Here is a 144,179-nt window from a genome sequence, read left to right on the forward strand (position 1 = left end):
AAAAAATATAAATAAATAATATAGTTGTAGTTGCCCTGTTTTGTTAACTATTTTTGATTATGTCTGTTATACAGTGAAGTAGCTGCCTTTACTGTTACTGCCTGTGTTTAGCATTTGGGTTGTTTTTTTTTTTTGTGGTGTGCTTTGCTGTACTATGTCAGGTTTTAAGAGGTGCTCTGAATGTAGTCAGAAATTCCCGCATTCTGATACACACAATTTAAGTGTCTATTGCCTTGGCCCTGAGCATCTGCGATCGGCTTTCTCTATCTGCAAAGGCTATGATCTTAAGGCTATCACTAACTGCAAAAATAAGTTAATCCTCAAGGTTTTCTTGCCTGCTTCTTCAAGTTCCTCTCCAGAGGCTTAAACCCCCTCCAAGAGTGGGGCAGGATCTTCCAACTCCAAGAAGTGCCATCATAAGTCCTCAAGGGTGTCTTTGGAGCCACTCTTTAAAATTCCGAGACTTTTAGACCCAACAGGCTTGGATCATAGACTGACTTCTGCACCAGTGGATCTGAAGTACTCTTCGGATCTGACCGCTACTTGCCTGATCATCATTTCTCCTGAAGCTACTCTTCCACATCAGATCCTAAGGCTATGGCTCTGATAGCTAGGGGTCCCACACCGGTGCTGGGCATTGAGGCTGCTTCTCTCCCCTGGACTGCAGCAGATGCCCATCAGGCATCTCCATCAGTGGCTTCTTCCAGGCCTTCTAGAAGTCTTTCAGAGATTGATGTGGACAAGATAATCAGGGAGATTCTCAAGACTCAGATCCTGTTGGAGGTTTTCTTGCTCTATCCCCTTGGGAATCTGCCAGTGTTTCCCTCCAAGCTCAGTCTTCTTCTCTGATCTGTCCTTTGGTATCGGAGTCTCAGGATCATAGCCAGCAGAAAAAGCCGGTGTTGGGTATGACAAGCAACCCTTCTTCTTCTCTGCCCATTGCCCTAACTTCCTCTGCTCCAGTGTCATCAGATTGCAGTGGGTCTTGGATCCAGGATGTCCCTGTCAGATCTGGGGGGAGGGGTTCAGCTCCAACTACGTCAGAGCTGTCTCTTCCTCTTAGCGCTTCAGTGCTGAACTGCTCGGGTCCGATTCTGCCTGGCACCCATGGCTCAGGAATCCCTGCCCTTTCTTTCTCAGTAGCCTCAGCTCCTGTGGAACTGGAAAGGGATTCACTGGGTCCTTTGGCATTCCAAGTTGTGGAAAGGGCCTTCTCTTGTCATAGGGATCCAGTCTCTTTTTTTGCTATGACCCTTCTCACTGACCCCCCCCCCCCCGGATCAGAGACTTGAGCCTGTCATGCCTGGCCAAACTCAACCTGTCCAGACAAGCCTCCAAACTTTTCCCCTAAAGGGAGCCCCCTCTTCTTCTTCTGAGACCTCCCGTGAACATCCCACAGAAGAGATCCCTTATAAGATGACATGCAAAAGGAGGCACATTGACTCCCCTTTGGAGTCCATAACCAAGGACACGGATTTTGATGAAGGGGAAGTTTCCCCCAGATCATCACAGGAGGACATCTCCTTTGGTAGCATTTTAGAGATCCTGCACAGAGAGGTGGTTGATCAGCCCATCCTCCTTCCTTGGAAGAGTCCATGTTTTTGGATGGTTTCAAGACAGGCCATCTACAAACTGGGTGGTCCCCCCAGCAGGAGAGCTCTTGGATTTGGTGTCCCGCTGGGCCTGGAAGGAGACAGACTCAATCAAATGGATTCCTAAATGTCCAGACGAGTTTTTATCTCCCCCTAAGGACAGACCATATTGGACAAAGGGTATTCTGGTTGATACCTTGGTTGTGGAAGCAACTACCAAAAAAGGGCTTAGCTGACCAGAAGTCTACTGTCCATCTGCCTCAGCCAATTTCTCACTGAGAGCATTAAACTACCTGACACACTATACTCAGTTGCAGAGGGAACTGGTGAAGGAACTCTCAGACTCGCTGGCAGAGATCATGTCAGTGGATGACTTCAAAAAAGTCTCCCCCACCTGACTGACATCTCTTTTGTCTTTGTCCAATTCTTCCATGAGGCTCATCTCCCACTCCACAGAGATTGCCTCACAGGCAACCGGCTCAGGCATTGCTATTTGAAGACATGCCTGGATGAGGCTCTGTGATTTTGTGGAACCCTTTAAGGTGTCCTTTGTCAATGTCTCATTTGATGGGTCCCCCATTTTTGAACCATCTGTCAAGGAGACCCTAACCCGCGGTGAGCAGGACAGAAGGACCTTGTCTGCTGTAGGGGTCATGTTTTCAATTCCTCAGCACACTTCTTCTAGAAACCAGCACAATATGGTTCTGGAAATCTCAGGGGTCTTCCCAGGATCAGCATGGGGATCCCTCCTCTAGAGGCAGAGGAGGAGGTTTCATTGGGAGACACCACCCCAAGGACAGAGGAGGTCCACAGAATCAGGGCTTCAGAGAACATCTCTGTGATAGGTCCTATCAGTGTTCCTGAAGAGCTGCCTGACTGCTTATTTCTGGAGGCAGTCAGTGTGTCATTTTTCTCTGCATCCTACTACCTTGACCGATGTAATGCAAAACAAATGGGTGCTAAAGATTATATTCAGAGGTTATTATATCCCCTTTCTCCTTCCTGCACAGAGAGGTCAAAGAGACTCCCAGATGTTCCACCCAGTTAGAGAGAGTATGCAGTAGCAGTGATTCTAAATCTACTGCAAAAAAGAGTCATCCAAGAGGTCCCGACTTTACAAAAAGGATTCAGAATTTATTCTTGTTTCCTTTTAGTGCCAAAGAAAAACGGGGACCTGAGATCCATTTTGGATCTAAGCAAACTGAATTTGCTCATAAAGAAGGCAAAGTTCCAAAAGGTCATGGTCCAGTCCATTCTACCACTGTTGTGGAAGGACAATTGGATGTACTCAGTGGACTCAAAGGATGTATACTATCACATCAAAATAGATAGATGCTCCAGAAGTTATTTGCACTTCTGGCTGGGAGCCAATCACTTCCAGTTCAGAGCTCTGCCCTTTGGACTCACCACAGCCCCCAGGGTGTTTACCAAATACATGGCAGTAGTCGCAGCTCACCTGAGACTGCAAGGATTATGTAATGTTTCCATATCTGGATGACTGGCTGTTCACTGCCCCAACCAGGCTTCAACTCCTCCAGACAAAAGATTACTTCTTCAACCTTGCAAACCATCTGGGTATCACCATAAACCTGACAAAGTCAAACCCATCCCTGGTTCAGAGTTTAGAATTTATTGGAGCTTTCTTGGACACAGTGAACCAGATTGCAACTCTACCCACTCATCATGTTCAGACTTTGAGAGATCATGTTCAAGCCATCTTAAACTGGTCTTTTCCACCAGCAAGGCTGATACTTCAGGCTGTCAGATATATGGCAGCTGCCATTCCCTTAGTCCCTCTAGCAATGTATTTTATGTGAGTGCTTCAATGAACCCTGGCAGCTCAATAGTCTATTGTCTGTCAGCCTCTATCTGCTGCTATCAAGTTGACTTTGGTTTGCAGCAAGCATCTCCAATGGTGGCTGCTGTTGGATGATCTGAAGATTGTCAGACCTTTCCTCCTTCCTTCCTCCTCAGCCATAGTGACCAAGGATGTTTCCCAGTTGGGGTGGGGGTGGGGGACATTTCAAGGGAAAGATGGTCCAAGGCACGTGGCCTCATGTAGAGACCAGGTTGCATATTAATGTTCTGGAGATGAGAGCAGTCCTTCTTATGTTGTCAGCCTTTCAAGATGTTCTCCCTCTAGGAAATATTGTGATTCACACAGACAACATGTCAGTGGTGTGGTACATCAACAAACAAGGAGGATTGTGCAGAGAGGCTATGAGGATGTGGGAATGAGCAAGGTCTTTGGACCATTTTCTACTTGCATCTCACTTACCGGGGAAATCCAACGTCCTGGTACACAAGCTCAGCAGGTCCATCCTGACCCCTTATGAGTGGTCCCTCAACCAATCTGTAGCTGACTAGATCTTCAGCCACTGGGGCCAACCCTGCTGCAACCATTTTGCATCCCCCCAGCCCAACAAGTGCAGCAACTACTTTGCTCTGATTCCCCTTCCAGGGGAGTCCCCGAGGGACTCTCTGGTTCACAATTGGCCCCCTGGTCTTCTCTGTGCTTATCCCCCTCTACCTTTGATCCCAAAGTTTCTAGAGAAAGCAAAACATCTGAAGACCTCTGTAATCTTCATTGCCCCCTACTGGCCTCTTTAGATTTGTTTCCCCTTCCCCTGGTCTCACCTGAAATATCCTCCATGGATAATGGAACCCAAATAGGACCTCCTTCTTCACCCAATAGAGGGTTTTCACCCCATCTGATATCATTCAAACTGACCGCTTGGCTTCTCCACTTCCAGTGATTGTTCGAGGGTCCAGGCATGCTTCCCCTTTGCAAGACATTATTCTAGCCTCCCAGAAACTGGCTACCAACAAAGTCTATGGGAGAAAATGGAAGAACTTTGCCTTCTGGGCCTTCAAAGAGAACATTGACCCCTTTTCAGCTCCAATATCACTATTCTTCTCTTCCTTGCATCTCTTTTCAAAGAAGGAGCCAGTTTCTCTACTATCAAACTTCAATTGACAGCCATCTCTAACTTCTATTCAGGTAATGTGTTTAGTTCCCCTGCCACCTCCAAATTGTGCAAAGCCTTCTTGAAAGGAATCTTCCTCCTCAGGCCTCCAGTTAAAGACGCTTCCCTGCCATGGGATCTTACTGTTGTCTTACAAGGCTTAACTCAAAAACCTTTCAAACCAGCTAGTGTTTGTGACTTAAACTTTCTTTCATGGAAGACAATCTTTCTTATCTCCATCACTTCAGCAAAGAGAAATTCTGAGGTCCAGGCACTGTCTTCTAAGCCTCCTGACATCATTTTCCACAAAGATAGGGTGGTCCTTCGTACTAATCCCTCTTTCATGCTGAAGATAGCTGCAGAATCCAACCTCAACCAGACCATACACCTGCCAGTTTCCTTCCCAAATTTTTCTAATATAGGAGAATATTTGTTACATCTTCTTGATATTCATGGGCAGTTACATTTTTATCTTCATAGGAAGAAACCCTTTCAAAAATCAGACCAATTATTTGTATCTTTCCTCACAGTGCTACCTAGGTCAGTCAGTTGCAAAAGTTACTCTTGCTAAACGATGACAGATTGCATTACCCTGATTTATGCCAAGAATGGATTACAGTTGCCTCACCCTCCTAAGGCCCACTCAACTAAGTCTATGTCTACCTCATATGCCTTTTCTTCCAGGGTATCGTTAGACAATATTTGTGCTGCAGCCACTTGGTCAAAAACTCATACCTTTATCACACATTACAAATTAGACATTGTTTCCAGGAGCAGGGCTTCCTTTGGTTCTGCAGAGCTCCGGCATATCTTTCCTTGAGGCCACCCAGGAGTTCTATAGCTGGGGACTCTAACCCATCCATGAGGAGGAATGAAAGAGACATCAGATTTACAAACTATGTACTTACCATAACTTGGTATCTGTGTTGTCTTCTTTCATTCCTCCTCACCTTCCCTCCCAGCTATTCCCCCTACCCAGTGCTCTAGAAGACCTGCAGAGAACTTTTTGTAACTCAAGTTACTGGTTTTGAGCCTCTGGTTCTTGATTCACCTTTTTCTTCTAATCTGTTTGCACTCTATAAGCTATTTGGGCAGCAAACTCAATCTGAGGTAGTTAGGCAGAGGACAGTGCATTGTGGGAAGTGGGAGGAGCTTGAGACTTGGATCCTAGTCTGTAAAAATGCATCTGAGTCTGATCTGAGGGCTGGATCCATAACCCATCCGTAAGGAGGAAGTAAAGAAGACAATACAGACTCCAATTTATGGTAAGTACATAACTTATAATTTTCTTTCCAAACTTCTCAAATAAAGGAGAGTATATGTTACATCTATTGGATGTGCATAGACAACTTTGTTTCTACCTTCATAGAACCAAAGACTTAAGAAAACCTGAACAATTATTTGTTTTCTTTTCTTCTACCAAATTAGCCAACCCAGTATCTAAACTACATTGGCCAAATGGTTAACTGATTATATTACATTTGTCTATGGAAATTGGGTTTATCTTTACCAAAACCTCCTAGAGCCCATTCCACTATGTCTATGGCTATTTCTTCAGCTTTTTTGGCCCAGAGCATTCTTGGATAATATTTGTGCAGCCAACATGGGCTAATCCTCATACCTTTATTGCTTATTACAAACTGGATCTGTTCTCTAGGGACAGATGAACCTTTGGCTCAGCTGTACTCCGTAATATCCTTGTTTAGGATCCTCTCAGGGTTGTGGTAACTGGGGACTCTGTCCCATCGTGAATTTTGTGAAAAACAGAGTCCACCTCATGAAGGTACTCACGAAGATATGAGGATGAATTCAGTTCCAGCAATACTCCTCTCCTTTTACTGATGTTATCATCTCTCCATTTGGACCCCTGTTTTTTCAGCATAAAAATCAGCACAGTATTACCTGATATTTAGGATCAGAGGGGGAGATGGGACTAAATCTTTCTTCTGATGATGGACACTTAAAATATTAGCTCAAAAAAAAAAAAAAAAAGAAAAGGCTAGTGATCAAGAAGCCTCAATCTTCACCACTGACACCGGTGAGGGATGTTAACTTGGAAAAAAACTAGGTACACACAGTATTTTCAGATGCAGCTCTCTGCACCAAGCACAGTTTCCCTTAAGAGGACACAGGGAACACACTCCCATCCTGTGGCTGGGTTTTCCTCTCTCTCTCCAGGCCCCAAATAAGACTTCCCACTGACACAGCTGTAGCCGGGTGTTCCAAGCCAATTCCTCCACCACCCTCTCTGTAAAATCAGTGCTCCCAGTGTCCCTGTTCAAAGTAGCTGACATACACACTCTGTTTGAGCCTTACTTTTCACACACACACACACACACACACACACACACACACACACACACACACACACACACACACACACACACACACACACACACACACACACACACCTGGGAAACTGGGAAAGGCTGGCACAGCTGTTGGTACATGTTTAATGCAAGCAGCTTTACAAATACATTGTTCAATGCAGGCGTGTTTACAAATCAACTTGATATACAAATGACATATAATTATTTGCAAACTCCAGCTAACTATGCTTGCATTTGTTACACATCCACTGCCTTACTTCTGCTGGCATAGCTGGCAATACCTCACATCATTACGCAAACAAACAACCTTTACCACTACAGAAGGCTAACAGTTGTCTTAGCTGCAGGTGGATGACTCTGCTGTGGCCATTTGTTGTACCTCAGACCACCCATCTTTTACTCCAGATCTCTCTAGTGTAGCACATGCAACTACTATGGACTGGGGGTTAGCCATATTCTCTGCAGCTGTTGAGGTCCCCTTAGAGGGCAAGGGTAAACCACTTGTAAGTCCTGGGACAGGGAACAGGAAAGGTTTCCCTGTTATGTCAGAAGACTGTACCCATCCCTGGGGAAGCTGTTGCTGCCATTAGTAACACAGCTGAGCCCATTTTTTTTGTCAAAAAAAGAAAACTAAGCATGTGTGTACTCCTCCATAATTTTCTTTGAATAGGAATAGTTTAGTGGTACTGGCTCAGAATTTAATTCAGGCTGTTGATCCTTCTTGTAAAGTAACTTCTGGTAAAAGAAAAAGGGATTCCTCTTTTTTTTGAAGAGATTCATGATTCTGAATTTGAATATGGAGATGCAGGGATGAATACAGGGTTTTTTCCTCAGATTTCTGGTTCAGACTCGGAGGAGAGCTCAGTTTCTGATTCTTCCTGTGTCAATTCTCTTTCTCTGAGACTAGTGCTAAAATAAGCCAGTGCTTTCAGTGGGAGTACACTATGGTTTCTCAGTCTCTCAGAAAATACTATGAACTGTTAGCAGGATTTTTCAGAACCTACACCCATTCCTCCTGTTCTGTCTGCTTTAGAGGATGTGTGTCTGCATGCGTGTATGTGTGTGTGTGTGTGTGTGTGTGTGTGTGTGTGTGTGTGTGTGTGTGTGTGTGTGTGTGTTTTACTGCCTTCAGTTTTCCTGATAGTCAGACAGCTGCCCCTAAAAGGCAGATAAGACATATGAAGTTCCCATTCTTTTAACTTTTTATACACTATTCCCAAACCTGACCCAACATCTATAGCTTTAGTTGATTCCACTGCTGCTAAACACTTAGTCAATTGCAATCCTACTCATTCTGATAAGGATGGGAAAATTATTCATAGGTATGGGAAAAGTGTTGACTTCCTGAATGATACGGTTTTGATTCCTTTTAGGCACCTGTTTCTTGAGGACATGCAGCAGGTATTAATGGAGACAAGAAAGCCTTCTACCAGAAAATCGTATATTAGCAAATGAAAAAGATTTTCTAGTTGGCACCAACAAAATAACCAGCATCAATTCAGGGCTAGGTGTTCTCTGGTTCTACAATATTTGTGTGAGTTACTATGCTATGGTCTTTCTTATTCCTCCATCAGGGTTCATTTATCGTCCATTTCAGGATATCTGCACATGGATCCTCCTCTTTCAATGCAGTTTTATGTCTCAATGTTCTTGAAAGGGTTTTGCATAAGATGCCTTCAAGAAAACCAGTGGCCCCTCCTCGGAATCTTAAATTTGTGTTAGAGAACTAACACTTGCTCCATTTGAACCAGGCAGTCTGGCTGACTTGAGGTTCTTAACATAGAAAATAGAAAATAGTTTTAGTGATTGTTGTGACCCCTGAAAGAAGGGTATCTCAGTTGCAAATTCTATGGTGAGTCAACCCTATCTCATTTTCCATAGGGACAGGGTTTCTTTAAGAACTAATCCTTCTTTCATGCTTAAAGTGGTATCCAAGTTTACTCTCCTCATTTTCTTTCCTGAATCTAAAATGAAGGAGAAGGGATACTCTATTTCTTGGATGGCCACAGACAACTCCGGTACTATCTTGACAGAATTAAATCTTTCAGATCTTTGGATCAATTGTTCATTTTTTGTGAATGCAAGAAGAAGGGGTGACTAGTGTCAAAACAGACTGTTTCCAAATGGTTGTCTAATACTATTACATTTTGTTATACTCTCCATAACAAAACTATTCCAGCCAGGGTCAAGGCCCACTCTGTCAGGACCTTGGCTTCATCTATGTCTTTTTGGAAAATGTTGGATTCTAGAAGTATTGTAGAAGATAATACTTGTTCCTCTTTACTACTTGCACAAATGCATCTGTTGTAATAGTTTTTGGTGTCATTCAAGAGGTATCCAGTTTCTGTCAACTTGGGGTGACATGGTTGATAGACCTCGCAGCTTTGCCAGAGATGGTCTGCCCCTGGCACCTCTGGGCTTTCGGCTGCTGGCTAAGGGTGTTGCCTCCCCCATCGTGCCTTTTTTAGGCAAGGTCTCAAAAACAAAAGTTCCGATGTGAAAATATCCAGCACAAACAAAATAGGGGTTATGCTGCTGAACGCTAGGTGTGTAAACCAAAAACTGCACTCTCTGGAAGCCTTCCTTTCCTTGGATGATGTAGACATTTGTGCAGTCACAGAAACCTGGTTCAAGGCCACAGAAAGTACCTCAGCCTTGCAAGGCTACAATGCCTTCCACACCTTCAGACCACAAAATGAAAGTGTGAGAACCAAAGGTAGTGGAGTATCTATCTACATTAAAGATAAATACTCCTCCAAACTGGTTAGACAAGGTAACTCTATGGAGCTACTCCAAGTTCAGATTACCATGGGTAAGGCCCCTCTTCAAGTCATTACTGGTTACAGGCCCCCTTCCATGAACCAAGATGCTCATGCAGCTTATTTGGCTTTACTATGGTCAATCAAAATACAACTTAACACTTGTCATGGGGGATTTTAACTATCCTACCATCAACTGGGAAACCTGTACAAGCCCCAACTTACTTGCACAAAAGTTCCTTGACCTTATTAACTTAAATGCCCTGAAACAAATTGTACAAAATCCTACACGGGGCTCAAATATACTTGACCTGATTCTCACCAACATGAGAGACTGTTGCGCTATCATAAGAGTAGGACCCTCATTAGTAAAATCTGATAATAAGTTAGTCACTTTTGAAGTAGCAATAACTCCAGAACCCATCAGAGGTGAAGTCAGATTAAAAAACTTCACCAAAGCCAACTATACCCTCATAGGGGTTGGCATAAATGATTTCCAAGCCCCAGTCCCCACAGATGGTCTTGGCAGCTATATTGAAGTATACTCTGATGCCCTGTACCAACACTTATACAAATGTATAGACTCAGCTGTGTCGGATAGGACCAAAGTAAGAGTCTCAAGAAAAACAAGCCACCCTGATGGACATCTCACATAAATAAACTATACAACAAGTGTAAAAAGCTGTTCTGTATGAATACCAAAAGGAGGTCCCAGCACTGGAAAAATACCCTCCTGAGCCTAAATAAACAAATAAGACAACTTAAAAAATCATCTAAGGGCAACTTCAAGAAAAATTTAGCAAACACAGCTAAGGATAACTGTAAGGCTTTCTTCATCTACATCTGTTGCCTGAAAGGTAGGACCCAGACGTGTGCTGAACTAGTGACAAATGATATCACACACATTAATCCTGCAGAAATTGCTAATCTACTAGAGGACAGGCTTGGTGAAAAGTTCTCCTCTTTATCACCTCCAAACATATCACAAACCATACCTTCAAGAGCTCCCATGCCCTATATATTTAAAGAACAGGTCATCAAAGCTCTGTCTAAGGCAGAATATACAGCCTCTATGGGTCATGATGGCATCCTAGGCTGCATTCTAAATAAACTAAAACAGGAATTAGCAACCCCCTTAGGCACCCTATTTAACCTTAGCCTGAATATAAGATTTGTCCCAGCTGAATGGAAAACCGTGACTGTTATCCCCCTCCACAAGGTCAGCTTAGCAACAGATCCAGGGAATTATAGACTCATAAGCCTGACTAGTGTTATCTGCAAGACCATGGAACATATCATCATGGACCTCATAAATAAAGATATAGGTGACCTCCAAACCTTTGATCCAACCCAGTCTAACTTTGTAAAGGGTTGATCATGCCTGTTAAACCTAGTAGACTTTTTTGAAAATGTGACCATGGCCATAGATGAGGGCAGATCTGTGCACACAACATATCTGAACTTGGCAAGGGCCTTTGACACAATCCCCCATTCAGGCATTATTGACAAACTCAATCACCTAAATGTTAGCCCCTTTGTTGTTAGGTGGGTCGCAAATTGGCTCACTAGCCGTGCACATGCTATCAAAGGGGATGACTCCACCTCAACCAGCAGACCTGTCACCAGTGGGGTTCCACAAGGGTCAGTACTGGGCCCCCTTTTGTTTGGTATTTACTTCTTGGAAGTTCAGGCCAAAACAAAGGGGCTTTGGCTGACCACGTTTGCTGGCAACTGCAAATTTGGCGCAATCATTGACTCCCCAAATGATGTCAGTGTACTCCAACAGGTGCTTACACAGACCAACGATTGGTGCCAAAGCCATGGACTCAAAATAAATGCAAAAAAAAAAAAGCATCATCATCCCCTTTGGTAAAAGTAATGTCCCTACTAACTATCAAATAAACAACATTACAGTAAGTACGAACGTTGTAGTGAGGGATTTGAGCGCACAAGTAGACTGAGACCTAAACTTTGATCACCATGTGTCCACTGTAGTAAGAAAGGCATTCTGTGTCACACATTTAATTAGCAAAGGCATAGCCTCAAGAGCAAAAGAGGTTATAACCCCCATACTCATCCCTTATCAGGCCCATAATTGAGTAAAAAGCCCCCTTTGATATGTATCATACCAGGCACCTGCAGCAACTGGAGAGACCCCAGAGATTTTTAACTAAGATGATCCAGGGTATTCACCACATGCCTTACACAGATAGACAGACTTTGTCTCTGTACTCAGCAGCATATAGGGAACTTACAGAGCAATCTCTGACCCCAACCTGATGAAGTTGTTGCACATCCGTAAGTCAAATGGAAGTAGAGTTACCCACTCCAGCAACCTAAATTTGGCCTATGATTTAAATAGGAAATGCTGGAGAGAGAAATTAATCTCCCAGAGGTTGCCACTTCTCAGGAATAGGCAACCAAGTCATGTTAAACAGAGCACCTATATGACTCTGTTCAAAAGGAGCCTGGATGAATGGATGGGAAACTGCAAGTTCTTGCTGGAAATAGCTCCCATATCCCTCTTAGACATGGGAAGTCATTACTAATAATAATCTTAGGCATTGACTAGACTTTTTCTCTTGAAATATAATGGTTGTAATAGTCTAGGCTTAAAATGACCCTCTGGTCAATAGCCTAGTAACCTCCTATGAACCTGTGAACTTTTAATAAGCACTATAAGCTTGATTCTTTCTCTAAGTCTAGATCAGGCTTTGCTAGTACCATTCTCCAAGGGCTTCTGGGATCTTCTCCTTCCACCTCCCAAATGTAATTACCTAAGGTAATCAACCCACATAACTAACGATACTGCAGCAGTGATCAATGTGATGAACAAAGTAGAGCTGTGTAAGATAAACTTACAATTGCAGAAAATGTTCATAATATCACTGCTGCAGTAGCTAGTCCCTTCCTCCCTCCAGCCCCCTTGTTTTTTGGTGTGTTTTTTATGCCAGGGTCTGGACATTTATTTTTTGTTGTTCCTAGCATTCTCCTTTCGGGCTCAGCCTCCCTCCATTTCTCTGCTGGCAAGAAAGCTCTGAAGGGCTTTGCACCCAAACCTGTCTTTTAGTCAGCTCAGCTTGAGCTGTCTGACAGTATGGCTGCATGGAAGGCACCCTAAAGCTTTGGAAGCTGTCTGGCTGTTCTTGGCAGAATATAACCCATATAGCTAAGGCTACTGCAGCAGTGATCATTTGAGCATCTGTTGTTATAGTAAGTTTAACTTACACAACTGTATTGTCAAGACTTAGACTCTAGGAGTTCAGAAGGCTCTGGAGGTGCAGTCTACTATGCAGCTCATATCTAATATGTCCATGAGGCTACTGTCCACTGTGACTAGTGGGATGTCCCACGCAGTAGGCACTGCATCACTATGGTTCTTCATGTCTGGAAGCATTTGTGCAATGTTGCAGATTGTTTTTAACTGTCCTTTGTTAATGCAGCTTTTGACAGCCCTTCCTTTTTTGGCCCAAAGGTCAAGGACATGCTTACTAGGAACAAACATAGCAGAAAGATGCTGTCTGCCATTGAAGTTCATTTCTTGATTCCTCAGTGGCCCTTCTGCAGGAACCAGAATGGTGGGAAGGATCTCTTTTTCGCAAAGTGCAGAAACCTTTCCAGGATACTCTGAGTAAAGGTTCTCCCCGCTGCAGGAAGGGGTAGCCATAATGGGGACTGCCCACAGGGCATGGGCAGTCTACAAAACCAGGGTTTCTATGGGGCTTTCTCTGGGAAGATCTTCCAGCACCCCTGAAGGGTTCCCCGACTGCCATGTTTTGGAGGCAGTTGGGGGAGGGGTTGCTTGACTCTCCACCCAAAAGGCCATGAGTCAATGGTTTCTGATCACAATGCATATCCCTGGGAGATCCAACATTCTGGTGCACAGCTTGAGCAGGAACATTCTTCTGCCTTATGAGTGGTCCCTGAATCCCAAGGTAGAGGAGTAGATTTTCAGGTGATGGGGCATTCCCTGCTGCGATCTTTTTGCTTCCCTGTCCAACTCAAGGTGTTGTTACAGAAGGAATTTCCAGAACCTACACACATTCCTCCTGTTCTGTCCGCTTTAGAGGACATGTGTGTTACTGCTGCAGTCTTTTTGATAGTCAGCGCTGAGTCTTTTAAATTTTTATACACTATTCCCAAACCTGACTCAGCAGCTATAGTGTTAGTTTATCCCATTGCTGCTAAACACATAGATGTTATGTGATCCTATCTCGCCTACATTCTGACTGATGGGGCTCGGAGCCGATCCCTCGGCTCCGACTCGGCACGCTTATGCTATAGAGCGAGGCCTCTAATTGGCTGAGCTATCTTTATCCAAGGATGCACCACCACTAATCCCCCAGATCTCGTTTGCCGCTTACAGAGCTTGGACGTGGTCTCAACATTGGCTGGGCTAAGTACTATATTAATAGTCTCTTTTCCTGTCAGTAGTTCTCTCTTTTCAACCCAAAAGCTGTTTTAACGGCTATTTTTTGTGTACGAGTGTGTCTCTTGCTGTTTTATTAAATTTTGCTTTATTTTTCCTGTCAGAGAAGGTTCCGTTTCAGTTAGAGGGGCCTTCCCCTGTACTAACTACCTTAGTGGTTGTGTGTGGGTCAAGTACCCGTTTAAGTTAGAGGGTCTTGACCCTCCTTGTTTTTCTTCCCTATCTTTTCTGTGTGTTTTAAAAAAAAAAAAAAAAGTTTCTTTCAGTTTATATTCTGAGTACGGGCATATTTATTTGTACCTGTGTCCTAAAACTGTTTAAAAGTTTACTGTTGTGTTCTGTTTTTTCTGCATAACAATGTCTAAGGAACATAAACCCTCCGGGTTTAAAAAGTGCACGAGGTGTGGGTTTAAAATGTCCATAACGGACGACCACTCCTCGTGCGTCTACTGTCTTGGCGCCAAACATCTCCAAGAATCGTGCAGTGTATGCCATGCGTTTTCCTCCCGAGTCCTCCAGGAGAGGAAAAACAAATTAATCCTTAAAGGATTAATCAAGCCTTCTTTCGAGGAGGCTTTATCTTCCTCTCCGTCTCCTTCTAAGAAGAGGAAAACGCCGGCTCCGACCAGTCAGTCGGAACCGACGGCTAAAAAAGGTAAGCAGACTTCTCCATCGGCTCCACGGACTTCGGAGCCGAGGTCGGAACGGTCTGCCTCGATGCCTCCTACCTCGACCCCTCTGGTTTCGGAGCCGAGATCTGGAGCATCGAGAGGCGGGTCACCCTCAACGGCTCCACTGATATTGGAGCCGATAAGGGTCATCGGCTCAGACACTTCCCCCTCGGAGCCGAAGTCCTTATCGGCGCTGAGGGAAATTTCCTTGAAAGTTTCCTCGGAGCCGATAATTGTGGAGTCCTTTCGGAGCCGGTCCCCGAGCCCTTCGGAGCCGATGGAGAAATTGGTTCGGGCCCGATCGGTATCCTCGAGATCTTCCAGGATGTCTGATTCGGACATCGACAGGGTACTCCTTCGACTCTTCCAGTCTCTGGTGTTCCAAAAGATGGTTTCGGCTCCAGCCCATTTGGCTTCAGAGCCGATGGTCCACTCCCTTACAGTACTTCCTCCTCCAACAGCTTCGGCACCGTTGGAGCAGGTGTTGGTGGAACCAGTGGAGGTGTTAGGGTCAGGCCCGACCCTTGCTCCAACTCCGGCTCCTGGGTCGGAGTTCAGTGCACGGACTTCTTCCTTCGGCCCTGGGGGGGAGGCTTTGGGATTGATTCCTTCGGTCCCAAGTCTCCCTCTTGGTGCGTCGGCGGCGGGAGTACCGTCCACTGTCGTGGCCACGGAGGGGGGTCCTTCCCAGGATTCTGGTGGTCCCGCCTTCAGGGCTATGAGGAGTGCTCTAGCCAAATCTTCTTTGGCTACCTCCACAGTTTCCCCAGCTCCTTCCCTACATTTGGAGACTGGGTCGTTGGCAGTTCCCCTGTCAGCAGACAGCGGAGCCCCTGGGCCTCAGGTTACCCCCGCTGGGGTTTCTCCCCCTCCTGGAGGTCCTTCCGAAGCCTCTTCGGAAGAACCTCCCAGGAAGAAAACATGCAAGAGGAAGCACGTTGACTCCCCTGATGAGTCTTTGACATCTGACACCGATCTCAATGAAGCAGAGGGGTCCTCTAAGTCGTCCTCGGATGATGTCTCCTTTGCAGACATCCTAGAAGCCCTAAAACAACGAGGCGGCTGGCAGTCCAAACCTCCCTCTGCTGATGAGTCGGTGTTCCTGAAGGCCTTCGGGGTTCAGCCCTCCGCCTCCTGGGTGTCTCCACCCTTCGACGAGCTCTTGGATTTGATCTGTCGAAGGGCGTGGGAACACCCGGACTCTGTGGAACCGGTGCCCGCTCGTCCAAACAAATTTCTTTCTGCACCCCCAGATAGAGAGTTCCTCACGAAAGGTGTGGCTGTGGATGCTATGGTGGTGGCATCTGCTACACAGCAGGATGTAGCAGAGGCTTCTACGTCCGTTCATCCTCCTAATAAGGAGTCTAGGAGCATGGATCGATGCAGCGCACCCTAAGTTCAGCGGCCTTTACTTTGAGGTCTCTGAACTACCTAACGCACTTTACGAGATTCCAGAGGGATCTGATTAAGGAGCTGTCCGATACCCTCTTAGGTAACCTGCCTGAGGAGCTGGCCCAGACGGTTGGATCTCAGCTGGCTACAATGTCATCCATTTCGAACTCGTCCATGAGGCTCATCTCGTATGCGGCCGAAGGGGCGAGTAGAGCGGCGGGTACAGGCATTGCTCTACGGAGACAAGCCTGGCTCCGCCTGTGTCATTTCGCGGAGGCCTTCAAGTCTTCATTCGCCGACGCCCCCTTTGATGGGTCCTCCCTGTTTGGGCCCAAGGTGAAAGACACACTTACCCACTGTGAACAGGAGGGTAAGACTCTGACTGCCATAGGGGCACGATTTTCCACTCCCTTTTGGCCTTATCCCAAGGCTAAAAGAGGAGGGAAGATGTGGTTCCGGAGATCGCAGAAGTCTTACCCCTCTCAGCAGGAAGGTTCCCCCTCCAGAGGCAGAGGAGGGGGAAATTCATCAGGAAGATGCCGTCCCAGAGGCGGCAGAGGCCCCCGCAACACTGGAGACCGCGAGTCCTTTCATGGCTCTTCAACCTTTCATAGTCCCTGAGGGATTGCCCGACTGTGCTGCTCCGGAGCCAGTCGGGGGTCGTTTTTCAAAGCACCTAAAGGCCTGGGAAGGGATCACTCAGGACCGATGGGTGCTTCGAATTATCGCCGGAGGTTACTCCATCCCATTCTGTTGTCCCCCCCCCTCAGTCCAAAAGAATCCCGGACCCGCCACCCAGTCAACGGGATACCGCAGCCATAGAAATTTCAAAACTGCTGCAAAAGGAGCCATCCAACCGGTCCCCGCAGACCAGATCGGATTAGGGACTTACTCAAGATTCTTTTAGTGCCAAAAGACCGGGGACTTGAGGCCCATTTTGGACCTAAGCAACCTAAACCGTTCAGTCAAGAAGTCCAAGTTCCGAATGGTCACTTTACAAACCATTCTCCCGTTGTTGGAGAAAGGTGTTTGGATGTGCTCCATAGACCTCAAGGACGCGTATTACCATATCAAAATACATCAAGCGTCCAGGAGACACTTGCACTTCAGCCTAGGAAGCAGTCATTTTCAGTTCCGTGCTGCCCTTTGGTCTCACCACAGCCCCCAGGGTGTTCACCAAATGCTTGGCAGTAGTGACTGCTCACTTGAGGAGTCTAGGATTCCAGGTGTTTCCGTACCTAGACGACTGGCTTCTAACTGCCACCTCCAAGCATCTACTTCTACGGAGCCTGCAAGCCACAACATCACTGGGCAATTCCCACGGAATCACCTTCAATTGGCCAAAGTCTGTGTTACGGCCATCTCAAAGAATAAGATTCATAGGGGCAGAGATAGATTCAAACCAGATGCGGGTCTATCTACCTGCAGACAGAATTCAAATCATACAAAATCAGGTTCGAGCCTTACTCCCCAGGTCCAAAGCCCCAGCCAGAATGGTCATGCAACTTTTGGGATCGATGTCTGCCACAGTTCTGCTAGTTCCCTTGGCAAGGTTACATATGAGAATCCTCCAATGGCTTCTTTCAACTCAGTGGTCCTTTCAGGAACTCCCTCTCAATCATCTAATATGGATCACAGAATCTTGCAGACGGGACCTTCGCTGGTGGCTAGTGTCCTCCAATTTGGATCAGGGACGACCCTTTGTTCTTCCTCCTCCGGCGGCCACTTTGACCACGGACGCCTCCCAGATTGGGGGGGGGGGGGCATTCCCTGGGCAGGTCAGTCCAGGGCAAATGGCATCCGGAAGAGACCTCTCTCCACATCAACATCCTAGAAATGAGGGCAGTACTCCTGTCCATTCAAGCCCTTCACTGTTACCTCCCTCAGGGCGTAATTGCTGTTCACTCGGACAACATGTCAGTTGTCTGGTACCTGAACAAGCAGGGAGGGACCAGATCCTATCCTCTTTGCAGAGAAGCGATGAGGGTCTGGGAATGGGCAATCTCAACCAAATGCTTCCTAGTGGCTACTCACATACCGGGCAAATCCAATGTCATAGCCGACAGGTTGAGCAGAACCATCCTCTCTCCTCACGAATGGTCTCTGAACATGACTATTACAAGACAGATTTTCAGCGAATGGGGGGTTCCGTGCTGCGACCTCTTCGCGACTCCTCTGAATGCGAAGTGCAAAGAATTTTTCTCCCTAACCCCGGCTCCGGGGAAGAGCCCTATGGATGCATTAGTCCATCCTTGGCCCACCGGCCTGCTTTATGCCTTCCCTCCAGTTCCTCTCCTACCCAGGGTAATTCAGAAGGCATCTCTCTTAGGGAGCAAGATGATCTTAATTGCTCCTTACTGGCCTCGTCAAGTCTGGTTTCCCTATCTTCGGAAACATGCTCTGGAAGGTCCATGGTTCCTGGACCAGGTCCCAGACCTACTGATTCATCAGTCGGGACTGCTACACCAGTCCCTACACACATTAAAATTGACGGCCTGGCTCCTCCTCTTCCGACCATAGTCAGGAGACATGCACTAGACCCAGATGTAGTGCACATATTGTCTTCAGCCCACAAGTCTGCTACGAAGAAACTGTATTCTAGCAAATGGAAAAGGTTTGCTATCTGGGCTCAACTCCGGGGCCTGGACCCCATTTCTACTTCCGTGGCAGAAGTACTCAAGTTCCTGACCTCTCTTTTCAACCAAGGCTCTTCTGTTTCTACCATCAAAGTACAATTGGCAGCGATTTCTAATTTTCATGAATCCATAGACCCACCTTTAATGAGCAACAGGTTGTGTAAGACCTTCTTGAAAGGTGCTGCTCTATTAAGACCTCCGATTTCTCATCCTGCACCTCCATGGGATCTCGATATAGTATTACGTGCCTTGACTTCTTCCCCTTTGAACCGGCAGCTACCTGTGATCTAAAGTTTCTATCATGGAAGACAGCTTTTCTAGTGGCAATTACTTCAGCCAGAAGGGTTTCAGAACTTCAAGCTTTGTCAGTGAAACCCCCATATTTGGTTTTTCATACAGACAGGGTTTCCCTCAGACCAAATCCTTCTTTTGTTCCTAAAGTCTGTTCTACTTTATGCTTGCAACAGTCATTAGAGCTCCCAGTTTTTTCCCAAAATACTCCAATAAAGCGGAATTTATTTTCCACACACTAGATGTCCACAGGCAGTTACATTTTTATTTGGATAGGACCAAACAATCAAGGAAGACAGATCAGTTGTTTGTGTCCTTTGCAGAAAACAAATTGGGCAACGCGGTCACAAAGGTCACCATTGCCAAATGGATCAGGGACTGTATCACTCAAACTTATATTTATTCTAACAAAGAGCTTTCCACCTCTGTCAAGGCTCATTCTACAAGGGCTATGGCTACTTCGGTAGCATTTCATTCTAAGCTTGCTATTGGTGACATTTGTGCTGCAGCTATATGGTCTTCCCCGCACACCTTCATTTCTCACTACAAATTAGATGTGGCATCTAGAGGATGAGCTTCATTTGGTTCCACAGTGCTCAGGAGTGTTTTCCAATGAGCCACCCGGGATTTAGGTGCTAGGGACGCTGTCCCATCAGTCAGAATGTAGGCGAGATAGGATCACATAACATCTTTTAGTTATGTACTCACCATAACTTCAGATGTTTGGGATCCATCTCGCCTACATTCCTAATAACCCACCCTCCTTCCCCCTTCCTTGGAGATCAGAGGATATCAGAAGGTCCGAATCCTGTTGTTTCATCTTGAAACATCTAACAATGTTATATAATCAAGCTGTGCATGTGTGCATGAATGCGGACAAACAAGATCTGGGGGATTAGTGGTGGTGCATCCTGGGATAAAGATAGCTCAGCCAATTAGAGGCCTCGCTCTATAGCATAAGCGTGCCGAGTCGGAGCCGAGGGATCGGCTCCGAGCCCCATCAGTCAGAATGTAGGCGAGATGGATCCCAAACATCTGAAGTTATGGTGAGTACATAACTAAAAGTTAATTCCAATCCTATTTCAGTTAAGGATGGGAAGCCTATTGGTAAGTGTGGGAAAAAAAAGTGTATAGTTCTGCAATTTTGATTTTCAGAATTTTGAATTGTCAGGCTCATGTTAAACTTTGCTCTGACTAATTGTGAAAGTATGATGAATTTTATCTGCAGTTTCTTCTTATAAGGACAAATCTGCTTTAAATAATTTAGTTTCTTCTGTTGCACAGGTCAGTACTTGTTGTTTACAGGGTGCATATGACTATGTTGATACTTCTTCCAGGGCTATGGCCACTGGTACTGCTTTGTGAATTTGTGGAGGTTTGCATGGCTGCATTCTCAAAACATCCCAGATAATGTTAAAAATGAGATTTTAAATTCCCCTTTGGATAGAGATTTAGTTTTTGGCCCGTCTGTTGCAGTAGTGATAAAAAAGTGTGATGAAAGGGATAAACTGACTTAGTGTATCTCTAATATTTTTCAGCCTTCATTTTCCAAAATTTCTAAGGTATTCTTTAATTTCTCATCCAGTTTTGGCAAAAAGTAGAATAAACAATGTGATGTTGTCCTATCTCACCTTCATTCTTGGCAGGTTGGGGTTCAGATCCGATCCACGGATCCGACTCGGCCTTATACACCAGCTCAAGGTCTCTCACTAGCTCGTGGCTATCCCCTATCCCATTATACACTAGGAGAGCTCCCCAGATCTCATCTGCCGCTAAAACAGATTGGGTGCTCTTCTCACTGGCTCTGGCTAAGTACAATTTCTTCAAATATTTTTCTTGTAAAAATAGTATTTCTTCTACTGTATTTTTAATAGTGTGTATTTTTTATTAGTAATTGCTTGGTTTTACTGCTAAGCCCTTTCGCTACCTTTGTATTTCACTGTTGTTGGCCGCCATTTTTCCACAAGGCCTACTTTCCCTATTCTGCTTTGAAATTCAATTTAAACAGCCCGTTTTAGTTAGAGGGCTTTTCTTTTTTTGTTTCTGATTCTTACAAGTAGTTCATTTGAATGAGGGAACTACCTAGACCCGTTAAAGTTAGAGGGTCTTCCCTCCCCTTTTCTCTCTCCAGAGGGCCCGTTTAAGTTAGAGCGCTATGCCAGCCTCTCCCTTCTATTAGAATTAGATATAGTGTGTTCTTATTAGTTGTTTCTAGTGTTGTTGTTATTAAAAAAAAAGTTTTCCTTTTGTATATATCTACAGTCTGATTGTTGGCTATTTTTTCCTTCTCTTGACTGATCAGCACTATTATGTTTACCAAGGATTCTAAAGACCCTAAACTCTCTGGATTTAAAAAGTGTGAAAAGTGCGGACAGAAAATGTCCCTTACAGATAGGCATACAGTATGTGTATATTGTTTAGGAGCTCTTCATCTCCAAGAGTCCTGTGCGATTTGCCATTCTTTCAACCACAGGGCTTTATTGGATTGTAACAATAAGCTGATTGTAAGAAGCCTTTTGAAAACCCCCTTTGCCGAAGTGATTCAAGGAGGTCAGGATCCTTCAAAATCTGGTCAGTCACCTTCTCTAAAGTCTGACAGGTCTTCAAAAGGTTTTCATCTTCTAGCACTCTGTTGGAGCCATCCAACAAAGTGAAGGCTGTTGGTTCCGAGAGGCCTTCCACGTTGGCTGCATCAGCCTGGATGCCAGTGGAATTTCAGTTACGGGCCAGTCCCCTGAATTGGAACCGGTATCTCCAATTCTGAGGTCACCTTTACTTCAGCCTTCTAAGTCTCCTGCCCTCTCGACTCAATCTTCAAGGAGCCTGTCTGATGATGACGTTGATCAGGTGGTGCAGAGTCTCTTGAGTACACCGATGCTCGCCAAACTGTTATCGGATCCAACCCTGAGGGCTTTGGATCCGACCAAACCCCCCCTCTTCTGTACCACTTCCTCCTCCGAGCCAACCTCGGATCTTGGAGCCAGAATGTCCAGAGCTGATCTTGGTGGAACCATTGGAACTGAGACCTATCACAGGATCGTCAGATCTGAATATTGCTCTGACATCCCCTGTTCCATCAGAATTGGAGAAGTCTAGGGACCAACGCTCTCCGGTCAAGTCCAGAGAGGGGAGTTGAGTCAGACAGTTGTTGGATCCGAACTTTCCTCTCAGGGCATCTGCTCAGGTGAGCTCGGCTCCTAAATCAGCCTCAGAGCCTTCCCCCTTGGCCCCGGGGATACCCTCCGGTTCCTCGGATCAGGGGTGAGGGGGGCCTTTGAGGTGATGAGGAGAGTGCTGTCTCCACAGGCAGATCCACCATTAGATCTGGACATTCTCCCCAAAGGCACCAGTGTCTGTCTCTCTACCCTTGCATCCACAGGGACGTGGAGATTCTAAGCCTTAGGATGTCCTACAGGATACCCCCTCTCTTCTGAAACCTCTCCAGACTACCCCTCCGAAGAGGTCCGTTGGAAGAGATTATGCAAGAGGAAGCCTTTAGACTCCCCAGAGGAGTCCATCACCTCGGATACAGACCTTGATGATGCCAAAGGGTCCCCACTGTCGCCTCCTGATGTTATCTCCTTTGGAGACATCCTGGAAGTATTTAAACAGAGAGGCAGCTGGAAGTCCACCAACCCTTCAGCAGAAGAGTCTGTGTACCTGAAGGCTTTTGGATCTCACCCTTCCTCCACTTGGCTGTCTTTGCCTTTTGACAAACTTATGGAGTTAGTTTCTTGAAAGGCATGGGAGTCTCCAGATTTTGTGGAACCAGTTCCTCGGAGGCCAAATAAATTCATTATCTCCCCATCGAAATTTCATAACCAAAGGAGTCCAGTAGATGCTATGGTGGTGGCAGCAGCCACCAAGAAGGAAGTTTCAGAGACGTCTTCTTCTGTCCATCCACCGAACAAGGAGTCTCGCATAATGGACAGCTATGTAAGTGCATTTTTTTTCTTCAGAGACCTTTGCTCTTAGATTGCTGAATTAACTAACTCACTTCACAAGGTTACAGAGAGATCTCCTGAAAGAGCTAGGAGATACTCTCCAGGGTTCAGTAGCTGAAGGGATGGCAGAAAAAGTTTCCTCTCCTTTCTCTATCTTAAATTCTGTGGTCAAGTCCTCCATGAGGCTGATTTCTTATGCAGCGGATGGGGCGAGTAGAGCAGCGGGTTCAGGAATTTCCTTAAGCAGGCATTCCTGGATGCGCTTGTGTGACTTTGCAGAACCCTTTAACTCTTCCTTTGTGAATATCCCGTTTGATGCCTTGTCCTTGTTTGGGCCTAAAGTCAAGGACACACTAACCAGGTGTGAACAGGAAGTAAAAACTGTCTCTGCCGTAGAAGTCAATTTTTCCCTACATACCAGACCTTACCCCAAAGGTCAGAAAGGTAGTGGGAAAATATGGTTTTGAAAATCCCAGAGAGCTTTCCAGGGCACACATGATGATTCTTCCCCCAGGGGCAGAGAGAGGACTACTAATGGAAGATGCCGACCACACAGCGGGGGGGGGGGGGTCTGCAAAATCAGGGTGACTGGGAATCCTTCTTTGGTAAGCCCTTTCAGTGCTCCTGAAAGAAGACCTGCCTGTCCATCTCTGAAGGCAGTTGTGGGCCACTTATCTTTGTACCTAATAGTCTGGCTGACTATAACAAAAGACAAGTGGGTACAAAGGATCATATCCAGAGGTTACTTCATACCCGCTCCCAAATATAAAAATGATCCCAGACGTACCACCCAGTCAAAGGGAACAGGCAACTCTAGAAATTGAAAAGTTGCTAGACAAAAGAGTCATCCAAACAGTCCCCACAGACCAAACAGGATCTGGAACTTACTCAAGGTTCTTTTTAGTTCCAAAGAAGACAGGGGACTGGAGACCAATTCTGAATTTCAGCAGCCTAAACAAATCTGTAAAAAAGTCCAAGTTCTGGATGGTAACACTGCAGTCAATACTGCCATTCTTGGAAGAAGACAATTGGATGTGCTCTATAGACCTCCAGGATGCGTACTACCACATAAAAATGGACAGGCAATCCAGGAGACACCTGTGCTTTCAACTGGGAGCCAATCATTACCAGTTTTGGGCTCTGCCTTTTGGCCTTACTACAGCCCCCAGAGTGTTCACCAAATGTATGGCAGTAGTCGTGGCTCACTTGAGATGCATAGGATTCCGAGTGTTTCCATACCTAGACGACTGGCTTCTAACTGCCACCACCAAGCATCTACTAACAAAAGCAAGAGACTCCACCATACATCTTTGCTCTCAATTAGGGATCACAATAAACTATGAAAAATCTGCCTTGCTGCCCTTTCAGAATATCATTTTTATAGGAGCAGAACTAAATACAGCAAAGATGATGCCCAAACTCCCTCCAGAATGGGTACAAGTTTTGGAATGTCAAGTTTCAAATCTTCTTTCCAAGAAAAGAGTGCAAGCAAGGATAGTCCTAAAAGTCTTGGGGACCATGGCAGCAGCAATAACTTTGATCCCGTTAGAACTTCTGCACATGAGAATTCTCCAGTGATTACTGTCCACTCAGTGGTCAATGCAGGAACTACCTATGTCCCACAAGATATTGATAACGGAATCTTTCCACTCAAGTGACGCTAAGTCGACCCTTTGTACTTTTCCAACCTTTAGCCACAGTGACCAGGAATGCTTCTTAGATGGGGGGGGGGCATTATCTGGGAAAGACAGTCCAAGGCACTTTGCAGGATCACGAGGCTCATTTGCACATCAGTGTCCTAGAGATGAGAGTGGTGCTTCTAGTGTTGCAAGCATTCCAGGACTCTCTTCTGCTAGGAACTATTGCAATACAGACAGACAACTTGTCAGTGGTATGGTATATAAACAAACAAGGAGGAACCAGATCTTGCCCCCTTTGCCTGGAGGCCCGGAGAGTATGGCAGTGGGCAACTTCCTCCCAATGCTTTCTGATAGCAATGCACATCCCGGGGAAATCCACCATGTTAGTAGACAGACTCAGCAGAGTGATTCTGATGCCTCACGAGTGGTCCCTAAAACAGGAAGTAGTGGAAAAGATTTTCCACAAATGGAGACAGCCTTGCTGAGACTATTTTGCCACATCCATGAATGCCAAATGCAGCAGCTACTTTGCCCTTATCCCCCCCCCCCCCGGGGGAGTCACCAAGGGATGCACTTGTACACGATTGGCCCTCGGGTCTCTTCTATGCCTTTCCTCCCTTTCCATTGATACCCAAAGTTCTTCAGAAAGCCATTTGCTTGGGAATGGACTTGATACTCATCGCCTCTTACTGGCCTCGTCAAATCTGGTTCTCCTTCCTGTAGCCTCATCTTTGGGAGTAGCCTAGAATTTTGGACCCAGTTCCAGACCTTCTGACTAATGCATGGAGGTTGCTCCATCCTTCTCTTCAATCCCTCAAGTTGACAGCTTGGTTGGTCCAATTCCAACCATAGATAGGCTCCCTAACCTGTCTTCTTCAGTAAAGCAAATCCTTATTTCTTCTCATAAGTCTTCAACGAGAAAGATATATTCAAGCAAATGGAAAAGATTTTCTTCATGGGCTTCAGAAAATCACATTGATCCTTTTTCTGCCCCAGTAGCTTTTACTAGAATTTTTGGCAAATCTATTGAATGTCGGGGCAGCCGCAGCTAGTATTCGAGTTCAGTTGGCGGCGATATCCAATTTCCATTTAGGTGAATCAGGCCTCAATATTATGTCACACAGACTATGCAAAGCCTTTCTTAAGGGTACCTTTTTATTAAGGCCACCTATTAGAGACCCTCCAGCACCATGGGACTTAAATTTTGTCTTATCTCGTTTAGTTGTTTTTCCCCCGTTTGAGCCAGCATCATCCTGCGATCTCAAATATTTGTCTTGGAAAACTATTCTTTTGATAGCTATTACTCCTGATAGAAAGGTGTCAGAGCTGCAAGCCTTGTTAATAAACCCCCCTACATGGTTTTCCACAGAGATAAGATAAAGTATCCTTACAAACAAACCCCTCCTTTTTACCCAGAGTATGTTCAGACTCTAATTTGAACCAATCCATAGAGCTACCAGTGTTTTCCCTAGCTATGAGAATAAGGCAGAATACATGCGCACTAATCAGATATACATAAACAATTTGCTTCTACTTACATAGGACAAAGGACTTCAGAAAATCTGACCAACTATTTGTATCCTTTTCAGATTCAAGGAAAGGCGCTCCAGTCTCTAAAGTGATACTTTCAAAATGGTTCTCAGATTGTATAACCTTTGTTTCCAAATCTCAAAACAAAGATCTTTCCCATAAAATAAAAAGTCATTCTACAAGGCCAATTGCAACCTCTTTCGCCTTTAGGGCTAGACTGCCCATTGATACCATTTGTGCTGCAGCAACATGGGTAAGACCACATACCTTTTTCACTCATTACAAAGTCTGCTCTTTTTTTCACTGCTCTGCTTACCAACAAATGTTTTCATATGTGCATGTTCCATATACTTAGTCCATCACAAAATAACATGTCAGTCTGTACTACTACTGGTGGAATATGTAATATTGCTGTGTTATTTTGTTTTAATGATATTGTAAGCTTGGAGCTTTTCTCTCTGGGCCTCTGCTGAAAATGGGATGTTATGTTGTCTATCTCGCCTTTGTTTCTTGCTTGTTGGGATCAGAGCCGACCCTCGGCTCCAACTCGGCCATCTTCTATAGCTCGAGAGCTGTTTACTGGCTCAAGGCTACCCCTTATCCCATGATGCCTAGCGCTAGCTACCTAGATCTCATTTGCCACTTCAGCTGCGAGGTTAGATATTACTGGCTCAGGCATTTGTAAGTTAGTTTAATACTTTTTCTAGCGAATTAGGGGTTATTTTTTGATAGTTTAGTCTTTCGACATTATTGTTAATTAGCTTGTTGTCGTTTTTAATGTTATCATTGGAGATACCCTCCAGGATCCATCAGCTAAAGGGGTTCAAGCTAAAGTAGCTTCTCAGCTGGCGACCCTTAATTCAGTGGTTAACTCCTCCATGAGGCTCATTTCCTATGCAGCCGATAGTGCGAGTAGAGCCACAGGCACAGGCGTGGCCCTTAGGAGACATACATGGATGCAGCTGTGTAATTTTGCAGAGCCCTTTAGAGCGTCATTCACCAACACCCCTTTGACGGTTCATTTCTCTTTAGACCACAGGTGAAGGACACTCTCACTAGGTGTGAACAGGAAGGCAAGACTCTCTCTGCCATAGGAGTCTGTTTTTCCACTCCTTCCAGACCATATTCCAAAGTTCAGAAGAGTGGAAAAATGTGGTTTCGGAAATCCCAGGGAGCCTCGCCTGATACACGTAGTGACTTTTCCTCCAGGGGCAGAGGAGGAAATAACAACAACAGACACTGCCCTCGAGGCAGAGGGGGTCCGCAGAACCAGGGCAGCAGAGAATCTTTCTCTGACAAGCCCTCCCAGCATCCCTGAAGGGTTGCCCGACTGCCCGCCTCCGGAGCCAGTCGGGGGAAGACTTTCACTGTACCCAAAAGCCTGGCAAGACATTACGAGAGACAAATGGGTACACTCAATCATATCCGGAGGCTATGTAATTCCCTTCTTCCAATCTCCCCTGTCGTCAAGCAAATCCCCCCCAGATGTTCCACCCAGTCTGAGGGCCCAAGCAGTCATAGAAATTTCAAGACTGCTAGAAAAAAGAGTCATCCAGGAAGTCCCGGCAGACTAACTCAGATCCGGAACTTACTCAAAGTTCTTTTTGGTACCAAAAAAGACAGGGGACTAGAGACCAATTTTGGATCTCAGCAGACTAAACAAGTCTGTTCAAAGAACAAGGTTTCAGATGGTCACGCTTCAGTCCATTCTACCCTTTTTGGGTCAGGACAATTGGATGTGCTCAATAGATCTCCAGGATGCGTACTATCACATCAAGATGGACAGGCGCTCCAGGAGATTCCTTCGCTTCCGGCTGGGAGCCAGTCATTATCAGTTCAGAGCTCTGCCCTTTGGTCTCACCACAGCCCCAAGGGTGTTCACCAAATGTATGGCAGTGGTCACGGCTCACCTGAGACGTCAAGGATTCCAGGTGTTTCCTTATCTAGATGACTGGCTCCTTACTGCTACTACCAGGCATCAACTTCTTCAAGCCAGGGACTATACAATCGCAATCTGTGCCCAGTTAGGCATTACCATAAACTTTGAAAAATCTGCCTTGTTGCCCTGTCAATCTATTACCTATATAGGAGCAGATCTAGATACAAAAAGTATGTCCGCAAGCCTACCGACGGACATGGTGGCCACGATTCGGCAGCAAGTTCATATCCTCATGCAATGCAAAAAGGTACAAGTCTGGTTGGTTCTTCAAACTCTGGGTTCTATGGCGGCGGCAATTCTTCTGATACCTCTAGCCTGCTTTCTCATGAGAATCCTTCAGTGGCTTCTCTTCACACAGTGGTCCTTTCAACAACTCCCCATGTCTCACATGACCATAATTACAGAAACTTGCAAAAGACACCTTTCCTGGTGGATGGTCTCCCCGCTAGTGTCTCAGGGCAGACCATTCATCCAACCCCCTCCGGTTTCCACAGTGACCACGGACGCCTCACTGATGGGGTGGGGGGGCATTATCAGAGCAGGACAGTCCAAGGCATATGGCAACCTCACGAGTACCATCTGCACATAAATGTCTTGGAGATGAGAGCCGTGCTACTAGCGTTGCAAGCACTTCAGGACTCACTCCATCCTGGGACCATTGCAATTCAGATGGACTACATGTCAGTAGTGTGGTACATCAACAAGCAGGGCGGAACCAGGTTCTACCCCCTATGTCGAGAAGCGTTCAGACTCTGGCAGTGGGTGATTTCCTCCCAACGATTTCTGATTGCAACGCACATCCCTGGGAAGTCCACCGTCATAGCGGACAGGCTCAGCAGAGCTATTCTCATGCCTCACGAGTGGTCTCTGAATCAGGTAGTTGCGGATCTCATCTTCCACAAATGGGGACAGCCTTGCTGTGATCTGTTTGCAACCCCCTTCAACACCAAATGCAGCAACAATTTCTCCCTTCTACCAGTTCCAGGTCATCCTCCCAGAGATGCTCTAGTCCACGATTGGCCTCAGGAACTTCTTTATGCCTTCCTGCCTTTTCCTCTTATACCCAAACTCATTCAGAAAGCGATATTGTTGGGTTGCAAAATGATCCTCATTGCTCCTTACTGGCCTCGACAGATTTGGTTTCTGTTCCTGCACCGTTACCTCCTCGAGCAGCCCTGGACCCTGGATCCTATTCCAGACCTGCTGATTCATCAATCAGGAGAGCTGCATCGATCCCTCCAGACCCTCCAGCTCACAGCTTGGTTGATCCAATTCCAACCCTAGCCAGGCTTCCCAGCATTTCCCCGGCTGTGCGTGAAATTATTGTATCCTCTCACAAATCGGCTATTAGGAAAACGTATGCTAGTAAATGGAAACGTTTCTGTTATTGGGTAGAGGCCAGGAACATAGATCCCTTTTCAGCCCTAGTTCACGAGATCTTGGAATTCCTAACTGAGCTTTTTCACTCTGTGTCCGCTTCTGCCACAATCAGGGTTCAACTAGCGACCATATCTAACTATCATGTTGGCTTTGCTAATCTAAATATCATGTCTCATAAGTTGTGTAAAGCCTTTCTTAGAGGGACTACTCTCCTTAGGCCCCCAGTGAGAGATCCCACTACTCCTTGGGACCTTAATTTGGTAATAACCTCCTTGATTATGCCCCCTTTTGAACCGGCAGCTTCCTGCTCCCTTAAATTTCTATCTTGGAAAACTCTTTTTCTGGTAGCTATTTCCTCAGCCAAACGTGTATCGAAACTTCAAGCACTAAGCGTTTGTTCTCCGTACTTAGTCTTTCACAAGGATAGGGTAGCGCTGAGAACTAATCCATCCTTCCTTCCTAAAGTGTGCTCAGAAAATAATCTAAACCAATCCATAGACCTTCCAGTGTTTTTCCCTAACTACACCAACAAGGCAGAATACAAGTTACACCTTTTGGATGTTCATAGACAACTGTGTTTTTACCTGCATAGAACTAAGGATATAAAGAAGTCGGATCAACTGTTCCTTTCCTATGCTAGGGGAAAACAAGGTCTCCCAGTTTCCAAAGTGACCCTGTCTAGGTGGTTGTCTCACATTATCACCTTCATTTATCAACTAAGAAACAAAGAATTGGCTGCTAAACCGAAAGGCCATTCTACTAGGGCTTTGGCCACTTCTGTAGCCTTTCAGTCTAGGTTGCCCATGGACTCTATTTGTGCCGCGGCCACATGGGCAAACCCTCATACCTTTATTTCTCATTACAAGTTAGACATGGCCTCCAGGAATAGAGCTAACTTTGGTTCCACTGTTCTGAAGAGTCTGTTCCAATGAGCCACCCAGGATCATAGGTGCTAGGGACGCTGTCCCAACAAGCAAGAAACAAATATGAGATAGACAACTTAACATAAAGAAGTTATGTACCTACCATAATGTTCCATGTTAGTTGTCTTCATCTCACCTTCTTTCTTGTGTGTCCCCCTCCATCCCCCTGTCCTATTGGACCGAGAAGAGTTTAGGTTTCACCAGCTGAGTATTTTCTGGTTGTTTCCTCTACTGACTTAGAGAGTATAACAGATATGCCCAACCTGTTAGTTTGGTCAGATTATTCTTGCTATGTCTGGGGTTAGCTATTACAAACGAGATCTGGGTATCTAGCGCTAGGCATCATGGGATAAGGGGTAGCCTCAAGCCAGTAAACAGCTCTCGAGCTACAGAAGATGGCCAAGTCAGAGCCGAGGGTCGGCTCCGATCCCAACAAGCAAGAATGAAGGCGAGATGAAGACAACTAACATAGAACGTTATGGTAGGTACATAACTTCTTTTTCCTGACTCAGTCAGACACTCCAGTAAACAAAAGTAAAATAAAAATTAAAAATTTTTGCTGTTTGGATGCCATAAATTCTCCTACTTGCCCATATACATCATCACTGTTTGTCGATTTTTCTGTGTTATGTTTTTTTTGTTTGTGTGTGTGTGTGTGTGTGTGTGTGTGTGTGTGTGTGTGTGTGTGTGTTCATCTCTCCTGAAATTTTTATGTGCCTGTTTTAAAATGTACTTCTGTTATTCTTGGGCTATGGATGAAATGGATCCACTTTGCAGTTTAACCATGGTACTGGACTGATGGACTGATTAGGTAAGCCCACCTAGGTAGCTGGCAAATCTACTACACTCACATGACTAATACTGAGGCCAAACAGTTTTGGGGTAAAAAGGATAAAGGAATTCTTGAGTCCATTCTCTGAAAAGCAACACTATAAGTATCTGCTTCCCACAGGGCCATTCTTAACTATGTCTCAGACTGCAAGGACAAGCCAATATCCTACAATTGTAGGAAAGTACAGTACTCATGGAAATCATGCATGTGGAGAGTGAGGGCTGTCTGTTATTTCTAATGGCCATAATTGTGCTCCTTGGATTAGCAGAACTGCAGGTATAAATGTTGAGGGATGTAATCCATTTCTGAAGTAGTTATGAGTACAAGCCCTACTTTAGGGTGCAGTGACCTTTCAGTTGGGTGGTAGGGGATTTTGTTGTGCAGTTGGAGACAGTTGCAGTGGTAAATTATGGCATTTATCAAAAGGGGGCGGCGGTCCACACAGCCAAAACCAGAAAAAGCAAAAAGTGATTCCTTGAAGCCATATAACTCCAACGGAAGGCCAAATAAACACAGTAGTCCAAGCTGGATAACTAAAAGCAGAGCTTTAAAACAGTAAGGATAGTTTAGCACCAGAGTAATTACAGCACGCGTGTTTGTTCCATATAAATTACAAGTTCTATATATAAAAAAAAGTTCCTTGAATAGCTTCTGAGATTGCATGATTTGAGGCGCAGTTTTCTATTGGTGCCATATGAATTCCCCATATAAGAAAACATTGAATAACTGATTTCATAAAACAAGACACTAAAAAACATGTTAAAACATTTAAAAAAAAATAACTTGTATAGTTGTATACAAAAGTAAAACATTAAGAATTTTGTACATCATAAATACGGGTAGAGCAAAGATTTGTACCACAACCTTTTTAAACAAACTATAAAGGGCTGCTAAGTTACAATACTTTCACACTTCTGTAAACCTGAACTAGAAAAGGTTGGTGTTCTGTAAATAGAGTATTCAAAACCATTAGTAAATTTGAAAAAGGTGGTGGTTAATACAAAAAATCATATACAATTCTGTGCCATCCTGTAAGATAAATACATCATCCAAAAACTTCAAGTTGAAGCTTAGGTTCATAGGTAGGTACTAGACTATTGGTCCTAGGGCCTATATAAGCCTAGCCAAATGGTACCCTGTCTTTTGCCACCCAAGAAAATTATTTTCCTGTGCCCCTGTCAAGCAGAGCCACAGAAGTGATCCCCAGGGTGAATTTCCTATCGCCCATCCAATCATCAATATTTTTCTTGAAGAGTGCTAATGAGGAGCTTTGTTTGATATAGATAGGTAGTTTGTTCCAGAGTATGGGAAGTCTCTGGGACAGGAATCTATCCCTCCAGCCTGTTCTGTTTATTGTGGTGACAAATTTTAGGTTCCTAGAGTGTGTAGCTCGGAGGGATTGGGATTTCTTTAAGTGGAACATGTCCAACAGCTCTGGGTTTGACATAGCTTTGTATGTTAGGCAAAGATCGTCTCTGAGTAGGTGATATGTGGCAGAGTAAAGCTGGAGTTTTTTGAGACGGTCTGCGTAGGGCATCTGTTTGAGGCCAGTAATCCTCTTTGTGAGATATTGTTTCTTTTCCCATGACAGCTGCACTACATTTGCATAACATGATTGTGCTGCTTCCATGGCCACCCCCTTAATTTATGTCTTTTGAAATGAAATTGTACTTTTGTCCAATATTGATGTTATGGTGATTTTGAACTTTGTTCAACACTATGTCCATAATCGGTTAACATTTATAGTCCAAGCCTCTGTTTTTTGTAATTCACGTAAATAAGTTCACTGCATCTGTTATCCCTGAATATAACTGGCTTCCCCAGAGATCAGGTTTAAGTTTCTACAAGAATCCTTGAATGAGTAAATTTCAGTAATGTGGTTCTTGTAGGTGGTTGATATAGACCACAAGAGGGTTGGTCTTGGACCCCTGTGCCACGTCTGTGTCTAAATGGAGGCCTGTAGACATTTTGTGGACCTTCAGGATTACAGGAATCCATGGGGTCACAAGTTTTAACTTGTATTTTATATATACCTTTGCAATTACATTCCTCAGTACATCTGTTTCTATGTGCAATATTTTATTTTCTAGAAACCAAAACGGGGGTATCTATCTTGAAGGATGTTATTCATTTACCCCATCTAATCCATGTAATCAGACCACCACTGCTCTTCCCTTATCAGGTTTCATAGTTGATGGTCTTTTCTGATAAGGATTTTTGGGAGCTTTGTTTCCTCAAAATTCAAATTGTCACTCTTGCCTGTACAAGTAGTTGCTTATTCGAAGGCAGAGACCAAAGGATTGGAGGGGGGATAAATGTACTTTTCCATTTCAATGGTTCTGTACTGGTTTAATTTGTGCCCTTATCACTGACAAAATACAAGGGTGTTAGCAATTCTAGTGAGTATCTTTAATTCATTCGAACTGTCTGCCACTTGCTTTCTTTTTATAGTGATAAGTTAAACCTTTTTCAGTTAAATCGGTTTATATTGAATTCTGAATGACTCTAGTTAGACACTTTAAAACCATTATTTGGGGAAAGAATTCCATCAAAATTGAAAATTCCCTTAAACACATTATTTAATTCAATCCCCTTTTGCTTTTTCGTCTGTTTACTATCCCTTTGTTTTGGGGGGGGGGCCTGCAAATGATTGAGTAGATGTTATTCGTTGTCTGCTTCATTGGTCTTGGAAGCCAAATGGTCAACCTGTGAAGTGGATAATCTAAAGAGTTAGGGTTAAGTGTCCCTCACAACTATCATTGAATGGTCTATCCCAGTTATTTTGTATTAATGTAATTTGATTCCATTTGCTCAACATTATTCAGATTTACTGTGTACTAAATTGCTGGAATGCAGGATTACACGGGTTGCATTGTCTAAATATTTAGCGTTCCTTTCCAATTTAATTTTTCTGTGTAATTGATATCTGCCTCTCTACTTATTAAAAACGTACAAGTCCTGCAAGTGTAAGGACTAAACTACATACACTGAATAATTCTATTAATAGACTGTGCCTTATTAATAGTTCCATTAATTTGCAGGTTTGTCTGTTGAATAATTCCACCAGTTTAAACAACTGTGAGGTGGAATTTCGTGTTGGGAGAACTTTGAAAAGTTGATTTGGCCTCCAAGAACAGGGCATCCTTTGGTTCCACAGTTCTGAAGAATATTCTCCCTTGAGCCATCCAAGAAAGATGGTGCTGGGGACGCTGTCCCAACTTGCTAAGATTGAAGGCGAGATAGGACAACATAAAGACGTTATGTACTCACTATAATGTTCCATGTGTGCTGTCCATCTTGCTTCATTCATACATCCCACCCTCCTTCCCCAGCCTTTTGCTCCTGGAAGACCGAGTTGATACAATTGGCTACTAGTGATCTCTGACCTTCTTGATTGCTCTATTAAGTATTAAAGCTATCTTTAGTTGAAATTCCTTTATATAGCTACAAACAAAATCTGGGGAGCTCTCCTAGTGCACGATGGGACAGGGGATAGCCACAAGCTAGTGAAAGACTTCAAGCTGGTGTATAAGGCCAAGTTGGATCCGAGAATCAGATCCGACCCCCCCCCCAACCTGCTAAGAATGAAGGCGAGATGGACAACACGCTACACACATGGAACGTTATGGTGAGTACATAACTTCGTTTTCTCCAGGAAATTCAAGTAAACAGACATTTTAGAAGAAATGGCAAGGGGATTCCAAAATGAAGCCTCAAACCTCTCAAAACCTAGGACAGTCCAACAAGTATGAATGGCTATTCAGTAGATTTTGTGACCCACTCCCACCCTGACCCCTTTTTGTCTTCCAGGAAGTCTTAATCTCCATTTTTTGTTTGGCAACAGATTGTTTCAGACAAAAGGGTTCTGAAAATCATTGATCAAGGTTACAGATAGCAGTGGGAGGAAGTTCCTCCTTTGCTGGGGATCATTCCTTATCCTCCAGATAAAACTCTTTTGTTTCCACCAACATGAAAATAATGTCACTTCACAACCTCTTACCTCATTTCCCTGTTTTAAGTTTCCTTGTAGCATTAGACTTAAAAGATGCTTATCACAGTCTTATTCATTCAGACTTCAGTCGTTTCTTATAGTTTTGTGTATCTGGATCACATTATCAGTTCTCCGCCTTACGCTTTGGACTATCCACTGCATCAAGAGTATTCACAAAGTGTCAAGCTGCAGTTGTAGTTGATTGCAGGCTACAGGTTATCCACATTTTCAGTATTTAGATGACTTGCTTACCTTTGCAGAGTCTTTTTCAGAGTGTCAAGAATCTCTCTCTTGGGTGAGAGATCTCTTACATAAGCTGGGATTCTAAGAGAACATTCAAAAGACTTCCTTTACTCCTTCACAAATGATTGTGTTCCTGGAATGTCAATTAGACACCTCAGTTCAAAGAGCTTTTCTTCCACAGGAAAAATTAGACATATATCTACATCTATTTCTATGCCCTTCCACTTGAACTGTGGTTACTATGAGGGAGTACCTCAGCAGTTGGGGTCTCATGGCTTCTATGATTCTCCTCATAACCCTAGCAAGACTCCACATGAGAAAGATACAGTGGTATATGAAGTCTCTCTGATCCCAACACCCTCTGTCTTTTCAAATCACAGTGCTGCAGTTTGTTAGAAGTGAAATCATTTAGTGGAGACAACAGCTATCCTTAAATCCAGGTCTCCCATTTTTGTTCAGTGTTCCAAAGCAGTCAGCACAGACACCTTGGACTTTGCTTTGGGAGCAATTTCAGGAGGAATTAAAGTGCAGGGTGTATGAGACATACATTTCAAAGAGATGCTTGCCCTGATCAAGGCACTCAACTCTCTGAATCATCTTTGGTCTCTGGGACCTCTTCACTTTATTACAGACAAGTTTGCAGACTAGCCATGTTAGCTTGGGATATAGCTTCTCAGCACAGTCTCACTTTACAGGCATGCTACATTCCATCCAAGCAAACTTTTGTGACAGACAAACTGAGCAGGACCTGGGCAGATCCTCATAAATGGAAACTAGATCAGGGGGTCTTCCAAGATTTGATCCATCTGTGGGGAGTTCCTCAAGCAGACCACTTTTCACCTCTCTGAGAATCAGCTGCTAAGATTCTGTTCTTTTCCTCGGTCAGGAATGCTGCTGTATGGTTTTCCACCCTTTCCACTAATATCCAGGGTACTTCTAAAGATTCAGAAAGAATCCTCCAAGATCATTGTGGTGACTTCCTTCTGGTACAGACAACTGTTGTTCTTCTTCTTCTTTTGGCTTTTCCCAGTTAGGGGTCGCCACAGCGGAACTCCGGTCCGCTAATGATTGGCAGTAAATTTTTACAGTGCAGAGGTGCCAGCTCGATGCCCAACCTTCAACGAAGGCACACCCATTTACGCATGTCTTTCGAATGCCACTCGACCGTGGGGAGGACATGCAGACTCCACATAGAAGGAGCTCCAGCCGAGAATTGAATGGGAGAACCTCTTGCTGTGAGGCGACAACGCTACCACTGCACCACCGCAGCTTTATTGGGACAGACAACTGTAGTTTTCCCTTTTTTTGGAAATGGCCAGGGGCATTTACCACAAGCTTCCTCACAGGCTGGATCTACTCACACAAAAACAGGGGTGCTTGATGGACCCCAGCATGAATCAAATTCAGCTGACTGCCTGGATGATGAGTCTTTTTTTTAGGATGATAGGGTTTTAATTCCTTTTAGACATCTGTTAACTGAGGATGTGCAGCAGCTGCTAATGGAGACAAGAAAGCCTGCTACTATAAAATTATATATTAGCAAATGGAAGAGGTTTTCTAGCTGGTGTCAACAACATAACCAGCACCCTTTCAGGACTAGTTGTTCCCTGGTTTTACAGTATTTGTGTGAGTTACTGTCCTAGGGCCTTTCTTATTCCTCTTGTCAAGCTTCATTTATCGGCCATTTCAGCATACCTGCCCATGGCTTCTCCTCTTTTAATGCAGTGTTATGTCAAAATATTTTTGAAAGGATTTTTGTACAAGAGGCCTCCACATAAACTGGTGGCCCCTCCGTGGGATCTTAATTTTGTGTTAGAGAGGCTTACATTTGCTCCATTTGACCCAGCTAACCTGGCTGGCATGAGGTTCTTAACATGGAAAACAGTTTTACTGATTGCTCTGACCTCTGCAAGAAGAGTATCTGAGTTGCAGGCTCTTATAGTGAGTCAACCATGTGTCATTTTCTACAGGGACTGGGTTTCTTTCAGAGCTAATCCTTATTTCATGCCTAAAGTGATATCACCATTTACTTTAAGCTTAACTATCCATCTCCCTGTTTTCTTTCCTGAACCTACAAATGAAGGAGAAATGATACTCCATACCTTGGATGTCCACAGACAAATCAGGTACTATCTTATCAGATCTTAATGATTCAGATCTTTGTATCAATAGTTCATTTCTTGTGAAAGTAAAAAGAAGGGACAACTTGTGTCAAAACTATTTCCAAATGGTTGTCTAATGCTATTACCTTTTGTTATATTCGCCATAACAAAACTATTCCAGTCAGGGTCAAGGCTCACTCTACAGGGACCTTGGTTTCATCAATGGCTTTTTGGAAAGTGTTGGATTCTGGAAGTATTCTTGATGCTGCTACCTGGTCTCCTGTACATATTTTTACAAAGCACTATAAGCATGATTCCTTGTTAAGGTCCAGATCAGGCTTTGCTAGGACCAGGGGCTCCTGGACTGTTCTCCTTCCACTTCCTAAATGTAGTAAACTAAGGTAATATACTCATATAGCTAATGCTACTGCAGCACCGATGAATATGATGAACATAATACAATCGTGTAAGTAAACTACCATTGTGAAGATAGGTGAAGGCTGCCAGCCTAACTAGATAGAATTTTGTAGATAATTCTGTCATTTGTAAATATCAATGTAAGCCACAGGCTTGTTCTCTTAAATGTGAAAAGACTATATTGGATGTTGAACTGAAAACAATGTAACAACAGTGCACTCTACTGTAAGAAAGCTGATAAGTCAAGCATTGTGAAATTTTTTGATCTAAAACTCAGAGCCGAGCTGTCTAGAAGGAGGCATTCTGCCTATTGTTTTGTGGCCAGAGTTAATGGCTAGAATTTACATGTATAATTTATTTTATTGCTCTGGCTTTCTGTCCAGCTGCAAGATCAAAAGGGCTATTAACCTCTGAGTTTCTGTTAGCCTGGAAACCAGAAAGAAATTATGTAATCTGAAATGAATCAGTGGTCCTGTGTTATCAATTTAAGGACAGAAAGCATGAGAGCATTTAGCTTTTGTCATGAGAACATCCAACTCACCAGCACTGCCTGTGTTCTATATGTAAGTTTAGTTTAGAACTGTGTTTCCTCTTAGATATTACTAGGAACTAGGAAGATTAGATTAGTTTTTTCTGTATTGATATCAGAACTTTTCTCCTGTATTATTTTAAGTATTTCTGTGTGATCTCTGAACTCTTGACTAGCACTGTGAAGTAAAAAGTATCGTCTTCTGTTTTTGTTATTTATTATTAAATATTTTTAAACCTTTCAACTGTGACTGTTTTAGTAGAGATAATTTACTAGAGTACATTGTATATATATATATATATATATATATATATATATATATATATATATATATATATAGTGATACTGTACAAAGTCACTCCAAATAAGCCTTGACTGTTCAGTTGAGCTTACCATTTGGATAATAATATTGCACAGTATAATTGGACACCCTTTCATAAGGGCCTTTTCGTAGCTGATAAATATTAGTGGGTGGTGGCAAGTGGTACTACCATATAGTCTGGGTAAAAGGGGCACAGCTGGAGAATCTGTACCAGCCTTCCCCAGGAGTGACTATGTGGTTGTATATAACTCTTATCTCAAAGTGTGTGTGTGTCAGCTATTTGGACAGGGACACAAAGCCCTGGCTGGACAGAGAGGGTGCTGTAGGTTTTAGCTTGCCCACTAGGCTGAGATCTGGACCCTGTAGCTGTGTCAGTGGGGAGTCTTATTGGGGACCTGGAGAGAAAGGGAGAAACCAGCCCCAGACTAACTGTGATCTGGGCCAGTGCATGGGTGTCACAGCCATAACAGCAGATGTTCAAATTATCTCTGCTGTAGTAGCTGCTCCCTCCCTCCAGCCCCCTTGTTTTTTGGTGTTTTTTTATGCCAATGTATGGGTATTTATTTTCAGTTGTTCCTAGCATTGTCCTTTCAGGGCTTGGCCTGTCTTACTCTATTGAGCGAAAATCTCTGAAGGGCTTGGCACCCAAGCTTGTCTTTTAGTCAGGCTGCCTGACAGTTTGGGCTCATGGAAGGTGCCCTGAAGCTTTGAAAGCTGGTGGTTCTTAAATGCATGGCAGGATATAACCCATACAGCTAAGACTACTGCAGCAGTGACCACTTGCACATCTACTTTTATGGTAAGTTTATGTATACAACTTTTCTGTTCATTTTACCATATTTTTCACACAAATGTAGTTTAGCATTCCATAGTGCTAATTTGCCATAAATTAAATATGCACCTGAAAGGGAAAAATTATGCTATACAGTTCAAAATATTTCTGTGCCATTTTCTGACATGTCTCCTTTTAATCTTTTCATCTTTGTAGGACACTTCCAGACAAATCTTTTTTTTAACATTTGCTCCACAGGATATCCCCCACATTTTCCTGATTTTAAGGATGTTTCCCAGAATTTGATATTCTGTGTATCATAAAATGTGTGGTTTTCTGGCAAAACATTGGTGGATTTCAGTAATTAAGTAATGCCATATGCTGTAATTATATACTGCTTATCATTTGGAAGTTGCATATTAATACAAATTCACTTGTTCAAACAACTTCTTAAGTTAAAATTGTCAATATTTACAAAGTAAAGTCATGATTTTTGGTCTTGTTCTGGACTGTAGAGAAACATATTTTAGATATGTGTACCTAAACTGAGTAAGGCATAGGTCCAGTTTTAAAATGGACTTTGCAATATATTATTTAACTATATCATCTCATATTCCAACTAAAAGATGCTTTCATCCACAAAGAAATATTTTCTCACAAATGAGTGTGATTCAAAATTATTTTATCATAATGTACAGGTATATTGTCTTCTACAGGTGGAGTGGCTTATCTCATACCACAGCAATCATTTCACAGGCTTTTCCTGTTGTATCCCTTTCACATTTCCTTGAAATATACTAGTTAAATTAAACAATGTATGGTAATGTCAAATGTGTTGTAGTGCAAAAGTACTGTTGCTTTAGGGTGTATTGGTGGAAGTAGGAAGGAGATAGTTTGAGGAACATGTCATACAGAGTTAATCTGCTGTCAGCGAATATAAAGCAAATTATTCCTCTTAACTATGTTTGATTTTACATCTTATTATAGGGTATCAGAAACTAGAACTTTGTCAAAGAATCATGGCCATAATGCTGTATGTTCCTCTTATCTCTAATTATTGCTTCATAGTATTGGGGGTTAGAGAATTAGTGCTTGTCAAAGAACGAAGACCATAATGCTTCTGTTGCTTCTCCATTATTATCTTTTTTAACAGGTGTATCTGAGTGATAAATTTAGTACAAACTCCAAATGCTAAGGTGTTGCATAACAACGTAACATCCACATGTAAAGACTGCATCAAATCATATTTGTAGTTATGTAGCATAAAGTGAATTATTTCTCTTGCATACATTTGATTATTACTTCAATCAGGTAACAGTGAATATTGTTTGTCAAAGAATCAAGACCAATAATGCTATATTTTACTTCACTACTATTATCTTTTTTTGTAGTTAGATTTGTACAATAAAATTAATGCATCATTCACATGTAAGACAATCAGAGTGCTGTAACATGCACATGCTAACAATGTACAGAATATTTGTATATATAAAGTGGAATATTCCTCTAGTGTTGAAGAACACCTGCTCCCCTCCGGCCTCTTACCAGTACAATGTTGTTTAATGCCAAGGCAATCCCAAACAGTTCAGACATTGCATCTAGGTAGATCTGTATGGTCGATGTGACATTTATTAAGGAAACCAAGTTAGTTGATAACTGGGATCACATTTAGCAATGGCCATTTCTCCATGTCTTTGGGTAATACGCAACCCCAGGCAGGGTGGTATAAGAGGGTCAGTAGTTATTTTCTTAATCTCCAGAATTGACTTGAGCCAGGTAAATATTGGTAGCACAATACTTTTGAGTATATCCTTGTGTACCTGTCTGACACTTTTCTGAAAGCATTTCTACAGGAGTATGTGGATCTCATTGAGCTAGTGCACAAATCCCCTTGGTGGCTTATCTTGGGTAAAGTTAATACTTGAGTCAGTGATGAAACTAATGAACCAGGTATGGGTTTCAGTGTTTTATGGTGTTTCAGCTTGACTCATAAATATGGCAGTGCTTTTTTGACTTGGTGTTTCAGCTGGGTTTGGAAACCAAAGGCTCAGCATTGGAATTTGCTGTTCAACAAACAAACTGCCTTACGGTTATATGAGTAGTAGTGCCCTGCTACCCTATCTTTGGCAGTCTGCTAAAGCTCAGAGGTCTTCCCCCTGCTTGTCTGTAGGTGTGATGGACCAACCACCTAAGAGTACTGGGACTGCCCTTCAGACCCAAGGACAGGACCTTTTCAGTTTTGTAGATAAAAGAGAAGATGAAAACTCAAGATTGTGAACACCTACTGTTCCAAATCAAAACCACATACCTACACAACAAAAAAGGGACATTGAGCCAAAAATCAACCGCAACTCCAATACCAAACTATGTTCTTCCAAAAGGGGGATGGTGGGTGGGTACTGCCAGTAAGGCAATGTGTTCTGTGAACATCTACTCTTACTGGTAAGTAGGACTTCTGCAATTATACTATGTTTAACAAAAACACTGCCTTCCTGGCGTGTGGATAGATTCCTAAAGTTTAGCCAACCTGGAAGAAGGAAGTATAAGGGTCCAGAAGCCTCTGTAGAATGGTACTTACAAAGCCTACTTGGATATAGAAAAAGCTTCCAGGTTGTAGTGCTTTGAAAGGGTATGGCAGAGTTCTTGTTTTAAGGATGTCCAAACTAGACCAGCTCTTTAGTGTAAGCAGTGTTGATGATCAGAGTCACTTTATATAGCCAACAGCATGACGGTGACTTTTGGCTGGATGTTGTAGCTCTAAAGTGTGTAGGTCCCATTTCTACTATGTGATCTGAGCCTTGATTTGATTATAATCTCAAGCCTTTTCTGTCACTGCCATGATGATTGGAATGCATATCGTGGAGCATGGGCCTGCTCAAGGACACAGTTAATATGGATGCACATTATTTGGCATACCAAATAGAAAGTTCATATAGGAAGGCATATTATTTGTTCAGTGAGATTTGTTTTAGCTAATCACCTAGTTGGACTCTTCCAAACAAAGGGGAGGCCATGTTGCCTAACCTAAGTGACGCTCGTTTGTCTCTAATACATAAAACAACAAGGCTTGGGGTTTCGTTCAGATGCTTTAATACATGCAAACACATCAAGATGAATAGCAGAATCATTAAATATGAACAAACTAGTTAACAGACTGAGCTTAGATACATACATATTTACATCTCAACAACTAACTACAAAATGGCAGTCAGGCTCGCACGTGCTCAATATTTATAGACTTGTGCAAGTCCCTGGATAGCGTCTTAAAGGTGTATACACACATATTAATCTACATCCTCCCTCTTAAAAAGATTGCCCTTTATGTGAAATGATATCAGAACTAGGCATGCATTACTATATACATTGAAAACAAAATAATGTTCATGTCCAAGTTGCTTCATATCTGCTGCAAGGTTTAGAGATTTGACCATATCTCTTAATATAACATTTGGGACCAAATATAGCGACAGGGACAGTCTGAGGTGCACAACTCATATCAGGAACTTCTGTATTCGTCATAGAAACAGGAATGTCCTCTGGATCTTCCTCAGAAAGTGGAACACTGGGCAACTTTCTCTGAGATAAAGAGCCTTTCTCACAGGCTATGTGCTGTGGTATAGGCTATCTTGACACCAATCCAATCATAACCTTGGATGTTTCCATCCTTACCACTTCTCCCTGTCGTAATGGATTGAGCAGTTTACTAGTCTTATCGTAGTAGGACTTCTGGGTTAAGTGTTTCTTCAACAGATTGGCTTTTACTGAACTGTTGTTCTTGACACGTGGAACCAAGAATTGACTAATGATTGGTAATGTGGTACTGGATTGTCTTGATAGACGTCTGTGAGCAGGTGAACCAAGATGTTTATCACAAGGAACATTTCTGAGATTCACAAGATTCAGGAAAACATCACTATTATCTCATTTTGATTTCTTTAGTAACTATTTTGCACTTTGAACTGCATGTTCTGCCAAACCATTTGACTACAGGTACTCTGGACTACTTGTGACATGAGTAAATCCCCATTCTTCAGCATATCTTTTGAACCATTGGCTTGTAAACTGTGTGCCATTGTCAGAAATGACTTTGTGCAGACTATAATGAATAGCAAATTTATCCTTCATCTTAGTAATGACAGTACTAGATGCTAAGTTGGGAAGTAAGTCAATCTCGAACCATTTGGAGTAAGAGTCTACTAATGCCAAATAATGTTGACCATTCCACTCAAAGATATCAGTAGCTACTGTTGACCAAGGTAGTTACGGAATCTGATTAAGCTGAAGTGGTTCCTTCTGTTGATGAGGCTTACTACTATTACACACTGAACAAGATAAAAGTGCTGTCTCGATGTCTTGTGACATAGAAGGCCAAAATACAAGTCCTCTCACCCTTCTTTTGGTAGATTCGGTTCTTGGGTGACCACGATGCAAGATAGTAATGTACTCTGGTTGCAAGAACATTTGAACAATTACTTTTGGACCTTTCATAATGATACCTTTGTCAGACAAAATCTCATCTCTGTATGAAAAATAAGGATGTTAAGTTGTCAATCTCGCCTTCATTCTTGCTTGATGGGTTCGGAGCCGATCCTCGGCTCCGACTCGGCACTTGCTAAGCTCGAGAGTCACTTTTACCAGCTCGAGGCAGCCCCATATCCCATGATGCAAGGCGGTAAGTACCCAGATCTCGTTTGCCGCTTCGCTGATGAGGTCCTCCTTTTACCAGCTCCTGGTAAGTGATTCTAATATTACTACTTTTGCCCCTTTTCTTTAAAAAAACTTTAGATAGTTAGTTTAAATACAGTTTTAGTCCCCTTCTGACAAGAATTTTCCCTGTCTCCTTAAAATTTCTAGTCAGACTTTCTCCCATCCCATCCCCCCCCCTTGTTAGGGTGTGTGTGTGTGTCTCTTATTAATAGTTTTATATATATTTTAATTTCCTAGACTAGTGTTGTGTGTGTGTGATTCACTATGTCTAAGGAAAGGGTCTCAGGCTTTAAGAAGTGTGACTCGTGCTGTCAGAAGATGTCTCTGACAGACGGTCACACTTCTTGCCTTTACTGCCTGGGGCCTCTTCACCTGCAGGACTCCTGTGCTATATGTCACTCTTTCAGCCAGAGAGTCCTGCAGGAAAGAAGGAACAAATTAATCTTGAGGGGCCTTCTTAAGCCGGAGGGCTCTCCGGCTAAGTCGGCCCCATCTAAGACTTCTAAGTCTTCCAAGGCCCAGGCTTCTGTGTCCAAGCCTGTGGCCTCGGCTCCGACTCATTCAGAGTCGAGATCTGCTCCGGCTGGAGCCGATTCTGGGTTACCTAAACCTTCGGCACCGATGGCTATCGGTGCCGACTCTGGTTCGACCACTTCGGTGTCGGCTCCAATCGGTTCCGACCACCATGTGGCCCAGGCATCGGTGTCGGCTCCGATCGGCTCCGACACCCTTACATTTATGGCCGTATCAGCTCCGGCTGGAGCCGATACATCGAAGCTACCTGTCGGTGCCGATAAGTTGTCGGCTCCGACAGTTTCAGTAGTTTCATCGGCTCCGATGGTTCCTTTGAGGAAGAGGTTTAGGTCCCCTTCCTTGGAGCCGATACTTTCGGCTCCGGCTTCGCCTCTCCTCTCGGAGCGGAGCCATCGGAGCCGATCTTCAAGGTCATCCAGGCTTTCTGACCATGATTTGGAGAGAGTGGTCAGTAGACTACTAAAGTCACAGGCACTGGCCCAAATGCTACATAGTCCGTCTCAGCAGACGACTATTAGTCCACACCCCATTGCAGTTCCTCCTTCGACTCTACCCCAGAGTTTGGAGTTGGAGTCTTCGGGAATAGTTTCTGCTACGGCTGAGGGACAGATACCCCCTTCTGCTCCTTCAGCCTCTACTCTTATCTCCTCTTCAAGACCTTCCTTAGAGGGATTCGGTGGCCGGGCTTCCCTGGTCTCCTCCGAGGGGTGAGTGGCATCGGACCCTTGTCCGACCCGCTCTTCCCCTTGGAGCCTCGGCCTTGGTGAGCTCGGCTCCGACATCTGCCTCGGAGCCTTCCATTTTGGTGGGTCCTGGAGTTCCTAGCTCTTCGGAGCTGGTTCTCTCGGACCTCCCTGGGAGGGGAGCCTTCGAGGTGATGAAGAGTGTGCTGGCCTCTGGACTCAGCCAGCAGTCTGTTCCCTTAGCTCCTCCCTCTATAGTGCCTGTTGACATCTCTGCCACTTCTCTTGCTCCCGGACCCAGAGATCCTCCGCCTCAGGTTTCCCCACTGGGAATATCCCCCTCTTCTGAGGATTCTCCTGATTTGTCGGGTAATCCTCCGCGGAAGAGGACTTGTAAGAGGAAACACGTAGACTCCCCCGAGTCTATCACTTCGGATACTGACTTAGATGAGTCAGAGGGATCCCCAAGATCCCCCTCTGAGGATGTCTCCTTCTCAGACATCCTAGAACTCCTTAGACAGAGGGGAAACTGGCCCACCAACAATCCCTCTGAGGATGACTCAGTATACCTGGAGGCGTTTGGATCTCGGCCCTCCACCTCCTGGGTGTCTCCGCCTTTCGACCCCCTTATGCAGGTTATTGCTCGAAAGGCGTGGACTGCTCCTGACTCTGTAGAGCCTGTCCCTAGGAGGCCTTCTAAATTTATTACTGCTCCGTCGGACAAGCAATTCCTTACAAAAGGTGTCCCCGCTGATGCCATGGTGGTGGCGGCTGCCACCAAGATGGAACTTGCAGATCCTTCAGTACCTGTCCATCCTCCTAATAAGGACTCTAGGACCATGGATAGATATGGTAAGCGGATGTTTTCTTCAGCGACCTTTGCTATGCGTTCGCTGAACTATCTTTGTCACTTCACCAGACTCCAAAGGGATATCCTTAAGGAGCTAGGTGAAGTTGTGCAGGATCCTACAGCTGCGGGGGCTCAGGAAAAAATTGCTTCGCAGCTAGGAACCCTTAACTCCATTGCAAACTCCTCCATGCGGCTTATATCATATGCTGCTGATGGAGCAGTAGGCGCAGGTACAGGTGTGGCTCTTAGACGCCAAGCCTGGATGCGACTATGTAATTTTGCAGATCCCTTTAAGGCGTCCTTCACAAACTCTCCCTTTGATGGGTCAGCTTTGTTTGGCCCTCAAGTGAAGGAAACGTTGACCAGGTGTGAGCAGGACGGCAAAACTCTTTCTGCCGTAGGAGTCCATTTTTCCACCCCTTCTAGACCTTATCCCAAAGGACAGAAGGGTGGCAAAATGTGGTTCCGCAAATCCCAAGGAGTCACGCCGGATTCACGTGGTCAGTTTACCCCTAGAGGCAGAGGGGGTAACAACAACAGACGCCGCTCTAGAGGCAGAGGGGGTCCACAAAACCAGGGAAACAGAGAGTCTCTCTCTGACAAGCCCTTTCAGCATCCCTGAGATGTTGCCCGGCTGTCCCTCCTTGGAGGCAGTCGGGGGAAGATTATCGCTGTACCCAGAAGCCTGGCATTCCCTCACTCAAGACAGATGGGTACAGTCGATCATATCCGAGGGTTACATGATTTCTTTCGAGGAAAGTCCTTTTTATCCCTCAAATTCCCTTCCAGATGTACCACCCGGTCTAAGGGAAATTGCAGAGTTAGAAGTCTTAAAACTACTGCAAAAAAGAGCCATTCAGCCAGTTACAACAGACCATTCAGAGCCCGGAATCTACTCAAGGTTCTTTTTGGTCCCCAAAAAGACGGGAGACTGGAGACCAATATTGGATCTCAGCCGACTCAACAAGTCTGTGAGGAAGACAAGATTCCGAATGGTCACTCTTCAGTCAATTCTGCCCTTCTTACAGAAGGACAACTGGATGTGCTCAATAGATCTTCAGGATGCGTATTATCACATAAAAATACACAAACGCTCCAGGAGATTTCTCCGCCGGCTGGGGCCCAGGCATTTCCAGTGCAGAGCCCTGGCCTTTGGTCTCACTACAGCCCCAGAGTGTTCACCAAGTGCATGGCAGTGGTCACGGCTCACCTGAGACGTCTAGGATTCCAGGTGTTTCCGTATCTCGATGACTGGCTCCTTTCAGCCACCACCAGGCATCAGCTTGTTCAAGCCAGGGATTACACAATAAATCTTTGTGCTCAATTGGGCATCTCGATCAACTTCGAAAAGTCATCCTTATCGCCCTGCCAGTCTATTACTTTCATAGGCGCAAACTTAAACACTGTTCGGATGTCAGCTACCCTTACAGATCAAAGAGTTTCAGACATTCAAAGTCATGTCAGGATCATTCTAGCCAACAAGAAAATACAGGCCAGAATGGTTCTAAAGGTATTAGGCCTCATGGCTGCGGCCATTACTCTTCTTCCCCTGGCTCGTTTCTATATGCGCCTTCTTCATTGGATGTTGTTCACTCAGTGGTCTTACCAACAACTTCCAATGCGTTACCAGATTCTGGTGACACAGACTTGCAAAAATCATCTTGCTTGGTGGATCACATCTCCCCAGGTTCACCAAGGCAGACACTTTGTACCCCCATCCCCGGTAGCCACTGTCACCACGGATGCCTCCCTGATCGGGTGGGGGGGTCATTATCAGGGCAGGACGGTTCATGGGACGTGGCAGCCGTTCGAGTACCACCTGCACATAAATGTCCTGGAGATGAGAGCAGTGCTTTTAACGTTGCAAGCCCTCAACGACTTTCTTCCCGTAGGGACAATTGCAGTCCACACAGACAACATGTCTGTAGTTTGGTATATCAACAAACAGGGCGGAACCAAGTCCTACCCCTTGTGTCGAGAAGCGCTCAGACTATGGCAATGGGCAATCTCCTCTCATCGGTTTCTGGTAGCAACGCATATCCCTGGGAAAACCAACATTTTAGCGGACAGATTGAGCAGAGCTATTCTCATGCCTCACGAGTGGTCTCTCAAGCAATCTATAGTGGAAGAGATTTTTCTGGAATGGGGTCGCCCATGTTGCGATCTTTTTGCTACTCCCCAAAACAGCAAATGCCCGGACTTCTTCTCTCTCTTCCCCCTACCAGGCCATCCCCCCAGAGATGCTCTGACCCAGGATTGGCCCCAGGGACTTCTTTATGCCTTTCCTCCATTTCCTCTGATCCCTCAAGTTATCCAGAAAGCAACCGTTTTGAGAGCCAAAATGATTCTCATTGCTCCTTACTGGCCTCGACAAGTTTGGTTCCCGTTCCTCCATCGCCACCTTTTGGTGCAGCCGTGGCATCTGGACCCAGTGCCAGATCTTCTGATTCACCAATCCGGTCAGCTGCACCGGTCTATCCCTTCTCTCAACCTCACAGCATGGTTGCTCCACTTCCTTCCTTAGCCAGGCTTCCTTTGATCTCTAACCCTGTTAGAGACATCATAGTAGCTTCTTTAAAATCCTCTACCAGGAGGATTTATGCAAGCAAATGGAAACATTTCTCTTATTGGGCTAAAGCCAAGAATATTGATCCTTTCACTGCCCCAGTTCAGGCAGTTCTGGACTTCTTAGCAGAGATTTTTCATGCAGGCTCCTCTTCTTCCACAGTCAGAGTTCAATTGGCTGCTATCTCGAACTTTCATGTCGGGATTGCAGATCACAATATTATGTCCCATAGGCTTTGTAGAGCCTTCTTGAAAGGAATTTTCCTGCTAAAGCCTCCAATCAGGAATCCTCCTCCTCAATGGGATCTAAATTTAGTGCTGACATCCTTGATTCTTCCCCCCTTCGAGCCAGCTGTTTCTTGCTCCCTAAAATTTCTTTCTTGGAAAACTTTATTCCTAGTAGCTATTACATCGGCCAGGAGGGTGTCTGAACTTCATGCTCTATCGGTTCGACCCCCCTATTTGGTCTTTCACAAAGACAGAGTATCATTGAGAACTAATCCGACCTTTTTGCCTAAGGTCGCCTCAAAGACCAATTTGAATCAATCCATTGATCTCCCTGTATTTTTCCCAAACTATTCGAACAGATCCGAACAAAAACTACATTATCTTGATGTCCACCGTCAACTCAGATATTATTTGGACAGAACTAAACAATTTAGGAAATCTGATCAACTCTTTGTTTCCTATGCGGATAACAAGAAAGGCCTTCCTGTCTCTAAAGTGACCTTGTCTAGATGGCTTTCTTCGGTCATCTCTGAAATTTATCTGCTCAGGGGAAAACAGCTGTGCTCAAAACCTAAAGCACATTCAACTAGGAGCTTAGCTACTTCTACAGCCTTTCAAGCTAGACTTCCTTTAGACACTATTTGTGCAGCGCCACTTGGGCCACTCCTCATACTTTTGTTTCCCATTACAAATTGGACTTGGCCTCCAGGGATAGAGCCAGTTTTGGCTCTACAGTCCTCAAGAGTCTGTTCCATTGAGCCACCCAGGATAGAGGTGCTAGGACGCGGTCCCATCAAGCAAGAATGAAGGCGAGATTGACAACTTAACATTAAGAAGTTATGTACCTACCATAACGTTCCATGTTAGTTGTCTTCTCGCCTTCTTTCTTGCGACCCTCCCTCCTTCCCCCAGGCCTGGACAGACCTTTTTTCTGTAAGGAGTTATTATGCTGAAGACCATTCAGTCCTGGTCTTTCTTCCATCCTGTAGGCTTTCTTTCTTTCTTCCTTTGGGAAGTGTTTTATGCTTGGTGCTACTGCCCTTTGTCATCAAACGAGATCTGGGTGCTTACCGCCTTGCATCATGGGATATGGGGCTGCCTCGAGCTGGTAAAAGTGACTCTCGAGCTTAGCAAGTGCCGAGTCGGAGCCGAGGATCGGCTCCGAACCCATCAAGCAAGAAAGAAGGCGAGAGAAGACAACTAACATGGAACGTTATGGTAGGTACATAACTTCTTATTGCACTTCATGAGGTAAACTAGGTTACTTTGATGGCCATCTTTGTTTGATAAAGTGGTTGAGCCTTTGTAAAACTGGATCTGTAGCTGTATGATCTCTTAGCTCATCAAGACGTGTGGAAGAAAAATGTCTCACTTCCATGACTTCAAAATCAAGGTTCTCATTCTCGTGCTGTTCTGTGGCATTTCTAGGTGATCTGGATAATGTATTAGCAAGATAAAGAAGTTTGCCTTTCTTGCAGACAAGATTGAAATTGTACTTTTGCAATCACAGCATCATATGTTGCAGTCTGGCTGGAGCTGAATGCATAGGTTTTCTAAGGATAGTGATTAATGGTTGGTGGTCAATTTCAATCTGGATAGGTCTACCATAAACATAATCATGGAACTTCAAACATGCAAACACAATTGCCGAAAGCTCTTCCTCGATCTGGGAATACTGCATCTCAGTTTGGGTAAGAGGTCTCGATGAAGAGGCTACAGGTTGATCCTCTTGTAGAATGACTGCACCAAGACCAAATTTCGAAGCATTACAGGAAAGTGTAACTGGTTTGTGAACATCATAGTATCTGAGTGTTGGTGGATTTGCAATTCTCGATTTCAGGACATCAAATGCTCTTTGTTGTTGCTCTAACCAAGACCAGGATACATCTTTATGTGTCAGCTCTCTGAGTGGTGCTGATAGTGGGCTCAAGTGTGGAATGCACTTGCCTAGGTAGTTGACCATGCCAAGAAACATTGTAGGGCTTAAACATTGTCTGGAGCTGGCATCTTGAGAATGGCAGTTTGTTTTGAAGGGTGTGGTCGTAAGCCTGTACTCATAAATAAATGACCAACATAAGTAACTTCATGTAGCCTGAATTTGCATTTGTGTGGGTTGAGCTTAAGATTCATTTGATGTGCCCTTTCTAGAACTTTTCTGAGGTTTCTGCCATGTTCTGCTTCATCATAACCTACTAGTATATCGTCTACTATGATAGCACAAGGATACCCAGAAAAAATTTGCTCCATTGCACATTAAAATACTTCACTTGCAGAATTTATCCCAAATGACATTCTCAAAAATCTGTACCTGCCAAACGGAGTACTGAAAGTAGTGAGGAATGAAGATTTTTTTGTCAAGTTGAATTTGCCAAAATGAACTCTTTGCATCTAGTTCTAGGACAGAAAAAATAGTGGCATTTGGCATCAAGGATGCGACTTCTTCAACTTCAACTGTGCACATTGGATGATGAGGTCTTTTAAGCGCTTTGTTCAAATCTTGTGGGTCAGTACATAGTCTGATGACATCTGAGCTTTTCTTATGAGCTACCACCATGGAAGATACCCATTCAGTTGGAGTTTCGACTGGACAAATCACACCTTGTTGCACCATTTTATCTAACTCGGCTTTAACTCTGTCCTACATGGCTAATGGAACTTTTCATGCTGGCCTGACAACTGGACTGAACTAGAAGTCTAACTTCATGGAGTACACAACTGGAAGTTTGCCTAGTTTGTCTTGGAAAAGATCAGCATAGGTAGAAAAATATGCTGGGCAAAATTAGAGTAGTGGTCTTTTAAGCTAACTTGGTGGACTTCCTTGTTAAATGAAAGCAGTCCCATTTTCAAACTGTCTCTGAGGCCTAATATGACTGGACATGACTCGGCACTACTGAGCCTTCGGTTTGAATTGCTTCACCTCCATAAGTAACAAGTTTTGCACACCTTACCAAATCAAGCCTTTCACTTTTACACACTATAGCAAATGTTTCTGCTGACATAACATTTCACTTGGAACCTGTATCAGCTTTGAGCGCTATGAGTTTGCCATTTATCCGAACAGTGCAAAATACTTCATTCTTTGCCCTTAAATCTATCACATTGACTGTTTCATGAAACACTGACACACCATCAACATTAAGAGTAGAATTGCCACTGTCTAACTGATCAACCCGTTTCTAAAATGTTCCCTCTTAATAAAATAATGTGGGCCTTTTGATTTACAAAATTTTTTTGAAATTATTCCATTGATTGCATTTGTGGCATTGTTGACCAAAAGCTAAACATTTTTCCCTTTTAGATTCATGGCTTCTACCACAATTACGACAGTTGGAAATAAAACTAGGTTGGGGCCCATGCTTTGAGTTTGCTGACTCACTCTTGTGCTTCACTGAGACTGTGCGAAGTCTGGAATTGCTAGAAAGTTTTGGGGTTTACCAGTGAGTGCTGCAGGGATTACAGTTGCTGCCACATGATTGGGCCTGTTTCTCTTAATAACGTGCTGCATACTATCAACATGAGCTTTATCACTGTGCCTTCTAGAGCTATTCTCATTTGTAAGCATATTTGTGTGCTTTTCTATGAGCTCGTATATCTGACAAATCTCAATGGCCTTATTCAAAGTTAAATCACTGTCATGAAGCAAAATCTTTCTCACAGCATCATCTTTTATGCCACCCACAAGTCTGTCCTTTATCATCTCATCCCTTAAGTCACCATATATGCATGCATTAGCTTTGTTTCTCAGGTCAGTTATATATGCTACAAAAGTTTCACAAGGCTTTTGATCCCTTGTATAAAATAAGTGTCTTTCCATTGTAACATTTTTCTGGGGGGGGTTACACATTTCTCTAAATTTACATTTTAAGTACTCTGGATCCTCCCTTGACTCAGCTGGTACAACAATATGACGGTTTTCCCCCTTTCCTGTATAGATAGCAGGTACATAGACAAATGAGTTTTCTCTTTCTATGGCATCTGACCCAGCTAACTTAAGTAGAATAAATGCCTTTGTACGTTCATCTTTATCAGAAAATGCAGCCTGTATGAAAGTGTCATACTCTTGCTGAAACACTCTCCAGTTCTCAGCAATATTACTGTCAAACACAAATGCACTGGGTTTTTGAAATGCGTCTGCCATGCCCACAAAATTATACACAAACACGCTGAAAATATGGCCTTGTAATTATGTATGAACAAACTGTTCTGTGTGCTTGTAACAACATTCAAATGCACAAAAAACTCTTCGAAATATTGTACTTTGCGAAATATGCTCTGTAATGGCTGTACTTTACGAAATAGCTTTACTGTAACACTGCACAAGCATGCGGACACTTTATACACTTCTGATAACTCGGATATCTTTGCTTAATACAAAAATGCATATGCTTTACGAAAATGCAGTCGTTTCCCTTTATTTTATGTTTCATGCAATTCGTCTTTATTTCAAACATTTTTCATAGTAAGTCGAATATTTTTATCAATATTGTACATATCAGTTTATGCAAAAATTATATAGAATGTTCTCTATGCCTCGTTTCATATTATGCAAAAAGAAATAGTGCTGAGCAAGTTTTAATACCTGAAATTCGTTTATGGCCTGTTTTGCAAAGTTTGCACATTTAGGAATGATCCACTCCTTTATATTCCACCAGCATCTAAACAAGTGCCTTAAATCATCTTAGCCAAGCCGTTTCTGACTCCATACCCCTTCGGTATGCTTCTATTGACCTCGTGTCATTTTAGATATGCCGCTTCTGGCACCATGTCCTTTAGACATGCCACTTCTGACACCATGTCACTCGTTCATCTGTAATACATAAAACAAGAAGGCTTGGGGTTTCATTGAGATGCTTTAATACATACAAACACATCAGGATGGATAGCAGCATCATTAAATACAAACTAGTTAACAGACATACATACATGTTTACACTGAGTTACAACTTATACAGTTTTTTTTTTTATGCTGTCAGTGTAAGGAGGCTGCACACTTTTTTTGCAGCTATGATTGCCAAGATTAGGTAATATTTCAACCATAGGGCATCCACCATTCATTGCTATAAGCTTTGTGCTGATGTCCTGATTTCTGCTGGGCTATGTATACTTACTGTGATGAGGTTATGAATGTGGTTTCATTGCTGTTTTTTTACATAGTGCAGGCTGGATCCTGGTTCAGTAAGACTTGTAAAGTTTAATTTTACTGGGACCAGTCATTCTTGATATTGTGCATTCTTTTGTAAGAATATGGGTTTTCCAGCTGTATTAAATAAAGCACTGATTACTCCTAGTTTCAAGAAATCATCTTTGTAGCTAAACTTTCTGGACGATTATAACCCTGTCTCTAAAGTTTCTTTTGCAGGTAAGATTAAGAAGGTAGTGTATGTGCTGTTGCATTCCTGCTTATCATCCTGTGATCTTTTTGATTAATGCCAGTCTGATTTTACATTTAAGCACAGCCGTAAGACAATACGTGTTTGGGTTGTTAATAATCTACTTGTAATTCAAGATCAAAACTTGTAGTTTGTCTTGCTTCTTCATCTCTTGGCTGCTTTTTACTTTGTAGAGTACAGTAATTTGATCAGCACCTAATATTACAATGTGGTCCTTCTCTTTCTCTGTGTCTCTTATAGGTTCATAGGTAATCACCAAACTAGCTGCCTTGCATGCCATTTTAAGCCTACCCAGTTTCTCTTTTTGTGCTCAAAATACAAAAAAAAAAAAAAAGAAAAAGAAAAAAAAAGAGGTAATCCAGAAGGCTCAAGTGAAGTCTGCTATCCCACCTGTGACCCAGAGGGTGACTGGACTAACAAGAACGAGAGTACAAAGGATTAGAACAGATAAAATCACTTTAGCTAACAGATCTAGTAGACTCTCTCTCTGATACCCTCCCTGTGGAATTAATAAAGACACCTTGTTGAAGTTTCAAGTAGTTTATTCAGTTAAGTAGGTAGATGGACGATACAGGGAGGGTATCAGAGAGAGTGAGAGTCATCCAGTGTTCAATAATCTCGTATTACCCATAATGAGAATAAATAGGATCATACCATAGTTAATTTGAAGGCACCCATGCATGAGATAAAACATTTAGGAGCTGCCTCTATCCATTACTAGTGCAGGGGACAATACTGATGTAAATTTTCTGTTTCCCATCCATAGATTTAAATTGTGCTTGAAAATGGACAGGAATGAACTTTGTTTTATGTGGATGGGGAGTCTGTTCCACAGCAGCTGTATACTCTGCAAGATATACTTGTTCCTCCAAACCATTCTGTTGATGTAGTAAAAGAGGTGTAGATCCCTAGAATGAGTATTTCTAATGCCATTTAACTTGCTGATGTGCAGTAAATGCATCAGTAATGGGTCAGAGTATGCCTTATATGCCAGACACAGATCACCTCATACCAGTCTGTAGTATACCGGATATAATGCAGGGCTTTGAGTCAGTCCATGTCAGGCATATTGTTTGGGCTTTGTTTCCTTTTATTAAGGTATCGCTGTGGGCATACCAGTTGTTCCATATGTCTGGGCAAATACATACCAAAGGGGGCATTATATTCAATGAATAGCCTAATGAGGGCTGAGTAAAGGAGGACAATGACATTTCTAGATCTAGACAAAATCCCTTTGTTTATAAGCTGTGCAATATAAAAGTATGATGTGAAGTAGTCTTATCTCGCCTTCATTCTCTACTGATGGGTTCGGAACCAATCCTCAGTTCTGACTCAGCCATTTGCTAAAGCTTGAGGTCTTCAACTAGCTCATGGCTCACTCCCTATCCCATGATGCTGTAGGGCATTCCCCAGATTTTGTTTGCCGCTGAAATGGATCGAGTGTCTCATCTAGCTCTGGCTAAGTGAAATAGTTTTTTTCTATTTGTCAACCTTAATTTTTCAAAAAGTTCTTATACATTTTACTAGTTTAATAATTTTCTTTCTTCTGCGTGTGTTTAGAGCACCTTTTTCTATAGATATATAGTGTTTGTTAGTTCTTGTTTGGCCAAGTGTTGTTTGGCCTCAGTGCCCCTATCCCTATTTACAACAAGTGTGCATTACAAATATTTTCTTAGGTAGAAATTGTGTTACAGTAGTTAGAAATCTCTGTTTTTCTGTTAGATAGCCTGTGGTTGAGGCTAGTGTGTGTGTGTGTGTGTGTGTGTGTGTGTGTGTGTGTGTGTGTGTGTATGTGTGTTAATTTAGCCCGTTTTAGAGGGTGTGTTTTCATTGTATATCTTCAGCAACGAGTTTTAAAGTTATTTGTGTGTGATTCCCTTGTTGTTCCCCTTGTAGCTCATTTTATTTAGAGAGCTATAGAGCCCACTTTTAATTAGAGGGCTGTGTTTTCATTGTTTCATTTATTAGGTGTGTATTTCTAGCAGAGTGCTATTTTTGTTTTTTTCTGCAAAGAGCAGTAAAATTGTTTGTGTGTGAATCCCTTGTTGTTCCCCTTATAGCTTGTTTTACTTAGAGAGCTATTGAGCTCATTTTTATTTAGAGGGCTGTTTTTTTCTCTTTTTTTCTTGGTGTGTGTTGTGTTGTATAGTGTCAAGATGTTGAATCAGTCTGAGGAGACCAAACCTTCAGGATTTAAACAGTGCCCCAAGTGTTCTCAAAAAATGTCCATTACTGATGGACATACTGATTGCATTTATTGTTTGGGGGCACTGCATTTACAGTAGTCTTGTTCGATTTGCCACTCCTTCAGCTCAAGAGTCCTTCATGAAAGAAGGAATAAGCTGATCCTTAAGGATCTACTTAAGTCTACAGTTTCTGAAGCCTTAGAGCGGGGTCAAAGCCCTCCAAAGAAGTCAGCATCCCCCTCGCACAAATCAGACAAGGGTTGAAAAAGAGCATCTTCTGATGGATCGGAACTGTCTAAAAAAGTTTCAAAAGTTTCAGAGCCTGTTGAACTTGTTCGACCTTCCACCTTGGCTCCATCTGTTTTGGGGCCAATGGTGTTGCAAGTTAGGAGCCACTCACCTGCATTGGAGCTGGTTTCTCCTACACTAAGGTCACCAATACTTCAATCTGTGGCATCTCCAGCCCCATCCTCTCATTCTTCCAGGAGCCTTTCAGATTTGGATATGGATCATCTGGTGCAGAAGCTGTTGAGGACACCGGCACTGGCAAAAATGTTGCCGGAACCGACCCAATTGACTTCAGAACCAACAGGACCCATCCCTTCTACATAGATTCCTCCTCCGACCCAGACTGTGGGCTTGGAGCTGGAATGTGTGGAACTGATAGAGGTGGAGCTGTCGGGGCCGAGACCTACTTTGGCATCTTTGGTTCTGACTGCTCTGACTACCTCGGTGCCATCTGAGGTGTCTAGGAGCCAACACTTCCCGGGCGGGTCCGGAGCAGACAGTGAGATCGATCTTTTATCGGTTCTGAACTTGCCTCTTGGGGCCTCGCCTTGGGTGAGCTTGGCTCCTACCTCAGTCTAGGAGCCTCCACCTGTGGTGCTGAGGGGATCTTCCGGTTCCTCGAGCCGGGGGTTTCCTTGGATCATGGGAGGGGGGATTTCATGGCTATGAGGAGAGCTTTGTCCCCACAGGCATTTTCTCTATCAGATATTCCTATTCCTCCCCTTAAGGCACCTGTATCTGTTTCTGCACAGCCGATCCAACAACAGCATAGAGACTTAAAGCCTCAGGACGCTCCAGAGGGTGAACCCCTCTCTTCCAGAACCTCTCTGGAATGCTCATCCGAAGAGGCACCCTGGAAGAGACTGTATAAGAGGAAGCATTTGGACTCCCCAGTAGTCACTCACATCAGACACGGACCTCGATGAATCAGAAGGGTTCCCATGGTTGCCCTCTGAGGATATCTCTTTTGCAGACATTTTGAAACTCCTTTAGCAGAGAAGCAGCTGGAAGGCCACCACTCCTTCTGACAAGGAGTCCATTTACCTGAAGGCTTTTGGGTCTCGACCTTCTGCCACTTGGGTGTCTCCGTCTTTCGACAAGCTTATGGAATTAGTTTGTTAAAAGGCATGGGAGTCTCCGGACACAGTGGAACCTGTCCCTAGGAAGCCAAATAAATTTATAACATCCCCAGAAGACAAAACCTTTCTCACTAATGGTGTTCCCGTACATGCTATGGTGGTGGTGGTGGCAGCCACCAAAAAGGAGTTATAAAAAACATCAACGTCTGTCCATCCCCGAACAAAGAGTCACGTACGATGGACAGATACGAAAAGCGCATGTTCTCTTCAGTGACCTTTACACTACAGTCCCTGAATTGCCTCACTCACTTCACCAGGTTACAGAGAGATCTCCTAAAGGAGCTTGGAGATACTCTCCAATGTTCTTAAGCTATGAGAGTGGCAGATAAAGTATCCTCCCAGTTCTCCATCCCCAATTCAGTAGTTAACTCATCCATGAGGCTCATCTCTTATGCAGTCAATGGAGTGAGCAGGTCAGCAGGTTCAGGAATTTCCCTTAGGAGACATTCCTGGATCCACTTGTGTCACTTTGCAGAACCCTTCAAGTCATCCTTCATTAATATCCCCTTTGATGGCTCATCACTGTTTGGGCCTAAAGTCAAAGAAACACTGACCAGGTGTGAACAGGAAGGAAAGACACTCTCTGCCATCAGAGTCCATTTTTCCACACCTTCTAGACCCTATCCCATGGGTCAAAAGGGAGGAAAAATGTGGTTTCGGAAAACCCAGAGAGTCTTTCAAGACACACATGGTGAACCTTCCTCCAGGGGCAGAGGAGGAGTTAATAATGGAAGACGCCGACCACATGGCAGAGGGGGTCCGCAAAACCAGGGTGACCGAGAATCATTCTTCGGTAAGCCTTTTCAGCGTTCCTGAAAGGAAGCCCGTCTGTCCCCCTCTAGAGGCAGTCGGGGGTCACTTATCCTTGTACCCAGATGCCTGGCTAAAAATAACAAAAGACAAGTGTGTACACAGGATCATATCCAGAGGTTAAAAATAACAAAAGACAAATTTGTACACAGGATCATATCCAGAGGTTACTCTATACCCTTTTCCATGCCAACCCCACTAATGAAAAGGATTCCGGACATTCCATCCAGTCACAGGAAGGAAGCAACCATAACAATTCAAAAGTTGCTAGAAAAAAGAGTCATGCAACCGGTCCCCGCAGACCAGATAGGATTCAGAACTTACTCAAGGTTCTTTTTAGTTCCAAAGAAAACAGGGGACTGGAGACCCATACTGGATCTCAACAGTTTAAACAAATCTGTAAAAATGACAAAGTTCTGGATTGTTATGCTGCAGTTGATACTCCCTTTTTTTGGGAAAAGACAATTGGATATGTTCTATAGACCTCCAGGATGCGTACTACCACATAAAAATGGACAGGCCATCCAGGAGTCACCTGCGCTTTTGACTGGGAGCCAGTCATTACCAATTCCAAGCCCTGCCCTTTGGTCTCACTACAGCCCTCAGAGTGTTCACTAAGTGTATGGCAGTGGTCACAGCTCACGTTTAAAATTCCGGGTGTTTCCATATCTGGTCAACTGGGTCCTAACTGCCACCACTAAGCATCTACTTTTACAAGCAAGAGACACCACCTTGAATGTCTGTGCTCAGTTAGGAATTATAATAAACTATGAAAAATCTGCCTTATTGCCATCTCAACATATCGTTTTTATAGGCGCAGACTTAGACACGGTTACAATGATGGTAAAACTTCCACCAGACAGGATACAAACCCTATGAGCACAGGTTCGAGACCTTCTCTCAAAAACAAAGGTTCAAGCAAAGACAATTCTCAAAGTATTGGGTATGATGGCGGCAGCGATCACTACAATCCCCCTAGCTTAGATGCACATGAGAATCTTACAGTGGCTCCTATTCACCCAGTGGTCCTTGCAGGAACTTCCGGTGTCACACCAGATAATGCTAACAGAATCTTGCAGAAGAGACCTCCGTTGGTGGCTACATTCAGATCAAGTGACCTTAGGTCGTCCTTTCATTCTCCCATCCCCTCTAGCCACAGTGACCACAGGTGCCTCCCAGATAGGCTGGGGGGCATTATCAGGGAAAGACAGCCCAAGGCACGTGGCAGGATTATGAGGCCCATTTGCATATCAGTGTCCTAGAGATGAGAGCAGTGCTTCTGGCGTTGTAGGCATTTCAACACTCTCTTCCACTGGGAACAGTTGCAATCCAGACAGACAACATGTTAGTTGTTTGGTATATAAACAAACAAGGAAGAACCAAATCCTACCCATTTTGTTGAGAGGCCCTGAGAGTACATGAGTGGGGGACTTCCTCCCAACCCTTTCTTATAGCAATCCACATCCAGGGGAAATCCAACGTGATAGCAGACAAACTCAGCAGAGCAATTTTAATGCCTCATGATTTTCCGAAAATGGGGCCAGCCTTGCTACGATCTTTTTGCCACGTCCATGAACACAAAATGCAGCAGCTGCTTTTCCCTAATCCCCACTCTGGGGGAATCCCCTAGGGATGCACTTGTACAACATTTGGCCCCTGGGTCTCCTCTACACTTTCCCTCCTTTTCCATTGATACCCAAATTTCTTCAGAAAGCCAGTGCTTTGGGAAGGAGCTTAATTTTGATAGCCCATTACTGGCCTTGCCAGATTTGGTTCCCCTTCCTACGGCCTCATCTTCAGGAAGAGCCTTGGATTCTGGACCCAGTACCAGATGTCCTGATCCATTCATTGGGGGTTCTTCATCCATCCCTTCAGACCCTCAAGTTGACAGCTTGGCTGCACCAATTTCAAACATAGACAGGCTACAAAACCTTTCATCTGCAGCACAACATATCCTGATTTCTTCTCACAAGACATCTACCAGAAGGTTATATCTCAGCAAATGGAAGAGATTTTCAGTCTGGGCACTAGAGAATCGTATTGATCCTTATTCAGCACCTATACCTTCTATCCTAGAGTTCTTGATGAAGCTTTTTAATGAGGGAGCAGCTGCAGCTACTATTCGAGTACAATTAGCAGCAATCTCAAATTTTCATTTTGGGAATGAAGGACCAAACATTATGTCCCACAGACTATCAAAGGCTTTTCTGAGAGGTACTAATCTTTTGAGACTCCCCCATTAAACCCCCACTACCACCATGGAACCTAAATTTTGTATTATCCAGAATAATTCTTCCCCCCTTTGAGCCTTTATCATCATGTGACTTAAAGTTCTTAATGTGGAAGACCATTTTCCTAGGGGGCATTACCTCAGCTAGGAGAGTTTCGGAGTTACAAGCGTTATATATAAAACCACCATATATGTTATTCTACAATGATAGTGTCACTCCGAACAAATCCAACCTTTCTACCAAAAGTATGTTCAGATTCTAATTTGAACCAGTCCATAGACTTACCAGTTTTTTCCCCAAGTATGGCAGTAAGGCAGAATATATTCTTCATCAACTTGACGTTCATAGACAGTTGCGCTTCTATCTACACAGAACAAAAAAATTTAGGAAAATGGATCAACTATTTGTATCTTTTTCAGAGTGCAAAAATGGACTGCCTGTAGCAAAAACTACTCTATCTAAGTGGCTGTCAAACTGCATTTCAGTCACTTATAAGTCAGTAAATAAACAGCTTCCAGAAAAAAATAAGAGCACATTCTAATAGAGCTGTCTCTACCTCCTCTGTATTTCATGTTAAAGTGCCAATAGACACCATCTGTGCAGCAGCTACATGAGCAAGGCCTCATACCTTTATCACTCATTACAAAGTAGATCTGGCCTCCAGGAACGGGGCCTCCTTTGGGTCCACTGTTCTGAATAATATACTCCCGGGAGCCACCCAAGAAGATTGGTGCTAGGGATGCTGTCCCATCAGTAGAGAATGAAGGCGAGATAGGACAACTTCACATAAAGAAGTTATGTACCTACTATAACATTCCATGTGAGTTGCCCATCTCGCCTTCTTTCTTACATCCCACCCTCCTACCCCCTTCCTTTGGCTCCTGAGAAATGAGAGGTTACAATTCGGCACCTAATGGTCTTTGACCCACTTCTTAGCTTACCAGCTTACAGAAAACCTTTCTTTATGGACTCCACTGGTGACTGGTCTCTTTGGGGAGGTAACCTCCCCTATTTTTATTATCTGAGTCCTATCTGTGAGCCATTCGGCAATCTGGTAGGTGACATAGGGGTTTATTCCTAGTTTATTTAGTGTGTCTACCATGATTGAGTGGAGAATTGTGACAAAAGCTTTGTCCAGGTCAAGTTAAGAGATGTGCACTATTTTGCCTTCATCCACTGTTTTGGTGACCTTTTCAAAAAATCCACTAGGTTGAGTAAGCATGATCATGACCTGACTTTGACAAATCCAGACTGAGACAGGTCCACTGTTTGGAGGTTCCCTATGTTCTGATTGATTAATTCCATGATAAGTCTTTCCATGGCATTGCATATGAGGCTGGTCAGACCTATAGGTCTGTAATTGCCTGGGTTCTGTGGAAGGTCCTCTCTTATGCATGGGAATGCATCTAGCTGTTCTCCATTCACTTGGTATGAAACCTGTATGGTGGCTGAGATTGAACAGTGTTTTAGGGGTGTGGTTAAATTGTGTTTCATGCTATTTAAGATGCATCCAGGGATATTGTCAGGCCCCATTGGTGCAGTTTTTTTAGCTTTTTATAGCACTTTTAGGACTTGATCTTGTGTGATAGCTGGAGGAGAGCCATTTTCAGGTGTATTTTGAAGGACAAATGGAGGGAGAGAGGAGTAAATTTAGAGTTACATTTATTGGCCAGTAGGTTCACTATACCTTCATCCTCAGTTTAGGGAACATCATTCACAATCAGCTCATCACATTGCTGCATTGTGCTTTTGAGTTTACTAAAAAATGCCCTGTGATTGTCTTTGGCTTGGGTAACTATTTTAGCCTCAAACTTAGCTTTGGTGGATTTTATTAAGCTACTAAGTTCATAGGTTCATAGCTAGGTACTAGGCTATTGGCCCTAGGGCCTATATAAGCCTAGCCAAAAAAGGTACCCTGGCTTTCGCCACCCAAGAAAATTATTTTCCTGTGCCCCTGTCGAGCAGAGCCACAGAAGTGATCCCCGGGGTGAATTTCCTATCTCCCATCCAATCATCAAGATTTTTCTTGAAGAGTGCTAATGAGGAGCTTTGTCTGATATAGATAGGTAGTTTGTTCCAGAGTATGGGAAGTCTCTGGGACAGGAATCTATCCTTCCAGCATGTTCTGTTTATTGTAGTGACAAGCTTTAGGTCCCTAGAGCATGTAGCTCGGAGGGATTGGGATTTATTTAAGTGGAGCATGTCCAACAGCTCTGGGGTTTGACATAGCTTTGTATGTTAGGCAGAGATTGCCTCTGAGTAGGCGATATGCGACGGAGTAAAGATGGAGTTTTTTGAGACAGTCTGCATAGGGCATCTGTTTGAGGCCATTAATCCTCTTTGTGAGGTATTTCTGCTGCCTTTCCAGTTGTTGTAGATGTCTTGTGAGGTACATACAAAAAGGGGTGCTGTATTCTATAATGGGTCTAATGAGTGATGAGTAGAGGGGAACAATGACCTTTTTTTTCCTGGATGAGAAACCTTTTGTGATGAGGTGTGCCACGTAGAAGGATTTCCTAACTACTGTGGCGATGTGATTATCAAAGGAGAGACTACAGTCCACCTGTGTCCCAAGGTCTCTTATCACACTTTCGGTGTTAAGTAGACTACCACCAATGTGGTAGTTCATGGGTACAGAGTTTTTACCAAAAGGGATGACAATGCCCTTTTTGGCATTGAGCTTGAGGCCATGGCTTTGACACCAGGCATCTGTCTCAGTGAGACCCTTTTGTGTATTTAAGTGACAAGGGATGTTGTTTGTTTATTTAAGTGACAAGGGATATAACATTCTAGGAATAATTCTTACTTTTGGTCAAAATTCTTTTCCTTTTATTATAAAGCTTTTGATAGTATGGTTCCACCATGGGGTTTGGGGGTTTGCCTTGCACCTGTTCCTGTGGGGTATAGCTGCATCTATGCAGCTGTTTACATGCTGGTGTAGTGTGATGTTGTACATGTCTGCATACTCAGTAGAGTCAACTGTGCTTGGTAGAGTTTTTAAGATTGCTTGTTTCTCTCTCTCTCTCTTTTTCTCTCTCTCTCTCTCTCACTGTTTATCTTTCTCTCTCTGGCACCTTCCAGAACTGGTTTGACTTATATCACTTAGGCTGTACATAGCTTTTGGCCTTAAAGGTTAACACCTGTAGTAGTCACTCTGTGAAGTGTGAGGTGCCACAGGGCTTCAGATTAGTACCTTTGTTGTGCACAGTGTTTATGCTGCTCCTTAGGGAGACCATTTGAGGTGCATGTATTTCCTATCAGATATATGGTGTTGATGTTGAGATTTATTTGTCCTTCAATCAGGAGTCCTTGCCTGATTTTACCAGCTTGAAGAACTGTTTAGAATCAGTTCTACCACAGATGACAGATAGTTGAAGCTCAGCCCATTGAAGACTGAGATGATGCTATTTCATGCCATTGTTTGTCAAACCCTTTTCTCCTGTTTTCCTTTATTATATGTTAGGGAATAAATTACCCGCGGTGGTGGTGCTGCGGTAGCGTTGTCGCCTCACAGTAAGACGCTGTCCAGTTCGATTCTCAGCTAGAGCGTCTTCTGCGTGGAGACATGCGTGAATGGGCGTGCCTTCGTTGAAGGTTGTGCGTCAGGGCTGGTAACTCGGCACGTAAAAATCAACTACCAATCATTAGTGGACCGGAGTTCAGCTGTGGCGACCCCTAACCGGGAAAAGCCAAAAGACACAACAACATATGTAGGAGAATAAATTGGAATTTATATCTGGGGCTTGTAATCTAGGCTTGATTCCTGATAACAAACTTAGACTGAATGACCAAGTAGAAGCTGTCTTCACAACTTCATTTCTCCATCTCAAGAACATTGCTCAGAACAGTGTGCAGTCTTTGGGCTTTATTGTAGTAATTCATGCTCTACTGTCTTCTCTCCTAGACTACTGCAACTGCATTTACTTTGAGCTTTTGGGTAGGGAATTGTTATGGCTGCATTGAGTGTAAAATTCCACAGACTGATTGTTGACTGCAACCGTGCCACTCAACTACCCAGATTTTTGTAGAATGTCCAGATTTTTGCCTCATATTTTTGGTCTACTCCTGATAAAATTTGTGGTTTTCTGACAATTTACTGGGTTTAACTAATGATTGAAGTCACTAAATAATGACATACATTTGAGTTTCAGACTTCAAATCCTTCAGAAAATGCATGTTAACACAATTCCTGTTACTCTAGCAACTTTCTATGTTTATAAGAGCAATATTTAAAAACTGTCCCTGTTTTTGGACCTTTGTCCACCCATTTTGTCAGGCTTTGTCCAGATTTCTTGCACTAACTGGTTGAGAGGTATGACTGCATCCTGTTGGTCATGTCATATTACTTCTTTGCTGCGGGATTTGTACTGGCTGCCAGTTGCTGTCTGTTAAATGTAATATTCTTGTTCTTACTTCCCAAAACTGAATAAACTGAGCTCTACTCATTTGAAAGAGCTTCTGTGGACTGGCTAGTCATCAGGAGAGGGCCTGTTCAGTGTTCAGAGGCTGGATTTTGGAGAATTCTGGAAGGTTCTCTTTTGCTTACCTTAACCTAGTTCTGTGAGATCAGCTGTCATACTATTTTGATGTGTGACTCATAGCCTTCCTTCATGAACTCTCTAGAGTTCCAGATTCTTAAGAGAAAGTTTATTTAAACCGTGGTCAGGGAGTTGATTTTAATAATATATTGTGACATAATTTATTTTACCATGTTTATTTTTAGTATACTTGCAAGTAATATTGTAATTCACATTTTAAGTTTATATATTGTGTAGGCCTTTGGTCATTTTAATATTTCAAGTAAAAATATGCATTGCATAGTCCAGAAGTAGGGCAGGCTTTGTTATGGCTATTCTACAAGGAATCCCTGGCTAGGTTTAAAAAGGACCTTGTGGTCATTAGCCTAGTAAACACCTATGAACCTATGATCCTTTAACTGTCCAACTCCCTTGCACATAATAGTACTGCTTGAAATTCTATTACAGTTACATTGACTTTCCCTGAAGAAAATAGTACTATTAAAGTAGATCTTCAAGGAGTGATCACTATAACAGTAAATCTACCCTCCTTCCTTCCCCTAAATAAATGCACATCATTAGCAGTAACTGTTATTATAAATTTTCACAGTTGTTTGTTTTACTATAATTATATTTTTCACTGTTGTTTATGGCAGTAGCATGCCACAGTCACAATTTCTTGTGGAGGCTTTAGGGCTTGACGAATAGAGGAAAGTGTGCATCCCATTCCTAACCCATCAAGCAGGGTTCCCTTGTATATCAACTGATAGTCAGAATTTATCTGTCCCACTCCTGACCCATCAAGGAGGGTTCCCTTGTATATCAACTCATAGTCAGAATTTATCTGTAATACATGATGAGGACTTAAGTCTGAAACGTAATAAGAATATAGGCACGTTATGCTACACGCATTCAGCTATAAACCCCCTAGTAAATAAAGCCCCAGATCTCCAAAATAAAAAAAATACAAATCTGAACAATTGTAGTACACAAAGTATAAAAACACATTAAAATAAAAAAATAAACAAACTGAACTTAGACAATACATATTTTCACAAGAGGAGCCCAAGACAAGGAATCAAGTACAGGGCAAGCACACTGTAATGACCTACGCTAGTTATGTCCCTCATTCTGTCACAGCTAACCAGCTAAGGGCATAGAATGAAAAAGAAAACTACATAAAAACCTTTAAAACATTCAAAAATTCTTGCACTGTAAAGAATAAATGTCTAACATAACAACATTTACAGAAATTATACTTGTAGAGATGTATACAAATAATTTTGACCTGTCAAGCTTCTCTCTTGAGGTCATAATGAATCGTACACATCTCTAGTTATATTTTCCTGGTGGAACTTGCTATGCTAGTAGCCATTTCCTCCTCTTATGTTCTTAATATCTAATTGATTCAGTAGCTAAAGAATAAAATAGCAGACCTAAAATAATATATCTTAAATTATATTTTCAAATATTGTACATTAAATGTCATAAAATAAATATGCACTATTTGCAAGTTTAAATCAGTCTATGACTATTCAGTCTACAAGACACCATAATAAGAATTGCGAACCTGCATTGTGCTCCACTGTAAGCCAACACCAAACCAATAAATCTGAATTGTAAACCTAGCAACACATTTTATGAAATATTTCATTTGGAAGTCAACAAATGCAGGTTATTAAAGTTAAATTAAAAAAAACAATTGACAATAAACTTATTTCTATTAAAGACAAAGTTGCAGGATGATAAATTTTCTTCTCTTTCATGGAACTTATTTGAGCGATCACAACTAATCAAAACATACCAGTGTATTCATCCCAATGGCACAGACTGAAAACAATTTTTTATTTATTTTTTTTGTAGGGAAGAAATCCTCTTGCACCCCCCCCCCCCCCCCCCAGGTAGGGAACAGGGACTCCTGACTATATATATATATATATATATATATATATATATATATATATACAAACTTCAAAGTCACACAGTAATGAGGAAAGGTGAAACTCCCTAAAACAGCACACAGCAGTTTCAAGCTATTACTTGTTTCACAATGAGAAGAGTGAGCAGATGATTTTTAAGACACAGCAGACTGATTAAGCAGGACAGCTGCCTTCCATTTAGAGGATTCAAGGTATCCTTTCTCTGTTTAAAAACCCTCTGTGTACAACTTTCAAGTTACTGTTTCTCTGCTGAAGTCCTTCATCTAGAGGTTTCTATCTGCCTTTTCCCTGTTTGAATAATTGAAAGGACTTTAAAACTGCAGCAGCATATCCCTAAACTGTCTAGATTTTCACAGAATGCCCAGATTTTTTTTGTCTGTTCCTCATAAAATTTGTGGGTTTCTGGTAAACCATTGAAGACTGGAGTCACAAATAATGACAAATATTTGAACTTAAGACCTTCAGAAAAATTCATGTTAATGCAACACCTGTTATTCTAGCAATTTTCCAAGTTTAGAAGAGCAATAATTAAAATCTGTCCCTGACTGTGGACCTTTGTACCCCTTTTTGTCTTTGTCCAGATTTTTTGCATTAAGAGGTTGAGAGGTAGGTAAAGCACCAAAACTGTATTATAGATTAGAAAATGAAATCAAACACCTTTCATGGTTCATAATGATGTGCAATCAATAATCCATCAAAGCAGCAATGTGAACCATTTAAGCAATATGAATTGCATTACAGTGGTTTGTCGGGCTTAAGAATGAACTACATAACAATCTCTGTGAAATGCATAAACTATCTACTTTGCTTTCCTAATATTTCCGCAAATAATGTGCATGACAATACATATAGCAGGCAGGCTTAAGAATGAACTACATAACAATCTCTGTGAAATGCATAAACTATCCACTTTGCTTTCCTAATATTTCAGCAAATAATGTGCATGACAATACATATAGCAGATATTATATCTTCAAGCTTAACCTTCACCAGAATTTAAGCTGGTGCTTTCTCTTAACACAGCATCATCACCAGGGAGGCTCACTGTAACAGTTGGCTATCAGAGCTGGATTTTCTTATCAGATGAGTAGTTCACATTTTCTCAGTGGCTGTCATTCGAAAGACAGTGTCCTGAGCCTGCAAAGGTGCCCACACAAGTGTTGTGGAGTGTCTACTAAGCAGCACTGTTATGGGCTATCTTCAGATCTTCTCACCACTGAGAAACAAAATACTGCTGTACTGTGTTTCTGATGGAAACTTTTCATAGGTTCATAGGTTCATAGGTTGGTACTAGGCTATCAGCCCTAGGGCCTATACAAGCCTAGCCATAACAATTCCCTGGCTATTTCTTCCCACATTATTTACTTTCCTGGACCCCTGTCTAGCAGGGCGACTGATGTGATCCCTGGGGTGAATTTCCTTTCTCCCATCCAATCATCAAGGTTCCTCTTGAAGAGGTCCAAAGAGGCACTCTGCTTGACATGTATGGGCAATCTATTCCAGAGTCTGGGGAGTCTCTGGGTCAGGAACCTATCCCTCCAGCATGTTTTGTTTATTGTGATGACAAGGTTTAGATCCCTGGAGCGTGTAGCTCTGAGGGATTGGGATTTCTTTAAGTGTAGCATGTCCAACAGCTCTGGGTTTGACATGGCCTTGTATGTTAAGCAGAGATCGCCTCTGAGTAGACGATATGCGACAGAGTATAGCTGGAGTTTTTAAAGGCGGTCAGCGTAGGGCATCTGCTTTAGGCCTGTGATTCTTTTAGTGAGGTATTTCTGAGGCCTTTCCAGTTGTTGCAGATGTCTTGAGAGGTACATACCAAATGGGGCGTTGTATTCTATAATGGGTCTAATGAGGGATGAGTACAGTGGGACAATGACCTCTTTTTTCCTGGATGAAAAGCCCTTCGTGATGAGGTGTGCCACATAGAAGGATTTCCTGACTGTTGTGGCGATGTGGTTATCGAAGGTGAGACCACTGTCCACCTGTGTCCCTAAGTCTCTTATCACACTTTCTGTGTTTAGTGTACTGCCACCTATATGGTAATTCATGGATACATGTTTTTTCCCAAAGGGATAACAATACATTTCTTGGCATTGAGCTTGAGCCCATGGCTCTGGCACCAAGCATCTGTTTCTGTAAGGCCCTTTTGTAGAGTATCCACATCATTTGGGGATTCAATAATGGCTCCCAGTTTGCAGTCATCTGCAAACTTTGTTAGCCAGAGTCCCTTAGTGTTGACCTGTACTTCAGAGAAGTAGATGCCAAACAAGAGCGGCCCCAGGAATGAACCCTGAGGTACTCCACTTGTCACTTGTCTGGAGCTGGATTTGGAGTCGGCTACTTTTACAGTGTGGGTTCTATCAGTAAGCCATTTAACAACCCATTGGGTGACATAGGGATTAATGCCCAACTTAGTAAGTTTATCTATGATTCCAGAGTGGAGGATGGTGTCAAAGGCCTTGGCAAGGTCTAGATAAGCTGTGTGGACCACCTTACCCTTGTCCATGGCTCTGGAGACTGATTCAAAGAAGTCAATCAGGTTCAGGAGACAAGATCGGCCCTTCACAAACCTAAACTGGGTGGGGTCCAGTGTTTGAAGGTTGCCAATGTCTTTGTTTATAAGTTCCATGATAATACGCTCCATGGCCTTGCAGATAAGGCTTGTCAGACTGATGGGACGGTAGTTTCCGGGATCCAAGGTGGATCCCCTTGTGGATTGGGATAACTGTAGCTCTGCCACTCAGTGGGCATGAAACCTGAGGTGAGGCTATGATTAAACATGACACTTAGGTGAGGTGCCAGTTCATATTGTAGTTCATGTAGTACACAGCCGGGATGTCATCTGGTCCCATGGATGCTGTATTCTTGGCTTTAGAGAGTGCGTTTTGTACCTGTGTGGCCGTTATTACTGGAATTTGGCAATCTTCCGGTATTGAGATGGGCCATTTAGGGGTGAGAGGGGGTGAAGTTGGCACTGAATCGATCTGCCAGGATATTGGCAATATCCTTTGGATCAGTATATTTAATGCCATTCTGTTTTAGCTCAGAGCAGATCTGAGCATTGCCATTTAGATTCTTGACATAGTTATAGAATGCTTTGTGGTTGTCTTTGGAATCTTTGGCAATTTTATTTTCGTAACTAGCTTTGGAGGATTTTATGAGGCATCTCAGTTTCTTACTGAGGCTAGTAAGGGAGTTTTTGCATCCTGGGATTTTCCTCTTTTCTGCAAAAGTTTCTTCCTTTTGTTGTAAAGTTTGTTTATGGCAGGGGACCACCAGATTGGCTTCCTTTTTGGATGAGAGCATTTTGGTTCTATTTGGGATGGCTCGATTCATGCATGAGTGGATGTGCTCGTACAGTGCCTTAGTGTAGGATTCAGCAGTTGAACTTTCAGTTCCCGTCTGCATGGGTGTTATGAAGTTTGTCACTTCTGACTTGAGTAGCATGAAGTTGGCTTTGGAGAAGTTTTTTATGGTGGTTTCTTTACTGGAGGGTGGGGTGGGATGTGGATGTTAAGGGTGATTAGCTTATGGTCAGACCTGACTAACGAGGGGGTGACCATAGGTATGGAGCATTGTTTTCCCATGTTGGTAATGACCAGGTCTAGGATATTGGAGCCCCTGGTGGGACTATGGATTAGTTGATCCAGGGCATTGGAATTTATGAATTCCAAGAACCGTTGCGCAAAGGTGTTGGGACATGAGTAGTTTTCCCAGTTAATGGCAGGGTAGTTAAAATCACCCAGTATTAGGGTCTTTGGTTCTATCTTAATATTTTCCAGTATGTTTAGAAAGGTGTAGTGAGAATCTTGGGGTATGGTGGGGGATCTGTAGCAAGCTACAATTTGGATTGCAGTCTTACCTAGTGTTAGTTGCACTTGGAGAATTTCAGACACATTGTGTTGGCCAACTAGCCTGGTGGTGTGAATATCCTTGGTAAATATTGACACTCCTCCACCTTTAGTGTTTCGGTCCTGGTTTGGTGGCCGAAAAGTGTGGTAAGAGTTGTAACCTGGTATTGCAGGGGTGCTCTCTGGAGCCTTGAACCAGGTCTCAGTTACTGCACAGATATCGATGTTCTCCATTTTTAGGAGTGCCTCGAGAGAGTGCATTTTGAGGTTTAGACTTCTAGCATTGAGTAGCATTACCTTCAGATTTTGCATGCTTGTACCTGTTACGGTGGTGGTTTTGTCCTTTGAAGTTTGCCTAAAAAAGGCACTATAGGGGTGGCAAGAGCCTTAGCCAGTAACCTGAATCCCATGTGTAAATCACTTCTTTCTCATCTTCATTCATAAGTTATCAATTCTTTTCATTCCCTGGCTACTGAAAAGGGTATATCTTCCCTGTCGAAGTCTTTAATAAGTGTACTTTTGGCAGACATTTGTCTTGAAAGATTATCACAGTTAGTGCTTAGTTTGTCTTGACCCAGAGCACAATACTGAGAGCTCGATTTCAAAAGACTTGCTGTCAGTGTAAGTGACCACTTGCAGTGAGAGCAGGTCTTTTGCAATGGAGCCCTCCATGACAGCCTGTTTATAAACAGGCCTTAGACTGAAGTAAGTTACTTACATTGAGAGCAAGTCTAGCAGAATCAAGGCAGATTTACACTGAGAGCAACTGTTTTGGAATCTAGCCCTAACTATTGTGATTTGTGTCAAATGTTTAATAAGGCTACAACACTTAAGGGCGTTAAAGCTTTATCTGCTTACCTCACAAAAGAAAACAAATCCTTGAAAAGTTTTAAAATATGTCAAAAAACAGGCTTATATACACAAAGAACAGTATGTACTTATCTGCTACAGAAGAGAAAAAGGACAAACATACAATTTTGAAACCTAAAAGGAACAGTCAGAAACATTTAAAAAACAAAAGTCCTGCCCTGTTCCCAATGATGATGCTGAGAATCAATTTCACTGGCTTCCAAAACAAGGTCTTCAAAGCTGACCACAAAACCCTTGAAGTAAAAAAATCCCCATGTTAGTTTTGCTGACTTTGGAAATTAGGTCTGCAACAAAACTGGTATCACCAACACAGGCTTTGCTTCAGGAAATGGGTAGAATAGTATCTCAAGTCCAGGAGTGTCTTTGTGGAGATCTGGAGTGCATCTTATTAAAAGCTGCAGTAAAATAGCAGGGTGTTAGTCAGTCAGACTGAAGATGTTATTAGGTCACATCACCTACACAGACCCTAGTGAGTACTACAGAGTTATACAGGAAACCACCAGACTTCAGTCTGAACATGTTTTGGACCTAGAGAAAGAAAGTTTATACTTTGGAAAGAAACTAATCAGCTCATGTCAAAGCATGCTATGTATCAACCTTTGCCAGTACCTTCTATAAGTTTCAGGAGGGGAAAATGATCCCACTCTGCAATGCCATCAAATAAAGAGAAGGACTTTTATCTATCCAAAGTTAATTTCTGTTTAGAATCAGAAGTAGACCACTATGACACTTCCTCACTGTCCTTTGCTCCTAAGAGATTACTGTTTTCTGAGATTGTGAGATGGAGATATTTCTGGTGGCCATCGGGGATCTCTCCTCTAAAAAGAAATGGTACTTGGAAAAAAATGAGGTTAAAGCACATGAAACTAGCTATGACTCCATTATTTAATTTGCTTGAAGATGTAATGCAGGCTAGCTACCTTGATCCTGACACACATGTATTTGCTTTTTAAAGAGCACATAGAATTTGTAGGGCACCGGTGGACATTTCAGATCTGTATAACAACCAACAGGTTGACTCCTTTACAGTTTCTCTTTCCTTATCCACACAACAGAAGGCTATTCTCTTGGCTATACTACCCTTTGATAGTGAATCCAGACATCTGAAGTAGTTAACTTCATTTTATCTGCAACCTGTGGGTATACGGATCCGTATCAGATCCGAGCCTGCAACTTTTTTCTAACATCTGCTCCAAGCTCCGAGCTCCTCCCCTTACCCATAATACCCTACCGTCTCCTATCTTCCCTCAGATCTCGTTTGCCGCACCAGTAGTGTGCATCGTGGTCTCCTTTGCTCTGAGCTAAAAAGGGATAGTAAGTGGAAACGTTTGCTTATATCTAAGTGTGCTTGTTTAGGATTACCCTTCCTCCCCTTCTGTAGTAACGCGTTGGTCGTTAGTGTAAAAAAATAAAATAAAAAAATAAGTTTTTTGTATTAGAGTAGTAGTCAGGCCTGCCCTTCCCCTACCTGTGTGTGTGTGTTTTTTTTTTTTAGGAAGGTAGTATCTTTACCATTGAGTGCAGGTCTATGGCTGACCAGCCAAAGCCTGTGTTCAAAAATGTACAGAGTGTGGCCATAAGCTTTCCCCTGCCGATGGTCACACTCTGTGTGTGATATGTTTAGGAGTGGCACATTTATCCACTCAGTGTGCTATATGTTCGGGCTTCAACCCTAGGCCCCTTAGGGATCGTAAGGCCAAGCTAGTTACCAAAGGCCTTCTCCCTGTTGCCATGCTGGATTCTGCCTCGGCCTTGGTCACTAGTGCACCTCCCCAGACAGGGACTCAACCTACCTCTTTGTCTGGCGATGGGTCCTCTAAGGACAGATCTTCAGTCAGCGAGTCTGACAAAGATAAAGAAAAAGAAAAAGAGAAGGAAAAGGAAAGATGCATAGAAGAAAGGGAGAAAAAGAAAGACAGGCATCGCAAGAGATCCCCAGACAGGGAGTTCTTTCTCAGCCCTCCATCTAAGACCATGAGGCCTGTTTCTCCTCGGCTCCGGTCACCGCGTTTCTCACCAGAGCCGTTGGAACATTCAGACCCGAGGCCCTCCACCCCTCTGCGCAGACCAGCCAGATCCGAGTCAGTGGCCTCTTCGAGGTCGACTCGGAGCCTATCGGACATGGATAGGGACAGGATGATGCGGAGATTTCTTCATACCCAAATTCAGATGGGAGTCTTGCCAGGTCCCTCTCCCTGTGGAGGGGCGACCTCCATGCCTCTTTTCCGCCCCATCTCTCCTTCCCCGATCTGTGCTTCGGGGCTCTTGGATCCAACGTTCTTCGGAGCTGGTAGCTCGGCGCCGACGTTTCCTCCAGACTCGACTCCGGCTGTTACCTTGAGTTCCTTGGATCCGACTTGTTTGGATCTGAGTGACTCTCTCAGCAACAGACAGGGAGTCGGACCCGGGGGAATGGATTCTTTGGCTCTGACTCTTTCTGACCCAGTCCGTTCCCTCGGACCTCAGGCTACCCTGTCTTCGGCTCCGGTCTGCACTTTGGATCTGGGGAGGACTTCTCCCTCGGCCTTCGAAGTGGTGGAGAGGAGATTGAGACCCCAGCCCATCCCCTTGGATACCACCCAGGCCCCCCCTGGATTTGGCGACGACTCCCTTCATCCTGTCTCAGGGACAGCCCGTGCCAGAGGATCCCCAGGTCATTTTTCCCGAGGATACCCCTGCGGCATGCGGATCCCTTCTGAAAGTCCCACTGAAGAAGGCCACCGCAAGCGCAAGTGCAAAAGGAAGCACTTGGACTCCCCCGAGTCCCTTACCACTGACACTGACTTAGATGAAGGAGAAGGTTCCCCCAGGTCACCTCCCGAAGATGTCTCCTTCAGAGAAATTATGGAAATCCTCCGTCAGAGGGGAGGTTGGTCTACCCCAAAACCTTCTGGGGATGAGTCAGTGTTCCTGGAAGCCTTTGGCATGGGCCCATCTACTTTCTGGGTGTCCCCACCAGCAGACCCCTTGGTGGACCTCATCACCATGAGGGCATGGAAGGAGCCCGACACCGTAGAGCCCATCCCCAAATGTCCTGACAAGGTTTTATCTCCTCCTTCTGATAGACAACCCTGGTCGAAAGGAGCCCCAGTTGACGCTATGTTTGTTGCAGCAGCCACAAAGAAGGAACTAGCACAGGAGAGTTCCTTGGTCCACCCTCCAGACAAGGAGTCCAGGTCGGTGGATAGGTTTGGGAAGCGCGTATACTCTTCAGCGACTTTTTCTATCCGTGCGCTGAATTATTTGGCACATGTGATTCGACTTCGGCGAGACCTTGCTTCGGAATTCGCTGAGTCTCCCCCAGAGTCTTTATCGCCGCGGGACAGACAGCTGTTGTCGGCGAAAATGTCTACTCTGAAGTCAGTCTCAAATACATCTATGCGGCTACTTTCCCACACCACAGAAGGAGCAGCTAGAGCAGCTGGGACAGGCATAGCCATGAGGCGTCATGCCTGGCTCAGATTGTGTCAGTTCACGGACCCTTTCAAGGCGTCGTTTATCAACTCTCCCTACGATGGTTCTTCCCTCTTTGGAAAGACAGTACGTGACACACTTGTCCAGAGCGAAAAGGACGGGAAGACTTTGTCTGCCATTGGAGTCCACTTCTCTAACCCTCAGCGGTCCTTCTCTAGGAATCAAAGAGGGCAGAAGAAGATATGGTTCCAAAAATCTCAGTTTTCCCGGGATTCTCAGGACAGCTATTCCCACAGAGGCAGAGGAGGACAGGATCGACGCCAACCCAGAGGTAGAGGGGGTCCCAGGAATTTCGGTTCTAGGGAACCCTTCTCTGATAGACCCGGTCAGCAGCCCTGAGTGGTTGCCTGACTGTCCTACTCTGGAGGCAGTCGGGAGACGATTGTCCTTCCACCCAGCGGCATGGGAGTCCATTACGACAGATCGCTGGGTTCTTCAGATAATATCCAGAGGTTACTCTCTTCCTTTCATTGCCCCTCCAAACATCACGAAACACCTCCCGGATGTTCCACCCGTTCATAGGGAGGCCGCAGCTCTAGAGGTTTCAAAGCTGCTTCTCAAACGAGCCATCGAAAAGGTCCCCCCCCCCCCGATCAGTCCGGATTAGGCGTCTACTCAAGGTTCTTTTTGGTGCCAAAAAAGACGGGGGACCTCAGACCCATTCTAGACCTGCCAACATTAAACCTGTCGGTAGCAAAACAGAAATTCCAGATGGTCACCCTACAGTCCATTCTACCTTATCTCCGAGAGTGCGACTGGATGTGCTCGTTAGACCTTCAGGATGCTTACTACCACATCAAAATACACAGAAGCTCCAGGAGGTTTCTGCGCTTCCGGCTGGGAGCCAGTCATGTTCAGTTCAGGGCCCTACCCTTTGGTCTCACCACAGCCCCCAGGGTGTTAACCAAGTTAATGGCAGTTGTAGTGGCACACCTGAGGCTTCAGGGTATTCAGGTGTTTCCATACCTGGACGACTGGCTCTTCGCTGCGCACAACAAGCATCACTTGTGTCTTGCCCAAGATTATTTCATTCGGTTAGCAGACCTACTAGGAATTGCAGTCAATGATCACAAATCCCATTTGCAACCAGTACAAATTCTAGACTTCACTGGGGCACAGTTAGACACTTTGCAGATGAAGGTATTCCTAACTCCAGACAGGATTCTACATCTCAGGGGCCACATAGCTCAAATAGCGAACTCCAAGTCTTCAGAGGTGAGCAAGGTTCTCCAGTCTCTGGGCTCCATGACTGCCGCCATATCTATTCTTCCGTATGCACGCCTTCACATGCGGGTTCTTCAATGGACTCTGGCTGTCCAGTGGTCTTGGCTAGACCTATCCATGGAATTTCCAATCAAAATCAGTCACGTCTGCAGGACATCTCTTCTTTGGTGGTTAAATTCACCGGAGATATCAAAAGGACGCACATTTGCGTCACCCTCAGTCCAAACCACAGGGACCACGGACGCCTCCCAACTCGGGTGGGGGGGACACTGTTTGGTAAGGACAGTCCAAGGCACGTGGTCCCAGACAGAGACCAATTTGCACATAAATGTTCTAGAGATGAGGACAGTGCTTTTAGCGTTGGAAGCCTTTCACACATTCCTCCCTCTCGGATTGATTGCAGTTCAGTCAGACAACATGTCGGTCGTCTGGTATATCAACACGCAGGGGGGAACCAGATCCTACCCTCTATGTCGCGAGGCCATGAGAGTGTGGGAATGGGCGATTTCCACCGGTCGGTGTCTGATAGCAACACACATCCCGGGGCGCTCCAACATTTTAGCGGACAGATTGAGCCGGGCCATTCTGATGCCTTACGAGTGGTCTCTGAAACAGTCAGTAGCAGAGGAGATTTTCCTGGCATGGGGTCAGCCTTGCTGCGATCTCTTCGCATCTCCTTCCAATGCGAAGTGTAGCGAGTTCTTCTCTCTGATTCCCTCACCAGGGGAAGTCCCCAGAGATGCTCTAGTCCATGTTTGGCCCCCTAGGCTTCTGTATGCTTATCCACCTTTACCTCTCATTCCGAAGTTTCTTCAGAAAGCTTGCCGACTATGGTGCAAAGTGATCCTCATTGTCCCATTCTGGCCTCGTCAGGTTTGGTTCCCATTCCTTTGGTCTCATCTATTAGCTCCCCAGTGGGTTCTGGATCCCTGCCCGGATCTAATTTCCCATCCGTCAGGGACACGTCCATCCGATCTGGGCAGCCTCAAGCTAACCGCTTGGTTGCTCCAGTTCCGTTAATCGCCAGGACTCCCGGTCTTTCATCCCAGGTAAAATCCATTCTGGTGGCCTCTCTTAAAGACTCCACTAGGAAACTATATTGCAGTAAATGGAAGCGCTTTTCCATTTGGGCTTCACAGAGAGAAATAGATCCCTTTACAGCCCCTGTTCCAGTGGTGTTGGATTTCTTGTCTGGTATCTTTCAGCAAGGAGCTAGTTCCTCCACAGTGAAAGTACAATTGGCAGCCATTTCCAGTTTTCACATTGGTGAAGACAACATGGCCTTAGCCTCCTCTAGGCTGTGTAAGGCTTTTCTTAAAGGTACGTTTCTGCTACGGCCCCCTGTCAAGAATTATGTACCTCCTTGGGACCTTACTTTTGTTTTACAGGCATTGGTAGCCCCTCCTTTTGCACCCGCAGCTTCGGTGGACTTAAAATTTTTGTCCTGGAAGACAGCTTTCCTAGTCGCCATCACATCGGCTAGGAGAGTTTCTGAGCTTCAAGCTCTGTCTGCCGTGCCTCCATATTTGGTCTTCCATAAGGATAGGGTTTCCCTTCGTACTAACCCTTCCTTCTTACCTAAAGTGGCATCTGAAGCAAACATAAACCAGTCCATTAATCTGCCCGTTTTCTTTCCCAACTTTCAAAACAAAAGGTGAATACAAACTCCATTTGTTGGATGTTCATAGACAACTTCATGTTTATCTTCATAGAACGAAGTTTTTCCACAAGGCTGACCAATTGTTTGTTTCCTTTTCCAAAGCATTTAAGGGTAAAGCTATTTCTAAAGTTTCTTTAGCCAGATGGATCACTCTTTGCATTTCACATGCTTACAAAGCAAAAGGTTTAGCTCCTCCTGGTATAGTTAAGGCTTACACTACCAGGTCCATAGTGATTTCTGCTGCTTTTTGGTCCAGGGTACCTTTGGACGATATTTGTGCAGCAGCGACATGGGCCAATTCACATACCTTCATTTCCCATTACAAATTGGATCTGATTTTGAGAGGTAGAGCATCCTTTGGCTCTGCGGTGCTCAGGAATATCCTTCCATAAGAGCCTCCCAGGATCAGAGTAGCTGGGGATTCTGTCCCACAGGTTGCAGATAAAATGAAGGTAACTACTTCAGATAAAGAAGTTATGTACTCACCATAACGTTCCATCTGAGTAGTTATACTTCATTTTTCTGCAACATTCCCTCCCTCCATCCCCCGGACCTTATCCTGTTTTCAGGTTGGTTATTGGGTTGAGTTGCATATATATTGTTAGTTGCAGCAAACTCGATCTGAGGGAAGATAGGAGATGGTAGGGCGTTATGGGTAAGGGGAGGAGCTCGGAGCTTGGAGCAGATGGTAGAAAAAAGTTGCTGTCTTGGATCGGATACGAATCCGTATACCCACAAGTTGCAGAAAATGAAGTATAACTACTCAGATGGAATGTTATGGTGAGTACATAACTTCTTTTTTTATAGATATAGCAAATTATTTACTCCTGTAAATACTAATCCATTTTGTCATTGAACTATTTGGTTCACTTCCATTCAAAATTCCATTTTAATATATTCGGCTACTCCGATTGAATATATAACAGTGAATGATATTGATTCACTTTATTCATGCTTCTTACCACTTTGGCCACAACAGCCTTCTTAGAAGACAACACAACAAAAATCACATGTTCTGCAAGTACTACTGATACCAGAAATGTTTGCAAATCACAAACCAAAATCCATCAGTGATCTGTTAAAAAGCAATTGGATTATTAAAACCATTATGGTAAATGATTATAATTTATTTCTGTATAAGGACATTTGGTCTTATCGTGTTAAATTTTAAAATATTTAACTGTCCTTAGCTTTAATTTCCATCCGTCTCCTAGTATGCTCCCTTATTAGTTCAAGAATCGTTGCTCTAAAGCTGTAAACCTGTTGATGTACCCCAAGTATTTCAAACTAAAATGTTCTGCTAGAGTACTCTCCTGTCTGTTGTGCTCTGTATATCTGTAGTAGTAGTTTGTCCTGTATTAAAAAGATTGTATGAGTATATTAGAGCATATATTACTGATTCTGTACTACAGGTATAACATCACATCCCAACATTTTTTCCATTTATCATATCAAAAGTGTTAAGTATCAAGAGTTACTAACATATCCAGATATAGTTTCTGCAGGAAAAAGTGTGCTTATGATTTCCACTCAGTCAGTTCTTTTCCATTATAATTTTTGGCATCACAAAGAGTGTATGATCAATATAACCATCAATATTTTTGGATCTTCTTGAAGGTATGGCAGGATTATTATATACCTTATCAGCAAACTATTCGTCTGATAATAGAGACTGCCAGACATTTTTAGCAAATGTATAAATCTTTCTGTCAGTACATTATACTATGCTACAAAAATATGGTTTCCTTAATGTTGACAGTTTCTTTGAATGACCTGCTTGAACATTTGTTTGTAGTCATATTGAGCTTGTCAAATCTGGTTGGCTAGAGATGTGTGATATACTGTCACCACATCCTGACATTCATAACTTCTCTACATAAATATTTTCATTATGCTTTTCACTTCTTTAGCATCTTCGCAATCTTTTTGTTCACAGTAATTCGCCATATGACAGTGAAGCTATTAGATGTTGTGAATGGTGGCTTTTGCCATGGAGGAGATTTTAAACTGGTGGTTGGCTTACAATTTAATTGGGTCACATTCACATTACTTATCTCACGTTTGAATTCTAAATCCAGATAGTTAACACTTTCCTTATTCCAGTGATAGCTGAATTTGAAACCAAACCTGTTCTATGTTAAACCAAGTGCTGGACTTTTTTCCAGGCCATATCAGAGAGTGATAACAGACAAGCTAGAAAATTAAAATGCCACTACAGGTAACACTGGGATGTTTATAGTAAAATGTACTTGTGTTTTAGTGGACATGCCTGGCTCAAGACATGATTGTATAATTCTTATCATGAATATGACAAAGCTGACTTACAGGATGATCCATTGTTCATGGATGCCTTATTTAACAAACTAGTGAATGATATCCTAGGAAACTTAGAAAGGATAAAATTGATGTTAAGCAGTTATATCATATTTGCCTAACAATTTTCCAGAAATGTCATGAGCAGTAAAAAACCATTCTGCAGGAATGCACCTCTACTTAAAAATCCATATGGGAAAGTACAGCTTTATCAATTCCTGCATAAGTATGTAAGTCAGACCAGCAGCAAAGAATGTCCTAGTGGAATGACCTCGCTTCCCTCCACTTCCCCATCACTCTTGGAGGCAACTATACTCTAGCAGTCTGGGAGACCAATAGCTAAATGGGTTCTACAGACACTTTCACAATGCTATACTATAGAATTTCAGCAAAAAAAATATTCATATTTCATATACATTCAAACAGATTTAGGTGCATTGAGCCTGATGAAAATGCTGTTACCGAAAAATGGAATAGACTGGGCTCAGACTACCAAAAATGAGAAATTTTCTACTTACTGTTCCTTGTACCAAAAATGACAAATCATAGAGACCAGCACTGGATTTGTTAAATGTGTACCATTTAATGATCACAACAATGTTCAAGATTGTGATCCTGAAGACAGTTTTATCTTTCACAGAAAACTGTTTTGTTGCAGCTGTGGGTATGGAGAATGCCTTCCTTAACATACCCATAAGGCCCTCAAAGAGAACATATCTAAGGTTCCACATTGCTCTTGTTCACTTTGAATTTGCCACTTTCTAATTTGGTCTGTTTACCGCCCAAGGTTTTGCCCACATAGGAAAACAGCAGACAACTATATATGCTCATCATTCACACCGCCTCAGTGGCATATGGGTTCTTTGCCTGCACAAACTTACACTGGCAGCTTTGCAGAGCTCAGAATCTCCTCCTCTGACTCTCTGTGATAGAGGATGGGCTAAACCCTTCCAATCAGTGGAAGCCTAACCCCTGTCACAGAAAGTCAGTTATTCAGTCTTTTACTGCCAGCTGTAGGACATTCACACTTAAATTTCCCCAACAGTCTGCACCGGTGTATTATAGCTTCCATACTCAGGTAAGATCCCTTTGGGAATGTGTGTGTGTGCGCGAGCGTATGTCAGTATGTTTATTTTAATATTCTTGCTATTTACTACTGCTGTTAATTCCTCTGGGAATTCTAATTTAATACTGCGGTTTCTGTGTGCTTAATACTGCTTTTAAGCAGTGATGGGGCTTTTCTAAAGTGTGCTATGACTTGCACTGGGAAACTGAAGCTCTGCAGCGTCATTTGAATGCTAGGTCTCTTGTTTCTGTTGTTTATTTGCTTCATTTGGAAGTTCTGACAGGAAATATATTTTTACACTTTGTATTCATATATATGATATTTACTTCTAATTTAACATTGCTTTAGCTGCTTTTATTGTAAATCATGATTTTACTGCACAATACTTTATTTGCACTTTCCATGGAGATCTGTTTTCATTTCTGACAAGAAAACCTCTAAGTAAATGCATATTTATGCAGCTTCAAAGCGTTCCTGTTTGATTTAAGGGCATATTTTGTCACTATTTGGACAAGTGAATTTTTCTTGATACTGTGTTTGTGTGTGCTATTGCTTACTGCACTGGTCAGATTGCAGAACAAAGTTTAGCACAATTTAAATTGTTTCTGCTACATGTTATTCAGTTTAGCTGTATTTATTGTGTGGGGACATAGTTTATATTTTCTATTATTGCTGCCCTTAATCAACCCTTAATAATGTTGATATATTATTCTGACTGGTGTTTTTTTCCCCTGACTTGATGGATCCTGATATGTCTACCCTACCATCAAATCCATTTGCACGTAAAAAGAAAAAACTCAACAAAAACATGTCTAAGCCTACAGTTTGTGAATTTGCTGATCTGATATTGTCAATCTTCATGTATTCTTGACCCTTAAGTATTCAGTTCCGATCCTTGGAACTGGTTCAGCCATTATACAGCTCTCACCAGCCAAAAATCTCTCGAGCTAAGACTCTACCCACAATGCCCCTCTCTAAATTATCTCAGATCTCATTTGCCGCTCTTATTGCAAGGCACGTCATTCGATTCTCATCTTGCAGCTAAGTTGTTTGTCTTTTCGGCTTTTCCCGGTTAGGGGTCGCCACAGCGGAACTCCGGTCCGCTAATGATTGGCAGTAGATTTTTATGGTGCCGAGTTGCCAGCCCAACGCCCAACCTTCAGCGAAGGCACGCCCATTCACGCATGTCTTTCGGAGGCCACTCGACCGTGGGGAGGACATGCAGACTCCACACAGAAGGCACTCCAGTCGAGAATCGAACAAGAGAAACTCTTGCTGTGAGGCAACAACGCTACTGCTGTACCACCATGGCACTCTCATCTTGCAGCTAAGTAAATATTTAAATTTATAAGTGTTTCTACTTTCCTTTTTCCCTCCTTTTACTAAAGATCTTTATTTTCTCATCTCTACCCAGCTTTTCTTGAGCGAGTGAGTTAATTTCCATACCCATTGGAATCCTTTTTCCTACTATAGCAGGTAGTCCCCTCTGTACCATTAGGTAGTTCATTTTTTTTTTTTTTTACCATAGTTGGTAATATCCTCACCTTTCTTACCTAATTTTAGGTAGTTCTATCTGCCATTGTTGGTAGAATTTCTTTTTTCTGTCTTTGTGTGTGTGTGTGTGTGTGTGTGTGTGTGTGTGTGTGTGTGTGTGTGTGTGTGTGACTGTGTAACTGTGCGACTAAAGTTCTGCCTGTTGATCTCCCTTGTTTTTTCCTTGTCATCAACATGGCAGACAAGTCCAAGGGCACGACTGGTTTTAACCAGTGCCAGGACTGCAAGCGGAAAATGCCTAACTGTGATGGGCACTTCACATGTGTTTATTGTTTAGGTGCTCTTCATTTAGACCTGGAGTGCTCCATCTGCCAGGCCTTCAGTACTAGGGCCTTGGTAGAACAGCAAAATAAATTGATTCTTAAAGGGCTTATTAAGGCCCCCTCTGAAGAAACCTTATCCAAGGCGGATATGGTTCCTAAGGCCTCTGGTTCCAAGACTTGTCAGTCGTTACCGACTTTTTCATCAGCACCGACAACAAAAAACATAACCCTCTTTCACTGATTACTCCTCGGAATTGAAAGGTAAGGTTCCAAAGCTCTCAGAACAGCTTTCTTTCTCAGCACCAGACACTACTTTGGTGCTGTCAACACTGGCATCGGCACTGACCTCTTCAGCTTCCCAGTTGGTGCCAACATCTCCAACTGCACCGCAGCAGAACTTACCCTCTCCTTCGGTGCCGAAAAGTGAACCTGTCTACATACCCAGGACAAGGTACTCCCCTTCCATCTACCCTTTCTATGGTCAGCTTCCTAGTCCTTTTGTGGAAAGGCCAGAATCCCTCTCTGGATTGCCTGTTTGATCCTCCATGTGTCTCATTGAAGTAGATGTAGTGAAATTGGTGGACAAGCTCCTACTGGCTAAGGGTCTCTCTACATCCTCCCAAACTCCTCTCCCACAAGGAGCAGGGATGATGTTATGTGATCCTATCTCGCCTACATTCTGAATGATGGGTTCGGAGCCGATCCCTCGGCTCCGACTCGGCACGCTTATGCCAAAGAGCGAAGTCTCTTATTGGCTGAGCTTACTATATCCCAGGATGCACCACTACCATTCCCCCAGATCTCGTTTGCCGCTTCCCTGCGAAGACGTGGTCTCAAGCTGGCTGGGCTGAGTAGATTTTATTAACTACTTTTCTGTCAGTTTTTTGCTGTTTTTTGGTCACAAAAGCTGTTTTAACGGCTATCGCTTCTTTGTGTACGTTTGGATTGTTAAAATTGTTGTGTGTGATTGGGTTGAGTTTGTTTTCGGCCCCCCTTACATCCAGGGCCTTCCCAGACGGTCAACCTTTGAAAACCTTTCAGGGTCTCTAGTCTACAGTAGTTGAGAGTTCCCTGTCATTTACAGCTAGTGTTTGTGTTAAACTTTAACTGTAAGCTTAGATTTATTACAAGCAAATCTATAGTTGTTTGAATTCCTGTCAAAGAGTTTAACATCATGTCTCAAACCCCTAGGCCTTCGGGTTTTAAAAAATGTTCGAAATGTGGTTTTAAGATGTCTATTACTGACGATCATTTGCTCTGTGTATATTGTCTAGGGGCAAAGCACTTGCAGGAGTCATGCAGCGTATGTCACGCTTTTTCCTCAAGGGTCCTCCAGGAGAGGAAAAATAAATTGATTCTTAAGGGGTTAATTAAACCCTCTTTTGAAGAAGCCTTGGCATCCTCTCCGGCTCCTGCCAAAAAGAAAAGGGCTTCGGATCCGACTGCCAAGAGACCTAGGCAGGCCTCTCCTTCGGCTCCAAAGACTTCGGAGCCGAGGTCAGAACGGTCTGCCTCGATGCCACCAGTATCGACTCCTCTGGCCGGAGCCGATGGCTGGGGCATCGAGGCGGGTCACCTTCGTCGGCTCCACTGCTCTCGGAGCCGACAAGGGTCGCCCGCTCAGACACTTCCTCCTCGGCGCCGAAGTCTACCTCGGCACCGATGGAATCTGGTGTGAGTATTCCCTCGGCGCCGATTCTCATCGAGTCGCCGGGCCGGTCCCCTAGTCCCTTGGGGCCGATGGAGAGGCCTTCTCGGACCCGTTCTGTTTCCTCTCGGTCTTCGAGAATGTCGGATTCTGATATAGACAGGGTGCTCCAAAGACTGTTCCAGTCCCCAGTCTTCCAAAAATTTGTTTGGTTCCGACCCAGTTGGCTTCGGAGCCGATGACCATGGCCCACCCATTGCCATTCCTCCTCCGACTGCTTCGGCTCCGTCGGAGCAGGTGCTGTTGGAGCCGGTGGAGATCTCAGGGTCGGCTCCGACCCTTACTCCAACCCGGGCCTCGGGTCCGAGTTTGGTACGGGACTTCTTCGGCTGGACCCGAGGGTGATGTTTCGGGACCTATGCTTTCGGTTCCGAGCCTCCCTCTCGGTGCTTCGGCTGCGGGACTTCCGTCGACTATCATGGCTCCGGAGACCGGACACTCCCAGGATTCTGGGGGTCCGGCTTCCGGGCCATGAGGAGTGCCTTGGCCAAGTCCTCTTGCCATCTCTCCGGTTTACCAGCACCTTCCTGGGCGTGGAGACTGGGTCTTTGGCAGTTCCCCTGTCCGTAGCCAGCGGAGCCCCGAGGCCTGAGGTTACCCCAGTGGGGTTCCCCTCCTCCTGAGGGTTCTTGAGTTGTCTTCAGAGGAACCCCAAGGAAGAGATCGTGCAAGAGGAAGCACGTGGACTCCCCGAGTCTATTACATCGGACACTGATATGGATGATGCGGAGGGTCCCAAGTCGTCCTCGGATGATGAGTCATTTGCAGACATCTTAGAGATCCTCAAACAACGAGGCGGCTGGATATCCAAACCCCCCTCTGCAGACGAATCAGTGCTCCTCAAGTCCTTTGGGGCTCAGCCCTCCGCCTCCTGGGTGTCTCCGCCCTTGACGAGCTTCTGGATTTAGTTTGTCGGGGCGTGGGAACATCCAGATACCGTGGAACCAGTCCCTTCTCGTCCAAATAAATTTTTATCTGCTCCCCGAGAAGGAGTTCCTTACTAAAGGCGTGGCTGTAGATGCCATGGTGGTGGCATCTGCTACACAACAGGGCGTGGCAGAGGCTTCAGCGTCTATCCATCCTCCTAATAAGGAGTCTAGGAGTATGGATAGGTGCGGAAGCACCCTGACTTCAGCGGCCTTTACCTTAAGGTCTCTGAATTATTTGGCACATTTTACAAGGCTTCACAGGGATCTGGTCAAGGAGTTGTCAGATTCCTCTCGGGTAACCTACCTGAGCAGCTAGCCCAGTCCGTTAGCTCTCAGTTGGCTATCCTTACGTCAATTTCTAACTTCGTCCATGAGGCTCATTTCCTATGCGGCCGAAGGCGGGTAGAGCGGCAGGCACAGGCGTGGCTCTCGTAGACAAGCCTGGCTCGCTTGTGTCAGTTCTTGGAGGCCTTCAAGTCTTCCTTCGCCGACGCTCCCTTTGATGGGTCCTCATTGTTTGGACCCAAGGTGAAAGACACCCTTACCGCTGTGAGCAAGAGGGAAAACGTTATCTGCCGTAGGGGCCCGTTATTCCACTCCCTTTCGGCCTTACCCCAAGGCCAAAGGAGGGAAAATGTGGTTCGAAAATCTCAAGTTTTTCTCCCAACAGCAGGAAGATTCCCGTCCAGAGGCAGAGGGCGGGAAATTTTTCAGGGAGACGCCGTCCCAGAGGCGGCAGAGGGCCCGCAATTCTGGAGACCGCGAGTCCTTTCGTGGCTCTTCAGCCTCCCAGCGACATGAGGGATTGCCCGGCTGTGCTGCTCGAGCCAGTCGGGTGTCGTTTGCCAAGCACCTAAAAGCCTGGGAGTCAATCACTCAGGACAGATGGGTGCTTCGGATCATTGCGGAGGTTACACCATCCCATTCAAAGACTCACCCCTCCGTCCAAGAATCCCGGACCCACCACCCAGTCAAAGGGAAATAGCAGCCGCAGAAGCTTTAAAGCTGCTAGAAAAGGAGTCATCCAACCGGTCCCCACAGACCAGATCGGATCAGGAAATTACTCCAGGTTCTTTTTAGTGCCAAAAAAGACAGGGGACCTGAGACCAATATTGGATCTCAGCAGACTGAACCAATCCGTCACGAAATCCAGATTCGAATGGTCACGTTACAATCCATTCTCCCGTTGTTGGAGAAGGATGTTTGGATGTGCTCCATAGACCTCAAGGGCGCCTATTATCACATACCGATACATCAGGCGTCCAGAAGGTATCTGCGCTTCAGCCTGGGAGTCAGTCATTACCAATTTTGTGCTCTGCCCTTTGGTCTCACCACAGCCCCAGGGTGTTCACCAAGTGTTTGGCAGTAGTGACGGCTCACCTGAGAAGTCTTGGATTCCAAGTGTTTCCCTATCTCGACGACTGGCTCCTGACTGCCACCACCAGGCATCTACTAATGGACAACCTCAAAGCCACCATCTCCTGGGTGTTTCCCTAGGGATTACATTCAATTGGTCAAAGTCTGTCTTGCTGCCCTCTCAGCATAAAGTTTATAGGAGCAGAGATAGACTCAAGATTGATCTTGGCGTCTTTCTTCCTGCCGAAAGGATCCGAACTTTACAGGGCCAAGTTCAAGCTCTGATCTCGAGATCCAAAGCCCCAGCCAGGACGGTCCTACAGGTTTTAGGGTCAATGTCTGCCACGGTTCTTTTAGTTGCTCTAGGAAGATTACACATGAGGATTCTTGAGTGGCTCTTGTCAACTCAATGGTGCTTTCAGGATCTTGCCCTCAATCATGACATCATGATTACGGACATATGCAAAGGGACCTTCGCTGGTGGCTTCAGACATCCAACTTGGATCAGGGAAAACCCTTTGTTCTCCCCCCTCCGGTGGTTACCCTGACGACAGATGCCTCCCAGATAGGGTGGGGGCATTGTCTGGGCAGGCTAGTTCAGGGCTCTTGGCTTCGGAAGAAGCTCCTCTCCACATCAACGTGTTGGAGATGAGGGCTGTACTTCTATCCCTACAGGCCTTACACAAGTTTCTTCCTCAGGGCATCATCGCCATCCACACAGACAACATGTCGGTGGTTTGGTATCTGAACAAACAAGGAGGGACCAGATCGTACCCCTTTGCAGAGAGGCCATGAGAGTGTGGGAATGGGCTGTAGCTACCAACCGCTTCTTGGTAGCGACCCACATCCCGGAAAGTCAAATGTATTGGCGGACAAATTAAGCAGGACAATTCTCTCTCCTCACGAATGGTCTCTAAACCGCACAGTAGCAGCCCAGGTTTTCAAGAGATGGGGGCGCCGTGCTGCGACCTATTTGCAACTCCACAAAACACCAAGTGCGAAGGTTCTTCTCCTTGATTCCACATCAGGAAGTACCAGCCATGGATGCTTTAGCACAACCTTGGCCAACAGGGCTACTTTATGCCTTTCCTCCAATTCCACTCCTTCCCAAAGTTATTCAAAAGCTTCTCAACTAGGGTCTTCAATGATTCTGATTGCCCCATACTGGCCTCGTCAGATATGGTTTCCTTACCTGAAAAAGCATGCAGTGGACGATCCGTGGACCTTAGACCTGATCCCGGATTTGCTAATCCATCAGTCGGGACATTGGCATCAGTCCCTTCAATCTCTGAAATTGACAGCTTGGCTCCTCCACTTCCAACCTTAGTTAGAAGTCACACACTAGACCCGAAGTAGTTCACATTTTATCTTGCCCACAAACCCACCACTAACAAATTGTACCTCAGTAAGTGGAAGAGGTTTGCTATCTGGGCTCAACTCAAGGGCTTAGACCCTATCACTGCTCCTGTCCCAGAGGTTTTGAAATTCTTAACATCCCTGTTTAATCAGGGATCTTCTGTCTCAACTATTAAAGTTCAACTAGCTGCTATCTCTAGATTCCATGAATCCACGGATCCTCCTTTGATGAGCAACAGACTATGCAAAGCGTTCATTAAAGGTGCGAGTCTGTTAAGACCACCAGTTTTCATCCTGCACCTCCGTGGGATCTTGATTTGGTACTTGGCGCATTAACATCTCCCCTTTTGAACCGGCTGCTACATGCGAATTAAAATATCTGTCTTGGAAATCGGCATTCTTAGTGGCTATTACTTCTGCAAGAAGAGTCTCAGAGCTTCAAGCCCTGTCTATTAAACCACCGTACTTGATTTTCCACAAGGATAGAGTATCACTTAGGCCTAATCCATCCTTTGTCCCAAAGGTCTGCTCTAGTTTCTGTCTTCAACAATCTCTAGAACTACCAGTTTTCTTTCCAAAATTCTCTAACGAAGCAGAATACACTCTCCATAAATTGGATGTTCACAGGCAATTACGTTTCTATTTAGACAGGACTCAGCAACTTCGTAAGTCAGACCAGTTGTTTGTGTCCTTCTCAGATAATAAATTGGGCCAAACCATCACAAAAGCTACAATCTCAAAATGGATCAGAGATTGCATAACTCAGGCCTATTCTTCTTGAATAAACATCTTACATCATCTATCAAAGCTCATTCTACCAGAGCTATGGCTACTTCTATAGCCTTTCATTCCAAGCTCGCTATTTTGGAAATTTGTGCTGCGGCTACTTGGTCTAGACCGCACTCTTTCATTTCCCTCTACAAATTGGATGTGGCATCTAAAGGACGAGCATCATTTGGTTCCACGGTACTCAGGAGTGTTTTCCAGTGAGCCACCCAGGATTCAGGTGCTAGGGACGCTGTCCCATCATTCAGAATGTAGGCGAGATAGGATCACATAACATCTTTTAGTTATGTACTCACCATAACTTCAGATGTTTGGGATCCATCTACTACATTCCTGATACCCACCCTCCTTCCCCCTGCCTTGCAGATCAGAAGAGATAGAACGGTTTTGAGCTCGACTGTTTTTTATTTTGTTCATCTGACGATGTTATATAAGCAGGGTATGCGTGTGTGCATGTATGCGGACAAACTAGATCTGGGGGAATGGTAGTGGTGCATCCTGGGATATAGTAAGCTCAGCCAATAAGAGACTTCGCTCTTTGGCATAAGCGTGCCGAGTCGGAGCCGAGGGATCGGCTCCGAACCCATCATTCAGAATGTAGGCGAGATGGATCCCAAACATCTGAAGTTATGGTGAGTACATAACTAAAAGTTTTCTCCCAGGACTCCACCAGTTCTTTCTCCTCTGACCTCCTCGGAGGCTTTAGAGCTTTCCATTCTGACCACTCAGGCTCCAGTTGCTCCAGCACCAATAATTCCTTTGTCTTTGCTTCCCGAGTTGGCTCTGACTTCTTTGGTTCCATTAGAACTGGCGGGCTCCCAAGATCGTGGTTCTGCAATCGGACCCAAGGGGTTTGAGTCAGCTCCTGTTTTTTATTCTGGGTCGTCCTTACCTCTTGGATCTCCAGTGGCTGGGGGCTCTTTCTCAGCTCCTGCTTTGGAGGTGGGTCTCTCAGAGTGGGGTGTGACCTCGGTTCTGTGTTTGTCTCTTTCAGTTCTGGGCACCCATCCCTCTTCGGTGAGGGGGCTGCCTTCCAAGCAATGAAGAGAGCACTGGCCACCGCAGGCTGTCAGGTGGCTTCTGCTGTGCTGGAGTTTCATCCCCTGACCCCTTCTTACCCAGAGCTTTCACCAACCTCCATGCCTGGACAGTGAGCTCCAAGGCTGCAAGAGAGCCCAGCAAAGGGTCACTCCTCTTCCGAGTCATCCTCAGACATTCCCACTGAAAAGCCTCATCAGAAGAAAATGTATGAGGAAACACCTAGACTCTCCTGAAAAGTCTGTTACTGAGGACACAGATTTTGATGACAGGGAGAGTTCCCCCCGGTCACCCCCGGAAGACATCTCCTTTGGAGACATTCTAGAGATCCTTAAACAGAGGGGTAACTGGAAGCCCAAAGAACCTTCTTCTGAGAAGTCTGTGTACTTGCAAGCCTTTGGTTCTCTCCCACCTACCTCATGGGTGACCCCTCTCACTGATGATCTCATTAAATTAATCACTTAGTAGGCTTGGAAGGCTCCTGGTTCCATAGAACCGATTCCCCAGAGACCAGATAAGATATTCTCTGCTCCTGAGGACCAACAGCATTGGGCAAAAGGGTTAGCAGTAGGTGTCATGGTGGTGGCGGCAGCCACCAAAAAGGAACTAGCTGAGGAAAGTACCACTGTTCATCCCCCTAACCGAGAGTCTAGGACGATGGACAGATTTGGAAAGTGGGTTTATGCATCATCAACCTTCGCATTAAGGTCCTTGAATTTTATGGCACATTTTACTAGGCTCCAGAGGAATCTGATCAAGGAGCTATCAGACACCCTAGCAGGAGTTATATCTGACTGGGTCCAAGAATAAGTGGCCTCCCAGTTAGCTACCCTGGAGTCTATTTCCAACTTGTCCATTAGTCACAATACACATAAAGCTGAAGGGGTGATCAGGTCAGCAGGTACAGGCATTACAATTAGATGACTTGCCTAGTTGCACCTGTGTGAGTTTGCGGAGCCATTTAAGTCTTCCTTCATCAATGCTCCCTTTCACAGATCTCCTTTGTTTGGCCCTAAAGTCAAAGAAACTCTAGCCAGGTGTGAGAAAGATAGGAAGACCCTCTCTGCAGTGGGCATATGTTTTTCTACTCCCCAGTGATCCTACTGTAGGAATCAGAGGAGTGGAAAGATGTGGGTTAAGAGGTCCCAAGGGCTTTTCCAAGACGCACATGGAGGAGGTTCCCCTAGGGGCAGAGGAGCTCTAATGGAAGATGCTGACCCCAAGGGAGAGGTGACCCACAGAATCAGGGTTCCAGAGATTCTTTCTCTGGCCAGCCCTACCAGTGCTCCTGAAAGGGGGCCCGATTGCTTACCTCTGGAAGCAGTCAGGGGAAGATTTTTTTCTGCATTCAAGAGCCTGACAACAAATAACCACAGATGTTTGGCTGCACAGAATTATTACCAGAGGCTATTCTATCTCCTTTATTCTTTATCCAGGATCTCTAACAAGGCTCCCTGATGTTCCAACCAATCAGAGGGACCAAGCAGTCTTAGAAATCCAAAAGCTGCTAGAAAAAAGAGTCATCCAAGAAGTCCCACCAGACCAGATAGGATCTGAATTTTACTCAAGGTTCTTTTTAGTGCCATAAACGACAGGGGATTGGAGACCATGTCTGGATCTCAGCTTTCTAAACAAATTTGTTCAACAATCCAAATTCTGGATGGTTATGGTTCAGTCTGTACTTCCCTTTCTAGAGGAAAATGATTGGATGTGCTCTATAGACCTTCAAGATGCATATTACCACATAAAAATGGACAAACCCTCCAGAAGGTTTCTCCATTTTCAGCTAGAGGCCAGTCACTTTCAGTTCAGATTGCTGCCCTTTGGCCTCACCACAGCCCCCAGGGTGTTTACCAAATGTATGGCAGCAGTAACAGCTCACTTGAGACTGCATGGATTCTGGGTGTTTCCATATCTAGACGACTGGCTCATCACCGCTTCCACCAGGCATCTACTGCTTCAGGCAACAGAAGTCATTCTGCATTTATTTGTGTGCCTGGGCATCACAGCCAGTCAAGCAAAATCTCAGCAAAGCCCCATTCAAAATCTAGAATTCATAGGAGCTCATCTGAACACCATCTCTTGTGTAGCTTCCCTTCCTCAGCCCAGAGTACAGAAGATAAAATCCAAAGTACATGCTATTCTCTGCAGCAACAAAGTCCCAGTGCTACTATTGCTTCAAGTGTTGGGTTCCATGGCAGCGACCATCACTCTGGTCCTGCTAGTGAGATTCCACATGTGGTTATTACAATGGCTTCTATCATCACAATGGTCTATTCTAACCCATCCAGTGAACTACCCCATTCTTATCACCAGCCACTGCAAAAAAGACCTGCCCTGTTTGATGGAATCTGAAGAAATCCTTTTAGGCCGCCCTTTTGTCCCTCCTTAACCCAAGGCCATAGTGACCACGGATGCCTCCCAGATTGGGGGGGGCATTATCTGGGAACAGCAGTCCAAGGCATTTGGTCTTCGATAGAGGCCAACCTGCATATCAGTGTTCTGGAGTTGAGGGCAGTGCTACTAGCATTGCAAGCCTTTCAATCTGTCCTCCCTGTAGGTACCATTGTTATTCAATAAGACAACAGGTCCATGGTCTGGTACATCAGCAAACAGGGCAGAACCAAGTCTTAGCCCCTGTATCGAGAAGCCCTCAGAATGTGGCGATTTCCTCCAACCACTTTCTGATCACACCGCACATCCCAGGGAGTTCCAACATGATTGCAGACAAATTGAGCAGGTGTGTACTTCTGCCTCAAGAGTGGTCCCTCAATTCCAGAATAGCGAGAAAGATTTTTCGTCACTTGGGCCAGCCTTGCTGCAACCTATTTGCATCACCCCAAAACAAGTGCAGAAGCTACTTTGCCCTAATCCCTCACAGGGGGAGTCCCTGAGAGATGCTCTTCTCCTTGATTAGCCTCTGGGTCTCCTCTATGCCTTTCCCCCCTTCCCTCTGATTCCACTCTTTCTCAAGAAAGCAACCAGGTTGAGAAACAAAATGATCCTCATTGCACCCTATTAGCCTCGACAAATTTGGTTCCCCTTCTTATGGCCTCATCTGGTTCACTGTCCTTGAATTCTGGACCCAGTTCCAGACCTGCTGTCTCACCCTCAGGGACTGGTGCATCCCAACGTTCAAAATCTCAAGCTGACGTTCCTCCAGTTCCACTAGTCACCAGGAATAATGATTTATCTTCCCTGTTGCAGAAAATTCTTCTGGCCTCCCATAGCCCATCCACCAGGAAACTCTACCTCAGTAAGTGGAAGAGATTTTCAACCTGAGGATATGATAATAATCTCAACCTTGTCTTCACACCCATGGAAATAGTTCTAGAATTTCTAATCATTCTTTTTGATCAAGGAGCCTCAACTTCCACGATTAGGATTCAATTAGCTGCCATCTCTAACTTTCATAATGGTTTTGAGGATCTCCCTCTGATTTCACATAGATTATGTAAAGTGTTCCTCAAAGGATCTCTGCATTTAAAACATCCTTTTAGAGACTCTCTACCCCCATGGGATCTGACCATTGTTCTTCAGTCACTGGTGCTCCCTCCCTTTGAGTCAGCAGTGACATGCGGCTTAAAGTTTATTTTGTGGAGAATGCTTTTTCTCATAGTTATTACCTCTGCAAGACAAGTCTGTGAGATTCAGTCTTTATGTTCAAATCCCCCTTATTTAGTTTTCCATAAGGATAGAGTTTCACATAGAACCAATCCATCCTTTCTTCTGAAGGTGGTTTCAGAATTCAACATTAATCAAACCATCAACTTACTTGTGTTCTTTCCTAACTTTACCAATAAAGGTGAATATTGCTTGCATTTGCTGGATGTTCACAGACAATTATGTTTCTATCTCAGTAGGACTAAAGAATCTAGAAAATCAGACCAGTTGTTTGTATCCTTTTCTGGCCCAACTTTAGGGAAATCAGTCTCCAAAGTTACCTTGTCAAAATGGCTAAGAGGCTGCATTACTTATATATATATATATGTACATATATATATATATATATATATATATATATATATATATATATATAAGAATATCAAGTTATCTGTCGCTGTCAGAGCCTATTCCATCAGATCAATGACAACCTCAGCGGTTTTCCATTCTAAGGCTTCCATGAATGTGATATGCACAGCAGCAACATGGGCTACTCCACATACCTTTATTACACATTAAAAATTGGATCTGGTCTCCAGGGGAAGAGCTTCCTTTGGTTCTATGGTTCTCAGGAATATCCTTCCTTAGGGCTGTCCAGGATCTAAATTAGCTGGGGACGCTGTCCCAAGAGTCAAGAATAGATGAAGATTGACAACATCAGATAAAGAAGTTATGTTCTTACCATAACATTCTATCTGTGTTGCTGATCTTCATCTATTCTTGGCATCCCTCCCTCCTTCCCCCTCCCGTGAATTCCTGGAGGATTGATCGCTTGTCCTGGGTTCCTTGTTAGGTTTCACCTTGAACATGACTTTTTCATGTTTGGTATAATTCTTCTGTCTTTCTATACAGCTGCAAACTCGATCTGAGGTAATTTGGAGAGGGGCATTGTGGATAGTCTTAGCTCAATTAATTTTTGGTTGGCGCGAGCTGTATAACGGCTGAATACTGACTACCCAAGAGTCAAAAATAGATGAAGATCTACAGCACGGATGGAATGTTATGCTAAAAACAAAACTTCTTTTTACTTTAAGCCAACCCACAGACCACTTATCTTTTTTCCTGTCTCCTTCTGGTGCGAGTCTGCAGCCCTCTATGGAATGGGGTCAGACACATCCTCCTGGATTGTTCCAGTACCTGGTTTAGGTATGGGAGAACCAAACCGTTTAAATGCAAGAGAAATCCAGTCCAGGGTAAGAGACCCCTTGCCAGACATATTACTGTGTCGTCAGATATTTTTTCTAGTGTAGTTCATAGAAAGAAGAAACAGGGACTTCGCTACACGACAGATGATCAAATTATTATCATGCATAGGGCTGATGTGGTTCCCTTAGCTAAGGGTGTTTTACACTCAGCTAATCATGGAGACTATGCTCCTATTCAGAATGACTATCAAGCTACCTTCTCTAGAGTTCAGTCTGTTGCTGTAGATTTTTGATTGAGACTCTAATGCAAAGAGTAGTGAATACTTTGAGTCTGTCTAATCTGATTCTTTGGAAGGTGAACAGGTTCCAAAAGCTAAGGAGGTGTTCACCTTTCCACAGATGCTAGATATGTTTAGAGATGTAGTTGACTGGAAGCAAATTGGAGCTACGCCAGAGATTGGAAGAGTTCATGATATTATTGAGGATCAGATTCCAAATGTTTTGGCTGTTCCTCCTCTGTTACCAGCCTTAGAAGGTGTCTATAAAACTACATGAGAACCCCCTTTGGCTAGTGAACGAGTTTGTAAAAAGGCTCTTGAGGAAATACAACAATCTTACAGCTCTCTTTGACCCATTGTCAGCTGTGGTTTCTCTAGCTGCAAACTCTTACAAGAGAGCCTTGGCTTCTTCTAACTCTAAAACACCAGATAAAATTGGCAAGTGGTTAGAATCTCATGGAAAACAGTTGGCTCAATTTAATAATTTAGTCTTTAGAAATTTAAATTATCAGGGCTTCACGTGGAAATTTATTTTGCAATGTGCTTACAATTTAGATGATTTTGCTGTATCTTTAACCCAAAAGAACACACAATTGCAATTGCCAGAAGTTCATGGAAACAGAAACAGAACTGTTAACTCCACAATGTCTAGCGCAAAAGGCAAAATGTGACCAAAGTAGGCTCTTATAGTAAATTACTTCATGTGATAAATAGTGTAAAACACAGTGATAGATCAGTTTCAATGTAAAACTTCTTCAGTATCACAAAAAATAGTAACATAGTGAAACAATGATTTAAATAGCTGTAGTCACATGATAAATAACATACTTCAAAATGTAACACGAGTATTTAAAGTGACCCACATACAGTTTTTTAAATAAACTCACAATAAAACATTAGGTTCCATTTCTGAAAGTAAAAAATTAGAGCTAGAATCAATATGTTCTAACCCAGTAAAGAGAAATGTAGCTTTAAAAAAAGTGTATCTCTTTGCCACTTAACTCGGCAGTCAACTTCTAGATCTACACTCCCTTTAAAGAGACATTAAGGTATATTATTTTTTACCACATGGGATGATGTAAAGTAATAGTCCAAGTCAGCAACAAGCAGTAATGTATACTGTATGTTTGGCAGTATCACTGTCTATGTTATATTTATTGAAGAAGACGTAGTTTCATAACTTTTTCTGGAAGATGCTGTAGATCCACAGAGCTGTTACCATATTCCTACTTGCAACAGGTGCATTTGGATATCAAATTTGCTCTGAGTCTCACACTGAATGGAGCATTCTCAGTCCATTCGTAAACTTTAACATACTGAGAAGATATAAATATGTATGTATAAAGAAACCTGATCTAGAGTATTACTATAATGAAAGTCTGTTAATGACTGCTTTGCGAAGAACAGGATTACGTAATGTGCTAAACTGTATCACTATATGTATTTTTTCACACAGACAGCAACAGATTATGGGAGAAGACCACCAAGATCACCATGAACAAGTGAGCAAATGCCTATATGATTTTTATAAAAATACCTTCATTGTTACTGGGTTTTATTAATCCTCTCAAATCAGAGAATTTCAGTATATTAGATTTTATCATGTAATTACCTACCACCTGGATCCTTGAAATAATGTCTGTAGCGTACATGGCAAGATTTAAGGTTCTTTAAAAGCAATGTTTCCAGCAGGTTAACTTAAAGTCTGCTCCGATTAATTGTGAAAGTATGAGGACTGTTTTGTCTGCAGTTTCTTCTTGTGAGGAAAAATCTGCATTAAATAATTTAGTTTCTTCAGTTGTACAAGTCATTACTCATTGTTTACAGTATGTGCATGACTCAGTGGATACTTCTTCCAGGGCTTTGGCCTCTGGTACCGTTTTGAGGAGGTTTGCCTGCCTGCGTTTTCAGAACCTCCCAGATGATGTGAAGACTCCTTTGGATAGATGTTTAGTTTTTGGCCTCTCTGCTGCAGAGGCAATCAAAAAGTGTGATGAAAAGGTTAATCTGATACAGGGAATCTCTATGATTTTTCAACCCCCCTTTTCCATATTTTTCTAAGGGATTTTCTAATCTCTCTTCCAGTTTTAGAAAAGAACAAAATAAACAGACTCAAAATGCAGGTTCTCAAACATTTAGAAGAAATGGCTTGGGGGGGGGGTCCCAAAAATAATTCTGGAACCTCCAAAAACACAAAGGGCAGTCTAACAAGTCAGAATGACTGTTTAGGAGACCTTGTCCGTCCCCCCCCCCCAACTGGCAGTGCCATTTTTCTTCTAGAAAGTCTGAATCTTCACGTTTGTCTCTGGCAACAGATAGTTTAAAACAAATGGGTTCTGAAGATCATTCATCAAGGTTACAGAAGGCAGTGGGAGGAAATTTCTCCTTTTCTAGGGGTAATTCCTCATCCGTCAGACAAGACTCTGTTATTTCCACCTGTCCTTCATCACATGCTGTCCCATGGAATGATAGAACCAGTTCCTCTTTCCCATATGGGGAAACACTGTTATATAAGGATGTTTTTATTACCAAAGAAAGAAAATGCTGGGAGACTAACTTTTCTAAACCTGTTTGTGATAGTTCCCAAATTCAAAACAATGTCACTTCACAATCTGAACCCTTTGTTCCTCAATCGAGTTTCTGGTAATACTAGACTTAAAAGATGCTTATCATCACACCTGCATTCATCCAGACTTCAGGCAGTTCTTATGGCTTTCTGTGTCTGAGTTACATTACCAGTTGTCTGCCTTATCCTTTGGACTATGCACTGTACCAAAAGTGTTCACAAATTGTCTAGCTCCAGTTACAGCTCATTGCAGGTTACAGGGTATCCACATTTTCCATATTTAGACAACTTGCTTATCTTTGCAGAGTCTTTTTCAAAGTGTCTGGAATCTCTCATTTGGGTGGGATTCCAAGAGAATATTCAAAAGTCTTTTTTGTCTCCTTCACCCAGGAATGTGTTCCTGAGGTGTCATCTAGACACCTCAGTTCAATGAACTGTTCTTCACAGGAAAAAAGATCTGTACCTAAATCTAAGATTTTACACTCAGGCTTCGGTCACTCCTAGGGAATACCTAAGAATTTTGGATCTCATGGCATCTTTGATTCTTCATCATTCAAGTATCCTGGTAATACTAGACTTAAAATATGCTTATCTACATGAGAAAGATACAATTATCTGAAGTCTCTTTGGTTCCAGTACCAACATCATTTGTCTTTTCAATTCCCAGTGCTGGGGTTTGTCAGAAGAGAAATCACTTGGTGGAGACCACAGATATCCTTAATTCGGAATATACTCTTCTCCCTCCCTGTTCCAAAGCAGTCAGTCACCACAGACCCCTTGGACTTTTCTTGAGGAGCAGTTTCAGGATGGATAAAAGTGCAAGGTTTATGGGACACCAAGGACAGATGCAAGCACATAAATATAAAAGAAATGCTTGCCCTGATCAAGGCATTCAACTCTCTGAATCATCTTTGGTCCCTGGTACCTCTTCAAGTTGTCACAGACAATACCATAGTCATGTGGTCCATCATTAAGCAACTGGGAACCAGGTTGTACCCCCCCCCCCCTTGCACTCTTGCCATGTTAGCATGCAATATAGCTTCACAGCACAGTCTCACTCTACAGGCATTCTACATTCTGTCAGAGCAAAATTGTTTGGCAGACAAGCTGAGCAGGACAAGGGTGGACCCTCACTAATGGAAACTAGATCAAGGAGTCTTCCAAGATTTGATCCATCTGTGGAGAGTTCCTCAAGTACTCTTGTTTGCTGCCTGTCTGAACAATCAGATGGCAAGATTCTGCTCCAGGACTCCATGTAAGAAGGCTTGGAAGATAGATGTCTTTTCTTTTCCTTGGACAGGAATGTTCCTGTATGTTTTTCCACCCTTTCTACTAATATCCAGGTACTTTTGAAGATTCAGAAGGAATCACCCTAAGTCATTGTGGTGACTGCCTTCTGGCCCATACGGCTGTGGTTCTCCCTTCCTTTGAAAATGGCCAGCAGCAATTACCACAAGTTTCCTCACAAACTGGAACTACTGGTCTACAAACCTATCAAATCTGCTCATACCATATTGCTAAGGCCTGGAACTCCTTACCTGTATCCATCAGGTCAGTGTCCTCCTTCCAGTCCTTTAAAACCATTCTGAAAGACTTCCTAGCCAAAATCTGTCTCTTCTTCTTGCTCAACCCCGGGATAAACTGTATCCCTAAATGTGAACAAGTGCCTCTTCATACCTTACACCTCTTTTCTTTCCCTTCTTCATTCACTTCCTTTCTTCAGTCAGTTTCTCTGCCCTGACTCTCTTTCTAGATATTCACTAACCCTGTTTTTTTCTCATATTTCATATTGCATTTCCTGTTTGTATTATACTAACTTAAATTTAATTTCCGTATAAACCAGCTACATTTTTTTCTCAATATTAAGTCATTGTCATGTAAGCTGTATCTTTTCTTAACCATTTTTTTCACATTATGTCTAATTTGGTTATAATTATTTAAACTGTAGATGTTTTGTATTATTTTTAAAAATGTAAAATTATTGTTTTCAAAATGTTTTTGTAATACTTTGGAGTTTTTTCTCCCCGGGCATCTACTCAGTCAGACTTTCTTGGTAATCAAATGTTGATAGATAAATAAATAAATAAATAGTCACACAAGAACAGAGGTGATTGATACACCCCTACCCCAATCAACTTCAATTGACTGCCTGGATGATAGGGTCTTAATTCCCTTTAGGCACCGATTTACTAAGGACGTACAGTAGGTACTAATGGAGACAAGAAAACCTGCTGCTAGAAAATCATGTATTAGTAAACGGAAAAGGTTTTCTGTTTGATGTCAACAGCATAACCAGCACTCATTCAGGGCTGGTTGTTGACTGGTTTTATAATATTTGCATAAATTACCATCCTATGGCCTTTTTCACTCCTCTGTCAAGATTCATTTATCAGCCATTTTAGCATGTCTGTCCATGGATCCTCCTCTTTCAATGTATTCTCATGCCAAAATGTTTTTGAAAGGGTTTCTTTCATAGTAGGCCTACAAGAACACTGGTGGCCTGTCCTTGGGATCTTATTTTTTGTTAGAAAACCTAGCACTTGCTCTTTTTGAGCCAGCTAACCTAGCTGCCTTGAGGTTCTTAACATAGCAAACAGTTTTACTGATTGCTCTGACATCTGCAAGGAGTGTGTCTGAGTTTCAAGCTATTATGGTGAGTCAGCCTATCTCATTTTCCAAAGAGACAGGGTTTCTTTTATGCCTAAAGTGGTATCCAAGTTTACTTTATGCCGGACTATCCATTTCCCTGTTTTCTTTCCTGCATCTAAAAATGAGGTAGAAAAGATACTCTGTACCTTGGATGTCCACTGGCAACTCTGGTACTATCTTGACAAAACCAAATCTTTCTGATCTTTGGATCAATGATTCATTTCTTGTGAAGGCAAGAAAAAGGGACAACCTGTGTTAAAACAAGACTATTTATAAATGGCTGTCTAAGATTATTACTTTTATTATAGTCACCACAACAAAATGATTCCAGCAGGGTCAAGGCCCACTCTACCAGGGCCTTAGCTTCATCTATGGCATTTTGGAAAAGGTTGGATCCTAGAAGTATTCTAGAAGCAGCAAATTGATCCACTGTACATAGTTTTAGAAAGCACTATAAGCTTGATTCCTTCTCTAGGTTTAGATCAGGCTTTGCTAGGCAATTCTCCAGATGCACTTGGGCTCTTCTCCATCCGTCTTCCATGTGTAATTAGCTAGGGTAAGCTACATGTATGGCTAAGGCTACTGTAGCAGTGATCAATAAGATGAACATAGTACAGTTTTGTAAGTAAACTTACCATAACAGTAGATGTTTGAATGATCACTGCTGCAGTAGTCGCTCCCTCTTTCCATCCCCTTTTGTTTTTTGTTGTGTTGTTTATGACAGGCAGTGGACATTTATTTTTTGTTGCTCCTGGCATTGGCCTTTCAGGGCTCAGCCTTCCTCTCTCTGTTGGCATGAAAGCTCTGAGGGACTTGGTATCCAAACCTGTTTTTTTAGTCAGCTCAAGCTTATTGACAGTTTAGCCAAACAGAAGGTGCCATGAAGCTTCAGAAGCTGGCCATCTGTTATATCCTTGGCAGGATATAACCTTACAGTATGTAGCTAAGGCCACTGCAGTAGTGATCATTCAAATATTTACTGTTAAATAAGTATACTTACACAACTGTACTTTCTTACTCCTATGTAGTTCTGACAAGAAATATGTTATGGAGTATGCATTTTGTGCATATGTATTGCTTATTCTCACACTGTGACTACTTACCTGCCATTTTTGTATGGTGTTTGAGTTTTATTTTGAATTTTGAAGGACCTGGACATTCTTTCAGTCTAATTGTTTTATTTATCAGAAATGTATTGCTTGTGCACACATTGTGGCAACTTACCTGTTATTTACTCCTGTCAGATTAAAGTTACTTCAGAAGGGTGCAGACATGTTTCGGTATACTGCTTGTGCATGAATGGATTATATGTGGGTACAACTTATTTGCCATTTTTCTATGTCAGTCTAATTTTTATTTGTATAGTTTGCTGGGGATGGATGTGTTCAGTGTGCATGTGGTGACAACTTACTTGCCGTTACTCCTGTCAGATACATTTTTTACATGTAAAGGGATATGACATTATTCAAGGTATACCTCATACATTTGTGAGGCATGTACTGCTTGTGTTCATGATGTGACAGCTTACCTGCCATTTTTCTGTGTCAACTAAATTACTTCTTACTTTGCTGATGTGGTTTAAATGTACTGCTTGTGCATTACTGGGCCTGTATGTTGAGTGAGCGCATGGTGACAACTGAAATGCTGTTATTCCTGACATGATATTTTTACATATAAAGGAAATGGGCATTATTTGAGGTATGCTAATACATTATGGGATATGTGCTACTTCTTTCCACTATATGAAAACTTACTTGCCATTCCTAAAAACTCAGAACAACTCACTTCAACTTGAAAACCAAACAAAAACACTGAAGCCAGAATAAGTTGAGCGTTTTCGTCCCGTTTATTACAGAACTTCTTCAGAACAATAAAACAATACACATCATTTCCTTTTGTACAGTCATTCTCCTGACATCATTTCCCTAATTAACTATCCTTAAAAGGACATAAATATTTAACATTGTAACCATTTTAAAAAATTCACTGTCACTCTTTTCAATGGTCAAAACAGCAAGACAATACTCACAAAATACATTTGAAATGAAAGCATACACATATCATAAAAAGCTTCAAATACTAAGCAATATTAATTATTAATCAAAAATGAATATACTTTAAGTGACTTTTAAGAGATATCTTATCGCTGATACCTGGTGCTAAATCAGCTCTAAGAAAAATTTGCCATTTAAGTTCTATTTTTTCTAAAAAATTATTACAAGACCCAACAAATTTGTCAGTATTTACTTTTTCAACTACAAAAAAACTAAACATTGTAAAATGTTCACAATTTACTGAATGCTTAGCTAGAGCGTTACTCGTATCCTTTTTCTTAATAGCTAAAATATGTTCTCTAACTTTGTATTTTAACTTTCTGATGGTCTTACCAATATAAAAGTTTTGACAGTTGGAATATACTGCAAGGTACACTAAACCTTCTCTTTGACGGTCATATCGTTCTTTAGCTGTCAGAGTGTAATTTAAATGTTTGAAATAATGGCTGTGTACCCCCATCATAAACCTGCACTGACTACAGTTTGTGCAGGGAAATGTCCCTAGATGTGTTGTAACTTTATTTTGAGTTTCATTCTTAAATCCCCCTTCCAACATTTCTTTTAAATTTCTTGTATTTTTATTAATGAAATTTGGTTTAGTTCCAATAATCCTAGTCAGTTCTTTATTACCCAAAATAATCTTCCAATTTTCCTTAATCAACTCTCTAATATTTGGCCCATCAATACTCATAGGCACTGGGAACGCATATTTTAATCCCTCATTCTTACCTACACTTTGTTCTGTGTTCTTCTTCTGAAATTCTACTCTCACAATTGGGATAATCTTTGATCTCTATTGCTTTTAACATAATGTATAACTTCTTCAAGAACTTCACTAGAATACCCTCTATCAACAAACAGTTGTTTAAGTATGTCCAGTTCTACTATAAATTGATGGTCATCACTGACCATCCTACTGAGCCTAATTACTTGTCCTTTAAATACATTAATTTTCATGTATTTAGGATGGTAACTATCAAAATGCAAGTAATTATTAGTGAAAGTTTTCTTTCTGTATATATTACTTCCAAATTTTCCACTAATAACATCCATTTTTACTTCAACATCCAAAAATTGAACCTCTGTACCTATATTGCCAATAGTAAACTTAAGCCAAGATACTGTTTGATTGATTTGCTGGTAAAACTAAAAAAAAAAAAAAAAAAATAAAAAATGCACAAACTGTAGTCAGTGCAGGTTTATGATGGGGGTACACAGCCATTATTTCAAACATTTAAATTACATTCTGACAGCTAAAGAACGATATGACTGTTAAAGTGAAGGTTTAGTGTACCTTGCAATGTGTTCCAACTGTGAAAACTTTTATATTGGTAAGACCATCAGAAAGTTAAAATACAGAGTTAGAGAACATATTTTAGATATTAAGAAAAAGGATATGAGTAACGCTCTAGCTAAGCATTCAGTTCTTCTTCTTCTTTCGGCTTTTCCCGGTTAGGGGTCACCACAGCGGATCACCTGTCCGCTCATGATTGGCAGTGGAGTTTTACGGTATCGAGTTGCTAGCCTGGCACCCAACCTTTCCACAGAAGGCACACACATGCACACACTCACACTTAAGGCCAATTTTAAAGTGTCCAATCCACCTACAGCATGTCTTTGGGATGTTGGGGGAACCGGAGCACCCGGAGGAAACCCACGCGACCACAGGGAGGACATGCAGACTCCGCACAGAAGGCACCAGTAAATTGTGAAAATTTTAGAAAGTTTAGTTTTTTTGTAGTTGAAAAAGTAAATACTGACAAATTTGTTGGGTCCTGTAATAATTTTTTAGAAAAAATAGAACTTAAATAGCAAATTTTTCTTAGAGCTGATTTAGAACCAGATATCAACGATAAGATATCTGTTAAAAGTCACTTAAATTATATTAATTTTTGATTAATAATTAATATTGCTTAGTTTTTTTTAAGCTTTTTATATGTGCATGATTTCATTTCAAATGTATTTTGTGAGTATTGACTTGCTGTTTTGACAACTGAAAAGAGTGATAGTGAATTTTTTAAAATGGTTACAATGTTAAATATTTATATCCTTTTAAGGATAGTTAGTTAGGGAAATTATGTCAGGAGAATGATTGTATAAAAGGAAATGATGTGTATTGTTTACTTGCCATTCCTGCTGTCAACCTAATCTTATTTATTGGAGTTGTAGACTGTTTTTTATTGTACAACTTGTGCATTTGCATGCTATATGCATTTAGTATGGACTTAGTATTAATTGATTCCCTATGGTAAGCATAACAGGTAAAAACTTTAACTATATGGAGTTCTGGCATTATTTTTTATCTGATTCATATGACTATGGGGTATGTACTGCTTGGGTTCACTCGATGACAGCTTACCTGTCCTTTTTACTGTTACTCTAAATTGACTTATAAAGAAGTTGGACAGTGTTTTTATGTATTGTTTGTGTATTCATTTAACATGTGCTGTGAGTGTTCATGCAGTAACACTTTACCTACAGTTTGTCTGTGTCGATCTAATTTTAATATTAAAGAGTTCTCTGAAGGATTTTAGTAAACTGCTTTAGCATGTAAGTATTTGGGGACTTTAAGTGCACTGTTTATGGAAACTTTGGATAAAATACCTTATGAATGACTTGTACCAGAGCTCTTATTTGCATCCAGCTTGTCCTCCTGAGTCACTGCAGGTCATTTTCCCCTTTTCTGCCCGTCCATCTTCTGCATTTCTTAGAAGAAATTATGTTACCTGCTTTCTATGCGGGTGTAGTCAGGGCCTCATCTGATAGTATGACTCTGCTGTGGCCATTTGTTCTTCCTCAAACCACTCACTTTCTTTCCAGTTTCCACTAGTGAAGTTCTAAGGGCCACATTGAACTGGTGGCCAGTTATATCCTTTCCTTCTGTCTCCAGTGTCTGGGTCTGAACATGGAAGAACCATCTTTCTGGGACATGCAGTTTTATTTAGAATATTTCAGACCACAAATTGGTCTCCTTTGAAGAAAAATAAAACCTGGAACTCCAGCTAACCCTGGAATATTCAGGAACTACTCTAAGGCTAACTTCGTACTATTAAGTAATAGCCTGGCAAAATCTCAAGCCCCATAAACCCTATGCAGAACTCTTCACAGAAATCCTATACAAGCATGTTAATAGCTCCACAGAGGCAGCTGTACCCACCAGGAAGAAGTACAAAAGTAACTCAAAAAACAAGTCACTCTGGTGGAATCACAACATCAGTAGGCTGTAAAACAGAAGGAAGAAAATCATGGCAAAACTTAGGAGGTGCGGCACCTATCAGGATAAAAGCACTCTCATCAAACTAAACAAATAACGCAGAGGACAAATAAAGTCTACCAAAGCCAAATTTGAGGTAAATTTGCTCTCCTAGGCCAAGGACAACCACAAGGCATTCTTTAGCTATGTCCACAACCTCAAAGGCAATACACAATCATCTGCAGAGCTCATTGTAAATGGAGCCAACTATACTGAACCGGAAGATATAGCAAACCTACTGGCTGACAAATTCAGCTCCAACTTTACCCCTCTATTCCCCTCAACCTTCCCTCAGGAAATACCATCAAATATAACTTCCCCTGCTATTACTAGGAAACATGTCTTTAATGCTTTCTCTAAGGCCAAGAACACTGCATCAATGGGCCCAGACAGTATCCCATGATGCCTTCTAAATTGCATGAAACATGACCTATCAGGCTGTCTGAAACTGCTATTTAACTGTAGCCTCCAAACAGGCTTTGTGCCTCATGAATGGAGAGCAGCAACAGTCATCCCTCTGCACAAAGGCAGGCCATCTACAGACCCTGTAAACTACAAACCAATAAGTCTCATGCAAAGCAATGGAAAGAATTATCATGGAAATGATCAGTAATGACATAGGAAGCCTTCAGACACTGGACCCAGCCCAGTTTGGTTTCATCAAGGGCAAGTCATGCCTGCTTATCCTGGTGGACTTCTTTGATAAAGTCATCAAAGCAATGGATAAGGGCAAAATGGTTCACTTTGCTTACCTTGACCTGACCAAGGCATTTGGCACAATACCCCCACTTCGGCATTGTTTTTTTTTTTAAACAAGAAGCATCTTTATTAAATTATCACTTATGAAATAACCAATAATACATTTATATAAATGAAAACAAACCATATTGACATAATCCCAGTTGCAAGCATTTTACATCACAAATCCTATTGACATAATCCTAGTTGCAAACATTATACATCACTTATACTCTACCCAATCATTGTCAATCAAGCATTACATAGCTCATTCAAGTCCTGCCTTCTTTTTAAACCTCATGCATTCCCCTCTATGCATTGTTCCTATATTTCCCATGTTTCCTATGTAATTTTCTCCTATCCTTTTATAAAGATCCCAATTCCAGTTGTTTTATCGGTTCCCTATTAGAAGACCGAAGACACATTCTTTCAAATGCGTCTTGGTCGAACTCAAAAGCCTGAAACGGCAAAATATCGAAGCGGCTTTTAAGCTAATTCTTTCCCTGGGAAAGAATTTGCTTGGCCGATTCATTACTTTGCCGTTTTCGGCACTGTAGTGTGGTCTTGGAGTTGGTATATTTAAGTAGGGTGTGTGTGTGTGTGCGGGGGGGGTGGGCAAAGCCCTCCACATCGGGGGTGCGGGGCAAAGGCCCCCACTTAATGTAATGTTTAAAGTATTTTTTTGTTGTTGTTGGAACAGCGATTTTTTTCCCTAGGGAAAAAATCTCTGTTCTGACAGTTCGAAATTGTAAGCTTTTGCTTACATAGGGTCGATTAATCACCATTCGCTTTTGTAAGCGTTCAGTGATCTAATATAGACCCATTTTATCTCTGTTTTTATATTCACTGCTTCTAGTACAGTTGATTTAGACTTTGATTTCCGTTTTCTAGTAATTGCTTTTTCGGCAGCCACCATAATTAGACTCACCAAGGCCTTACTATGTCTAGTTAATAATGAATGTTAAGTTGTCTATCTCGCCTTCGTTCTTGCTGGTTGGGACTCGGCTATCTTCTGTAGCTCGAGAGCTGTTTACTGGCTTGAGGCTACCCCTTATCCCATAATGCCTAGTGCTAGCTACCCAGATCTCATTTGCCGCTTCAGCTGCGAGGTGTCGTTTTTCCTGGCTCAGGCTCGTATAAAGTTTCTTTATAGAACTTTTTTACTAGAAATAGTCCTTTTCCTAGAGATTTTTGTTAGTTTTTAGTCTTATATTTATTGTGTTAGCTAAGTGTGTATTTGTAGCTTCCTTCCCGTCCCTTTAGAACTCGTTTAATTTAGAGAGTTCTCCCCCTCCCCCCCTCCTTATTCCTGTCAGGTTAGCCGTTTAAGTTAGAGGCTTTCCTTCTATCTTCTTTATAGGCTAGCCGTTTGAGTTAGAGGCTTTCCTATTTAAAAAAAAAAAAAAAAATTAGCTTTAGTCTGTAGTGTACTGTGTTTTTCTCTTTAGACTGTATTTTGATTGGTAGCTATTGTTGTATTTTTTGTTACATGATGTCCAAAGTATCCAAGGTGTCTGGGTTCAAGATGTGTGACTCATGCTGTCAGAAAATGTCGCTGACAGATGGGCACACTTCTTGCGTCTATTGTTTAGGCGCTGTGCACCTGCAGGACTCTTGTTCTATCTGCCATGCATTTAGTCCAAGAGTTCTGCAGGAGCATAAGAATAAGCTTATTCTCAGGGGCCTTTTAAAGCCCCAGGATTCACCGGCCAAGACTCAGCCTGTGAAATCCCGTAAATCTCCCAAATCGTCTTCTCCAAGTTTGGAGCCGTCTTTGGCCCAGTCTCTACCTGCTACTTCGATTCCATCTGGAACCGATAAGACTATCTCCCCGTCGGCTCTATCAGAAGCTTTGGAGCCTTCACAGAGCCACAAGAGGCTGAGATCCCCTTCTCTGGAATCGATACATTCGGCTCCTCGGTCTACCCTGCTGCAAAGCGAGCGCAGTCACAGATCTTCTCCCTCCTCTCGATCCTCTAGGCTCTCGGATCACGACGTGGAGAGAGTGGTCAGTAGGTCCGTCGAGGGATCTGGGTGCCGGGGCTCTCTCATTGGCTCCAAGGGGGCGAGTGGCATTGGACCCTTGTCTGACCCCGTTCTCCCTCTCGGAGCTTCGGCGCAGGTGAGCTCGGCTCCTACATTGGCCCCATGATAAGCAGTTCCTTACCAAAGGTGTTCCTGTTGATGCCATGGTGGTAGCAGCAGCCACCAAAAAAGAGTTAGCAGAAACCTCTTTGTCTGTCCATCCTCCTAACAAGGAGTCTAGGACCATGGACAGATACGGGAAGTGAATGTTTGCTTCAGCAACCTTTTCTATGAGGTCACTGAACTACTTATGCCATTTTACCCGGCTTCAGAGGGATCTCCTTAAAGAGCTCGGAGATACCCTTCAAGATCCATCAGCTGAGGAGGCTCAAGCTAAAGTGGCTTCCCAGCTGGCAACCCTTAATTCTGTAGTCAACTCCTCCATGAGGCTCATTTCTTATGCAGCCGATGGTGCAAGTAGAGCCGCAGGTACGGGCGTGGCCCTTATGAGACCTGCATGGATGTGGCTGTGTAACTTTGCGGAACCCTTTACAGCGTCATTCACCAACACCCCCTTTGATGGTTCCTTTCTTTTTGGACCACAGGTGAAAGACACTTTGACTAGGTGTGAGCAAGAAGGCAAGACTCTCTCTGCCATGGGAGTCCATTTTTCCACTCCTTCCAGACCATACCCCAAGGGTCAGAAGAGTGGGAAAATGTGTTTCCGAAAATCCCAGGGACCCTTGCCTGACACACGTAGCGATTTTTCCTCCAGGGGCAGAGGGGGAAATAACAACAATAGATGTCGCCCTTGTGGCAGAGGGGGTCCACAGAACCAGAGCAACAGAGAATCCTTCTCTGAGAAGCTGTTTCAGCATCCCTGAAGGATTGCCCGGCTTCCCACCTCTGGAGGCAGTCGGGGGAAGACTTTCACTGTACCCAAAAGCCTGGCAAAATTTAACGCAAGACAAATGGGTACGGTCAGCTATATCCGGAGGTTACAAAATTCCCTTCTCTCAACCCCCCTTACCGTTGAGCAAATCCCTTCCAGATGTTCCACCCAATCTGAGGGACCAAGCAGTCATAGAAGTTTCAAGACTGCCAGAAAAAAGACTCATCCAGGAAGTCCCGGCAGACCAACATGGATCCGGAACTTACTCAAGGTTCTTTTTGGTACCAAAAAAGACAGGGGACTGGAGACCGATTCTGGATCTCAGCAGACTAAACAAGTCTGTTCAAAGAACAAAGTTTCGGATGGTCATGCTACAGTCCAGTCTACCCTTTCTGGGTCAGGGCAATTGGATGTGCTCCATAGATCTTCAGGATGCGTACTACCACATCAAAATGGACAGGCGCTCCAAGAGATTCCTTCGCTTCCGGCTGGGAGCCAGTCATTACCAGTTCAGAGCTCTGCCCTTTGGTCTCACCACAGCCCCCAGGGTGTTCACCAAATGTATGGCAGTGGTCACGGCTCACCTGAGACGTCAAGGGTTCCAGGTGTTTTCATATCTAGATGAGTGGCTCCTCACTGCTACTACCAGGCATCAACCTCTGCAAGCCAGGGACTACACTATCACAATCTGCTCCCAGCTAGGCATTACAATAAACTTTGAAAAATCTGCCTTGTTGCCCTGTCAGTCTATCACCTATATAGGAGCAGACTTAGATACAAAGAACATGTCCGCAAGGCTACCGCCAGAAAGGGTGTCTACAATTCCCAGCAAGTACAAATTCTAATGCAGAGCAAAAGGATCCAAGTCAGGTTCGTCCTTCAATCTCTGGGTTCCATGGCAGCAGCAATTCTTCTAATCCCACTGGCCCGCTTTCACATGAGGATCCTTCAGTGGCTTCTCTTCAGACAGTGGTCTTTCCAACAGCTGCCCATGTCTCACATGATCGTGATTACAGAAGCATGCAAAAAGCACCTTTCCTGGTAGATGGTCTCCCCACTAGTGACTCAGGGCAGACCCTTCATTCAGCCCCCTCCGGTTGCCACGGTGACCATGGACGCCTCCCTGATAGGGTGGGGGGACATTATCAGGGCAGGACAGTCCAAGGCATTTGGCAGCCTCACGAGTACCACCTGCATATAAACGTCCTAGAAATGAGAGCCGTGCTCCTAGCGTTGCAAGCTCTTCAAGACTCTCTCCCTTCTGGGACCATTGCAATTCAAACAAACAACATGTCAGTGGTCTGGTACATCAACAAGCAGGGCAGAATCAAGTCCTACCCCCTGGGAGGTCCAACGTCATTGCGGACAGGCTCAGCAGAGCTATTCTCATGCGTCATGAGTAGTCTCTGAATCAGGTAGTTGCGGATCTGATCTTCCGCAAATGGGGACAGCCTTACTGCGATCTTTTTGCCACCCCCTTCAACAGCAAATGCAGCAACTACTTCTCCCTTCTTCCGCTTCCAGGTCACACACCCAGAGACCCTCTAGTCCACGAATGGCCTCAGGGACTTCTTTATGCCTTCCCTCCGTTTCCCTTGATACCGAAACTCATACAGAAAGCAATATCGTTGGGTTGAAAAATGATCCTCATTGCCCCCTACTGGCCTTGACAGATATGGTTTCCGTTCCTGCACCATTACCTTCTCGATCAGCCCTGGACTCTGGATCCGATTCCAGACCTACTGATTCATCAATCAGGCGGGCTGCATCATTCCCTCCAAACACTCCAGCTTACAGCTTGGTTGCTCCACTTCCAACCTTAGCCAGGCTTCCCAGCATTTCCCTGGCCGTGCGTGAGATTATTGTCTCCTCTCACAAGTCCACAACTAGAAAGACTTATGCTAGCAAATGAAAACATTTTTCTTGTTGGGCAGAGGGTAGGAACATAGATCCTTTTTCAGCCCCAGTCCACGAAATTTTGGAGTTCCTAGCACAACGTTTTCATTCTGGGTCTGCTTCTGCTACAATCAGGGTTCAATTGGCGGCCATTTCTAACTTTCATGTTGGGTTGTCTAATTCAAACATTATGTCTCATAAGCTCTGTAAAGCCTTTTTAAGAGGGACTACTCTCCTTAGACCTCCAGTGAGAGATCCCCCTCCTCCTTGGGACCTTAATTTGGTACTAACCTCCTTAATTATGCCCCCCTTTGAACCTGCAGCATCCTGCTCCATTAAGTTTCTATCTTGGAAAACACTTTTTCTGGTAGCTATTACTTCAGCCAGATGCGTCTCCGAACTTCAGGCACTATGTGTTCGTCCTCCATACGTAGTTTTTCATAAGGACAGGGTTGCTCTGAGGACTAATCCCTCGTTCCTTCCGAAAGTCTGCTCAGAAAACAATTTAAACCAATCTATAGACCTTCCTGTGTTTTTCCCTAACCACACCAACAAGGCAGAATACAAATTACACCAATTGGACGTTCATAGACAATTGCGTTTTTACTTGCATAGGACTAAGGATATAAGGAAGTCGGACCAACTATTCCTTTCCTACGCTCTGGGCAAACAAGGTCTCTCAGTTTTCAAAGTGACCTTATCCAGGTGGTTGCATCACATTATTACTTTCATTTATCAATTGAGAAACAAAAAGTTGCCTATCAAACCAAATGTCATTCTACTAGGGCTTTGGCCACCTCTGTAGCCTTCCAATCTAGGTTGCCAATGGATTCTATCTGTGCAGCTGCTACGTGGGCAAATCCTCATACCTTTATTTCTCATTACAAGCTAGATATGGTCTCCAGGCGCAGAGCTGACTTTGGTTCCACTGTTCTAAAGAGTCTGTTCCAATAAGCCGTCCAGGATTGCAGGTGCTAGGGACACTGTCCCAACCAGCAAGAATGAAGGTGAGATAGACAACTTAACATAAAGACGTTATGTAACTACCATAATGTTCCATGTTAGTTGTCTTCATCTTGCCTTCTTTCTTGCGTCCCACCCTCCGTCCTCCTGTCCTATTGGATTGAGAGGAGTTTTGGTTTCACTGGCTGAGTGTTCTCTGGTTTGTTTCCTCTACTGACTGAGAGAGTATGACAGGTATGCTCAACCTGTTTGTTTGGACAGGTTGATTCTCTGGCTATGTCTGGGGTTAGCTATTACAAACGAGATCTGGGTAGCTAGCGCTAGGCATTATGGGATAATGGGTAGCCTCGAGCCAGTAAACAGCTCTCGAGCTATAGAAGATGGCCGAGGATCGGCTCCGATCCCAACCAGCAAGAAAGAAGGTGAGATGAAGACAACTAACATGGAACGTTATGGTAGGTACATAACTTCTTTTTCTGTATCATAGCTCAGAAAAATAATTTCCCTAGTTACACCAATTTACTCACCCAGTATCTCTGACAGAGTAGTCTACATGGAATCTTTAAAGTCTGCCAACTCATTACACTCCCAGAAAATATGTTCCCAGTTACCTCTTTCTTCCTCATTACACCTCCAGCATTTGCTGTTGTCCTGAGGAAACGTTCTCTGGAGTCTACTTGGGGTATAACAATATCTATGCAAACATTTCCAAGCAAAAATCATAAATCTTTCTTGATTTTGTTGCATATTTGAGAGACATATAGATATCCTGCATTGTTTCTTTGTGAATTGCTTATCCAATCTCTTTTCCCAATCCTTTCTAACCTCCTCTGATTGATTCTTATAGTTATCATGCAAAATTTTATATGCTGTACTAATCATTCCTTTGTTAACCGCAGCTTCTGTTCTAGATTCTACTAAAAACTCTACCAGTGCTGGTCTTTCCTTTAAGACCCCCCTATTTCTTTCTCTTTGCCTGTACTCTGATATCAATCTTTGATAGGGAAAGCAGTCTTTAACCTGCAGTCCAAATACATTCTTGGTGTCTTCCCATTCTATTACCTTTCCCTCTGTAGTTATTTGCTTCCAGTACCTTGGTTCCTTTGCCAGTTTTCTCCAATAAATTCCAGCCCCCTCTTGCCTATTGTCTGTATCTCTAATTGCAGTCATCCGTATTGGCAGAATCTCCTTTCTCCATTCCCGTGTTGTCTCAGTTCTTAGAATACTTTTTGCTACTTTATGAATATAATAATGTTATTCTCCTTAAAGATCTGCATCCAAAATCCCAGTATCTTCTTGTTTCTTGAGCTTCTCCCATTTCATCATCATCCCTTTCCACTTTGAATTTTAGGATCTGATGTTGTCAATTTTCATTCTATCCTGAACTGCTGAAACTGTTGGGTTTGGTTCCGAACCTCATATCTGACTCACACGTTAGTTGAGCTCATGGATACCAAAAAGATCTCGAGTTTCTCCCTTACCCATAATGCACCAATGCCTAATACACTCCAGATCTTGTTTGCTTCTTTTTATATAAGATGTGGTCAGCCATAGCTCTCAAGTTTTAATTGTTATTTAAACAGATAAGTGATTTTTTTTTCTTTAAAAATGTTTATATTCCTCATATATTTCTTTGTTAAATATGATCACTTACCCTTGTACATTAACATACCATTTCTTTACCATTGTTGGTAGCTTTTTCCCACTTTCTTTACATGCTTCTGTATTCCTTACATACCATTGTTGGTAATATTTTTCTTTCTAACTTTCTCTTTGAAAATTAAAAAAAGTAAACTCTTATTGTTCTTATATTGTGTTTTTGTTGCTATCTTAGTATGGCTGAGAAGGGTCCTTCCTGCTTTAAAAAAATGATTGAAGTGTAGGCACAAGTTGCCTATTTCTGATTCCTGTACACTCTGCGTTTATTGTCTAGGTCCACAACACCTGCAGGAGGATTACTCTGTCTGTCGTAGTTTTAATCCCAGAGCACTTGTGGACAGCAAGAATAAGCTGATTCTGAAAGGCTTAGTACCTTCTTCTTTCAGTGAAGCTATCACTGGAACTGAATCCTCCAAATCAAATTCTAAGGAGTCGAAGTCTCTGATTACATCCACTTCCTCGGCTCCATCTTCTGAGTCTTCCAGGATGAGGTCTAAGTCAGATTCGAGGAGGTCTCAAACCTCTTCCCCATCAGATCTAAAGAAAAAGGGGTTAACGGAGTGTACATCCTCAGATCCAACCAAGAAACTTTTGGACCCGACTGCTGCGGATCCTATCATTTTGCCAAGGACCTGATATTCTCCCTCTGTTGATCTGGTGTCTTCCAGGCTCCCTTCCCCCTTTATGGAAAGGTGCCATACAAAGTCACCTTCTCTGGCCTCATCTCATTCATCCAGGAGTTTGACTGAAGAAGATGTGAATTGGATGATGAGGAAATTTCACTCAGAGCAGATCCAGATGCGTGGGTTACCGGCTCTTACCATTTCAGGTCAGGAAGATCATCCATCGACCACTTCACCACCTCAGACTCCTTCTCTGATCCCTTTGCTTGCTTCAGAGTTCCTGGATCTGAGTCTTCTGGGTCCGTATGGCTCGGATCCAAAGACAACCCTATCTTCGCATCCAAAGCTAACTCTGAGTGTCCTGGTTCCGACATATTCAGATCTGGAGGACTCTCAGAGCCGAACCTTCCTTGTTAGAGCCAAGGCACTGGGATCAACTCCAAAGATGTTGGAGCCATCTCTGTGCCTTGGGGCTTTGGCATTGAACAGCTTGGCTGCAACTTCCTCCTCGGGGAGATTGCTTTCTGGGTGGGAGGGACAGTGGTCCTGAAGTCTGCCTTCTCAGTACTGGGGTCTTCTCATTCTCTGGGGCGGTCTGCCTTCAAGGTTATAAAGAGGGTATTTTCTACTCCAATAGGACTGACAGTTCCAGTCCCCGCAGATCTCCAATTCAGCTCCCAGATGTCTCTGTGCTTGGAGCCTCATCATTCAACGCCACATGGACAGCCAGCTCAAGACCTCCAGACTGCTGATCAGGCCAGGGTTTCATAGTCTGTTCTGACACCTCCCTCGAACATCCTACCAAGGAAATCCCTAAGAAGAGAAAGTGCAAAAGGAAGCACTTGGACTTTCCACAAGAGTCAGTCACTAAGGATACAGACTTCGAAGAGGGTCAAGGGTTCCCCACAATCACCTCCAGAAGATGTCTCATTTGGAGACATCCTTGAGATCCTGAAATAGAAAGGTGGTTGGACTCCCAGCAACCCTTCACCAGAGGAGTCAGTATTTCTGGAGGCCTTCGGAGCTGGCCCATCTACAGACCAGCTCATTGATTTGGTCTCTCAGTGGGCATGTACAGAGCCTGACTCAGTTGATCCAATACCAAAGAGGCCAGACAGGATTCTAGCTCCAGCTGTAGGGAAGGAATTTTTGGGGCAAGGGAGTGCCCATGGATGGTATGGCCATGGTGGCAGCCACCAAGAAGGAACTTGCTGAATAAAGTTCCTCTGTCCATAACACTAACAGGGAGTCTAGGGCAATGGACAGATTTGGGAAGTGTGTCTATGCTTCAGCGATCTTTGCTGTTAAGTTGCTGAACTATTTGGTACAATTTACTAGGTTGCAAAGGGACTTGATCAAGGAACTTTCAAAATCCCTTTCAGAAACCATTAATGCTTTGGCCCAATCATCTGTGGCCTGTCAGTTGGCTACCCTCCAATCCATTTCCAATTCGTCCATGAGGCTTATCTTGCATGGATCTGAAGGTGCCTCAAGGGCAGTGAGGCACATCCATTAGGAGGCATGGCTGGATGCACTTATGTGATTTCACTGAGCCCCTCAAGTCCTTGTTCATTAATGCTCCTTTTGATGGAAGTTCTTTGTTTGGCCCCACAGTAAAGGACACATTATCCAGGTGGGAGAAGGATGGAAAGACCTTCTCTGCAGTGGACTTATGTTTTTTGACTCCTCAAAGATCGTTTTCTAGGAATCAAAGGGGTGCTCAAAAGATGTGGTTCAAGAAGTCCCAGGGTCCTTTCCAGGACATATGTGGAGAATGTTCCTCTAGGGGCAGGGGAAAACTCAAATGGGCGATGATGCCCCCACAGTAAAGGAGGCCTGCAAAATCAGGGGTCCAAAGATTCCTTCACTGATAGACCCTACCAGTGCTCCTAAAAGGAGGCCTGATTATCCCCCCTCTGGAGGCAATCGGGGGTTGACTTCACCAGAGACCATGGCTAGACATGACAAAAGATACTTGGGTGCAGAGGATTATTTCCAGAGTTTATGTAATTTCCTTTTTCCTTCCACCTGTAACTGTACGAACAATTCTCAATGTTCCACTCCGTCAGAGGAAAGAAGCAGCTCTAGAAATACAAAGCTGCTAGAAAAAAGTCATTCAAGAGGTCCCACTAGACCAGATAGAATCTGGAACTTACTCAAGATTCTTTTTAGTGCCAAAAAAAAACAGGACTGGAGACCAATTTTGGATCTCAGCAACTTGAACAAGTCAGTTCAACATACAAAGTTTTAGATGGTCATGATTCAGTCCATTTTACCCTTCTTAGACAAGGACAACTGGATGTGCTCGAGAGACCTTCAGGATGCATACTATCACATAAAATTGAACAGACAATCCATAAGGTATTTATACTTCTGGCTGGGAGCCAGTGACTATCAGTTCAGAGCAGTGACCTTTGGCCTCACCACAGCCTCCAGTGTGTTTACCAAATGCATGGCAGTAGTGGGAGCTCACTTGAGACTGCAGGAATTCCTGGTGTTTCCATATCTAGATGACTATCTCATTACCGCCCTGACCAGGCATCTACTAACAAGAGCGCTAGATCACTTACTTCAGATTTGTTTTCATCTGGGGATTGCCATAAATTATGACAAGTCTCATCTACAGCCAACTCAAAGTTTGGAATTCATAGGAGCAGTTTTCAGTACGATGACTGTGACAGCTTCTCTTCCTGTATCAGGAGTGCAGGCTATAACATTCCAAGTCAGGAGAATAATTCTCAGTACCAATGTTTCAGCCTGGTTGATCATTCAAGCCTTGGGGGTCAGTGTCAGCTGCCATAATTTTAGTTCCTCTAGCAAGTTTTCATATGAGAATTCTTCAGTGGATGATCGCAACACAATGGTCCATTCTTTACCAGTGCATGTCAACACAAACAAGGATCACTCAAGCATGCAAGAGATATCTCTGGTGGTGGATTCATTCAGAGGAAGTTCTACAAGGCCATCCTTTCAATCTCTCTCAGCCCACAGCCATAGTGACTATGGTCACTGCCCAGATTTTGGGGGGGGGGCACTTTCTGGAGAGAACAGTCTAAGGCACTTGGTCCCCTGAAGAGGCCAACTTACATATCAATGTTCTATAGATGAGAGCAGTGCTTTTAGCTTTGTAGGCTTTTCAGGATGCTCTCCCTTTGGAAACAATCGCTATTCAAACAGACAATACGTCAGTAGTTTGGCACATCAGTAAACAGGGAGGGACCAGATCATAACCCTTGTGTTGCGAATCACTCAGAGCGTGGTGATGGGTGATTTCATCCAACCGCATAGCAGTGCACATTCCAGGGAAATCCAGTGTGATAGCAGACAAATTGAGCAGGTCCATTTTCTACCTCATGAGTGGTTCCTCAAAGTGGCAGAAAAGATTTTCTGCTGATGGGGCCAGTTTTGCTGCAATCTTTTTGCCTCTCCCCTAAACAACAAAGGCAGCAGCTACTTTGCCATAATCCCTCCTCAGGGGGAATCACCGAGGGATACTGTACTTCATGATTGCTCCCCCCCCAGTCTACTCTATACCCCACCAATCCCTCTAATTCTGAATGTCTTACTGCAAGCTGCCAAGTTGAAGAGCAAAGTCATCCTCATTGCACCATACTGGTCTAATCAGATTTGGTTCCCCTTCCTGTGGCCTCACCTTCTTTACCAACCTTGGATTCTGGATCCAATTCCAGATCTCCTGTCACATCTGATGGACATGGTTCATCTGGATTTTTCAATCCTGAAGCTGACAGCATAGTTTCTTCAATTTCATTAATAGCCAGACAACCAATGCTCTCTTCCTTTGTCCATCATATCCTTTTATCTTCCCATAAATCGTCATCAAGAAAGCTGTATACAAGTAAATGGAAAAGGTTTGTTTACTGGGCACAACAAAAACATATTGACTCCTTTTCAGCCCTGATACATAACATCCTTGAATTTTTGGTTTCAATCTTTAATGAAGGGGCTAGCTCCTCCACCATGAAGTTTCAATTAGCAGCAATATCTAATTTTCATACTGGATTTGAGAATTATTCTGTGGCTTTTTCTAAACTTTGTAAAGCATTCCTGAGAGGCACTCTTCTATTGAGATCCCCATATAAAGACCCTACTCCACCATGGGATCTGAATTTGGTAATCAAGCCTTAATTTATTCCCCCTTTGTACAAGCAGCTAAATGTGACCATAAGTTTCTGACTTGGAAAACTGGCTTTCTAGTTGCTATTACCTCAGATAGAAGAATTTCAGAACTTCAAGCCTTAGAGGTTCATAGGTATTTACTAGGCTAACCACAACAAGGGCCTTTTTAAGACCAAATCTCTGACAAGTTCTTATACCCTTGATAAGTGTAAGCATGGGCCTGGCAGATGAACCATTTACCTGTGTCCATTAGAGTTATAGGTGCCAAACCAGGGATGAATTGTCATCAAAGCCTCCTTGGTTAATTTTTCATAAGGATAGGGTTATATTATGAACCAATGCTTCTTTCCTCCTCAGGATAGTGTCAGAATCCAATATCAATCAGTCCATTAATTTGCTAGTATTCTTTCCTAACTTTACAAATAAAGGCAAATGTATGTTGCACTTATTGGATATTCACAGATAATTACATTTTTATTTACATAGGGCAAAACAAGTCAGAAAGACAGACCAGTTGTTTGTTTCTTTTGCAGATTTGAAATTTGGAAAGCCAGTGGCAAAAGTTACTCTAGCCAGATGGCTGACAGATTGTATTTCATTTATCTATAACAAACTGGGGTCTAACCTTACCAGACCTGTGAGACCCAATTCAACTAGGTCCATGGCAACTTCTTCAATCTTTTTATCCAGAACTTCCATGGACGACATATGTGCAGCTACAACCTAGGCAAATCCTCATACCTTTATCACTTATTACAAATTAGATCTGGTCTCGAGGGGCAGAGCAGCTTTTGGGTCAACTGTGCTCAGGAATATCCTTCCTTAGAGTCCACCCAGGGTTTCTAGGTAGCTGGGGACTTTGTCCCAACAGTTGAGAATAGAATGAAAATTGACAATATCAGATAAAGAAGTTACTCACCATGACATTCCTTTTTTGTTGTCCATTTTCATTCTTCCTCAACTTCCCACCCACCAACCCCAATCCCTTATTTCCATAAATGTCTGGAAGAACTAGACATCGTAAGGACACCACTGTCCTTTATGATTGAGCTCCAGATGTAGTTTCCTCTGTAAGATATATACATTTTTAAGTATCTTGATATATATATATATATATATATATATATATATATATGTGTGTGTGTGTGTGTGTGTGTGTGTGTGTGTGTGTGTGTGTGTGTGTGTGTGTGTGTATGTGTGTGTGTGTGTGTGTGTGTGTGTGTGTATATATATATATATATATATATATATATATATATATATATATATATATATATATATATATATATATATATATATATATATATATATATATATATATATATATATATATATATATATATATATATATACACACACACACACACACACACATATATATATATATATATATATATATATATATATATATATATACATGTTGATAGATACTACTTCTGGTAAAATCAGCAAACACAAACAAGATCTGGGGTATGTTAGGGGTTGATGCATCATGGGTAAGGGAGAAGCCTGAAAGCTTTTTGGTTACCACGAGTTTTAGTAATGACCGAGTCTGATACAAGGCTTGGATTTGAACCCAACAGTTCCAACAGTTGAGGAAGAATGAAAGTGGACAACACAGATGGAATGTTATGGTGATAACTTCTTTTTTTCTGCCTTAACTGTGTAGCTCTGAAATACCACTTGAAATTGGATAATCCCAATCTGCCTTGATCTGGTGTTGTCAATTTTCATTCATCCTCAACATATGGGACTCGGATCCGACCCTTGGATCCAACTTTGCAGCCATTTCAAGCCCACAAACTCTTGAGCTTCTCTCTCCCCATAATGGTCTGGTCCCCATTCTCCTCAGATCTCATTTGCCGCTTTTCACTTCCAGATGTGGTTGTTGACTGCTCTCAAGTTCATTCCTTTAAGTGAGATAAGTCTTTAGGAAAAAAACTTATTTTTCTTATTAGGGTTTCTTTTTTCTGTGATATTCTTCCTGTTCTGCTGCTTCGATTTCTCTGTTCTTCTTCTAGATACCTTTTTGTGTTATGTTTTTTGTTTTTCATCCCTACCCTCTGTTAAAAAAAAAAGCTAGCTAAATTAAACTATCTAAAACTTTCTCCCTTGATAGTTATTTTCCCTTTCTTAGCAAGTGTGTGTGTGTGTGTGTGTGTGTGTGTGTGTGTGTGTGTGCGCGCAATTCCTTGAGTAACAGTGCCTTTACAACTGTCAATTACTTCCTTATTTCAAAGGTTTTTTTATCTGCAGAAAATGTTGCAGAAGGGCTTTAAAAAGTGCTGTAAATGCGGACACAAGATGCCTTTTTTCTGACGGGCATTCCTTGTGTGTATACTGCTTAAGGCCTGAAAATCTGAACAATCAGTGTGGCACCTGTGAGGCCTTCAATCCTAGGACTCACACAGAAAGAAAAAATAAGTTCATTTTGAAAGGGATGTTACCCTCCACTTTCTCTCAAGCCATCTGTGGGGTTCAGTGTTCGACTCCATCCAAACCAAGGAACCATATAAAGAGGTCAGGATCAGCTGAGGCTCTATCCTCCTTGGAACTGAAGAAAAACGTGACTAGGTCAGCTCTGACTTCACCAATGCCTCATAAATCTTCAGATCTGATGAAATTGGTATCCACGGATCCTAAGAAAACGACATTTTTGGATCCAGCCTTCAGATCCGAAACATCTTCCTCAGACGGTCTTCTCACCGTCACTGCATCTGGTACCATCTAGGGTAGACTCTCTCTTTCTGGATAGGCACTCTAGGCCATCATCTATTGTGTCCTCCTGCTCTTCCAAACGTCTCACTGAGGCAGATATGGCTAGCATGGTGAGGGAACCGGTCATGGAACAACTTCAGAGTGGTACCCTTATAGCTCCTACCCCATCAGATCGGGGACTTCCACCAGCATCTACTCTTCTGACTCCACATGTGGGATCAGAGTTATCGGATCTGAGTGTTCTGGGCCCATCCATGTTGGATCCGAAGAAGCTGGTTTCTTCTGATCTGATAGTGACTCTGAGTTTGTCAGGTCTGAATTTTTTGCGTCCGGATGCTTATGAGAGCTGAGGCTTCCACATCGGATCTGAGGGGGTTCAGTCGACTCTGAGGTTCTTGGAGTCTTCTCTCCCTCTCATAGCTTTGACAGTTTGGCTCCAGCTTCCTCCTAGGGTGGACAGCCTGAGAGGAGGAGGGGATAAGTGACAGACCAGGGACTCCCTCACTCTGCTCTGTTGGTCTCCTCCTCTCCAGGGAGGTCAGCCTTTGAGGTGGTAAACAGGGTCTTTTCTGCACCTTCAGATCAGATGGGTCCTTCCCTCTTGGCTACACCCTTGACCACCCAACTGACCTTGTCCATGATCCTCATTACTCCATGCCACTGGGACAGCCGGTCCAGAACTTCCAGTATACCTAGTCTTGGAATCTTACCTCTTTTGATACATAAACCATGAAACCAAGTGGATAAAAGGTGCCTAAAACACAAAACTAAGAAACAAAAAGTAAAAAAAGCACTCCAGAAAGGACAACCAGAATCCACCACTCCAATATTCCAACTCAGCGAGCACTTTAATAAAGAAGCCAACAGTTAAAAAACACACTAATGCTTGAGTTCACACTGCATTTTTGTCTTAAAATAAAACTTCATCAGATGTGAGCATACTAACATATCACTCCTTTATATATTAGTTCAACCCCCATTAATCCTGACCATTAATGCTTTAGATTCTGGATATATTATTAAATAGTATATATATTTTTTAAATGTTCATTAACTTTTTATTAAGAGTTAAACATACAATGTGAAGTTGTTCTATCTCGCCTTCATTCTCACTGATGATAGAGGTCTATGCCTGGCATTCAAGGCATTGTCATACCCCACTTTGAGGGACCTCCTGCATATCCGCAAAACAAATAGCACTAGAATTACCCAATCTGATGTTGTCCTTTTCATTCTTCCTCATGAATGAGTGTCAGATCCAATCCTCGGATCCAACTCGGCAGCATCTACCAGTCTTTGGATCCAAAACTTGAGCTCCTCCCTCTACCCATAAAGCCCTACTCCATCAACAACTCCTCTGATCTCATTTACCCAGATCGTGATTGGACAAACTATCCAACTTGAGTCAGTAAGCTAGTTCTTTTTTGGGTAATATATCACCTTTTTCTCACTTTAGATATTTTACTTTGGTTAATTTTAACTGTGTCAACTTTCCCTCCTCCCTCCAGTTTTTGCTGGTGCTAGTGTCTTCCTTTTTCCAGTTGTTTGTCTAGTACCATTTTATCTTGGTACTTTGTCCTGTAATTCTTTTCCCTTTTGATATATATATATATATATATATATATATATATATATATATATATATATATATATATATGTATATGTATATATATATATATGTACATATATATATATATATATATATGTGTGTGTGTGTGTGTGTGTGTGTATATCTACACCTACCCCCCTCCTCCGCTAATCCCAAATGTCCTACAGAAAGCAAGCAGGCTGAAGAGCTCCATCATCCTCATTGCTCCCTTCTGGCCTCGTCAGGTATGGTTCCCTTTCCTGTGGTTCACTTGAAATATTCTCCACGGATACTGGAACCCACTCAGGATCACCTATCTCATCTGTCAGGGTTCCAACATCCCAGTCTACATGCCCTTAAGCTGACCGCATGGTTTGTACACTTCCAGTAATAGACAGTCCAGGCTCTGTTCCCCAGTTTGTGACATTATTTTGGCCTCTCAGAAAGCATCCACCAAGAAAGTCTACAGAAGCAAATGGAAAAGATTTTCTGTTTGGGCTTTCAATCAAAATATTGATCATTTTTCAGCACCTACTTTGGCCATTCTGCTGTTTCTCACTACTCTTTTTAAGGAAGGGGATAGTTTTCCTACTATTAAACTTCAGTTGGCAGCCATATCCAATTTCCACATGGGAAATGGATCATTATCTCTGGCATCTTCCACCTACTTAGACTTCCAATAAAGGATCCCTCTCCTTCTTGGGATTTGACGGTGGTCTTTCAGGGGTTAACTCAGAAACCCTTTGAACAGGCAAACAAATATGATATGAAGTTTCTTTCTTGGAAAACAATATATCTGAAGTTGTCAGTCTTCACATAATCCTTGACAGTGGGCTAGGTTCTGAGCCTCAGAACCAACTCAGCCATTTACTTCAGCTCATGCGTTCCAAACTCTCGAGCTAGGTTTTACCCATAATACTCCTCTCTAAATTACCTCAGATTTTGTTTGCCGCTTCGTATGTCAGATGCGTGTGACCTCTCTTGAGCTTTGGCAATTCTTTAAGTAAGTTTTAGTCTTTGATTTCTTCAAATCTCTACTAGTTTCCTATATTCTACTTCTTAAATACTTTCTCTCTTTACCCTCTCCTCTCGCTTTCACTTTTACATGTGTGTGATTTTTCTCTTTTCTTCTACCCTTAGGTAGCCTTTCTACACATATCATTGCTGGTAATCTTCTGTTACCTGTTTAGAGGTATTTCTTGGATGCCATAGTTGGTACCCCTTTCTTTCTCTTTCTCCAAAAAAAAAAAAAAAAGAAAATCCTTTGCTATTCCCCTTTTTCTGTGTGTGTCGGTGTGTGTGTGTGGATCATGACTGACAAATCCGACTCCCCTGTCAAACCTTCTAAGGGCACTTCTGGCTTTAAAAGGTGCCAGAAGCGTGAAAGAAAAATGCTCAATTCAGATGGGCATGTGTAGTGCATGTACCATTTAGGTGCCGTTCACTTACAAGAAAATTGCTCTATTTGTCATGATTTTTCCAACAGAACTCTAACTGAGCAGAGAAACAAACTAATTTTGAAAGGCATACTGAAAGAGGACTTTAAAGAGGCCATTTTTGGGTCCACAACCAAAGCCAGTTCATCTTCCTCTTCCTCTTCTACCAAACAGAAAAAAATTATCTCACTCAATTCCAAGCAGTTCCTCAGAACCGCCTAAAAAGGTACCTAAAGAGCCTTCAGCACCTACTGCATCCTTGGACATGAAAACTGCTGCCTCAGCACCAGAAATTTTGTCAATACCAGAGCAGACTAATTTGATCTCATTTCCAAGATCTAGGTACTCACCCTCGGTCGATCCATTTAAGGAATGACCACAAGTCCTTCTGTTGAACCAAGACCACCTAGGTCTCCTTTGGCATTGTCTGTTCGATCCACTAAGAGCCTCTCAGAATCAGACATCATTAGGCTGGTGGACCAGCTCTTGATGGTGAGGGGATTACCTTCTTCTTTGGTTCCCAGACAAATCGGCACCAGGACTGGTCCTATTTCGACAGCGTCTCATCTTCCTCCTCCAACTCCAGTCGAGTCATTGGAGCCCCTGGCACTGATCTACCTGTCTCCGGTGGTCTTGGTTCCAGTAAGAACCTCTTCTCCAGAACCAAGAATTGCATTGAGCTCCTCCAGATTTTCGGAACTGGAGGTCTCCCGGGGTCGAGACTTCGTTGCCGATTCCGAGGGCAGTGATCAACCTCTTTAATTTTGGAGTCTTCCATGCCCCTCAGTGCTTCAGCTTTCGTTGTCTCGACCTAGGCTTCAGCTTTGGGGGTCACCTCCTCAGTGCGGGGTGGAACCACTGTTCTGAAAAAGTCTATTTCAGTTCCAGGCAACCATCCCTGTATGGGGGGAGGCAGCCTTCTGAATCATGGAGAAGGCCTTGTCCATTGTGGACTCCCAGTGCTTGCCATCCCTGTCGGGCCAAACTTCTGCTTCCCCTCGATCAGAGCTTCCATCAATCTCATCCTTGGACAGAGGGCACAAAAACCCCAGGAAAGACCCAACATGGTGATTTCCTCTTTAGATACTTGCCCAGAACATCCCCCTGAGGAAGTACCTGTGAAGAGAAAGTGCAAGAGGAAGCACTTAGACTTCCTGGAGGAGTCCATCATTGAGGATACAGATTTTGATGAGGGGGAAGGTTCCCCCCAGTCACCACCTGATGATGTTTCCTTCGGGAACATCCTGGAAATCCTGAAGCAGAAGGGTAGCTGGACGTCCCTCCAGCCTTCCTTGGAGGAACCGGTATACCTGGAGGCTTTTCGTGCCTTAACCCTCTACGTCTTGGATCTCTCTGCCCACAGATGACCTCATTAAATTGATCGCCCAGCAGGCATGGAAAAATCCCTGACTCCTTCAAACCAATAAACCAAGAACATACTGAGCCACACCAGAAGCAGCATTTTTGTAGTTATATAGAGCAGTAGGGAGAGGACAGTCATCAACCAGATGGAACAGAATGGTACAGGAGATTTTTCTATAACTCACCAGGTTTTAAATAACCCAATACATAAGGAAACAACATTTGGAAATGAACATCTGTCGGGCAACCACGAAAGAACGGCTTTACAACCAGGTGACTGTTTTTCTAACCATGGGGACAATGAAACTGACTTTAATGCATGACTAAACTGAAAATATGTATTTTGTGATTCTTCTGTGGTTGTAAAACATGAAAATGATGCATACAGTAATAGCCTTAACAGATTTAAAGCTTTGTTGTTAAAACAAAAAACTTTGGACATTGACAATTCTTATTTAAAGCAATGTATTAGTAATGGTGTAGTTTCTAAGGGACTACGAGTGTGGAAATTCCCAAAAATGTGTTAGAAAGTATGAATTTTCACCATGAATTAATTTACATTTTTGACAAGGCTGGCATGGATATTGTGAGGGCATTAATTAAAAACAATGAAAGAGAAATTGAATTAATTTCTAAACAAACTGATGCTGTTAACCAGGTTTTAATTAACGACATGTTGTTTACTGTAGAAGAATATAGGAAACAATATTTCTTGGTTAGGGACTTTGTGGATAAGAAATTCTATGAAAATATTATAAGGAAGGGTAAAAAACTTGAAAGAGATAGGACAGACTATAGGGCACAAGATAGTTACCCAAAACCTAATGGTATGGGTAACTTTTTGAAAACTTTACCACCAGAGGAGCACACCATAGAATACTATTGTAATGATAATAATGCATGATGATGATCATTCCTTTAATAATGAACACACAGTTGGCCCTGACCCTTTAGAGTGCCCCCCTTCGCAGATCCGAAAGACTGAGGAACAAGAGTTTTCCTCAGTACACGAATCAATAGTGGGGCAGAGGACAGGGGAGGGTGAGGGGCACCAGGAAGTGGTAAGGACAAATTGTGATATTATCCAGGAAGGTAACAGGTATTCCCTAGGAGGTTACAACATTTTTAACTACAGTGACTTGGAATTAAATGAGACATTCTTTAAACTCTTTTCTAAGGGATTTACTTTTGTACCAAGGTATAAAATGGATATTAGCAGCGTTATTATTGACCTCAAATTGCTCCTGAGGAAAATGAACTTACAGATTACCTTGGTCCAAAATGACAGTAACCAAGGAAATGGACAGTTGAAAAGGAAAAGTACATACAACCCCTTACTCCACCCTTAAATTAAGAACTTTGAGGTGTTAGTGGAGAATTTGCTTCAAAAAACAGTAGGAAAGAATAGGTTTCCACCGAATTTAACAAAGGAAGAAAGTGAACTGATAAAAGTGATTAGAGACAATAAATATGTTAGAATAATGAAGCTGGACAAAGGGGGAGGGATGGTAATTATGAGTTGTGTGATTTATGAAGCCGAGATGTTGGATATTTTGAATGATGTTAACAAATATTCAAGGGTGTCAAGGAACAAAATGAACATAGCCCAAAGGCACATGTACTTGATGTTAAAAGACATTGCTTGACAAGCTTATTAATATGGAAACTTACAACTTTTTAGTGAATGATAGACCACATGTCCCTTCCATTTTTGGGATTCCAAAAATGCATAAGGCCACCGAGAACCCCCCACTAAGACCAATAGTGGCAGCAGCAGGCTCAGTAGCAGAACCCATAGCAAAGTACCTAGATGTGAAGTTAAAAAATATCCCTGATACAGATGTGAACATACTAAAAGATTCCTGGGACTTCTTGAAAAATATTAAGAACAATACACGAATAGACCAGGTAATTTGTTACCACTGACATTGTAGACCTTTTTGGTTGTATACCACACGACACAGGCATGTTATGGTTTGAGGAGGCATTGAACCAGTACGGCCATTTATCTACCAGTGAGTTTTGTGTGTGTATTGAGTTAATGGAAACAGTGTTGAATAAACTTTGTGTACTTCGAAGGGGAATTTTTTAGGCAAACTAGTGGGGTGGCGATGTGGGGCCAGATGTGCCCCCATGTATGCCAACATAGTCCTTATGATGTGGGAAAAGAAGTTTGTCTTGAACTCTATATTTAAGGACTGTTGGCTTATGTACAAGAGCTTTTTGGATGATATAGTTATGTTTTGGATGGACACCGAATCCAGATTTTTGGACTTTATGAACTACATCTCGAATACCACCAATTTCCTGAGGTTTTCACATAAGACTAGTTATACTAGATTAGAGTACCTAGATGTAGCCATTGAAAAAACTGATTCAGGCTGCAATCCTTGGTTTACAGAAAGGAGACTTACTCAAATTCTTTTTTACATTACAACAGTGCGCATCCACCTAAACAGAAGGCCAGTATTGTTAAAGGCCAATTTGTTAAAATAAGTAGGATGGTTTCTTGCGATGAAGACTTTGGGATTGAATGTCAGAAATTGTTTGGAATGTTTATTGACAGGGGGTATCCTGTGAATCTCATTACTAGGATATACGATGAAGTAAAAAATGGGCGCTGTACTAGGTTTAGACCTATACTAGGAACCCTTGAACCACCTGGGGCTATGGTCCTGGAAAGTTGCGAGGAAAATTCAGGTGCTAATGTTTCTAGAAATTATGACCATTCTTTCATCATAGATTTCAATGGGGATGCACAGGTCATAAAACATGTAATTGAGAATGAATGGAACAGATTTTCTACCTTGACTGATTTGAATGGGATACAGAATATCCCATTCAAGTGTGTTTTTAGAATAGGGTGTAATTTAAAAGATTTATTTGAGAAGAAAACTAGTGATGTGAACAAGTCAGGCATGAAAGGCACCTATAAATGTGGAAGTTGCCCGCAATGTACACACATTGGACACAGTGATAGTGCCATGTTGGTGGCCAGGGATAGGAGTATTGTAGGTAGGAACTACAGTAATTGTGAAATTAGGGGAGTAGTGTATATTGCTAATTGCACCCACTTTCCAGCATTCTGTAGAAGGGAAAACCGAAAGAATGCTCAAACAGAGAATATATGAACACATGAATGACATTCGAAACAAAAAGACAAGTAATGCATTATACAGGCACATTTTAGAGTGCCTTAATGAAAAATATTTATTCTTTGTCTTGGAGGTGATCCCTATGGATGCTAGAGGTGGATGTTGAGAGACACGCATAGAATATTGTGAACTATATTGGCAAATTATCATGTAAGCTAACAGACCCCCCCCCAGATTAAATGGTAGTGTATGCCTGGCACCAGTTTTAAAGTTGAGGTCTGCCAGACTATGATTAACCTGTGTAGCCTTCCCATTTCTTGATGTTTTTTTTACTTTTGACACTTACATTTGGTGCTTAAATTTGATGTTTATCCTCAATGGAAATACATTTTTATGTTTAACTTTTGTATTTTTACACCAAAGTATAAGCTTGCCAGCCTCAAAGTGTTAATGTTTTTTTTCTGTTTTTAGCTTTTTAAAATAATATGTTATTAATAGTTTAAACACAAGAGGCTGGTATTTACCAACAAATAATAGAGTGTACTGCAGGAAAACTTTTAAACTTTTTTCCTGTGCTTGTGTGGATTTATTCACATTTTGAAGACATTTTTTTGGAAACAATTAGATAAAATGTTGTTAGCAGAGGACAATATTGTCTGAATTTTTAATGAACATGAATATTTTTAATGTATTTCTTACATATTTTTATTTACATGCAGTTGTATTTTGTATTTGGGTTACTGATTTAGAGAAGGACCCTAAAAGTGATGATGTAAAAGGAACATTACATTTGATTGGTTTACCTAAGTATTAAATGGCCTGTTTTTTAACCATTTGTATTTTGCATCTGAGGAAGTGTGTTTACGAAAACATACTCTGAGTGGACCGTTAATGTTTTACAATTAAACTACAAAAGGACTGCTTCTGGCGTGGCTCAGTATTTTCTTGGTTTACTGTGGACATTACAGCTGAGTATTTCTCCTTTTTTTCTGGATCCATCAAATCATTGCCTAGGAGGCCTGACCGGATCCACTCTGCTCCCAAGGAAGAACAGCACTGGGCTAAAGGTATTCCCATAGACGCCATAGTGATAGCGGCAGCCACAAAGAAGGAACTTGCTGAGGAAAGTCTTACTATCCATCCTCCTAACAAGGAGTCCAGGACTTGCAGGGACATTTAAATCTTTGTTTGTCAATGCTCCATTTGACGGATCATCCCTGTTTGGACCCAAAGTGAAAAAGACATTTGCCAGATGTGAGAAAGATGGGAATACTCTTTCTGCCGTAGGCGTACACTTCTCCACTCCTCAACAGCCCTACTCTAGGAACCAGAGATATGGGAAGCTATGGTTCAAAAAATCCCAAGGGCCTTTCCAAGACTCATGTGGCAAAGACTTTCCCTGGGGCAGAGGGGGAAGTACTAATGGAAGATGCAGTCCTAGAGGCAGAGGTGGCCCACAGGACCAGGGGTCCAGAGATACATTCTCTGGTAACTCTTACCAGCACTTCTGAACAGAGGCCCAATTGCCTTCCTCTAGAGGCAGTCAGGGGATGATTATGCCTGCACCACCCTGCCTGGCAACAGATAACATCAGACAAATGGGTGCAGAGAATCATTTCCAGAGGTTACAATATTCCACTTTCCTCAAACCCAAAAACCCAAAAAAGACTCCTGGATGTTCCACCCAGTCACAGGGAAGCAGCAGTCATAGAAATTCAAAAACTGCCCCAAAAAGAGTCATCCAAAAAGTCACACCAGACCAAACAGGATCCAGATTTTACTCAAGATTCTTTTTAGTGCCCAAAAAACAGGGGACTGGAGACCCATTTTGTATCTCAGCCAGTTCAACAAGGCAGTTCAGCAAACCAAATTCCGGATGGTCTTGGTAAAGTCAGTACTTCCATTCTTGGAAAAAGATGATTGGATGTGCTGTATAGATCTTCATGATGTGTACTACCATATAAAAATGGACAAGCGCTCCAGGAGATTCCTGTACTTCTGGCTGGGAGCCAGTCATTTCCACTTCAGAGGACTGCCCTTTGGCCTCTCCACATCCCCCATGGCTTTTACCAAATGCATGGCAGTGGTAGCAGCTCATCTCAGACTGCAGGGATTTTGAGTCTTTCCATACCTCGATGACTGGCTCCTTACTGCTACCACCAGGTGTCAACTAGAATGGGCAAGAGACTACACTTTGCATCTTTGCACTTCTGTAGGCATTTCAAGAAATTACAAAAAGCCAAATCTGCAACCATCACAGCAGCTAGAATTCATCGGAGCTCTGTTAGACACAGTTTCAGGCCTCACTTCACTCCCAGTAGAAAGACTTCAAAGAATCAGATCACAAATCAACCAGATTATCCGGAACAGAAATGTCCCAGCCAGATTAGTCCTACAAGCACTAGGCTTGATGGCAGCCTCAAGCACTCTAGTTTCTTTAGCCAGATATCACATGCAAATCCCCCAATGCCTTCTGGCCTCTCAATGGTCTGTGATAAATCAGCCGATGTCACACAACATCTTGATCAACAATCACTGCAAACAAGAACTTTCATGGTGGCTCCACTCCAACAAGATTCTTTTGGGCAGTCCTTTCATCCTTCCACAGCCCCAAGCCACAGTGACCACAGATGCTTCCCAGATAGGGGGCATTATCTGGAAAGGACAGTCCAAAGCACTTGGTCCCCTCTGGAGGCCAATTTTCACATCAATGTTCTTCTAGAGATGAAGGTAGTGCTCATAGCATTGCAAGCATTCCATGATGCCCTTCTCCTAAGAACAGTAGCAATCCAAACAGACATGTCGGTGGTCTGGTACATCAACAAACAAGGAGGAGCCAAATCTTACCCACTTTGTCGAGAATGCCTCAGAGTTTGGCAATGGGCGATTTCTTCCAACCACTTTCTCATGGCAATGCATATCCTGGGGAGCTCCAATGTGATAGCGGACAAGCTGAGCAGAACTATTTTGATGCCTCACAAGTGGTCTCTCAATCCTGTGATGACGGAAAAGATCTTCCATCACTGGTGCTAACCTTGCTGCAATCTGTTTGTATCCCCTCTCAACACCAAGTGCAGCAGTTACTTTGCCCTGATCCCCCCTATGGGGTAGTCACCAAAGGACCCTCTTCTCCATGATTGGCCCCCCGGTCTCCTCTATGCCTTTCCTCCAACTACCCTAATACCTCAATTTCTAAAGAAAGCCAAGAGGTTGAAGAACACAATAATCTTCATTGCCCAGTTCTGGCCTCGACAAATTTGGTTTTCCTTCCTTTGGCCTGATCTACTTTGGAAACCTTGGATTCTGGACACAGCTCCGGATCTATTATCTCATCCAGAGGGAATGTTTCATCCGAATCTCCAACATCTCAAGCTCAGTGTGGCTTCTCCAGTTCCCATGATTGCCAGGCACTCTTCCCTTTCCTCTCCCATCCATCAAATCATTGTGGCCTATAATAAATCTACTTCTAGGAAACTGTACCACAGTAAATGGGAAAAATTTGCTAGATAGGCTCTCAGTAATGCTCTAGACCCTTATGCAGTCTCTGTGCATAAAGTATTGGATTTTTAGCTGACCTTTATCAAACTGGCTCTTCAGCCTCTGAAATTAAAGTCCATCTAACTGCGATATCTAATTTCCATACCGGTTTTGATGGTTCACCCCTTATGTGAAGGGAATTCTAATGTTAAGATCTCCATTCAAAGAGCCCATTGCTCCTTGGGATCTAACCCTAACTGTACAGTCCCTTACTCTTTCCCCCTTTGAACCATCAGCTGCATGTGACTTAAAGTTTCTGACTTGGAAAACGTTATTCCTAGCGGCTATAACTTCTACTAGAAGACTATCTGAAATTCAAGCCTTGCCCTGTAAACTCCCTTACATAATATTTCACAAAGACAGGGTCACCCTCAACACTAATCCATCCTTCTTGCCAAAGGTAGTCTCAGAATCCAATATCAATCAAACACTACAACTTCCTGTCTTTTTTCCTAACTTCTCCAATAAAGGGGAATATACCCTACATTTATTAGACGTTCACAGACAACTAAATTTTTATCTTCACAGAACAAAGGATTTCAGGAAATCTGACCAATTATTTGTTGTCTTTTCCTGTCGTTCCTTGGGTAACCCAATTACCAAGGTTACTTTAGCTAAATGGCTCAGAGATTGTATCACTTTGCTCTGTCATTCAAAAGGACTTCACCTTCCACGTCCAGTGAAAGCCCACTCAACCAGAGCTGTGTCCGCTTCTGCAGTTTTTCATGCCAGAGCTTCTTTAGATGACATTTGTGCAGTAGCCACATGGTCTTCTCCTCATACCTTTATCACTCATTGCAAATTGGATCAGGTCTCTAGGGGACGAGCATCACTAGGTTCGATGATGCTTAGGAATATTCTTCCATGAGACCTCTCAAGATTCAGGTAGCTGGGGACACTGTCCCACAGTCAAGGATTACGTGAAGATTGCCAACATCTGATAAAGAAGTTATGTCTTACCATAATGTTCCATCTGTGTTGTTGATCTTCACTAATCCTTGACATCCCCTCCCTCCTTCCCCCAGCCTGAGACTCTTAGTGGATCAAATTCTCCCAGGACTGGCTTCATAATGGGGACACATATCTGGTCTCTTCTTTTTATTTACTATTTGTCTGCCACTAATTTAGGCAAACTTGATCTGAGGTAATTTTGTGTAGAGCATTATGGGTAAAGCCTAGCTCAAGAGCTTGGAAGGTGCGAGCTGAAGTAAATGGTCGAGTCGGTTCCAAGGCTTGGAACTGAACCCACAGTCAAGGATTAGGGAAGATCAATAACACAGATGGAATGTTATTGTAAGACATAACTTCTTTTTTTGGTAACTATCACTTCAGCAAAAAGAATTTTGAGCTCCAGGCCTTATTGGCTAGGCTACCTTACATTATTTTCCACAAGGATAGGCTGTCTCTTCAAACTGGTCTTCTTTCAAAACTTTTCTAATAAAGGCAAATACATGCTGTAACTTCTTGATGTGCACAGAGTGTTATGTTTTTATCTTCACAGAACAAAACAGTACAGAAAGTCCAATCAGCTGTTTGTATCATTTTCCCCTAACCGCTTGGGCCAGGCAGTTTCCAAAATTACTCTAACCAAATGGATCACTAATTGTATTTTGCTGATTTATTCTCAAAATGGTTTGGATTTGCCTCATCCTCCTAGAGCCCACTCCACTAAATCTATGGCAACTTCATCTGCCTTTTCTTCAAGAACTTCCATTGATGGTATCTGCACTGCAGGTACTTGGTCAAAGACTCATACATTTGTTACACATTACAAGTTAAACACTGTCTTCAGAACCAGAGCTTCCTTTGCTTCGACAGTGCTCCAGCATGTCCTTCCTTGAGGGCCTCCCAAGAGTTACGTAGTTGGGGACTCTTACTCATTCGGGAGGAAGAATGAAAAGGACATCAGCTTTAGAAGTTATGCACTTACCATAACTTGGCATCTGTGTTGTCCATTTTCATTCTTCCTCACCTTCCCCCCCAGCAATCCCCCAGCCCTGTCTCTCCTAGAAGGATCTTTGGATGATATTGGAACCAGCATGTTCCTGGTTTGAGCCTTAATCTTTTTCTTTTGTCTCTTCAATAACACAGTAGGGATAAGGCAGCAAACTCGATTTGAGGAGTTGGGGATAGAGTAGGGCATTATGGGCAGAAGGAAGAGCTCGAGTTTTGGATCCAAAGTCGAGTAGATGCGACCAAGTCAGATCTGAGGATCGGATCCCAGACCCATTCATGAGAAGAATGAAAACTGACAACACAGATGCCAAGTTATGGTAAGTACCTGACTTCTAATTCTAAAGACTTAAACTTTGCCTGTGATATAAATACGACTTTCTGGAGAGACAGGTATGTATCCCAGAGACTACTCCTTCTCTGAAACAGGCTACCTATCCATGAGAAGCAGAGTTCTTCCCTAACCCAATTCAGGTGTAACTTGGACAGTTGGATGGGGAACAGGAAATTCATCCCTGGTTTGGCACCTATGTCTCTAATGGACACAGGCAGCCTGTAAATGGTTCATCTCCCAATCCTTTGCTTGTAAATGTTTCACCTCCCAAGCCTCTGCTTACACTTATCAAGGGTACCAGAACTAGTCAGAGATTTAGGATGCATGGCTAGGCTTAAAAAGGCCCTTGTGGATGTTATGCTAGTAAACACCTAGGAAACTATGTATATGAGGGAAGAGCCCTCTCAAAGGAGCTCAAATACCTCTTCTAATCAGTCACAGAAGTTATCTAATAAATTCAAAAAATAAATAAATAATAAACCTATGTATCTAAAAACATGGTATCTGTAAGAAAAGAGTTTTCTTTCTATACCTGACTAAAGGTTTCAAACAGTCAATAATGATTCATAACCTTCAACGCCTATTAGGCATATCTGTTGTTTTTCTGAAAGATCAGTCAGATTATATCTGACTTACTCAGAGATAGGACTTTGCATCCTGCAAATCTTGGAATCTTGGAATTCACTTCTCTGATTTTGAGAAAAAACAGTCCTCTCTATATATGTCTATGATAAGTGAAGCGTAAGCCTTTGATGACATATATGATTATGGCTTTATTCACATGAATTGAATATTTACAGTTCCAGTAAAAGTGGATAGGTATCACAGTCCTGTTCTTTCCCAGCCATATCCTTGGTTATTTCTGGGAAGGTCTGAGGACAAGTTTAACTTATCAATGGTTAAATAACAGTTTTGGGAAATTGCGCAGAAGCTCAGGTAGAGCCTCTGTTTCTGCTTCTGTTTGACAGGTTATTCCTCAGGTTTCTCACCTTAATATTAATAATCCATAATGATTTTTGACACAAAGTAGTGCTTCCCTAAATTCCAGGAACCACATAGCCATGTCTATGTATTCAGTCTATTTATATTGGCATCTTTTCATTTTTTTCAGATAACTGTTTCAACTTTTGTATAATCAAACTACAATAATGCAGACTATTATTAAAAACAAGTTTAAGTCTCCCCTTACATATCTCAACCTCCAAGTCAGCCTGTATCCAATGACACCTCAGAGTTTTCTGGGAGAGCAGTACCCTTGAGGGTAGAGTTACAAGGGCCATACTTTTTCACACTAACTAAACCACCTAGGTTTCTAATGGTTGTATAATGCCACACAGTTGTGGTACATCAATGTATCAGGTGTCCTTTGCTTTCCTTCCAAGTTAAGCTGGCTACAATTGCTTGGCATTTAGCTTTAAGGCATATCTTAGACATCTAAGCACATTATTTTGCATCATAGCAAAACAATGTGACAGACAATCAAAGCTGTACCAGGACAGACCCTCATGTATATAGTTTGGATGAAGGGGGTTTCCATGTATTAATCCAGTTCTAGGGGAGCACCCTAATCACATCTGTTAGCCTCCTTTTCAGAACAAACAATACATAAAAATGTTCATTCTCTTGCAAGAGAATATACCTTATGCATTCCACTCTTTCCACTGATGCCCATGGTAATTTTGAATGTTCAGAATAATTTCCTAGCAAATATTCGTTGTGCACCCCTTTTGGACTAGGCAATTTGGCTCTCCCTTTTATGGAGTTGGCCAAGGGCAATTACCACAAGTTTCCCTATTATCTGGATCTACTCACACAATGAAGGGGCAGTTGATTTTCTCCTGATTTTCTGTCTATCTTTTAGGCACTTATATTTTTTGTGGCTGTGCAGCAGGTAATAAAGGAAGCAGTAAATCTTACCTCTAGGAAATCTTACATTGATATTCGGAAGATTTCTCAAGTTGATGCCTACTAAATAACTGGAGCCCTACCTGGAGTTGCTCCGCTGGTGCTCAAATATTTGTGTGAGTTAACTCTGAACTTTCTATTCCTTTGTCGAGGTACATCTTGAGGGCACTTCAATTTGTCTGCCCATAGACCATTTCCTTTTCTCAATGTTTTCTTAGTAAAACATTTTCATCCAAGTTACCTTGCAAACAGGTCTCTCCTTTATGAGATCGTAACTTTGCACTGGAAAATGTGACCATATTTCCTTTTGAAACAGCAGTGCTGGCATTTTAAGTTTGTTACAGAGAAAACTATTCTTTTATTTGCTCTGACTTCTGCAATATAAGCATCTGAGTTGCAATTTGACTTGGTGGGTAAACTCGTTTTGGTCTGCATTAGGAATATTGTATCTATTAAAACTAATCCCTCACTCAGACCCAAAGATTTTTGGAGTTCAATTTAGCCATCAATCTTCCAGTGCTCTATCCCAACCCTCATAGCTATGGATGTAAAAATTACTAATACTCTCTACATGCCTAGCAGCTCAGTTACTATCTTAACAAAATCAAGTCCTTTAGAAAAGCCTATTCGCTAGCTAATTTTTATGTCAGGAGTAATAAAGAACAGCAATTTCAATCAGATGATTTCCAGTTAGTTGTTCCTGACTGTTTACTTTTGTTGTAACCACTAATATATATATTATCATGGCCTGGAATGTTGAACAGCAAAGACCTTGACTCTGTGGTATTGTGGTACAGTACGGATTGGGGTTTTGCTCCTTTCCCCTTTGTAGTGCGATCTTGAAGTTTGTATATGTGGATTTTTTTGCAACCTTTTGGGTTTTGATGTTCTCAGTTCAGTCTTTTGACATTTGCTCTTGTGAGTTTTCATCCTTCTGATAGGGACTCCCCTGTGTTCACATCTTTCCTCCTTCTTGGTTGGATAAGGTATGGTGGTCTACCCATAGGTTACTGCAGCACTGGGAATGATAAACATAGTACAGTTGTGTAAGTTCTAGTTACCCATAACAGTGGATGTTCAAATTCCCCACTGCTGCAGTATCCATACCCACCCACCATCTCCCTTGTAGTATATAATTTACAGGGGTTACTTTTCCCATCGGAAGCATAGCTAGTTCAACCAGCACCCTGGGTCGGTACTATGAACCAGCTCTGCACCTCCTCAGCTCAAATGAGAAGGGGGAAAAAAAAGAAAAAAAAACTGCACCAAACTTTGACTATAAATGTAGCAAACAGTTGCTACAGTTTATAATTTGTCTGCACAGAGCTAATGTTTTAGTTAAAAAAAAAATCTTTTTAAAATGTAGTAAACTAGCAAATAGTTGCTATAGTTCATACTCTGCCTGCATGGAGTGCTACAACCCTAAGGTTTTAGTTAAAAAAATGTAACAAGTTATTTCTACATTTTAGACCACACGTGGTATGCTACAGTGCTCAGATTTGACTCCAAATGCATATCAGCTTTTAAAAAGTTGGTATTGGCATTAAAGAGAAATCGGGATTGGCTGATCATGCCCCCAACACAAGAGCAGATTGAAATAGAAGCTTTATAAACATCTACTGTTCCAAACTAAAAAACACACACACTCACAACAAGAAAAGCTGCTAAACAAAATCAGGAGCAACTGCCAAACAAATTATTTACATCCAACTAAAAGAGAATGGTGGGAAGCTACTGCCAGTAAGGCAGTGTGTTTTGTGGGCCTCTAGTGTTACAGGTAAGTAGAACTTATGCAACTGTACTATGTTTAGCAATCACACTGCTTTACTGGTATATGGGTAGTTTTCCAAAATTTAGCAACCTGGGAGGAGGAAAGATAATGGTCCAGGATCCCCTAGAGAACAGTCCTCATGAATCCTGCTCTGGATCTAGGAAAAAGCATCCAGTTTATAGTGCTTCATGAAAGTATGGATGATGGACCAAGTTGCTGCCTGTAGAATATTTTAGAGTCTACTCCTTAGAAAGCTTCATCCATTTATAAACATAAGATTTTCTAATAGCATTTTTTTGCCTCCTTTAACACCTGCCACACAGCCTTATGAAACAAGTACCTAAGCGGAGTCAAGATTAAATCATCCAGGGTGTCAGTTGAAGTTCCTCCAAATTGGGGTGCACCAGTTGCCCCTGAGACTGTATGAGCAAATCCAGAGTGTGAGGAAGTTTGGGGTAATTACCCTTGGCCATTACCATTAAAAGGGAGAAGATTGCCTTGGCCAATAGGGTGTCACCACAATGATCTTTGGTATTTCTCTCTGAACTTTGACAAGCACCTTTTGAATCAGTGTTAAGGATGAAAAGCATACAGGAAAATTTCCATCCAATGGAATTAGAATGTATCTTTCCTCCAAGCATGGATGTAAGCATGTCTTAAACAAAATTTCTCTAATTGTTTGTTTTGAAAGGAGGTGAACATATCTAATTGATGCATTCCCCACATCTGGAATAGATCCGAGAACACCACTTCCTTGAGCTTCCACTCATGCAGGTCTGCCCATAATTTGCTTAGTCTGTCTGCCATGGACAGTTCTGCTGTGATGGGATGTATGAAGCTGGAAGAGTTTGAGAATACTGGAACCAGCTCACAGACCACCATTGCCAACTAGCAGAGAGGGTAAGACCTCATACCTCCTTGTTTGTTCTCACTGTGGTGTTGTCTGTAATCACCTGGTGAAAACCCAAAGTCCATCCTGGATCCTGGATTCGCTCCTGTGCATACAGCGCATCAGGCAACGAGTGCCCTTCCACACTTGTTTCCATAGCAGGTACAGGTTTTACAGGCTGGGGTTGCTAGCCCGAGGCCCAACCCTCCACCTACTGCATGTCTTTGGAATGTTGGAGGAAACCGGAGCACCTGGAGGATACCCACTTGAATGCAGGGAGGACATGCAGACTGCACAGAAGGCATCCCAGCAGAGAATCGAACCAGAGAACCTCTTGCTGTGAAGCAACAGCACTAACCACTGTGCCAGTCCATACGTAATGAAAAACCTATAAGGTGTAAATCATCACCATCCCCTTGATAGTGATGTGCTTCTGTGTGTCCTTCAGCCCCCAAGTGATTTGCACTTGTTTCCCCATTGACATAGCTACCCTGGCAAAGTTGGATGAATCTGTACGGACAGATTGCACAGGTATTGGAGGGGAGCAGGGAAGTTTTTGACACTCGACTGTTCTTTCCAGTACTGTAGCTTTCTTCTGATGAAAGGAAGCACCCGTAACTGGGTTTCCAGGGAATGAAGGTGCTGCATCCAACAATTTTGGGCATACCATTGAATTTTTTTCTCATGTGAAGATAAGTTAGTGGTATCAAAAATCATGGACATCATCAGTCCAAGAATTTTCTGGAATTCTTTGGCCGAGGTGACATTCCTCATAGAGAATTCCAGAAACACAATTTGGTAAGACAGGATCTTGCCCTCAGACAGAAATGTCATTCTTTAGTGGGAGTGAATTAGACACCTTAGAAAATGAGTCATTTTTACAGTGTCAACCACAACTTCTGAACGCTCAACTTGAACCCTAGAAGGGAGAGTAAGGCTGAAACCTTCTCTAACAGTTCCATACACCTGGATGCAGACTTTGCACAAATCAGCAAGTTGTCTAAGTTAGGAAAAATGTGAATGCTCATTATCCAAGCAAGGCATTTGGGAAACATTCAAGGAGCAGTGGCTAGCCTAAAGGGCAATACAGAAAACTGAAAGTGAGACCCAGAGACAGCAAAGCTCAGATAGCTGTAGAGCATTGAGCAATGGTAATGTGATTATAGGCATCCTTTCAATCCAAGATCACCATGAAGCAGTGTTCCAGCAGAAAATAAAGCACTGTCTGTAGGGTGAGCAGCTTGAACTTGAGTACCTGAATGAAGGTGTTCAGAAAGGAAAGTCCAGCATTGGTATCCATGTAAGTTATTTTTTTGGGAACCAGGAAAATTCTAGAATAGAAATCCCTCATTCTCTCTTAAAGAAGCACCAGTTTTGTGATCCCTGAGTCCATCATATGCTGTAGAATAGGAGGGAATAAAAAATGGTCCAGCGGATGAGGGGGGAATCCACCTGAACAAAGGAGGGTGATCTTTCCACTGCTGTCAGTATCTCCTACCCACAATGTTAAGATCCCATTTTTTTTAGAAAGCATAGAAGGCCATACCGCCTTGTTGAGAGGCAATTTTAGAAATGTTGCAGCTGGTGGGGAACTTGGAAAAGATGGGTTGTCTCAGCATTGTCATAAGATGGGATTGGGGTTATAGGAAAGGAACCACTCTTGTTATATTTGGTGGAGCTCTCGTCTTGCCATTTCCTCTTATTGCTTTTTTTCTTGTAAGGCTATGGCTTTGTTTAAGAGACTGATAAAAATTATCTTACTTAAATGAGGAGAATTTTGGAATATGAAACATTTTCAAAACCTCTTGCCTCAATTTACTTCTGTCATCCCATTGTTTAAGGGTCTCATTAGCTGATGTACCAAACACACAACCAGACTCAATGGGAGCATTCAAAATTTCATTTTTAACTCATCAGAGAAATTGTGGGTGTGCAACTAAGCATACCTCCTCAACACCATCAACAAAGCTGAATTTCTAGAAGTATTGTTCAAGCGAGGAGAGTGTGTTGAGATGGAAAGAGTACTTTGAGGGGTTGATGAATGAAGAGAATGAGAGGGAGAGAAGGCTGGATGATGTGGGGATAGTGAATCATGAAGTACAATGAATTAGCAAGGAGGAAGTAAGGATAGCTATGAAGAGGATGAAGAATGGAAAGACTGTTGGTCCAGATGACATACTTGTGGAAGCATGGAGGTGTTTAGGTGAAATGGCAGTGGAGTTTTTAACCAGATTGCTTAATGAAATCTTGGAAAGTAAGAGGATGCCTAAGGAATGGAGAAAAAGTATTTTGATACCAATTTTTAAGAATAAGGGTGATGTGCGGAGCTGTAGTAACTACAGAGGGATTCAATTGATCAGTCACAGCATGAAGTTATGGGAAAGAGTAGTGGAAGCTAGGTTAAGAAGGGATGTGATGATTAGTGATCAGCAGTATGGTTTCATGCCGGGAAAGAGCACTACAGATGCGATGTTTGCTCTGAGAGTGTTGATGGAAAAGTACAGAGAAGGTCAGAAGGAGTTGCATTGTGTTTTTGTAGACTTAGAGAAAGCATATGACTGGGTGCCTAGAGAGGAGTTGTGGTATTGTATGAGGAAGTTGGGAGTGTCAGAGAAGTATGTAAAAGTGGTACAGGATATGTACGAGGGTAGTGTGACAGTGGTGAGGTCTGCGGTGGGAGTGATGGATGCGTTTAAGGTGGAGGTGGGATTACATCAAGGATCAGCTCTGAGCCCTTTCTTATTTGCAATGGTGATGGACAGGTTGACAGACGAGATCAGACAGGAGTCCCCATGGACTATGATGTTTGCAGATGACATTGTGATCTGTAGTGAGAGTAGGGAACAGGTGGAGGAGACCCTGGAGAGATGGAGATATGATCTAGAGAGAAGAGGAAAGAAGGTCAGCAGGACTAAAACAGAATATATGTGTGTGAATGAGAGGGAGGATAGAGGAATGGTGAGGATGCAAGGAGTAGAGGTGGCAAAGGTGGATGAGTTTAAATATTGGGATCAATAGTTCAGAGTAATGGTGAGTGTGGAAGAGAGGTGAAGAAGAGAGTACAAGCAGGATGGAGTGGGTGGAGAAGAGTGTCAGGAGTGATTTGTGACAGACGAGTACCAGTAAGAGTGAAAGGGAAGGTCTACAAGAGGTTAGTGAGACCAGCTATTTTATATGGGTTGGAGACAGTGGCATTGCCAAACGGAAGGAGTTTGAGCTGGATGTGGCAGAGTTAAAAATGTTAAGATTTGCACTGGGTGTGACGAGGGTGGACATGATTAGGAATAAGTATATTAGAGGGTTAGCCCAGGTTGGAAGGTTTGGAGACAAAGCCAGAGAGGCAAGATTACGTTGGTTTGGACATGTGCTGAGGAGGGATGCTGAGTATACTGGGGAAAAGATGCTAAGGATGAAGTTACCAGGTAACAGTAAAAGAGGAAGGCCTAAGATAAGGTTTATGGATGTGGTGAGAGAGGACATACAGTTGGGTGGTGTGGCAGAGCAAGATGCGGAGGACAGGAAGAAATGGAAACAGATGATCCACTGTGGCGATCCCTAACGGGAACAGCCGAAAGAAGATGATGATGATGATGATTGTCAGCACCCTCCAAGGCACTGCATAAAGCATGTTTTGACACCTGAGAAACTAGGAAAACAATATCCTTGGCAAAGATTTTTTGATTAACAGGTAATGGTGCAGTAAACTCTTCTAAACTATATATGCATCTCAACACAAACTTCCACATAAAACAGTGATAATTAAGTATTTTAAAATCTACCATGGTGGACTGCACCAGCTTCTTTCCCTGAGATTCTAGCCACTTGCCTAATTTATCTTGACAGACCAGATTTGAAGAATACATGGTCTTTTTATCAGAAACAGTAGCCAGGAGCACAGATG

The sequence above is a fragment of the Protopterus annectens genome, chromosome 15.part0, assembly GCF_019279795.1.
Source record: "Protopterus annectens isolate FY-2018-M chromosome 15.part0, PAN1.0, whole genome shotgun sequence".
Taxonomy (NCBI): domain Eukaryota; kingdom Metazoa; phylum Chordata; order Ceratodontiformes; family Protopteridae; genus Protopterus; species Protopterus annectens.